The sequence below is a fragment of the Dasypus novemcinctus genome, chromosome 21 (genome assembly GCF_030445035.2).
Source record: "Dasypus novemcinctus isolate mDasNov1 chromosome 21, mDasNov1.1.hap2, whole genome shotgun sequence".
In the NCBI taxonomy this organism is placed as follows: Eukaryota; Metazoa; Chordata; class Mammalia; order Cingulata; family Dasypodidae; genus Dasypus; species Dasypus novemcinctus.
The window spans coordinates 47,629,971-47,770,998 of NC_080693.1; the positions used below are offsets into that span (position 1 = coordinate 47,629,971).

The window sequence follows — 141,028 nt, forward strand, 5'->3', positions numbered from 1 at the left end:
GAGCCCCTCAAGGTTTGCCCTGACCAGAGGGGTGGGGAAGGAGGTTTTCTGGTCTTTTTCAACCTGGCCCCCTTTCCTTTCCTATCAGATGCCAAAGGATCCATACAGGAGGGATGGGGATGGGGACATGAGCAAGTCCTCTGCATATTAATGAAAGGTTACAATAGTGACATATTTTAAAAGCTGCACTGTCTTCCTAATTTTCTAGGGAATTGAGACATAAGTGGGTACCTAGAAAAGTTCAATTGAGGATAACTGTTGAAAAAATTAGTTTGCATTAGTGTTATGCCTACATAAAATTCCTGAGTTGACTCTGGGATCCATATGTTTTGCCATATCCCCTAAATCTCTGATTCCAAATTAGTAGGGGCATGGCAACCTGTGGTATTGCTGACTTTGCCAGGGGTCCTGAAGTCCAGGGGTCCTGAAACACAACGAACATAAAATAAAGCACCAAGTCCAGAAAGGAGCAAGCAAGGTTGTAGGGAGGGCCCCCAGAGGCTCAAAGGCAGGGGGAGATGTGGCACAAAGGACAGCCTGGAGATGCTGTAATACAGGGTCATGACTGAGAGCAGAGACTTGGAATCTGAAGATGTAAATCCAGGCTGTGCCACCTGAAGCCGTGTGTCCTTAGGCAAGGTGCGTAATCTTTCGCATCTCAGCTTCACCTGCAGGCCAAAGAGTTCCAACCTAGTAACATTTTTATGAAATCTACTCCACTTAAATGCTTAGCACAGAGCCTGGTAAAGAGAAAGGAGCCTCAAATTTAGTGGACCCCCAAACCAAACTCCCCACTTTCCTCCACCTGCTCCTCCTGTTTCCTATCAGTAATGGCAACATCAGTTTGTTCAGAGGTAGTGATTACATCCTCTGAAAGACCTGCAAAGGAGCTGAACACCTTCCCGCATTGCTTCTCCACCTCAGGCTCTGAGATTTTGGAGTTGGCATCCAGTACGGGAACCAGAGTCTAATTCCAGGAATGTGACATCCCCTGAGAAGCAGCTAACTGGAGGCTGCCTAGACACACAGCAGGCAAGGTCCAGGTTAGCCTCAAGGAAGAATCACCAAACTGGGAGACCTGAAAAAAGTGCCAGGATATGTGCCCTGGCCAGGGATGGTGTCCCCTCCTTTAGAGAAGTTCCATCTTCTCCTGAATTCCTTATCACTCATTCTACCCAGAGAAGGTGCCTGCACAACATCCCTCTGCAAACCAGTCTGACAATCAGGAAGTTAGTTCTTTTTTATAGCTAGCTGCAAGCCGCGCAGAGGCTTGACCTCTTTCCTTCCCAAGAGGAAAGGGAGCATCACCGCCTACCCACGTACAATGGAAGAGAGAAGCCTGACACTCTTCTCAGAAATGCTCACACCCGAGGCCACCCTCATCGCTCCACCTCCTCTCCCTAAGGCGTCCAGGACGCACAGTATCCGAGAGAGCAGCCACGCACAGCGGGAGGCAAATGTGGGTTTTGCTATGGCTGGATCACGCAGGCAAGCTGCTGTGGTGCCCACACAGGCTTTAGACCTAATCTACTTGCGGGTCTCCTCTGCGCTTCTTCCCTTCAGGGTAGATTAGATAGACCCAGGTCTGCTAGGGAACCCAGGCAGACAAACAACTCTTGGGCGTATTGGCCCCGCCCTGATTGGAATATCGCTGTATCACTGAGCGGGGGTTGGCTGACAATTCCTGAGCCCTGATTGGTCGGCTGTCGGTCCCGGAGCTCAATCACCCAGGGCTTTGCTACCCTCCAGCTGAAGCTGACATCTGGAATGCTGCTTTACTTTTTACCCGCTGCACGACAGTTGTACTCAAGTCTACGGAAATAGATGAAATTCAGTTTTATGGTTTCCGCAGATGACGTGTCCCCGAATACAGTGTTGTCCCCCTAAAGAATGGCTGAATCTTTTCTCTAAATCACACGTGCGAGAGAGTAGGAAGAGGGTACGGAAAGCAGCGGAAGGCTCAGTTTGACGTAAGCAGGCGAGGTCACAAGGTTTACTTTGGGAGGTCGTGGCCTAGGTTAACCTTTTAGAAGACTCATTTTTGCCAGCCCTAGTCCTTTCTACCATCTACACTTGTATTTCATATTTCCTTGTTTTGGAGCATGCTGCTCCATATGCCTGGAATGTTTTCTCTTCTTATTCATCTACCTTTTTAAATCCTGGTTAAATACTCCTGCTTACCAGGACCCCTGAGAGAAAAGTCTGACTGCAGAACCTGGGCAGTGAAAATACAAAAAAAGCCAGGAGTATTTTTTCTACAACTTATTTGGAAAGAATTTCAAACTTACAAAAAGTTGCAAAAATAAAACTAGTACAAGAAACATCTGTATACCCTTTAGCCAGATTCCCTTTTTATTATTTATTTATTTTTAATTTAGGTACCAAGGCCAGAGATTGAACCTGGAACTTTGTATGTGGGAAGTTGGCACTCAACCATTGAGCCACATCAGTTCCCCTGGTTGGTTTTTTCGTTTGTTTGCTTGTTGTTTGTTTTTGTTTTTAGGAGGCACCCGCGACAAACCCAGGATCTCCCATGTGGGAAGCAGGCACTCAACCATGAGCCACATTCACTCCCCGGATTCACTTTTTTAAAAAATTTATCTCTCCCCTCTCTGCCCCAGTTGTCTGCTCTCTGTCCATTCGCTGTGTGTTCTTCTGTGACTGCTTCTATCCTTTTCAGCAGCACTGGGAATCTGTGTTTCTTTTTGTTGCGTCATCTTGCTGTGTCAGCTCTCCATGTGTGCGGCGCCATTCCTGGGCAGGCTGCACTTTCTTTCACGCTGGGCGGCTCTCCTTACGGGGCGCACACCTTGCGCATGGGGCTCCCCTATTGGGGGGACACCCCTGCGTGGCACGGCACTCCTTGCGCACATCAGCACTGTGCATGGGGCCAGCTCCACATGGGTCAAGGAGGCCCGAGGCTTGAACCACGGACCTCCCATGTGGTAGGCGGACGCCCTATCCATTGGGCCAAGTCCACTTCCCCAGATTCACTTTTGAAAATGTTATCGCATTTGCTTTATCATTTGTGGGTTCTCTTTAAATACCCAATTTTTTTTAACCAATCAAAGGTTTCATACATCATGGCCCTTACCTCTAAATATTTCTGTATGTATTTCCTAAAATTAGAGTTACACTCTTACATAACCACAGTTCAGTTATCAACTTTATAAATTTACATATATATAATACTTTAATCTACCATCCATATTCCAATTTTGTCAGCTGATCTAATGTCCTTTACAGCATGTTGCCCCCTCCACTACAGGATCTAGTCCAGAGTCAGGCATTGAATTTAGTTTCATGTCTTTTTTAGCCTCCTTAAATATAGAACATTTATGTAGCCAGCCTTTAAAAAAAAAAAAAATACAGCTTCCTGCTTTTTTTTAAATTTTTATGAGAACATTCCATACTTTGTGTTCACCTGATATTTCCTTGGGATTAAACAGAGATTATGCCTTCTCAGTTTGAATATTGAATAGGTGATGTGTCCTTCTCAGGATTTCACATCTGGAGGCACACGATATTTATCTGTTCCTCATAGATGATGTTAATTTTGATCACCCAGTCAAGGTATTGCCCAATTTCTTCCATGTATAATTACTAGTTTATCCTTTTAACTAATAAACAATCTGCAAGAAACACTTTAAGAGCATATATCCTTAAGGAATACCCTGTTCCCCATCAAAATTCCCCCCATCCATTGATGATTTTCACCTGATTTAATCTTTATCGCAATGGCTGAAATATCTCTTTGCACTAGAAAGAGAGAAAGTGTTCAATGAAATTGGGAACATAACATAAAAATACAGGAGCTGGCTTGAAGGGGCTCCAAATGGCCAAATCTGGGAAAATTTCAGCATAATAAATTGCAAGCCATTGAAAAATAATAATCCATGAATCCATACTGATATAAAAATTGAATGAATACATTCTCCTGTTCCTTCAAATCTCAGCTCAGGCTTCCCATGCACCAGCCGGCAGTGGGCAGTGGTGGGTGTACCCATCCATGCTACTACACCATGCCCTTCTCTGATCTGCCACAACACTGGTTTCCCTCCCTAACTAGGGACTGAGCAGAACTGAGCCCTGGGCTCTTCTTCCCTCTGTCCCAAAGGTAGCAGGTCACCCTTGAGGCCTAGAGCTGATGGCCTAGACCTTAGAACCCCAGGTCACAGTCTTAGGGTCATCTTGCCGCTGGGGCTTAGTGCTGCCTCTGGAAGTCTTTTCCATTTTCTCTCACAAGATACAAGGGGTTAGTGAAGTCTTCCTGCAAGACTTCACTCTGCCCTCTGCAGGGTCCTCTGCCCTCCACTGGCTGTTGTACAATCCAAGGGAGGCTCTTCAACCAAAGAGTAAGACATTTTTGCCATTTCCATTAGAGTCCAGAGTCCCACTCAGGCCAATGAGATTGTGCCAGCTTCCTCTCCATTCTTTGGCCACTTTTGGCCCTGCAGAGTCCCTGCCTCTAAGCAGGAAGGACCCTCCCTGGAACACAAAAGCCCTGAGGCTCCTCCATCTGTGGTGCGTGTTCCCCAAGTCCCACTCAGGAATATTCATCCCACCCCACCTTTCAACCCCCTCCATGGCTCTCCACTGCTGGGCAGAATGAGATCTGCACATCTACACTGAACTGACCTCTGGTACTGCTCCTTGGACCTATAAGGACAACAATAAGAAAACAGCTATCATTTGCTGAATGTATTGAGTGAATGTGTATACGTGGTGACTGGCACACAGTAGGCGTTATAGCAGGCTGTGCGTTTATGAATATTGTTACCGTCGGGGTCTAGTGAAGTGTGTAGCCCTGGAATCTGGAGCTGGATTTGTATCCCCATTCCACCACTTATTGTGAGACCTCAGGCAACTTGTTTGTCTTCTCCGTGTCTCAGTTTCCATGTGTGTAAAATGTAAGTGATGAAGCCTACCTCTTAGGAGTTTTCTGAATATTAAAGAAGACGTACAACAGTGCTTAAAACAATGCCTGGCACTTTGTAATTGTTCAAGAAATGTTATCATTTACTAATACTATTCTTAATCTAGTGAGGAGCAAAGTGGTATTCTTATTCTCATTTTAGAAATGAGGGAACAGAGAGGTTAAATAATCACTCAGTTTCCCCCAGCTCGTAAGCAGTCTTGCCTCACCAGTACTAAGGTCTGGGCACTTTGCCCCCGTTAGGGTGTTCAGGAGTTTAGGAGGAAGGAGGGATATGCTGCACCCAGCCCACAGGACCCGCAGCTCTCCTCCAGCCTCGGTGAAAATTTCTAGCAAACGCTTAACCCCAGGCTGGCTTTCCCCAAGAGCTGGTCCAGGGCAGGCCTGGGAGACCTTACTGCCTCTAGTCTTGGTGTTGTCAGGAAAAGCAAAGTACATTTTTATATTATCTTTTGAAATGTAGGCCGAGCCTATCATGCACTTTTTCTCTAAAAGCCCTGCAGGCCCCCGCCCAGCCCCTGCAGAGTCCTTAGTTTGGCGCTCAGGACACTCACTGGCACACCCCACCTTACCTTTCCAGCCTGGTCTCACCGGATCATTCATTCCCTGCTCCTCTGTTGCCATCTACCCTACATTCTGGCCATGGGAGACCACTTACCCATTCCATACATGCAACAAAACCCCTTTGCTTGGGCTGCTCCGCCCCCCCGCCCAGGGGAGTGCCCTTACACCCAGTCAAGGCCTGACTCAGTGTAGCCCTGTGTAGCCCCAGAGCACTTTGCTTACACCTTGGTTTAAGCAAGTGTCACACTCTGCCTTGTATTTTTTGTTAGCTGCTTCACACTTATCTTCCCCTTAGTCTTGCGGGGGGCAGGGAGGCTTGCTACATATTGTTCATCTCTGGGGTCTCAGAGTGGGAATAAGGGAGAGGAATAATGATCATGGAACTGGATTCAAATAATTATGGAGGAAAGTTATTTATGTTTCCCCAATCATAGCGACCTTGAAGACTAAATAGAGGATATATGTATCTATTGCATATTCTGTTTTGTAGCCTTCCTTTCCCCAACATATCATGAACATTTTTACAGATATGAAATATTCTTCAAAAACACAATTTTAATGGTTATATAGGGTTGCATATATCTATACCTCATCTCCACTCGACTGCTTGGCAGAGGGCGAGCTGGCAGCCTCTGCACATGAGGTTGGGGTTGCTGGAGCTTTACGGACTGTTACCAATAAAGGGCAGGACGCATGGTTTCTGTAAGGCAAGCCGGGCATGTCTCACTCACCTGTCACAAGTCAGTCCTTTGGCAAATATCCCCTCACTCACTGGGGCGTGCCAGGCCTTGGGCAGGGAGATGCAGGAGTGAGGCAGAAGACATCCCTCCCTCCTGCGGCTCACACAGAGACCAACTCTAATAGCAGGTGTGGCAGCTGGCAGGCTGGACAAAGGGAGCAATCTGTTATGCAGGGGAAGGGTTCAAGGAAAGTGGCACAGGCATGACACTGGCGTCCTGGGGAAGGGGTCAGGGTCCCCGGAAACCTATCCCTCAGATGGGAGTCAGACTGGAAATCCTCCAGGCATCCATCAAGTTATTCTCCTGGAAGAGGGGAAGTTACATTCTTTTGGCCTCTGATTCTGTGTATCATTCTTGTGTTCTTTCAAAGTAATGCTACCAACTTTTCAAAATTTTGAGTTTTGAAGTCAAATCAGTAAACGTGGGAAAAGGGATAGGATTACTCAAGTTATCTTGCTGTTTTGCCTCTTTCCTTTCCAGCTTTGGCCTTCTTGAGCGGCCTTTGGTGGCTCTGGGGAGGAGAGGGTCTCTGGTGACTGGCCAGTGTGGTTGGTTCCAAAGCTGCAGTCACACTCTTGTTCATTACTCATGCCTGGGCGTTTGTCCTGGGTTGGGGAAATACCAGAAAGAAAATGTCCAGTGTTCTCTATGGTCCAGCTAGAACCCACCCTTTCCAAACCTGACCCCAGGAGCTCTGTCAGCTTCGCCCTTACAGTAGAGGTGAGACATGGCAGGAAATAACACGTTTGCATTATCTGTGCTTAATACAGCCAGGGACTTAGCAAGAGGCTTTCATCCCCATCCCATTTACTCTGGGGGAAGAGCAAGTGTTCTAACCTGGTTCTAGCATGGGGGTGGATGGGTGGGATGAGGATTGGAAAGAGGAGGGGCTGGCGTGTAGGTGAAGGGCAGACTGGGGAAGGCCTCTCTATGGAGTTAAAGTTCCATTCTCCAAGCAATGGGGAGTCATCCATGGGTTTTCAACAGTGGGAAGACATCATCAATCTATGCTTTAAAAAAAACTTCTAGGACAGAGGAGGAGGGACTGAAGGGCATGCTGGCATGGCCTGAACCAGGGCAGAGCAGTGGGAATAGAGAGGAGTGAAGCTTTGAGAGAAATATAGGAAACAGAGAGGCCCAGGTTTGCTTAGGATTTGAATGTGGGTGAGGAGAAAGGCAGCATATGAAGTGTGTAGTTCAGGTGTATGGGAAGGGCCCTTACTTAGAGGGTTTAAAGGTGCTGGGTTCCAGGCTCGCCAGGTTGAAGGTGAGGTGGCTGTGGGACAACGGCTCCTATGCATTCCAGGCAGGGGCTCCACAGAATGAGCAGAAGGCAAGGATGGGTGTTGCCAGCACACACCACCTGAGAGCACATGCAACACTATTATTATTAACAACACTGTAGCATTTATTGAACAGCTAACATGCTAGGTGTTGCTCTGGGCATTTCACATATACTGAGTTATTGATTTCTTACCATAATCCTTTGAGGTATGCACTGTTGTTACACAGATGAGGAAAGAGAGGCTCAGAGAATTAAGTGACTGGCCCAATGTCTTACAGCTTGTGTTCAGGGGTTGGTACCCACTCCCCTATGCTCCCCCCTGAGAACATCCTGGCAAGAGGCATTTGTGGGCAAGTCAGAGAGCTGAGCCCTGTAGGCAGAGCTGAAGAGATGATGGAGCTGGTAGGAAAACAAACAGGCTGGTGATAGGAAGCCACTGAGGTAATTTCAGGTAACAGCATTCAAGGCTTCATTGGGGCCAAGGGCTGGGAGGCGCCCATGAGTTGAGGCTGAGTGGGAGCCAGCTGGAACTTTCCACTGAGAGCTGCCCAGGAAATGAGGGGGACAAAAGCCAGATTACCAGAGGTTGAGGATTGAAAGCCGGCTGAGGAGGCAGAGAGTATTTATGGCTTTTCAGAGGAAGCCTACTCATGAATGGGAAAGGGAGAAATGGAGCAGTAACTTGAGGGCAAGGCAGGGTTGGGGCGAGGTTTTCTTAGAAGCAGGGTATCCTGTAGTGCTTTCAGGTGTGGAGCAGACAGAGAGGGAGAAAGAAAGAATCGAGGCAGGCAGGAGGGTTGGGCTTGAAAGCAAGAGGGTCACTGTGTCCTCTGAGATGAGCAAACACAATGGGCCTGAGCTGGGGCAGAGGCTGGGGCAGGGGGTCTGGGGGGGGGGGTGGTGCACGTTAAGGAATAATGAACAGGACCTGGTAACGAAGAGTAGAGCAGGGGAGGAGTGGGAAAGGAGGACTGAGGTTTCTAGCCCATACTCCGGATGAGTGCATTCTGGGCAGGCTGAGGCTTGAGGGGGGAATGGCTCCAAGTTCACTTTTAACTTCCTTGAGTTAGAGGTGTCCAAGGTGTATGAGGGACCTACAGGTGGAGATCCTCTGCAGGCAGCTGGGTGTGAGCAGCTGGAATGCAAGGAGGGAATTCTGGCTTGGAAAACTGCGAGCCTGGGGAATTTTCAGCTCAGGGGCGGTGGTCACCCAGTGAGGGTTAAGGGAAAGGCAGGGAAGGAATTTGAGAAAAAGCTTCCAGGAGGACCGTCCTCAAAGGAGGAGAATGTCAGCAAAGCTCTAGAAGAGTGTGCATCATGGAAGAGCATCCATTACATTTATTTGATGACTGTAACAATAATACCTTAAAAATTTTAAATGAACAATCTAGGGACAAGCACAAACCCAGACATCTCCAAGTTTGCAGGTGCATTTTCCAGGTCCTGAAATGCCAAGGCAACAGGGATGAACTGCAGGGGAATCTTGCAGGTAAGGAGAAAAGAGGCATCTGGCCTGCACTGTGGGTTAAGTGTAAGGCAACACATTTGATAACGTAAACTAGACTATCCTGGCGCTGGGCATAAATCCTGAGCTCTCAGTTACAACTTGGGAAAGGAGCCAGAGTCACCATGAAGCCATGGGTCATTGACTCTTGGCTAAGGATCTTTAACCTGGGGTCTAGGGACCACTTTCTAGGATTCTGACAGCCCTCTGAAATGGAAAGCACCACGGAGTGAAGGAGCATGTGGAGCGAGAGAGGAGAAAAGGGAAGCTGGTGGTGGAGCTGGGCTCAACCTGCCACTGCCTGAGCAACCTCAGGGTGGGCCTGCGGGAGGACGGTGTGGTTCTGGGGTTCCTCCCTCTTCCAGATTCCAAACTGGAGAAACTTACCCTTGACATGCAAATGATGGAAACACACTGGTGTCTGGGGCACTTTGGTTTGTGGTTTTTACCATCAGATGTCTCTGTGGCTGACCAGGTTGATCTGTCTTAGCAAGGCTAGAGACAAGCCCCCAGAGAAGGGAAGAGGGGCTATTCCCTGGCCCAGATGGGCAAGTGGGTCTCTAACGCAGGCTTTTCTGCAGACCCTTTGGCAAGCGGTCGGAAGGTATTCTGGACTCCATGCCTTTCACATCTCCTGGACAGTTCTTCAGAGGAAGGGGCCTTAGCAGTCACCACAGGCCCCAGCCCACCCATCCCCAAATTGGAGTCTGAAGCCAAACCACGTGGAAAAAGAAAAACCAAAGCCGATTTTCCATTTATAAAACAAGTTTCTGCTGTGGAGATGTTCCCAGGGCTCCAAGTTCCTTAAGTGACTTGGGATGTTGGGGAAAATGTTGGGAGGACACGGGGAGATGGCAGGAGTTATCTGACTGTGAATGGGCACTATCTTTGATGGCCCCTCCGAACACCCCCCCAACCATCTCCTTGGCATTTAATTTTTCTTTTTTGGGGGGCCTTACGTCTCAGGGCGCCTCCCCCTCCTCCCCTCCCGCATTTCGGCTAACCCCAAGCCTCAGATGTCCTGCACCCCACCCGAGGTTCCCTAGGGTGCAACCTCTCGGGTCAGCCAGCCAGTTCCTGGGTTCCCCTGGGAGCCCAGAGCCCAGGTGAGGACCTCCCGGCCCCCACCCCTCCCGGTTCGCCTTTCCCGCGCTGCGCAGCCAGAGGATGGCAGGACGCCCCGCATCCCTCCATGCCCGGGAGAGGGAGGGTCCCCGCTCACGCTCTCCCGCGCGCAAGCCGTAGAGTCACGGCCGCTGGTGCGGGGGTGACATGGGGGGGTTTCCTAATCTCACTTCGGAGGACCCCCCGCAACCGTGTTGGTTGTCGGACCCCATTCCTGCTTCCCTCTTCTCTCACAGGGGTCGGGCATCCAGAGAAGGTCTAGGGGCGCCGCCGCCGGGCCCCCGCCCCCGCCCGCAGCCCCCGCTCCTCCCCGCGCGGCCCCACTTGTGGGCCCCGCCGGCAGCCGCGCAGGGACAGCTGCATTTCTCGCCGCCCGCCGCTAGGAAGCCGGCCTCGCCTCGCATTCTCCGCCTCCCCGCGCCCCAGCCGCGCCGCGCCGCCGAGCCGGGCCCGCCGCCGCCGCCGCCGCCGCCGCCGCGGGGTCGCCGCCCCTCCCCCGGCCGCGCGCCCGGCCCGACCCGCGGCGGGAGCCGACGCGCACGCGGCTGCTCGGGTAAGGCCCTCCCCTCGCTCCCCGCCGGCTCGGCGCGTCCCCCGCGCGCGGACCCCGCCGGCGCCCCGCGCGCCAGCCCGGCCCCGGCCCCGCGGCCCCACCTTCTCGGGGCCCGACCGCCGAGGCGCCGCTGGCGGGGGCCGTCGTGAGTTTGGTTCCCGCTCCTGCCGCGGCGGCTTCCCGGGCGCGGGCTGCAGGTCCCGGCCCTCCCTTCCTTCCCGAGCCCGGGTTTTCTCCCAGGCCTCCGGCTCGGGGAGCGCGCGGGAGCCTGGGGGGCTGGGAGCCGGGTTAGAGAGGTGGTCGCGGGCGGGCGGCGCCGGGAAGGGGAGCCGGGCCTCCTCGAGCCGGCGCCGCCCTGAGCCCGCTCTCGGGCCGCTCCCCCTTTTGTGTGGGCGCCCTCCCCGCTCTGCCCAGGCCTGGGGGCGCTAACTGGGCGGCGACCGGCGGGCGGGGGCGCCGGCTCGGGGCAGCGCTGTTAGGGGAAGGGGGAGTTCGCTTCCTGACCCCGCCGATATCCTAGGTCTGCTCAGCCTCTCCGGGTCCCACCCGGTCCCCTGGGAGCCGCAGCTCCCCGCGGCTCGGCTGGGGAAAGTTCAGGACGCACTGACCCCGCCCCTGCTTCCCCGCCCCTCCGGCTCTATGTGCCCCGGGCTCTAAGATCCAGCGGGTTGGGGTTTGCGTTTATTCATTCTTTCCTTTTCATTTTCCCGTTTGCTCTGTGGCCTTACACCTAGCCTGACTTGCCCATTTGTTTTCCACCTTAAAAAGAAAAGTTTTAGCTCCAGGAAACTTACACCGAAATTAAAAGAGCTGGGAAGAAATTTATTTTAGGGGGAGGAGGTTTTAGTGTTTCCTTTTTTTTTTTTTTTTGGTTAGTGTGAGAGAAATGACTGGGAGTTTAGAAATATCCTAGAGGTGAGGCAGGATTCAAGAACACCATCCATTCATCCTCCGCCTGATCCTTAGAGGCTGGGGCGTCCTGGAGCCAGGGGAGTAAGCCTTCTGGTTCCTTATCATGCAGCACCCCTGAGCCACCTAGCCCAGGAGAAAGGCCTCGGGAAATATTGTGGGTCTTTCATCCCGTTAATCTGCCTGGCATGCCCTTCTTTCCAGCGTGAGTGGACTTAGCCAGATGTGCCTAAAGGAGGGGAGGGACATGGGAAATTTTCTCTTGGAGGAAGTCAGCTCTCCAGGAAGTTTGGCTCCTGTGGGATCAAGTGTGAAGTTGGGCACTTGCTGTTCTTGGGGGTCCGTGCACTTGGGACCTCGGTTTGAAAGGAGGGTGGTATCTCGGGGATGGTGAGGCTCTGTTGGCAGAAGCCTGGCTCTCCCCGCTGCGGATGTGGAGGGCTTGAAACCCCAGGGTCCACTTTGAGTGGAACAGAAGTGGTGCTGTAGACCTGGGAACATTGAATAGCAGAGAGACCCTGGACAGGTGGGATGGCCCAGGGATGGCGGTATGACAGGGTGATGACGTGGGGCCGGAGGTTGGATCAAGGGTCTCTGCAAGAATCTGGTGACAGCTCTAACTCCTTTCCTGGGAAAAATGTATGGTTGCAGGGACACATTTTGTCTCCAGTGTCAGGGGCTTAATATACTCCTTGGAACTGAGGCCCCCATTAAGACCCCTGCTCTAAAGTTTGCTCAGCCGAGGCCATTCTGAACAGTTTCCTCCGTGTGGCAGGTCAGCGAACGATCCCAGAGCTCTCCAAGAGGTCTTTTCTCATGACCTTCCAATGTGATTTTGGGCTTGCAGACCTGGAAACTGTTGTCCAGATCCCCCCTCCTCTCAGCTAGCCAGGGGATGGTGGGCACATGGTATGGCCCTTTTCTGGGACTGATTTTTCTGTCCATCTGGTGGGAAGACTCTGAACGCTGTGGGGACCACAGGGCTATTGACTGAGAGGTAAATAAGGGCATTAGGGTGGAGGTGGATTTTCTGGTGTCTCATCTGGCTGTGGAGCCAAGCCCTTTGAAAGCCCCATCTCAGTTTTGGGGAAATGAGGTTGCGGTGGCAGAAGATGTAATAGACACACACCTCCTCTTGAGGACTGTTGTCTAAGGCTGGGATCTGGGTATTATGGGCTCCTTAGATCCTTCTGGGTTTAAAAGGTGATGGTGGCCAGAGGGGATGGCTGTCACCATCCCCAGTGTATCCTGAGGAGCCCTGGCCTGGCTTTTCTTTCTCACTGGGCCCTGGGCTTCTGCCCAGGTGTTTTTTATTTTTTTTTTTGTTTGTTTTATTCTTTGTTTTCTGCCCAGGTGTTTGTGGCACCTACACTTGCTGGGGATCTGGAGGAGTCTTTATGATGGATGGCCCATTTGTGACTTCTCTGCCTTGGTATTGAGAGGCCCTCCTTAGGCTCCCACCCCCCAAGAACAGTAGCTCTTGGGGATTTTTCTTTTCTTTCTTACTTTTTTTTTTAACTATCCGCCACTGTATTTGGCATATGGTAGCACTCACATATGCTTCTTCCTTCAGAACTTCCTATATTTACTCTAAGTTGATAGGTTTTTCCTACCCTGGTAAGAAGCAACACTGGCAAGAGTATTATAGGACCTTGGGGGCCGGAAGCTGAGGGCCAGACTGGGGTTGTAGCTGTCTCTGTCTATACAAGATGACCTGGAGGAGGTGTTGCCTCTGTTTTGCTGACTCTTACTCTTAGGGGAAATAAGAGCAATTAAGAGCCTCGGGACAGAGAGTGGATGTAGCTCAAGTGGTTGAGGGCCTGCTTCCCATGTGTGAGGTCCTGGGTTTGATCCCCAGTACCTCCTGAAACCAAAACCAAACAAATGAAAAAACCAGTTCTCTTTGGAAAGCAGATGTAGCTCGGTGGTTGAGCGCCTGCTTCCTATGTATGAGGTCCTGGGACTTGAAAGTTGTCTTGGTGGGGTGCAAGGGTTCTGGGGCAGTACCAGGGATTCACCTTCCTCAGTACCTGATACAGGCAGATGAGTTTAGCTGTGTCAGTTCACTCAGTGCTTCTCTGATCCCCCTCTTTACAGCCTTCCAGTATGCACCTCTGAAGGCTTCTGTCAGAGCAATATAGCAGACTCCGAATTTTGTAGCTATCATTCTTATCTTTAAAATGTGTCATAAATGATAAATATCAATAATATTTATATTGTAAATAATCAAATATATATTATAAATGATCAAAATGCTTGTAAATATAAACTTCTTTCTCATAAAACATGACCATTTCACTTCTATATGGCAGCGCCAAGGGTCTTTGAGGAATGATTGGTCTCCGCTCCACCCCAGCAGGCATTCCAACCATTTTGCATCCATTTCCACCCAAGCTTAGTGGTTAAGAGTGTGGGATCTGACGTCAGGCAGCCCCATTTACAATACCAGCTCTCCGCCTTATTTCTATGACTTTGTAAACCATTTAATCTTTCTATATCTCAGTTACTCATCTTTAAAAAAAGGTTAAAGGAGATGATGCACAAATGCCAAAAATAGAGAGTTCACTAGATGGTGGCTATCATCTCATTTCTGCTAACCTTGGTTCCAGGCGTAATGCGGCAAAGAGGGGCCTGGAGGAAGGGAGTCTCATGAGGGAGGTTGAGGACAGGCCCAATAGACCATCCAGAGTGGAAGCTGTCGGGGCTGGGGGTTCCTGAGAGGGAACAGGTTTGGGAAATAATAATCGCCCCCCACACTGACCACTTGCTGTGGGGTTAGGCCCCGTGTTCAGTGCTTCACATGGAGCAGCTCATTTCATCCTCATAAGACCCTTGGGAGGAAAAAAAAGATAAAAAAACACAGACAAAAAGAGGTAGAGAAAAACAAAAAGACAAAAAACAAATAAATAAAAAGACCCTATGAGAAAAAAATCAAAAGAAAAAAAACCCCACAAAACAATAAAAGAAAAGACCCAATGAGGCATTAGCTCCATTTTTCAGACGAGGAAGCAGAGGCATCAGAGGCGTAAAAGTTAGGTAAGTTGCCCAAGATCACATGGCCAGAAAGTGGCAGAGCCGGAGCCAGGATTTGAACCTAGAAAGACTGGCTGCCAAGGAACTCATACCCTTTAGAGTAACTATTTAGAGTAGTTGTTGGAGAGACCCCTACTGAACTAGGGGGTGGGGGTTAGGGGGAAGGGGCAGTGTCCAGGCATCATTGGAACAAGCCTGGAGGGTCAGCTTAACAAAGTCTGCCGAGAACCACTGGCCATGTGCTGGACACTGCTGGGGCCTGGCCAGAGCACAAAGGCCACCCAGGCATGGCCCCTGCCCTCAAGATGTTCTCGAACATCGAAGTTGAAAATTCTAGTCGCCATGACAAGTGCTGCAGTAAGACAAAGCACCGAAGCAGCAGCAGAGGAGTTGAGGTGAAGAAGGCTTTCTGGGGGAGGGGGCATGTGAGTTTAGTGCGGCTGAGGGTGGCTGCTGCCTTCTGGGCTCTTGGTCTGGCCGCGGGCTGCCAGGGCTTTCCAGCCCCGTGAACTCTGTGAGTTGAGCTGAGGGGCTGGAATGTGGGTATCAGAGGAGGGTCAGGTTTTCTGGATCCTGCAGCACTCTTGGCAGGATGAGGCAGGAACTGGGAAGCGTGGTCAGCTTTCTTGATGCCGTTGTGGTTTTTAATAGCTGAGGAACACTGTCACCTCCTGTAATGCCTGCAGTGAACAAGCTGAAGAAGAAATAAAAATCTCCTAAGAGTACTGCTCAGAGCATAGTGATTCAGTCCTGTCTCTCCGTACTTAGAACCAGAGGCAAATGAATTTACACTGTGGAGGAGGGACTCAAGTTAAGGTTTGAGGAAAGCAGTCCAGAGCCAGCGTAAGATGTAAGAACAAGTGACTCACTGGAGTGGAGGGGAATGGCCTTCCCGGACAGTCTTTGGAAATGGGAACGCTTTTTATTTGTCTTTGTGGTTTAGGAGGTTTCATCTGAAGACAGAAAGATTTAAGTTGAGAACCCTGTCCCCCCGCCACTACCCCAGTTTACATGTGCGCAGTAATAGGAGGGGAAAAGGAGCTGGAATTTTTTAAATTGGAAGGTTGCTCAAATCTGGCCTAACCCCTCATTTTACTATTGAAGAATGCCCAGTGAAGCCAGGTGGCTCATCTGGTAATTAGTGAGCAAGACACAAATGGCATCTGCCCCACTGCTGAGGCTCTCATGCTGCATGGGTCCTGTCAGAGGAGACACTTGCTAGAAGTGACCCTCAGCCCTACAGGTGGTGGCCAGACCTTGTGCGGAAACCTGAAAGTTGTTGACCAATTGAGTGTTGGAACTAGAGAAAGCATCCGGTCCCACTGCATGTTGTTTCTAAGAATGGCCTTCCAGATTAGAGCTAGCAGGTCTTCTTTTCACCCTGCTGACCCTGCACCCAAAATATTTTTGTGCACACATGAGGCTCTCAGTAAAGTTTGCTGAATGAATGACAAAATAACAGATAATCCAAAGGTTATTTCTCTTTGACCATATGCTTTTTAGGGCAGTGCATTTACTCTTCCCATCCTGTCTTGCCAAAGGCAGCAATAGAATTATTTCATAATACCCTCTCATTCCCCCATATACCCCCCCCCCAGCAACAGGGAAAGGCTGCTGGGGTGGGGGTGGGGAGAAAAAGGGAAGATTAGCAAAATGCAGCTCGGGATCTTTTTAAAAATTTATCATTCCTTGAAAGATCATTAAGGGCTGACGTCATGTTCGTTTATAACAGTGCTTGCTTTTTTAAAGCACAAAATTAAAGGCTACATTTTTCAAATTTAGGAAAAGTATGTAGTATAACTGAATCTAAATTGCATTAGGCGAGATGACTACAGAGATCTCAGAAGAAAACAAGGCTCACTCTCAAAAGAGAATCTGATAAAAAATGAGCCAAATATGAACTGATGCCAGACAAAGAGTTTAAAATATGGGGTGGTGAACTTTAGTTCTGGGATGAATTTAAATTGACTCTTGCAAATTAAAGAGAAGCAGCAGCAGAAAACACGATGACAGGACCTCTTGCTTCCTCCTCTAACCCGCCATTCCCTATTCATTGAGAAAGCATTGGGTTCTAGGGGCACCTGCAAAGCTTTGTTTTTTCCGGCGAGGCAAGCAGGATTTGGAGCTCTGTTGCAGAGAGGATGCTCTGGGGTCAGAAAGGGTGATCAGCGCAGGAAATGATTTCATTTTGTTCAGGTCTGAGATTAGTTTCGGTTTCAGGCAGTACCAGGAGCTGAGAGAGCATACACGCTGGGACGAGCAAGAGAGAGGGAGAGAGCTAGTGAGGACAAGGAGTTGGGGTGGGGAGCTGGGAGAGAGCTTTCACCATTGGCTGCTGGAGGCCAGGTGGGTGGACCTGTGCTGAGCAGGGAGAGGCATTTGAGTCAGGCATGGAGTTCGGGAAGGCAGTGATTGAGTGTTTGCCTGTCTGGAGACAGGGATGGGTGATGAGGAGGGAGTGTATGAATCTATCAGGAATGTGTATTGGGCAAAACCCTGTGCAGTTACAGAATTGCTGAGCCACAGGTTAGGGGCTCATAGGAAAGTTTTAAAGCACAGATTGACCTAGATGACATGGGCTTTCCATGAGTAGGTATAGACCTGGGAGGAAAGCAAGGTATAATTAAGCCACAAGGTCCACATATGCTGGCATTCTTAAGATCAGCCCCTCCTGCGCAGCATTTTCTTGCATTTGACTTTCCTTAATAATAAAGAAAAAAAGTGAAATTAAAATTGAGAGCTGAGATTGCAAACTTGCGTGTGATCCATTGCATGTTGGTGCATCTCTAAGAATTTCAAGCTGTCATTTTTCCTAAGTAGTTTGGGGCCAGTCTGGTTGTTTCACAGGGTATCAATACCCATGAAAATCAGCAGTTTTCCTCTCCTAGCTGGATCTGGGTGAGGCATACACAGAGCATTGTTGTATTTTAGTTCTTGAAGCCATAAGTTAATTTCATTTCTATAAGAGAGAATCATTGAATTTTACACTTGGTCTTAGCCAAAAGGCTGAGAAGTGATAGAATCATTGAATTTTTAAACAGGAAAGGATCTTCAAAGATCATCCAGTCTGCAGCTAGAGGAATTTGTGGTCCAAGGCTGTTAAGCACCTTGAAAAGAAGTATGGTATGTGGCTAAGAACAGTCAGCCTGTGTGTCTGAACCCAGCCTCTGCTGGTTGCTGCTGTGTTCTTGGGGCAATTTATTCAGTCTTTCTGGGTCTTAGTTTCCTGATCCATACAAGGGGAATAATGCTATTACCTAATGGTCACTAAGGAGGATCAAATGCACTGATGCTTTTTAAGCCCTTAGCACAATGCTTGCTGTGTTATAAGCTCTTAATAAATGTTGGCAGCTATTACTGTTGTCGTTATTATTTCATTAACCCTCTTGCTAGTTAGCCATAGAGTCAGGGCTAAAATGTGAAACTCTTTTTATTCCTGGTGCTCTCTAGCATGCAAAAAACATGATTTCATCACAATCTTGAAATATGTGAAGAACATTTATGAAAGTGCTGAGCAGAAGTTTTCTAATGAACATGTCCTGATAGACCTAGAAAAAGATGGGTTAACCCATTTATTAGATATATAGTAGTTAGACTTTGGGTATGCAGGCATATGTTTATCAAATAATTTGTTCCCACTAGTATAGTTTACCCACAAATAGCATTTGGCTTGGTTGCCTTTGCTGGAAAGGTTGGGATGTTGTTTTTGTTTTGTTTTGTTTTTACTTTAAGTTCTTTTTTTTTCCTCTTTATTTTTTTTTAAATGTTACATTCAAAAAATATGAGAGGTCCCCCTATACCCTCCACTCCCTCACCACACTGCTCCCACATCGACAACCTCTTTCATCATCTTGGCACATTCATTGCGTTTGCTGAATACATTTTGGAGCACTGCTGCACCACATGGATAATGGTTTACAATGTAGTTTACACTCTTCCCCAGTCCACCAGTGGGCCATGGCAGGACATACAATGTCCAGCATCTGTCCCTGCAGTACCACCCAGGACAACTCCAAGTCCTGAAAATGCCCCCACATCATATCTCTTCTTCTCTCTCCTACCTTCAGCAGCTACCATCGCCACTTTCTCCACATCAGTGCTACAGTTTCTTCCATTACTAATCACAATAGTTCCATAGTAGAATATCAGTAAGTCCACTCTAATCCATACTCTATTCCTCCATCGTGTGGTGGGGTGTTTTTTAAATGTTGTTTTTGTTGATGAATTCTTTTCACTTGGAAACATCCGTTTCAATGAGTCGTGGTGGCAACACAGACTTTTGGGTGTAATGGAGCCATTTCTGCAGTCTGGCTGCTGTTTATCAAGGGTGAAGACAGTGCAGATGTCTTAAAAAATATGGGCTTGGCAGAAGTCCACATATCTTGGGCCATGCCTACACAAATGCATTCCCAAATGGTTTACACTGACCCTTTGCAAATCCCTGGCAGTCTAGGACCTTCCCAAGGGAGATGTTTTAGTGTGGAGCATTGCTGAGGGCTGTGTGAGCCTCAGCCTTGGCGGGGCGGCACCCTCTGGCCTCCCATAAGGCATTTTTGGTGTGCTTGCTTGGAAAGGGAAAACAAATAGAAATGGTTTTGTTTGGAGAGTTCTGCAACACTCCCTTGAGATACTGGCACTCTCAGGGTTATACTGATCCATAGGAATTCTCGACTTTCCACGCCTGCGGGAGGGGGGAGTGTGTTAAGTGTGAAATCTGTGAGTGTGCCATTTGGAGTCGGAGACCAGGGTTGATTGTTGTGACAGTTTAATAATAGCCAATATTTATTGAGTGCTTCCTGCATGCCAGGCGCTTTTCTAAGCATTTTAGGATTATTCACTTATTTCATCAACCCGTTGAGATAATTTTGTCTTTACAGGTGGGCAGACTGAGACACAGAGGGGTTGTGTTAACTTGCTCAAGGTCAACAGCCAGCTGGTTAAGAAGCTGCAATCCCAACTCGAAAGCCAGGCTGTGGAGTCTGTGGATCATGTTTACAAGAGTGCTTTCTAAAAATCGTAGTGCTCTGATTCTTATTCTTCGACTTTTACTCTTCTTATTTGACAGCGGAGGAAGGGATAAGCTGAGCCGGGAGGTAGATTAAGTGTACAGATCACAGTGTTGGAAAGAATGAGGAGGCGTATGAGGTCTCTAGTTGGAGTTATAGGGAAACAGCTGTTTCTAAGCATGGGACAGAGCTGAGGAGATCCGAAAGGGGCAGAGAAGGACGTTTCCTGAGAGGATTTTTACTCTTTGCCATGAAGGATTGCGCCACCTGTGGATTTAAGAGCCATGTGTCCCTTTCCCCTCCTATCACATTTTATTTGGAAGCCTGTCTTTAAACCCCAACTTAGTCCTCAGCTGTGATGGTCTTAGAACCTTAGAAAACTGCTAAGGATGGTGGGTTCTTGAGACATGAAAAGGTGAAGACTGGGATGTTTAGTGGAACTTTTTCTTTGTTATTGCATTTCTATTAAGTGCAAAAGGGGCATGAGCCATGGAGTGGCTTGTGTTCAACAGAGAGTTGATTGGGAACTTGGATGACTTCCCTATTTCTCATGAGTTGACTTAATAAGAGAATGAATCACCCCATTAGCTTTCATCCTGAAAAAGAAAAAAGAAGAGAGCAAGCAAGTGAGACGGCATTTGATTGAAGCAGCACCTTCAGTGTTGAACTCTGAGGGCGGAGGCCAGGCCTGATACACAGGATCTTGGGGTTCATGCCAAAGGTGCGGTCCTTCCAGGGGCTTTGGGCAAGGGCTCCAGCCTCCTGACGCTGCTTCCCTCTCTGTCCCTGTAAGGCTGTGGGACACAAGACCTTAAAGGGAAATGAATAAGGGTGGAGCTGTCATTAAAAACAAACTAGTGGTAGGGAAGCAGCTGTGGCTCAATCAGTTGGGCTCCCGTCTACCATATGGGAGGCCCTGGGTTTGCATCCTGGGGCCTCCTTGTGAAGGCAGGCTCCCTGCATGCTGTGGAGTGCCGCCCGCCCGGGGGCCATGGAGTGCACCAGCCCGCAAGCGCCTCAGAGAGCCGACTGAGCAAGGTGACGCAACAAAAAGGGAGACAAGCAAAAACACAGAACGCACGGCGAACGGACACAGAGAGCAGACAGCAAGCAAGCGCAAGGGGGGGGGGGCATAGATAAAATAATAAATACGGACACAGAAGAATGGACACAGAAAGCTGACAGCAAGCAAAGAGCCGCAAGGGGAAGGTGGTGGATAAAAACCAAACCAAACCAAACCAAACTGCTGGTAGAATTCACACGCAGTGGTGATCATTTGGCAGACACAAACATTAAAATTCGGTACAGAAAACAGACAATTAAAAAATATCAGTTATATGAATGGTTACTCATACACTCTAACCCTGTTGCCCCATCCCCTCGAAGGCGGTGAGGGCTCTCTGTGCTGTTGTCTGGTTCCCTGGGACATCTCTGGGCCAGCTTGTTCTCTTCTAGGGCTGCAGGTATGAACCTTCCACCTGTGAGCCTCCTGGCCTGGCCAGGCCCACCCACAGGCTGCCCTCCCCCGCCCCTCCCCCCCAGGATGCCAGGGAAGCCGGGAGCACCTCCTTTTCTGAGCCACTCTTTGTGACCTTTCTGTAAATCAATGACCTTTATTCAGATCCGGAGCTGAGGCTGGGGTCCCAGAGGAAATGTGAAGGCTGCCTGTGAGGGGTTATAAGAGATCTCCTTCAGACCCGCCTCCTGGAAGCTCAAATTTCAGAGCATTTGCAGGTGATCAGGCTTTGTGGCTCCCTCTGGCCCCATGGCACACATTTCCCAAGACGATGGCTTTCCTGGGCAATGCCGCCTTCTCCATTTGCCTTTTTTCCCCTCCTACCCTAGTCATCATCAGTAACTGTTGCTAATGGCTCCCGTTTCTAAGAGGACTTACTCTGTGCCAAGGATTTTACTTGTGTAATTTAATTTAGTCCTTATACCAACTTTATGAGCCAGGATTATTATCTTTTCAGATGTGGGAACGGAGGCCGAGAGTTGAGAGGTAAAGCAACTTGTCCAAGGTTGTTACCCAGTTACTGGATGTTTTTTTTCCTTCAACTTGTTATTGCAGAATTTTAAAAATATATACAAAAGTAAGAGAGACTCGTGTAGTAAATTCCCATGTACCTATCACCAAGCTTCTTTACTTCTTTTGGAGAAGTCCTGGCTCTAGTGCTTCTGTGGCATAAGGAGACACCCTTTTGTGATTTAAATGGTGCCCTTCCTCCAGGGCATGCAGCTTGATAAGAAGGAAATAGGCAACATTCCATTTGTTCCTTTGGAGAGGCCCCTCGTGCAGTGAACAGCTTGTACAACTGTGTATGGTGGCTCTGCCTGCCTAACTTCTCTTCTCATCAAGCTTTTGGCATAAAGAAAAAGCCAGAAACCAGTTCCTGATAGAATGATGATATCTCTGGTTGGTCCTCAGCTAGGTGGGGTGAGGGAAGAAAAGCTCGGTTGTTAGGGACATTTTGGGCTGGAATAAACTGAGCAGTGGGATGATTCCTAAAGGAGCTACTTCTGCAGAGAAGGGTGGGGGCAGATGAGCTATGTCTTTTGCTGCACCTGTTTTTTACCAGCTGCCTGCTCCCTTGATGAATTATCTTCCTCGATGCCTTCCCCCGTCCCTCTGTTTTGTGCCCAGGGCAAGGGCAGCACTTGTCTGTGGTGGTGAGCTGGTGGGTGGGAGAGCCCAGGGCGTGAAAGCCTGAAGTGAACTCACGTGGCAGTCACCCTGCTGGAGTTTCTGGGACAAGCTGTCTTTGCCTCCTGGTGGCTTAGCTTTTCTCAGGGCTCAGTTTAGCCCTGGGCACTCCTGCTTTCACATCTGTAAAATGATTTTTTTAGTTCCAACGGGCCTTATAGTTTACCAGATAGAGGGCTTCTTAAGAGTAGAGATTGAGGCTTTTTTTTTTAGCTACTGTGTAACAGCATCTGCCATTGGTGGTCCAAAAAAGGTTGGGTTTTTGTTTTTCTTTTTTGTTTTGGTTCTTGAAGTACCAGCTCAGGGGAATTGAACCTGGGACCTTGTATGTGGGAAGCTGCCGCTCAACCACTGAGCCTTTTCAGCTCACCTGAGTTGGTTTTTTCATTTTGTTTGCTTGTTGTTATTTTTTGATTTTGTTTTGTTTTTAGGAGGTTCCAGGGACTGAACCTGGGACCTCCCACATGGGAAGGAGCCCCAGAAAAGTTTTTTAAACAAATAAATGAGCAGCAACAACATCCTACAGACCAGAGAAATGTACTGAAGGGTCCAGGTTGAATAACTTTTGTGCTTTAGTCAGGATAGGCTTGACAATGCTATGGTAATAATTAATCCTTGACATCTCATTGACTTGACACAATCTAAGTTTATTCTTTGCTCGTGGAATGTCTGATGTGGGTTATACCGTCCTCCTATGTCTTATAGCCAACCACCTGGAATATGGGGCCTTGAAGGTCATCACAGGAGGGAAGGAAAGAGCAGAGGCAGCATCTTGGTTTTTAACTGCTTTGGCAAGGAACTGACACCTGTCACTTCCACTTACATTTCACTGGCCAGAACTTATCACGTGGCTCTGACCTAACTGCGCGGGAATCTGGGAAATGTAGAGGAGTAAAGGGGTATTTGGTGAGCAGTCTTTGCTGCACTCGTGTTCCAAAGGAGATGACTGTGTATTTCTTGCTCTTGGTGTTAGTGCACCAGACTGCCTCTAGCTGAATGTTACTCACAGGTACCCGGTTTTACACCGACAGGAGGGGAACACCTGCCACTTCATTTAATCCAGGGAAGGAGGAATGATATGACACTGAAGGAGTGTCATGTTGCAGGATTTTCAACCTCCCCTTTATTACCTTTTGATCATGGGCCATTTTAGTCACATCACCTCTGTGATCCTCTTTCTCTTCTGTAAACCGAGGACAGTAATATCAGCCTATCTCTTAGTTTAGACCCTACTGATGGCAAGTAATACAAGTGAGCTTGGGCTCCTTGAAGCCATAAGGGTACAGGAGAAACAAAGCAGGAAATAGAGCTGGCCTCCCGAGTGTCTGGAACGAAGGTGTCTCTGCTTGGTGCACCTGCGGTCAGCTGTGGCCAGGAGGACATGAGGATATAGTACCACCATGAGGACTGGGGGCCTCCCCTGTGAATGGGAGTGGAAGCAGTTCTTACAAGGGGTGTGGGCTGGGCAGACACCTTGAGAAGTTGCCAATACTTAACCTAGTTCACGAGTTGTCTAGCTGACTGAATAGTCTGTAAAGTGTGCTTGAGACTGTAAGGTGCTGCATCCATGTGAACTGATATAGGGGCAGTGGGGGACTTCTTATTAGAGTCTTGGAGGTTGTGTGATCTGAAGGGGGCTAGAGATCATAATGCTATGAGAGAGGATCTTGGTGGAGGCAGGGGGGCTGTTATTGGAGAGTCACGGAGCAGGGATGGGAAGGAATGGACAGCTGGCTGTGCCAGCACAGGCATAGCCAGGAGTTAAGCTAGGTATGCAGGCCATCTGACCACCCATTGTGAGAGAGTGAAGTGTGTCCTGAGAGCGCTCACCTGTGTACCCCTGTGGCCGAAACCACGTGAATTGGAAAGGGTATTAGCCTGGGTCCGGCACTTCAGTCCTGTCCCAACATTGACTGGCTGTGGGACTTTGAGCAGGTTACTTCGCCTCTCGGGGGCTTAGTTAGCTCTGCTCTTTGAAGAGTCTGTGTATGCAACATCTGTCCGTATAACAGGGGGCGGGGGGTGGGGTTAAGATGTGGAGTCTGGAATTAGACGGCTGGGTGTGAAGTGTGAATCTCTGTTCTTCAAATGTGCACTGTGTGACATGGACAAACTTCTTAAAATCCTCGAGTCTCAGTTTTGTTAAGATTACATGAAATGAATGTTCAATAAAATATTAACTATTATTATTATTAGAAGCCAAGGATACCAATTCCAGGGACCTATGGCCAGAAGTAGTAATACTGCATGTCCGGGCCCTTTCAGAATTAAAATGAACGTGGAGGGCTGTGCGGGGTTGAGGGTGGAGAAGTGGGGATACAGGAAGAAGCCCTAAGAGAGGATAGGAAGCTGGAGGGTGTGTAGGAAGGTTTGGGGAGACATTCTCTGCTGAGAGAGCTCCAGTTTTAGCCTCACATAGGCTGATGCTTCGGTCTTTCTATGAATTCGGCTCGGGCAGCACCGCCAAAGCACACAGGAGAGCCACATGGCCCCTTCTGCGGCCACCCCTGTCTTGTCCCTTGGCCCTGTTTCTGAGACACAGTGACTGGGGTCTCCTCAGTTTGTTGAACCTTAGGAGTGACTCCGCAGAATCCTACGAGTGTAGTGACTCCTTCACTTCAGTCCTGGGCCAGGGACTTGGGTCCTTATGGCTTTGGGTTTAAAATCAGGTCTCAGGTTTAGGATTAAAGTACTCCCTGTTGAGAAACTGGCACTCCCTGAGAGTTTTTTTTTTTTTTTTTTTTTTTAATGAACAAACCCTTCTGACCACAGCAATTTGAGGGCTCAATTATTTAGAGAATCTACTCCCTCTGGCTTCTCTTGGGGGCAGGGACAAGGGAAGAAAGTGGAGCCAGGGAGGGCTGCTGCTCCTGAGGGCGGGCTCCTGTCCTCAGCCCAGGGAGCACAGTGTCAGCCTTTGTCCTCCCGTCAAGCGTTCCTTGGGGCTTTGCGCAGCGGACTGGCTGGTTCAGGTTGAGCTGAGAAGAAAACCCCTTCCTTTCCTCCCTCAGGGGTTGAGGTCTCGCCCGCCCTGATCCTGCTGGGCTAGAGGACAGGGTGATAATGAATTACATAAATAAGTAATTCTCATTAGCGGGCAGCGGGTAGCAGGCAGCGCCTGGGAGGCCGCGTGGACCTGGCAGAGCTGCTTCCCTCTGGCGAACCCGGCCTCCTCACGGAGCAGGACGAGCAGGCGCTGAAGTCCCTGGGCCTTTCTCTCTGGAGGTGCAGAGGGAGGCCACGACTTGGGCCTTCTCCAGGAGGAGCCTTAATCCTCTTTCTTTCCCTTAAGGGTTATGTTTTCAGTCAGGGACTTTGATGAAAATCAGTGCTTCCAGCAACTGTGGGGGGCTCCGTCGGGGGTGTTTTGGGGCAGGGAAGTTCCCTAGCAGGGGGTCAGGGTGGGGTGCCTGGGTGCGTGCTGAGGCCTGTTCCACACAAGCCTGCCAAGGTGGACTGTGGCCATGGCAACCCGGGGAAAACACGGGCTTTCAAAGGGGGCCTTGTTCCCTGTGGGGGGCCCTGCAGCGCCAGCCTGCTGGGGCTTTTCCAACGGGGGTGAGGGATGTGGTGGGGCAGCCAGGACCGGGTGGGCCTGTTTGTGAGGAAATGCCACTCCTGATTTCTTCCCTTCCCCTGGGGCCCCAGGCTTATTTTCTGGAGGTCCCTTTTTCCAAAGCTCCTGCTTCTGGAGGATGAAAAGAAGTGTAAACACCAGGAATGCTTTAGGTCTCTAGGCAACAGAGTGTGTATTTGTGTGTATGTGTGTTTGTGTGTGTGTAAATAGGGAGAAGAAAGGAAGCTTGAAAAAACACTGCTGTACTGGCCTACTCAGAATGGAAGGCCTTGTTGCCCTAGACAGAACCCCTGAAGCAAATCTTGGGGGACTGGTCATCCTATTGGCAATGAATATCCAATAAATAAACTCTCAGAGTAAACATGAAATCATTCATTAAATGTAATATAACCATGTTCAGCAATTTGCTTTCTTATATACTAGCCAGTGGATTTTAGTGAGAAAGCTGATTTTGGGAGCTTGAGTAGCCTTTGCTCCCTTTGGGGAAGCTTGATCCCTCCTATCATTTTGTCTTTAAGCCTAACCCAATCATAAAAACCGGGAAGGATGGCATATCTGCGCTCTAAGCACCTAGGTCACTTATAAGATAGTCTCAATATTCCGTCATGAATGAGTAATTAATGTGTTTTTGTTTTTAGGGAAGACAAGGGTTAGACTCCAGGTATTTTCCCTTGACTCTGTGTGTTCCTCTTTAGCCTTGTCAGAGGAGGTGGTGCGTGGGGGCACCTCAGGTGTGAGGAGGAGGGAGCACGAGGCAGACAAGACTACATCTGTTCGACTTTACCAGACTTCTTCCAGCCAGGCATCTGGATGTTCCTGGGGATCCCTGAGGGAAAAGATCCCAGCCTGGATGTCGGACTCAGAAGGGAGCTGATTCTGACCTGGGTTCATTCATTCTCAGATACCATCAACATGAGGAAAACAGCATCTGATTTGATAGACTGAGTTTCCATTACTGCTGATGGCCCCAGCGTCTTGCCCCTCCATTCTGGTCAGGGGTGGTGGGGCTCAATAAACTCAAGTGTACAAAGGGCATTGCTCTGGCCCCTCAGCAAAGTTTCCCCATACTTGAAGGAGGACGTGAAGAGGTCTCATTCAGAGGTGACACGGGACTGAAATCAGGTGGCTGGTATTCTCAGGGTTCTCCAGGGAAACAGAGCCAATAGGATGGATGGATGGATGGATGGATGGGTGGATGGATGGATGGACAGAGAGATGCGATATGATATGATATAGATGATGTGGATATATAGATATAAATACATAAGGACATTTAAGGAATTGGCTCATAGAGTTGTGGGGGTTGGCAGGCAAAATGTGTAGGGTAGCTGGCAGGCTGGCAACTGAGGCAGGAGTTGAACCTGCAGGCTAGAGGTAGAACTTCTCTGGGAAACTTCAGTTTTAGCTTTTAAGGCTTTCAACTGAATAGATGAGGCCTATACCCACATTATCAAGGGCAATCTCCTTTACTTATAACCAACTGATTGCAGATATTAATTGCATCTACAAAATACCTTCACAGCAACATTTTGATACATTTATTTTTTAAAATTTTTATTAGAGAAGTTGTGTGTTTATACAACAATCATGCATAAAAAACAGGATCCCATATACCACCCCACCACCAATACCTTGCACTGGAGTGGAACTTTTGTTACAAATGATGATAGCACTTTTTTATAACTGCACAATTTAAAAAAATTATAGTAGCCAACATTTATTGAGAGATTCTATGTTCTAGGCACTGTGTGAAGCATTTTACATAGATTCCCTCATTTAAAACACCCAACACACAGGCCTATGAAATGTGTCCTATTATTATTTTAGATCAATTTTATTGATACATGTTAATAGAGCATACAGTTCTTCCAAAGTGTACAATCAATGGCATTTGGTATAATCACACATTTGTGTATTTATCACTGCAATCATTATTAGAGCATTTTCATTATTCCAATAATAATAATAAGTAAAAAACAAACAAAATTTTTATCTTCTCTCAATCTCTTTGTTTCCCCTGCTGTACATAGCTGCTATTCTGTTTCCATCTCTCCAGTTTATTTGTATTTATATTTTGTAAAAAACAGTCTTCTATATGCAATATACCCATAATCATATTTCACATGAGTTTTCACTGTTATATTTTTTAGCTTTCCTTGTAGTAATATGCATATCCATAGACTTACCCTTTCAACCACTTTCATGCCCATATTATAGCACTGTTACAAACACTATGATGTCCTTTCACTTTTTCTATTCATTTCCAAAGATTTATAAACCACCTTTTTACCAATTCTGCATAGATTAACCTTCAGCTTTCCTGGAAAAAAATTTTTTAAAGACTTATTTTATTTTATCTATTTTTCCCTACCCTCTTGTTGTTTTTCACTTTCTGAGTCTATTCGTCTTCCTTGTTTCTTTAGGAGGCACAGGGAGCCAAACCCGGGACCTCCCATGTGGTAGGTAGGAGCCCAGTTACCTGAGCCACGTCTACTTCCTTTCCTGGAAATTTTTAACAGTGAAGACTTTCCTCTTATTACCAATCTCAGTCTCTCCTAATTCAAGTTGCAGCACAAGGAATAGAGGATCATGTACTTATTAAAGAAGCAATTTGCAATAAAGGCCCCAGGTCTCCCATTCATTCATGGGATTCATTCATTCATTCAAAAACATTTATGGAACAACGGCCATGTGCCAGGTATTGTGCCAGGCAGTGGTCACTCCCCAGGAGACGTTGGCAGTGTCTGAATTATAGCTGAGATCCAAGTTCACGTTTGTTTGTTTGTTTTACTTTTATGGGTCCCTTTGGGTACTTTTTTTTTTTTTTTCAACAAATCCATTTTTTTTAGAAGATACCAGAGATTGAGCCCAGGGCCTCATATGAATTTGTATAAGGTAAAAAAACAACTGCTGAGAGCCGGGAGAAATGGGGAAAGGGGAATTGAATAGAATGGCCGTTCACCTTTTTATCTCCTATTACTTGAACTGCTGATTAGTGGAGTGGAAGAGTTGACAGGAATCTATAATTTCACATGATGATTTTGTATCCCCAACTTGGAGAGAGGAATCAGTTTTATTTACTATTAGCCAGATTTTATTGAGTGCTTACTATGTGCCAAACAATGTTGTAAGTGCTTTACATGTATCGTCTCATTTAATCTTTACAACCCTACAAGAAGGTACTATTATTACTCATCTCGTATAGGGAAAGCTGAGCCACAAAGAGTTGAAGTATAATAGCTTTCCCAATGTCACAGAGCTTATAAGTGGTAGAGTGAAGATTTGATCCTAGTCTGACTTTAGAGAGTACTCATCAGTGTGAAAGAAAAGCCTAAAAGAAAAATATAAAAGGACTTATATAGAGGGAAAAAAATAAAAGAATTCCCGGGGAGTAAAACAGTGTCCTGATAGAAGTGGGGCTGTTCCCTTTGACTTGGCTTCTCCTGGCCCTTTCTGGCAGCAGGGGTGACCCCAGAGGGGCCTTTCTGCTCTCCTGGGTCGACCCACTGTTACACCCCTTCTTCTGGGGCTTCCAGCTCCTAATTCGATTTCCTTGCTCTCACAGCAGACGGGAATATCCTTTTTTTAAGAAGTAAAAAGTGCTGTCTGAATGTGCACATGTACTTATTCTCCCAGAGCACTACTGTCGAGATCCAAGTCCAGCCTGGCAGGACCAGAGCCGAGAGAGTAAGCCATTGCCTCGGAACACTTCCTCTGCTCTGGAATGGTTACTGGTGGTTTTCCTGTGAATGTCTGCAAATCCTGGGACAGACGGGACTGCCGTTTCTTCCTCTCTGGAAAAGAAGCTATCCCAGACACACCTGGGGTGGGGGAGAGGTACTTTGCTAGGGTTGCCTGCAAGCTGAGCCCAGCCCAAGGCCTTCTGCCTTCCTACAGCCAGTCCTGAGAGCTGAGCCTGTGGTCGGTCCCTCTGCTGGACTCTGATGGGCTTTTGTCAGGTGGCGCTCCCAGCACCAGTGTCGCCGGCCCGTGCTCTGCTGCCTTGATGTGTGTGTGCAGTTTGAGCCTTGCTGTTCTAAGGCCCGTCCCCAGGCTAGTGGCTCCAACATCACCTGTTCCAACATATCTGAAATGGAGAGTCTCAGTCAGATTTCCTGAACCAGTCTGCATTTTAAAAGATCCCCAGGTGATTGGTGTGCCTATTACAGTCTGCGCTGCGCTGGGATGCTGTGGGTGCCGAGGGGAGGGCTGAGGGACCACCAGAGGTCCAGTTTGCATGTCATTTATGTCTCTCAGAGCACTTTATTTTTTATTTTTTAAAGATTTATTTATTTATTTAATTTCCCCCCCTCCCCTGGTTGTCTGTTCTTGGTGTCTATTTGCTGCGTCTTGTTTCTTGGTCCGCTTCTGTTGTCAGCGGCACAGGAAGTGTGGGCGGCGCCATTCCTGGGCAGGCTGCACTTTCTTTTCACGCTGGACGGCTTTCCTCACGGGCGCACTCCTTGCGCGTGGGGGCTCCCCCACGCGGGGGACACCCTTGCGTGGCAAGGCACTCCTTGCGCGCATCAGCACTGCGCATGGCCAGCTCCACACGGGTCGAGGAGGCCCGGGGTTTGAACCGCGGACCTCCCATATGGTAGACGGACGCCCTAACCACTGGGCCAAAGTCCGTTTCCCTCTCAGAGCACTTTAGAACAGCGCTTCACAAACTATCCAAAGTGAAGGACAAGTTGTTTTTATTCTTCGGGAACCCGTATGTGGTCCCTCTGAGCTTGACCGGTCTGCACAACAAATCTGACCCTATCTGAGCTGGTCTGTACTCTGTTCAGACAGGCAAGACCACCCTCGCATGCTGGGATGTTGTGGCAAGCTCAAATTGCTATGAAGTTTCCAAATCCTTTTTACTTTCCCTTTCTGAATTTATCCTTTTTTTTTTTTTTTTTGGAGGAACTGGGAATTGAACCCAGAACCTCATACATAGGAAGTTGGTGCTCAGCCACTGAGCTACATCTGCTCCCCTCTGAACTTATCCTGCTGAGGACCCATAACTAACAGTTCACGGACAGTCTGAAGATGCCCTTTTATTGGCACTGGCTTTGAGCCCCGTCTCTGGAGTCAGGTAGACCTGGATTTGAATCCTGGCTCTGCCACTTACTAACCGTGTGATCTTGGGCAGTGATTCATCCCCTCTGAGCCTAAGCTTTGTCATTTCTAAGTTGGAGATAATAGTGCCCCTGCCTCATAGGGTCAGGGTAAGGATTAAATAGACAAGTGTGGGTAAAGCACAGAGCCCAGCACACAGAATGCATGCTTGATAATATTTGCTGTCAAATGTTGACAGCGTCATCGTTGTTGTTTGCTGCCTCTGAGCATCTGAAAATGAGGATGATCACCTCACTGAAGGGAATCCTTGTTTTTAGACAGACAGGAGTCTTGAAAACTGTAGCAAATTAGTTTGGCGCAGAAAATCTGTCTTATTTTGTTTTCCTGCGAATTTCTGATGGTTTGGGGCTACTGATAATGACTTTTCCTCTTTGTCCATCCAAGCAAGACCTAAGATCTGGATTGGGACACTGTTGAAACCTGTTTTTAAGTGATGGAAAGAAGTAATAAACACTGTGTAGGAAATCCTTTTAATCCTGCAGGGCCTGGCTGTTAACCCTTTCCGTCCGCCATGGTGTATCTCCTGGATACCTTCTCCCAGTAGGCTGGGTAAACTTTCAGTGCCAGGCTGCCTCTAATTATCAAACTGCCAGCGTATCCTCCCTTTCTGGAGAAATTCAAGCTGCCCTCTTGGCTTTATCTTATGAGCAAGAAAGTGAAGTGAAAAGGTAGAGGATTCAAGTCAGAAGACCTACATTCTAGAATCAACTTAGCCAACTATTGGAGTTTTACCTCATTGGCTTATGGTTCTTAACCTGTTTTTGGGTCCTACGCCCCTTTGATAATCTAAAGGGAACTTTAACACTCGCTACCCAGAAAAGTGCATGCCCACACAAACGCTGAGTTGAGCATTCGGTTTCAGGAGGGTATGTGGAAACTGGCTACGGCCTCGCTAAGAACCTTGCACCAGGTAGTAAGCTCCACAAGACTTGCTTCTAGTGTGTACTGAATATCTGAATGGACTCAGGATGCAATAGGGTTTCCATGCACAGACTTTGGAGTCAGAGGACCAGGGTCTGAATCCTTTGCTACTTGCTGGCTTGTTGATCTTGGGTAAGTTACTTATCATCACTAAGCCTCAATTTCCCATCCAAAAAGTAGGGATAAGAATAGTACCTACCTCATAGGGTAGCTATGAGATTAGAGCAGGTAATATCTGTAAAATGCTGTGCTGCATTAATTATGGTTCCTTTGCCTACAGAATGTCCCAGCGCTGTCTGGGGAATCCCAGCTCGGTATCAGGAACTTGCCTGCCTTTGTTTCAGAGCAACAATTAGTTGGACTGAGAACATAAGGCTTTCCTTTAGATGGGGAGGACCCTGGGCATTTTCTTGGGATATTTGAGGACTGGGGGAGCTTTGGAGCAAGGCTCCTAGATGCCCTCTAGATCCGGCTGCTCCTGTTCAGTAATATCCATGTGCTGCTGGTTTTGGCTCCAGGAGTCGAGATCCCTGCCTAGAGAGCTTCCCTGAAACTAGACGCCCCAACTCGAAGGGTGTGGGGAGGGAGGGAAACCTCACTGTGGGTGGAGAAGCAGTCTTTTCTCTCTCCTTAATTAACTCCGGCTCACTTGTGCCCCGGGTTTTCAGGCTCTCTGCAGCCCTGGCAATTAGTGGAGTGCTAACGGGGGTCAGGGCAGTGGCCGGGCTGCAGGAGAACTCCTGGGGATGATGCCAAGGAGAAAGTGCCTCCTGCTGCCCCGGCCCTCCTGCCCCTTGCCCCCCACTTTGAGCTGAGTGGCCAGAAGCCCGCCCTCAGTTAAAGGCCCTGCCCTGGCTCAGCTCTTGTGGGAATGGCTGGGAGTTAAAGGATTCCAAACGCTGGCCCCTACCGGGCCCGTAATTACATTAGCGCACAAAGCGGCGGTGCCGGCCGGGTGCTCCCAGTGCATCACAAGCCTGTCCCGGGCACACAATTGCGGTTCTGTTCTCACGACCTGTTTTCCCCCAGCTGCGCCTCCCTTTCATCTCGGCCTCTTTCCCAGGGATGCAGGGCTCGTTCCCAGGAGGGTGGAATCTCGGCTCTAACCTTCTTATTTCTCGTCTGGTTTCTCTGGTTTTGTTTATTCCTTCCTTTCTTTCCCCATTTCCCTCCCCAGGTCATCCCTTGCCCCCTGCTGCCCCCCATTCAGGGTTCAGGGGGTCTGGTGGGCATGCAGCCTCTGAGCCCACTTTGTGTGTCCCTGGAGCAGCCCCATCTTTTCTTGGCCCTGAAGGCAGGAGCATAATCCTGTTGTAATGTGTAAAGGATGCGGGGTTTGCAGAGGGGGAAATGTAACGTGCTGTCAGTTTTTACTTCTAACTTGCCAATATTGTCATGGGAGGGCAGCAAAATGCCCTCACTTTGTGATGACACCCCACTAATCAGAGTAATGTTTCCATTTGTTTAGCATCTGACAGCTTGTAGAAGTATTGTCCCATCAATTTCTCTTGATCTGTAGTTTTATGAAGTAGCTGAGAAGGGTAGCATGTACACCTACTGCAGGGAGGTGAAGGGGTTGCCCCCAGCCCCCAGCCAGCGAGCAGCACAGCAGGGACAAGACCCCTGGTCTGATTTCAAGCCGGCATTCTTGCCCCTTCCCTGCCTTCTTGGCTACATGAGGGTGGCCTTTTTCCATCCTCCCCAGTATCTTGGCAGAAATGCTGGCAGCAGGAGGATGTCCGAGAGAGGTGGCTGACTTGAGCTCTTTGCAGCCAGCTGAGTGGCCTAGAGAACATGCATTTTCAACCTGTCCACTTGACTCTGTCCCTGCCCTTCATTGCGTCAAGGGATGAGGATGTCACTTTTTTTCCATTCCACAGTTGAACTATTCCAGACAGATGCTTAGATCCTTAAAATCTCCAGAGAAGGAAATTCTCTGGCCCTCCCCACATTCCAGTGTCTCCGGGCCCTGGCATCCAGCACAGGCCTCCTGATCATATGATGTGGATTTCTTAGTAAGCAGAACCTGTTGAAGCTGCTTTTTGGACGCGGCGCTTCCCTGCCCAGCTGGGGAAGGCATCAGGCCGGCAGCCTCAGCCTGCCCCCGCTTTGCTCAGCCCTACTGCAGCAGAGCACAGGCGGCTGGGGGCTGTGGGGGCTGGGGAACTGGGGGGGACCTTTGCTTGCAATCCCAGGCTGTGTTCAGGCGGCACAGCCCCTGTAATTAGTGGCCTTTTGAGGCAGCTGGTGTAGTTCCTTCTCTTTTAACCCCCCCTTTCCCCTTCATGTTTGCAGGAGGCTTAGGGACTTGCCAGTCTAACTCACACCGACATTCCCAGGAGGCTCCGAGCCCCATATAGTGATGCTTGTTTCTTTTATATTCTCGGGCTGGGGATGGCTGCCTGGGCAGGAATCCCTGTCTGCTGGGGGCCTCTGAGGGACAACAGACCCTGCAGCGATAGCTGTCTCCTGCCTCTTTGCCTGGGGCAGAGCACCTGACCGCACTGTTTCCTTTTGGTGCCTTTTGCCAAAATCCTTTAGGACACTTTAAGGCAGGGGTTCTTAACCTTTTTCTGTTCCTTGGACCCCTTTGCCAGTCAGGTAAAAACCACGGACCCCTTACTAAGTCCACACTGTACTGAGTATTATTTAATAAATGTACCACACTTGCACTAACATGTTGCCACAAGAATAATGATTTTTTTGAATTTCAATTCAAGTTCACGGACCCCTTGTTAATAACACCTACTTTAAGGGCCGATGGACTTTTCATTATGCTCCTGGTGGATTTTAGCCCCTTTGAAAGGGTACCCCTGGCTTGGCTGTCCCAGCGTAGCCACAGCCACCCAGCAGGCCTCTGAACCACATCTGTGCCTCCCTAGTCTCCCTGCTGCAGGCTGCTGGGCTGGGCTCATAGCAGCCCTGAGCGTCTTCATCCTGTCTTCTCATCAGAATGTGTTCCTCTTGTCCCTGTGTGGTTTACAGGCTCATTAAAGAAAAACTGAAAAAATGCTTGATTTCCAAAAATATAGATCATTCTGACAGCTTAAATGCTGCCACTGATAATAACATTTGGTTGTATTTCCCTCTGCTTTTTTTCCCCCCAATATGCGTGGGCTTTTAAAATCTTATGTGATCTTACTGATTATGTATTTTTAAATCTAGCTTTTCCATGTAATGTTCTATAATGAGCATTCTAAATGAAATGATTTGGCTTTGAGCCATTTTAAATGGCTGTATAATATTTTTACCTTGCAGCCTTATATTGTTTACTTATCCATTCTCTGCTTATTGATCACCCCTTCCCTAACACGCCTGCCTTTTAAGCCTCGTTTGTGGAACGTGAAAGTCAGGAGACATTTGTTCTGGTTCCCTTGGTCTAATATTAATCCAGGGTTGGAGTCTCGCCAAGGTCCCGTCTTGCCAAGGAGCTGGAAGGAGGGACCTGGCTGTGTAACAGGTCTGGGGCCTCGATGGGGCAGTGGCTCCTAGCCGGGCCTCTTCGGCCCGCAGCTCCGCGGCCTGAAGGTGGAGCACTCTTGGCTGCCTCAGGGATGGAGGGGTGGAGCAGTGGACCCATCAGCACATTGGTCGAACTGCTTTCCAGCCTTGGGCCTGCTGCCGGGTTTGGCTTCTGCTTTATCCCACATTCAGGGCCTTCTCCCAGTGGCTCTTGGGAATTCGCCCTGGAGCCATCAGGCTAGTTCACCCTTTCCCAGGGGCAGGATCACAGTGGCCTGGACTGCTGGAAACTGCCCAGGGCTGGATTCCTTGCTTAGCCACCCTAAGTATTAGGATAGACACATTATCCATTGAGCCTCAGTTTCCTCACCTGTGACATAAGATGACACCTGGCTTGCATATTTGATGTGAGGAGCAAATGAGAGTATTCCTCTGAAATCCCCTGGCGCATTGTAGGAGCCCAGTCAGTGTTGTTTTGCTGATGTTGTTCAGGGTCACAAAATGCACCAGTCTCAAAGCCTGGGGGGCCTGCTCACCCAGGGTGCTCCCTGCTCACCTTTTCCCAGAGCCCCTTCAACTGGACACTCACTGGCCAACTCCACACTGGAAGCTTTCTTGCTTGGCCAATCAGAGGAATCTGACTGACCATAGTTAGCACTGTTTGCAGCTCCTTCTGATTGGAGACACCCTGCCAAGGTGGGCTGTGCTCTCCCATACCTGCTCATCTGAGTGACAGCAGCTACAGCCCTTTCCGTCGGGCTTCTCCCATGGGCAACTCAACATGAGTGCAGGGTGTGGTGTCACAGTTAATTTGCTAGTGCTCTTTGGGGGCCACACTGTCAGCAGGCTCTTGCTAGAACCCAAAATCCAACAGGAAGCCAAAGGCAGAGAGTCATCCAGGGACAGGCCTTGGTTTTGGGCCCATGTGCCCAATCTGAGGTCATATAGTTAACTGCTTCCAGGAGGCAGTGAACTGAAGCCTGGCTAGACAGAGCTGCCCTTTGAGGCTGTTTAGGGAAGGAGAACCTTATAACTTTTCCAGCCATCTGCCCAAGACCTCCAAGGCCATGGGCCTGGTCAGAAATGCAGAATCCCAGGTCTCAGTCAGAATTTGTGTTTTGACAAGATCCCTAGGGGATTTGCATATACCTTAAAGTTTGAGAAGCACTGACTCAAGTCACAGTTCTCCACCACAGGTGTACATTATAATCACATAGAAAATTTTACAATATACTGATTGCCTAGGCCCCCTCCCAGACCAATGAATCAGAATCACGGAGGGTAAGACCTGGCACTGGTATTTAAAAAAACAGTGTCCGAGGTGATTCTTATGTGCAGCTGGAGGAGAATTGAATTAGGCCCCTGTCTTTGGAATGGATTGTCTGGAAAGATGATATCATGATGGTAGCAGCTGTTCTTTGTTGAGCTTCTGCTGTGGACAGGGCTTCACCCTTTCTGTGACCTTCATGCCAATCCTGAAAGGTGGCAGGACTCACACTGTCTTAAGATGAGAAACCTGGGGCTCAAAGAGGGGAAGCAAGCCACCTAAAGCCATGTCCGGGTCAGGGCTGGAATTGTCTCATCTGCCTGGAGGCTTCTTTTGCCATTACTCTAGTGTAACTGAAACGCAGAATGTTTTAGACAGTCCTGCTTCTCCTTGAAAATCCGCCTGGAGATTCCTTTCCGGCTCAGTTTCAATGCTACTTTCAGACCGAGTGGTTTTAGGATTATTCAATTTGAGGAAAAGTACAGCCGCTTTTAGTCCTCAGAGTCACGGTCTCCTAGAATGAAGGGACAGAGGGGAGATGTCAGTGACAGATGAGTTACAAATGAATGAGAGCGAAATCTCAAGGAAAAGAGGTTTTTCCAAAGGTCATAAGGTATGGCTCAAGGAGCCTGGCCTTTGGGGTCAGAGACCCTGCCCCAGTTCTATTTGTTACAAGTTTGCTGTGTGTGTTTGAGCAAGTCACTTTATCTCTCTGTGCCTAAACTCCACCCCTGCCAAGTAAGTGAAGGGATAGTATTTGCTGCTCTTTCTAGTTCTGAAAATCTGGGTTCTAAGATAAAAGCTGGGAAATGGAGGCATTGGCCAGAATTTGTATTTTAACAAGATCCTTAGGGGATGTGCATGCATCTTAAAGTTGGAGACACACTGGCCAGAAGTGAGCCCAGCTACAGACCCTAAGTCTTTGCCGTGAGGAGTCGGGAGGCCATGCTGGTTATGGTTGACCCTGCGAGTCATAGAAAGACAGAGCACTGGCTGTGCCCACACAGGAAGTACACAGAACCCCAAAACAGAACGCCCCAAGTTGCTGTGAGCCCGCAGAGAAACCAGGCGAGAAGCACAAAGAAAATGGGCCAGACATTGAGAAATAGCCCTTTCTCTTTGTTTTTTGAACCTCATCCAAACCTAATGTCTAAGTTCGAATAAGGATTTGAAAATCAGCCTGAGGCTCTGATGGAATCTAAATCCAGGTTACTCTGAGTGTCTTCCTTATAAAGTCATGGAATATCTGTGCTTAGGGAGTGGAATGAGTGAGGGTGAATGTTTCCCTGATTTTTTTTTTTTTTGCATTTTTTTTCTTTTCAAGGCAACACTCTGCCCTTGAATTTGTACAGCACCTTGGAGTTCACGAGGGGCTTTTATGCATTTCGCTGCAGTGTTGATCCTTGCACCAACACTGTGGGGCTGGAAGGGTGTGTTGAATTATCCCCATTTTGTAGCAGAAGAAACACTGGGCCACGGATGTTAAGTGAGAGCCTTGGTGTTCCCAGGAGCAGAGCCTAGACTTGAATCTGGGTCTTCTGACTCCAAGCCCAGTGCTTCTTGTGTTCCCCCAGCTCTCTGCTGTCAGCTCTCTGCCTTGCTCTTCTGGGGTCTGGAGTTGGGCAAAGAGGCAACAGGCTTGGTTAGATGTAGTTCATAAAATGCAATCAATTTCCAGTGATCCGTACTTGTGTTTTAAAAGGTGCTTTCATTTTTTATTATATCACCAACACATGACTACATTCTTTTTATTAAAAATTCAAATAAATAAAAGCCCCCCCTTTGACCACCAATCCTCGCCATCCCATATTTCTCTTCAGCAGTAACCACTCATGACAGTTTGATGCAAATCTTCCAAGCCCTTTTTATTTAAAAAATGTGTTTTACAAGCGCTACTGATGGATTATTATAATCCGTAACCATCTTGCTTGCTTTGCTTGCCAGTTGTGTGTGTATATATGTGGAGAAAGCAAACATTCTAATATTACCTTCAGCAAGATAGAACCAGGATGGTAATGGAGTCAGGGATTTGGCTAAAATGCAGATTCTGATTCAGTAGGTTTGGAGTAGATCTTGGCATTCTGCATTTCTAATAAGGTCCCCGGTGATGACGAAGCTGCTGATCATAGGCCACACTTTGAGTAGCAAGGATTTAGAGCACAGGAATCAAACAGACCCGCTGGGCCCTTCATTACCTGCTGAGCGAGCTTCCCGTGCTGCTTGGTAGGGCACAGGATTGGCACAGGAATGCCACTTACCCATAGGGTCAGCAGCAGACACAGCCTCACGCCCAGGCGGCCGTCCTGGCTCCGGGTTAGTGCTTGTTGCACACGCTCAGCTGCCTTCTTTTGATGCCTGTGGCTCCTGGGTCCGTTGGCGTGAAAGCTCGAGCTTCTGAGCACGGCTCCAGGGAAGCAGAGCAACAGGTTTCAAAGATTTTTGCTCCTAAACCTGTCAGAAGAATTTTGAAAAACCGTTCCCCTTCACACATTTTAAAACTATCTAACTGTTTTTATCCTAAGTTTAAATAGAATGTATTTTTAGGCTTATTGGGCTTATTGCATGTCATAAACTGGCTTCAAATATATTTTTCAAATATGTGTTCAAAGCCGTAGAACAGCAAACTCAGGCTATTCGGTTATGGAAAGTGCCTGTCATAAAATCTAATACCTAATTGGCAAAAGCCCGTCCTTGTTAGACCCGTCAGGCAAACGGTACTTTGTGTCAGAAAAGGTCTGGCTCCGTTTTTCACGTCAGTGAATGTGAGACAGGTGTGTCAGTGTCCCCTTCCTCTGTCCCTTATTCTAATCCTCATGTGAAGCGATGGGTGACAAGCCTGATAGGGAAGGTCCTGGTCAACGAGGCCGTGTCAGGGTCTCGAGGAAGCTCGCTGTCCTCGGGGCACTCTCCTCAGGAGTGTCGCCTCCTCCAGGGGTCCCTTCGTCCCCTGGCTAAGGGCACGGCACCCTGTAAGGCTGGGAAGGCCAGGGGCGGCCTTTCTCTTGTGACGTGTTGAGAAGGGCCCCTGTGAAAGGAGACCAGACAGACCCTGACCAGCGAATCAGTCCTGGAAGGAGTTTGTGTGGAAATGGAGGAGTCTGAAGCTGATTCCCTGGAAGCTGTCTGTGCCTGAACACACACAGGAAGTCTCCGGCTTCCCCAAGGACTCCCCCAAAGAACTCTGGTGTGAAGACCACTGGGCTAGAGGCCCGGAGGCGCTGTCCAGAGTTCGGCTCTCTGAACGTTGCTCTGCTCCTCCCAAGGGCTTGTGGGAATCCCTGCTGGAGCGGGGGCGGAGCCTGCTCCCCTCCCCCCCCTCCTCACCCCCCCCCCCCCCCCCCCCCCCGCTCCTGGCCACTCGGTGCTGCCGATGCCACATTTCTTCCCGCCTCCTCCTCCTCAATGTGATGGTGGAGGGCTCAGACTGTCGTGATCTCTCCCTGTTGCAGAGGGTAAACTGAGACCCCGAGCAGGCCTGACTTCATGACCTCAGCAGTCCATCTACCCCACCAGGAAAGCCAGGCAGCCTTCCTGGGGAAGGCAATGAGGCACACCAAGCTTTGGGATTCGGTCAAGAGAGCTGGTCTTCAGAGCTATCCTCTGCCTCTGACTCTGCAAGTCAGTTGAGTTCTCTGTCTTTTAGATAGGGTGGATGTGGCAGGCATGTAGACCAGGTTTTGAAGTTGGACAGACCTATGTTTAAATCCTAGCTTTGCCATTTATTAGCTGTGTGGCCTCAGGTGAGTTACTTAATCTCTCTGTGGCTCAGTTTCCTCATTAGTAGATGGAGATTAGAATAGTATCTCCGTCCCAGGGTGGGGGAGAGCAGAATGAGACAATGGATAGTTTGGTGTCTGCCTCACACAGTATGTTCAGAAAATATCGTTGTAATTATCCTCATTTTTTATTCCCTGTGGAAATTGTAACTGGGAACACTCAGTGGAGTGAAGGCCGAGTTGTGACTCTCCAAGGGCAGGGGTTGTGTTGGTGCGTGGCGTTGTGCACTCCCCAGGATGACGACATGTGTGAAGGACTTAATAACTGTCACCTGACTAAGGGTGGGAGCCCGCCAGGCAGCGCCTAGTACAGCTCTTGAGCCCCTGCCATCTGCTGAGCCTGCCCTTGGCACCTCCCCCGGCCTTCACCCGGAACAGTTCAAACCTCTCCTTGTCGCGGGGGGCGATGCGGGCTGCCTGCCTGCCTCCTTCTCTGCTTCCCGCATCTCCTCTCGGTCTCATGGCTTTGAGGGTAGTGCCCGGGCCGTGCTGGTGGTGACGTGAGGAAAGCCGCGGCTGCGCGGCCCCTCCGCAGCAGCTCGAGGTCCCGCGCCTGCTCTGCCCTGCTTCCGGGCAGACGGGCGCTCAGATCCTCACCTTTCTGTTTTAAAGCTGCTGGACTCAATTTCTAGTGGGCCTCTCCTAACAGCCGTGTTACAAACAGGCTTCTGCCTCCCTGCCCGCCCCCCCCCCCAGAGTCTTCCCAACCCCTTCCCTCAGGTGTCTTGTCATCTTCTCTTACAGACTTTCAACTGGAACTTCCTTCCCTGGCCTCCTCTTCCTCAGCCTCAGAGAAGTAAATAATGAATCAAAGGCTTCCATCCACCACGGGATTTTGCTCTTTCAAGGAATCCCTTTGTAGAGCAAAGAATCCTTTTGTAAAGTAAATAATTGCTCACTTTGGGTTTCTGTTCAGGACTTTTTTGTTCGGGATCTTTCCTGGGGGGCAGAGTGTGTTGTGTGGCTGCTCACACCCTCCACTGCCTGAAAGGGCTCCGGGCACGGCTTTTCGATCTGCTGATTACCTTTCATCCCTCCGCAGCCTTCCTGTCAGGGCTCTGGCCCGCCAGCATCAATCACGCCAGCCCGGAAGGTGGTGAAGGGTTTGTGTTTCTCGCTCTGTGTTTTGTTCCTTCGTTCCAGGCGCCAACCATTGAATCTCCATGGAAACAGGTGCAGCCTTTGTGTTGCCTTTGCTTTGGGCAAATCAGTGCAGAGGTGGAGATTTTTCTCTGCTTTCCACCTCTCTCCCCAGTGGTATCAAAGCGGGAGCTGGTGCTAGCACAGGGGTTGATGGGGGAGGCCTGGGGGTGACATGGAGGGTGGGGGGTTGGGGAGCCAGGCCCGTCCTCCAGTGGGGACCCCACAGCACAGCGCCTGACCTGCTCTGCCTGCATGGCTGCGCCTCGGGCACCATGAGCTCGGCGGGATGGGATGGAGTGTGCAGCGATTTACAAACGCCCTCAGTCCCTCTTGGCCCACCCTATAGTCAGAGGTGGGTGCTGGCCACCTGGAGCTGGATGCCAGGTGGGAGTCGTAGAGTGGTCACCAGCTCTGAATGGGCAGAGGGACCTTCAGGGCGAGGCCTTTGACTTCTCTGGGCTTTGGTTTCCCCTGAGAGCATGGAGAGGTTCTGAACTCGTGGGGAGACAGGGCTTAGGCAATGGGAGTCCTTGTACCTTCAGGAAAGCCCTCATCGGATAAACTTTGCAAAGTTCTTGTCCTATGCTCGTTCAGGAGCTGCCTGGTTAGAAGTGAAACATTCAGAAACAGGAACCTCTTTTGACTGAGCGCCTTGCTATACTGCAGCACCCCCAGGCCTCCCCTTCCCACCCAGGGTGCTCTGCAGTCCTGGGCTCCTCACAACCTCTTAGGGAAGCTTCCTGCTCCGGGACAAAGCACAAGCGGCGGCCTGTGCAGCCGAGGTCAGCGGCTGGTCTGCGCCTCTCAGCTGTCCCTGCAGAGGGAAGAGCGGGTGAGAGCAGGGCAGGCAGGCTGGCTTCCTAAGGCCAGGCCAGGGGGCACTTCCCTGCCTGAGTCATCTCTGTCACTGTTGGTTTGATTAACTACATTATCCACTAGGCAAAACAACAGGCTTTTAGCAATACCACACCAAGTAACAGTTAACCACAATGAATAAAACTCCAAACCTGCTGATTCATTTGAAAAATTACTTCTTTTTTATATCTAAACACTTGATCTGCCTGCCTGTTAAATTTAGCAAAGGATGTGTTTAACCTCAGCTTGCGCACTGTCCAGAAGACTTGCTCGAGACTGAAGCTGGAACCCAGCTGCCTGGGGAGCTCTCTGCCCGTGTTCGGTGATGCCCGCGTGGTGGGAAAGGCCATGCTGCCCAGGCCCCTGCCTGCGGGGGCGGCATTCAGTGTCGCTGTCACTTGCAGGAAAGTGGACTATCCCGAGAAGTGGACTCGAACGCCTCTTCACAGTCAAGGAGTTTTTCATAGTATCTAACCTAAATCCCATTCTATTTTATTCTTTTAGGAAGACAGTAAAGAGAAAGTATCCTTAATGCTTTATTCAGAAATACTTAAATCTTTACTCAGCCTTCTCTAAATCCATCCAGTTTTGGGGATTGGCCTCCTTGCTCTCACTCCTTCCAACTGAACAAGGCCTGCATTTCCTGTTGGCAAAACAAGGAAAATCGAAGGTGCCTCATTGGGTTGGTGTAAAAATTAAAGGCTGCAAAGATGCACCTAGCCAAGTGCCTGGCATATGGTTTCCTTGTCAATTACTGTCGTCATCTTCTTTCCTGCCTGCTTTTGTGGCACTCAGGCTTCCTGCCTTCCTTCACAGTCTCTCCCGAGTTAGGCGCCCTGGGCTGGGGGGCACCCTCTTCCCTGGCCTGTTCCTGGGCTCAGAAGAGCTGGGTGGGGCAGGTGTGGGCTACGCTCCTACTGCCCCTGAACCAGCAGGCCAGGAAACCTGGTCCTTCTTCCTCCCAGGGAGCCTCGGGCGTGGGAGAGAAAAGCCTTCTCATGCCAAGCTGCTGGATGGCTTTATCCCTGCCCGTCTCTAAATTGAGCCCCAGGAGGGACTGCTGACTCCCAGACCCTCTCAGATGGATGCCTCAGTATCCCTGTTACCTCATCACGAGAGGCCTTCACCAGAGACCAATTACTCCTGCCCCTGTGGACAGCAGCCTTGATCTGTGCCTCATCAGAGGCTGAAGTTAGGGAGCGTCTGTGGTCTTGAGGCCACAGGGGACAAGGACTTCAGAGGTGGCTGCTGCATTTTCAGGTTTTAATCCTTCTCCCTTCTGAACCAGTGATAACTCAGCAGAGTGGTTGCAAACAAGTACTCTGAGTCCAGCCAGGCTGCTTGGATTTTGGTCCTGGTTCTGCTACTGGAGGCACCTTGTTTAACCTCCCTGTGCCTCAGTCTTCTCTCTGGCACATGGAGAGCACTAAAAAGTGTTTGCTATAATTTGCCCAGAGTTTTGAAAAATTTCCTGTGGAGCTGATTTCAAATGTCCTGGTTTTCTCCTGATCAACATAAATAAGCAGATTGCTTGTTTGCTGTACGCTGGACACTGAGCTAGGTGTTGGGGTTTTTGGGGTCACCGACAGGCACACTGGAAGTCATGACGTCCCATGACTAGTGCTGCCCCTTGACTGGCACAGGGAAGAGAGGGTCTAACAGGCGGTAGGTTGCGGGGGCAGAAGGAAGGAGCTGAGGAGTGCACCTGGGAAGACTTCCTGGAGGAGGATTCTGCAATCCAAATCCGGAAGAAAGAGTCTCATGTGGTCAGAGTGAGGCCACTGGGACTGAGGAGTTAGGGAAGGCACAGGAGCTGGCAACAGGCTGGACAAAGTGGTGGCTGGAGAGGAGAGTAGCCCAGGTCCCAAGGCATGCATCAGCCAAAGCCTCAGGTCCCTGGACAAATGGTTGACCTATACTACCAGGATGCTATTTCCTTTCCAGAACCAGATCTCTTGGGGTGGGAGTGGGGGTGGTGAGGTAGAAATGAGCGGTGCTTCCCTGTTGACTGTCCTCGTCCTGCTGTTCTCTGGGCTCCCTTCATGCTTTTATAGCCTCTTAGATGAGGTTTGGGGTTTGGGGATGGGGTTGGTTGGGTGCATCTCTGGGGCTTCTGATTCACTAGGGGGGCTCTGGGCCTTTGTCTTTAAAGAGCTCCCTTGAGATTCTGATGCGTACCCCTCCAGCTGCGAATCACAGTTTCCCCCGTTGAGGCATCGATTCCCTGCCTAGTCTCTTTGCAGTTTCTTTTTTTTTCTCTCTCTCTCTCTCTCTTTTCACTTTTATGGAGTGGTATTGTTATTTGCTTGTTTTTCCTAAGGTGTTCCTTATCATCTTACTTTTTGGATTAACTTTTTTTTTTTTGAAGATATTAGTAGGTAGTAAAGCTGAGGCACAAGTAAACAAAAGTTGTCCAAGGTCATGGAGAAGCCAGTACCTTCTTTACACAATCTATGCTCTCTTCAGCCTGTTCCTCGTGTCCTGCTGGGCAGAAGGCCTAAGTGGCCAGGCCCCCGGGGTGTTTGGAAAAATGGGGCAGGGATCTGCTCCTCAGACATTCTTTGCCTTTTAGTTAGAAGGTAATGTCTTCGTGCCTCCCTGGGGTAGATTCCAGGCCTGCACAATCACAGCAATTGTCCCCAGTTGCTCTGTCCGCTTGCCTGGACATCTGTTTTCCTAACAATGTCTGCCCATAAATCCTGTCCCCAAGACCAGGGTGGCTTAGCTAGGGGAACAACGGAGCCCATGACTGGCAGCCAAACCCTCACCATGGCTACACGGCGGGGTGTGACGGGGACTGTGTGTGCTTGCCGGGGTGCACCAACACCTGCTTCTTAGGGTGAGGTTGTGTGTGTAGAGTCTGGGCTGGCGGTGGGGGTGTTGGGCTGGTAGTTGGACGGATCCCTCATAGAGCCCTTTCTGCAGACTTCTGTTTGTAACTCATGTAATTGTAATTCTGGGTTTCCTTGAAGCCAAGAGATTTTATCTTTTGCATCCTGACATATAGTTGGTGCCCAGTAAGTGTTTTTTGACTGACAATGGATGAATGAGTGAATAATTAGAGGCCTCTGTGAGAGTGTCACTAGGGTGTCTATGAATGAAATGGATCCTGTTCACCTGGGGTGTGCAGAATGCCTCCTGGACAGTGGGGGGACACTAAGAAAGTGTCCCACCTCCTGCCCTGAAGTGCTGATATGATGGAGGGGAGCCAGGACCATGTAAGACAGCAGATGGAGGGCTCCACTGCCTGCCATTGTGGCTACCGAGTGCTGTCCTCTTGTCCAGGCCATCTTTAAGTGTTAGGGACAATCTGGAAGAGGGGGAGAGATCATTATTGGCTTAAATTTTCAGAGGCTGCCTCAGGAAAAAGGGCCACTTGAGCAGAGTCTTGAAGGAAGGACAGGATTGTTTAGGAGGACAGAGGAAAGTGCACAGCGGTGGTTCTCAGAGGGTGGTCCCTGGAGCACTGGCGTCAGTATCACGTGAGAACTTGTTAAATATGCACTTCCATGGGCCCCATCCCAGACCTACCGACTCCAAAACTTGGTGGGAGGAGCCCAGCAAGGTGTGCTGCACAAGCCCTGCTGGTGATTCTCATGCTTGATGACCCTTGATGCAGAAGAAGAAAGGGACATGATCTTTATATGAGAGACTGCAGAGCCAGAGAGTGACCTGGTGTGTTTTAGATGAGTTATTCTCTTGGCCGCGTGGAGGGAAGATGGAAAGAGGTAGGAGACCAGCTAGGAGGCATCAAGGGGGCAAGTCTGAGATTCTGGGGATCCCCGCAGGAGGGTGATGGCCATGGGAACAGAGAGAACAAAGCAAGGGGAGGATAAACAAGCCTGGAGATCCAATAGGGCTCCCATGCACTTTATTTTATTTATTTATTTTTTTAAAGATTTATTTTCTTTTTATTTCTCTCTCCTTCCCCCTGCTCCCCAGTTGTCTTCTCTCTGTGTCCCTTTGCTGTGTGTTCTTCTGTATCTGTTTGCATTCTTGTCAGCAGCACCAGAAATCTGTGTCTCTTTTTGTTGCGTCATCTTGCTGTGTCAGCTCTCTGTGTGTGCAGCACTACTCCTGGGCAGGCTGTGCTTTTTTTGCGCTGGGCGGCTCTCCTTGCAGGGTGCACTCCTTGTCCGTGGGGCTCCCCCACATGAGGGACACCCCTGCGTGGCAGGGCACTCCTTGCAAGCATCAGCACTGCGTGTGAGCCAGCTCCACGCAGATCAAGGAGGCCCTGGGTTTGAACCCTGGACCTCCCATGTGGTAGGTGGATGCTCTATCAGGTGAGGCAAATCCACTTCCCTCATGCACTTTAAGAGCACTCTTTTGGGGAAGCAGACTTGGCCCAGTGGTTAGGGCATCCGTCTACCACATGGGAGGTCCGCAGTTCAAATCCGGGGCCTCCTTGACCCGTGTGGAGCTGGCCCATGTGCAGTGCTGATGTGGGCAAGGAGTGCCCTGCCACTCAGGGGTGTCCCCGCGTAGGGGAGCCCCATGCACAAGGAGTGTGCCCTGCAAGGAGAGCCACCCAGTGCGAAAAAAAGTGCAGCCTGCCCAAGAATGGCGCCACACACTCGGAGAGCTGACACAACAAGATGACGCAACAAAAAGAAACACAGATTCCCGTGCCGCTGACAACAACAGAAGCGGACAAAGAAGAACATGCAGCAAATAGACACACAGAACAGACAACTAGGGCGGGGGAAAGGGAGAGAAATAAATAAATAAATCTTAAAAAAAAAAGAAAAGAGCACTCTTTTGTTCAAAACAATTTCCCCCTGATTATCATCACATTATTAAATGCTAACTATAGAAAATTATAAGAAAGGTTAGGAAAAACAAAAAGGAAAGGACTCCTAATTCCACTGTCTGGGACAATTATTGATATATTGGTATTTTAAAATCTTTTTTCTATGCGCCTTTTCTTTAATGGAAAGCCTACAGTACATATCAATTTGCTTTCTTTGCTTAACAAAATATCACAAGCATTTCTCTACGTGCTTCCAGGCTCACTGACTCTTTTCATTGTCACAGGAGCTCCTGAGGTGGGCAGGGCAGGTAGTGGTAAGGAGGAGATCACTCAAGTTCAGAGAGAGGAGGAAACTGGCTCTGTAAGCGTCAGACTGTGGGGAGCTCTGTGGTCAAATGGCCTGGCCTCCTTAGTATATAAACTGTAGGGAAACGCCAGGGATGGATGGGAGAACCTGAAGAGTAAAACAGACTCCAAAGATAAACAATGGGCAAGACTAAGGTATAGCGTCTAGAGATGTACATTTGAGCGACAAAGAAATACGAGGAAGTGATTCCTAGAAAAGTCAGCTTGTGCACTTGGAGAGGGTTTTGGGGTAGCTGGCAAAGTTTTGACCTGGGTGGTGGTTACAAGGGTATTTATCTTATGATAATCAATTAAGCTTACAGTTTCTTTGGGAGTTTTTTTGTATCTGTGCTTTATTTTATTTTTAAAAAAGGTTAACAGAAAAAAAGCGCTTGTTTCAGGATCCATGTGGCAGAAGCAGGGCTAGGACCTAAGTTTGTTTGTTCATTCCTTGGGGTCTCCCTGCCCTCTTGTTCTCTGCCCCTCACCCCCCATGGCCCAGTCTGCTGTTTGCAGGCAAAGCTGCAGATTTGTAGCCCCTTTTGGTTGACTTTCGGGGCCAAGCTGAACAATTTGTGGGGAGAATGGCGATACTGTTTTGAGCCTAATGGGGAAATTCTTAAGGAGATTGGCTCGATTGGGAGTGAAAGTTTCTCAGACATATCCACTGTGTGTGGTATGTGTGTAGTGGAGGTGGGAGGTGTCTCGGCCTATTTCTGTCTCTCTGGGTTGGTTAAAAGATCCAGGTGCAAACGCAAAGTCATAGTTTGGGGGGTGAGAACCCCTTTCAGTTCATTTCCTTAGCCTGACCCATCAAGCTCTTTGAAGCAGTGTTTTTTCTTTAGGAAGCTCGTTCTTTTCTAGGCTGACTCCTTCACATTGCTCTGGAGAAGCCTGAGGAGGCAGAGCCAGGGCCCGCATGGGGCATCGCCAAGGGAGGGGCAACGGGGGAGCCTGGCAGTGCTAAGAACACCCTTCCTCCTGGCATGCCTTGCCTAACCGGGAGGGCCTCTTCTGAATCTGGTTCTCTGAGACCAGCGCCCAGCGAGCGTTATTGAAATGAGAGCTTGGGCTCCTGGCTGGACTGGAGGCCTCTCTGCCTGGGGTGTCATATTTCACAGGAAACAGCCTGAAGCTTTGATCTTGGATGAGGCTGAGGACACCAGTGAAGAGAGGGCTGGCCTGGGGCTAGAGCTCAGCTCCGCTCCGCAGGCCTGGGACCTGGCTTCACACTCTCCGGCCTTCCTGGAGTGGGGAAGGGCTCCTCTGCGGGGATCAGTTGTCCACAGTACCCCAGCTCCTCTGGATAATGATAATAACGCCTCTCCAGTTCCTGGAAATCAGGGCTTCGCACCGCTTAGGGGGAGGGCTCCCTTTTAGCGTCTAGAGCAGGGAGTCGGATAGAACTTGTGATGTAGGAAATATCCTATAACGTACCGTCCAGTGGGATGGCTGTTGGCCATAGTGGCTGTTGAAATCTGTGACTGAGGAGCTGAGTTTTAAATTTTATTTAATATTAATTAGTTTAAATTGAAATTTAGGTAGTGACTAGTGGCTTTATCGAACAGTTCTTGAAGCACAGTTCTAGAAGTGGGTCTCTGAGAAGGGATAGTGGCCAAGTCAGGGCATCCCAGAGCCGCCTCCCACCCCCACCCCCTTTCCTACACACACACACACACACACACACACACACACTTTCTCTCTGGTATATGTAATAACCTTGCGCAATTCAGGAAGCCCCTGGATACAACGTCATTTTATGACCAAGTCCACTGTTTAAATATTCTTCTCGCAGGCAAAGCAGAGCTGCCACTGACCACAAATATGCCTCCACACAGCTGCTCTTTGTCTTTGCACAGTTGGAAATTATCCTGGTAAAGCCTCACGAAATGGCACCGCCTGAGAGGTCCATCTTCCGCTGTCGTGGCCCCACTTCCACCACTGCCCACTCAGGTTCCGGTGGGCCCCCCTGAGAAGCCTTGCTCCTCGCTTTGCTCCCCCCCTTTGGGAAGAAGACTCAGGCCTCGGCTGATGCCTGGGAACTGGCCGATGGGCAGTTCGTGTGACTGAGACCCAGTCAGGAGCGCGGCCCGCCCATGCTGAGGGTTTTGAGCTTATTTTCTTGTCTGGATGGAAAGAAAGGCTTGGCCTCAAGTGAGGGGGATTTTGGCCATCAAAGAAGGTGGGGAGGCAGCTTAAATAGATATATATGACCTTTGGGGCGTAACCTGGGGGCGGCGGAACTGAAGGTACACCAAGGGCACTAGCTGGCTGAGCTGGTCCTCTCATCCACCAGCGCCTGGGAGTGTACCACGATGTTTGATGAAGGAGCGTTGATTTCTGTCTGCCATCGAGCCTTCTAGAACCAATCCCACTTATCCTCTCTCTAGACTCCTCCTGCCCTTCTCTTCCTCTCCCCACAGTTTAGGTGAGTCTTTTCTCCTCCCCTCTTCCCTTTTCTCTCCTCTTCTGCCCAGGACTCTCAGATGAATGTTACTTTCCCGCTAACCTTACTTAATAGCGTACCTTATTTAATAGCTGTTTCTTAAAGTATCATAAGAGAACTATTCCAGATGTCCCCCAAAGTATCCCTGTGCTGCCGTCTCCCCCCAGCCTTGGGACGTGTGTGGCTCTGCAGGCCATCTGAACCATCCGCATCAACAGGGGTCCCATTGTCCCAAGCCCACTCCATGCAGATGGGGACAGAGCCCCTCTGTGCAGGCCAGGATTTCCTGGGTGCTGGTGGTACTCTCTTTGAATAGCCCGAGGGGTGTCCCCTTCTGCCCAGTGATACACAGTCTCTTCTACAACCCAGTGCCTCATCCTGCCTTATTTGTCTGATTTAAAGTAAATTCTTAACTTTAAATCACAGAAATAATGCATGTTTATTCTAAAAACTTCAAAGGGTGCAGAACTGCATGAAGTAAACTGGGAGAGTCGCCCCCTCACGCAACCCTTTCTCTTGGGTAACTGCTGCTCGGCTTTGGTGCGTGCCCACTCAGGCGTCTTGCCCAGCATATTCAGATGTACGGGTATACTCACAGACGCCTTAACAAAAGCAGAACTGTGAGCACATGTCCGGCCAACTTCATTTCTTCCTGTCATTTCATATTGGCATCTGAAGATCTCGTCCTCAGGCCTTTCCATTTTGAGGATGAGCCCCGAGTTACTTCCCGGTCCCTGGGGACTGAGAGACAAGAAGGTGGCTTCCAGGTTTTTGCTCCCTCGTGCTCACTGCTTCACACTTGTGGGCTCCTTCTCATCAGGCTTGCGTCCTGCTTGGGGAATGCGGGTGGAACCTTGCACAGGAGGCCATCAGGCCCAGGGCCGCATGCCCTGCCAGCCCCAAGTGGCTCTCCACTCCCGGGACAGCTAGCTGAGCTGAGCTGTGATCTCTTTGTGAAGGAGGCCACCTACCTGGCCTGGGCAGGCAGGCAGCCAGGCATGCCCTCCCCTGGGGCGATGCTGGGAGTCGGTCCTGACCTGGCATTGAGAGCTGGGTGGAGAGGTGAGCAGAGGGTGGAGTGTGCATGTGTGCAAGGTTTTAGCCACTAGCAGGCTGGGCTCTAGGAGTAGGGGGTGGGGGGCTTCTCCACGGAGCTACCAGAAGGTGCTTGTGGGGCTTTCAAGGAGTGCAGGCCCCTCACACACTTGCAAGGACCCAGCCCAGGCCTGGCAAAAGGCCACCGTAAGGCAGGGACCAGTCTGTCTCTTGCCAGCACCTTTCTCTGCAGAGCCCCAGGCAGCTGGTGGGGAGTACAAAGAGGCCTGGAAAATCCATAAACTGCATAATCAGCCCCTGCATCTTGGCTGCTGGACTCTGTTTATTGCTTCCTGTCCCTGAAAGCCCTTTACAAACAGAGGCGCTTTGAGGGGGGTGAGTTGGACCTGGTGGGTGGCCCGCCCGGCCACAAGTCCCACGACACAGATGGAGTGCGGCTTCCCTGAACAAGAAGGGTTCCTTTTCAACCTTCTGCTACCCCAGGGGGGCCAAGGGAGGGTGGGATGGTGGGGTGTTGTCCGAGAGTGTGAGAGGACCCCCCAAAGGAGGGCGACCCCGAGACAGCTGTTTACTTTGTCATCGACAAAGGGCAAGGGTCCCCTTTCTGCCAGTTTCCTTGAGAGCCTGGAGGTGAAGCTCTAAGGAGGTGGTGAGGGGTGCAGAGTGAAACCTCACCCCTTGTCTGACCCCTGCGAGGTGGCGAGGGGAGCAGGGGAGCCCACCCCTGGGATTGAGGGACAGTCCTGCCTGGTTCCAGGAGCCCACGGGGCTCACGGAAAGGCGGGGTTCGTTGTTTTCGTTCCTGTTACATTTTTAAGAACAGATTTTTATTTTTCTGTTGGCTGACTTTTCTGTCCTGGTGACCCTTCTCCCTTCATCCCTCTTACCTCCTCAACCTTTGTCTTCTCTCTCAGAATTAACTAATTTGCTTCACAGCCCTTCCCACCCCCGCTGCTGACTGAAATGTGGCTGTGTCTGGTGAGAGCTGCAGCCCTGAAAAGTTGTCCTGGGCACACTGTGCCTGGCCTCTGAAGTGGGGAGAGGGGGTGCCCGCTGGGGGTGCCGGGAAGCGCTATTGGTCACTATTCTTCTCCCTTCTGGTGGACACGGGCGGTTGCCCCAGGGACCACACTTGTGCTGAGGAGGGCTGGGGACAGCAGCCTCCCCGGCCCAGCAGGCAGAGCCTTCCGCCCTCCCAGGCCTCCGCCTGGCGGGGTCACTGCCCCCACTGCTGCCGTCCTTCTTTTGCTTGGTTTCCCTGACTTGGAAGACTGCAAAGTCCCGATTTCACCCCTTGTGGGAGGCCCTCTCCAGTTTAAAAAGCAGTGGCATGGGTTCGCCTGCATGCCCTCTCTGGGTGCCTGGCGTGCCTGGGGGGCCCTGCGTTGTTCCCGCAGGTGGCCTGTCTAAGAAAACTTGCACGTGGGACCTATGTGTGTCTGAGCCTGTGTTTTGGGTTGTGCAACTCTAAGCCTGCCCCACCCTCCCAGCTCCTTCCTGAAAGTGAAATGCTCCAGTCTGTGCTCAAGAACAAAGGCCCCAAACTCAGTCCTGCCTGTTAATGATTGTCAAGCGTGGCCACTTCCTCCTGACTTGGCCTCATTCAGTCTGGCTGCAGCATGGCTGGGATGGAAACACTTGAGTGCCCAGACTGGGACAGGGAGGCTCTCCTGGGGGGTGGGGAGGGAGCGGAGCCTGGCAAGGTCCCCTCGGTGCCTGGGCCTGTGCTGTGACAGAGGAGGGCCCCTTCAGCTTGGCTGGGCTGAACCACGCAGGGTTCGCCCACTCCCCTTCCATCTTGCTGCTCCCGGGCCCTCCCCCCACATCCACATATTCAGTGCCCCTGCACCTCTCCTGCTCCAGCACCGCCTGAGGTGGGGCCACTGCCAGGCCGACGCCATGGGCTCGGCCCCTCTGGAGCCTCAGTTTCCCTCGCCCCGTGCTAGTCAGGGGTGGAGTGAGTGGTAGAGAATGTGGGTTTTGGAGTAGAATTCTGACCCTGCCACTTCCTAGCTTTGAGCTCTTGAGCAAGTTATTCAATTCCTCTGTGCCTCAGTTTCCTCATCTGCAAAACAACAGTTCCTACCTTGTAGGATTGTTGCAAGGTTCCCATGACCTCACATAGGTAAAGCTCCTAGGGCAGTGCCAGGCTCAGCCCTCTGCTACAGCAAACGTGCCCACCCAGGGCCTGGCTGAATGGAAAGGGCTCGTGGACATTTCTCCAGTGTTGTAAACTCTAAAGCGCTGTGAACGCTCGTAGCATAATCATTTTGGACAGTCAGCATGCTTGGAGTGAGGATGATCTACTTTAGGGTTCTTAAATGACGGCTCAGCAGTCCCTGGCTACAATTCACAAATGTTGCCCAATGCGGAAGTTGGGTTTTCGTTCTTGCCGTTCTCGTTTTCCTTCCCCTTTAGTTACTTTGCATGTGCACACATATGCAAAGATAGCATGAATCTGCACCCACATGGCCATGTGTGTGGCTCTGGGAATCCCCACAACCCTGCTGTCTAGGATTCATAGACCTTGAAGGAAGTATCACTCATATGTTTGCCACCAGCAAGCAATGCTTGAGCACTAGCTGAACGCATCACGTATTAATGGTGATCATTAAAGAGGCTTTCTTAGCTGAGTCCCAAGGGTCTGAGGAATGTCTGTTTCTGGAAGTTCCCAGCAATAGCTTCCTCCCTCCTTACCTGAGGGCTTCTGTAAGTCTGGATAACCTTGCAACCCATTTCCAGGTGGGGGCTAGTCCAATGACACCCTCTGTGTGACCCAGTATGCCCACTAATGGCCTGGCCCCTCATCCTGGTTCTGTGATGACAGGAAAGGCACTCGTGCACATCTCTGCCGGGGCACCCCAGCCTGGCCGCTTGTGCGAAGCAGAGCGCGGAGCGAGTTTGGGCTTGTAGAGTGGTTTGGCAGTGCCTTTGTTTGGTGCCTGTTGACTCAGCCCAGGTGTATGGACCCAGTGTTTGCAGAATCCTGGTTGGCTGTGGGTGGGGGCTGGAATGAAGAAAATAGATGTTCAAGGGAGGGGAGAGGTGGCGTGGATAACTCAAAAGCCATTTGTTTGGGGCCTGGAGCCAGAGATAAGGTTTTCTGGCAGATTTCCCTAAATCAGTCAGACAGGAACTCTCTTTTTAATGAGGATCTTCAGTGTATATTGGCTGTTAGAGGGACTGTAAACGGTCGATGAATCTTGATTCAGGCCCTCATACATCTATGAAGCATCTGGGGACTTATGGTAGACACAGTATTTCAGAGGTGGAAGGGGTCCCAGAGATCCTTCAGTCCTTCCTCCCTTTTTCCAAATGGGAACCTGAAGGCCCGGGAGGCAAAAGGACTTGCCTACGGCCACTTGACTGGATAGTGATGTTGCTAAAACCAGAATCCAGAGCTCCAAACTGCACCACCAGCAAGGTCATGGTCCTCACACTTTTCTGTGCATTAGAGTGACCTGAGGAGCTGGTTTAAAATGCAGATTCCCGGGCCCACTCCCAGAGAGGACAATTTAATGAAGGAACAGGGAATATGTGTTCTTAGCAAACCTCACGGGAGCCTGCCCAAGGTGGTCTCCACCACCCTGAGACACGTGACTGTAGTGCAGAGAGCGTTTGCTCCTTGGATTGCTAGAAGGCCTTTCCCGAGGCCATGGGAACAGGTTGGTAGCTGTGGGGAGACAGGCAGAGATGCCCACGGCTCAGGACATCTGTGCACGAGAGTTAAACTCAGGCTTTAGAGCACACTGCAAGTAGTTCTGGTACGTAAGGAGGCTTGATACACGCACTCCCCTCTGTCCTGGAGGCCGTGCAGTTTGAATGTGGCGCTGGCCTGGACAGCTTCTAGGTCATATATGACTCAGTTTCCCTATCTATAAAATGGCTATGATAATGGTAGACGGGAATAATCTTCTACAATACTAGATTATCATGAGGAGTAACTAACATGATGCTGGAAATACTTTGTGAGCACTCAATAAATGGTGGGTTCTCTGAGTATGCATAATTGCCAAGAGGGCTGAGGGCAGGCCTCTGCTCAACGGCTTTGTCTAATGGACTTCATCTGAGAAAAGGCACCTAGCTAAAGAAAGTGGACAAGGGAAGCGGACTTGGCCCAGTGGTTATGGCATCCGTCTAACACATGGGAGGTCCACGGTTCAAATCCCGGGCCTCCTTGACCCGTGTGGAGCTGGCCCATGCGCAGTCCTGATGCACACAAGGAGTGCCGTGCCACCCAACGGTGTCCCCGTGTAGGGGAGCCCCACGTGCAAGGAGTGCACCCCATAAGGAGAGCCGCCCAGCGCAAAAGAAAGTTCAGCCTGCCCAGGAATGGTGCCGCCCACACGGAGAACTGACACAAGATGATGCAACAAAAAGAAACACAGATTCCCCTGCTGCTGACAACAACAAAAGTGGACAAAAGAAAAACATGCAGCAAATAGACACAGAGAACAGACAACTGGGGCGGGGAGTGGGGGGAGGGGGAAGGGAAGAGAAACAAATAATAATAATAATAATAATAATAAATCATTTAAAAAAAGAGATAGAAACAACTGCCATCATTTAAAAAAAAAAAGTGGACAGGACCTTCCAGCCCCGACGAGCTGGGATGCAGCATCCTCCTTGTGCAAAGGTGCCACACTGCTAGTTGGTGATGCCCCCGCCTCCACCCCTGACCCACGCAAGTCTTGGCATCTTGGAAGGTTTCAGTGATGGGAAGGGTCACACTGAACAGGAACTGTTTCTCTGTGTTTTCTATTTTAAAGATTTTTTTTTATTTATTTCTCTCCCCTTACCCGCCCCCCCCCCCCAGTTGTCTGCTCTCTGTGTCCATTCACTGTGTGTTCTTCTGTGACTGCTTCTATCCTTATCAGCGGCACCAGGAATCTGTGTTTCTTTTTGTTGCGTCATCTTATTGTGTCAGCTCTCCATGCATGCAGCGCCATTCTTGGGCAGGCTGCACTTTCTTTCACACTGGGTGGCTCTCCTTACGGGGCGCACTCCTTGTGCGTGGGGCTCCCCTACATGGGGTACACCCCTGCGTGGCACAGCACTTCTTGCACACATCAGTGCTGTGCATGGGCCAGCTCCACATGGGTCAAGGAGGCCCGGGGTTTGAACCACAGACCTCCCATGTGGTAGGAGGACGCCCTATCCATTGGGCCAAGTCTGCTTCCCTCTCTGTGTTTTCTAGAAGTGGAGGCTGGTTATGGGATCCCTAGGAGCTCTTGATTGTCACAGTTGAAGGCCTGGGCTACCAGCCAGGTCCTTCTCTATACCCCCTTCCAGGAGGAAGATACTGTGGCCAGGGTGTGCCACTTCCTGGTTCTGTCCATTCTCCCTGCAAGTCAGGTCAGCCCAATCCACGGCTGCTGCAGCAAGTGCTGCCAAAACCATTTGGGGCACAGATGGGGAAGGGAGGGATTCAGGGGCCTCATCTGGCCTTGCCATCAGCCTAGTGGAGGGTGTGGCTTGGGAAGGATGATGTGCGTGTGCACGTGTGTGCGTGTGTGTAGGAGAGTGTGACTGTAATTTTAAGACACAGCTTTGGAGTCGGGTGAATGGAATGGAGTGCCCGGGACTAGATGGGAAGGTTCGGGAAAAGTCCTAAAAACAGTGTCTTTGTCCTGTGGCTGTGAACCCGTGGCTCGAGCGTGGGGCACAGTGGGGGAAATGGGTGCGAGTGAGCAAATATACGGCGGCGGGCACAGAGTGCATGAGCTCGAGTGTGCTGGTGTGCACCTAGGCAGGAGAGAGCACGGGCCCAAGAGCCCTACGATCAGGGTTCAGATCCCAGCTCTGCAGCCACTGGGCTGCTAGACCTTTGGCACATGCTTCTGCCCTCGCAGCCTCGGTTTCACCACCTGGAACCGAGAACAGGTGCCTTCCTAGCCTCGGCCGACTCTAGGAGTGCGCATTGGGCATGCCGTCCTGCGAGGCCAGGCGGCGTGGGTGAGTGAGGGCCTCAGCTGGGGCGCCAGGCACCCCTGGCTGTGGAAGGGGATCCCTGCTGCTACACTGACTCGCAGGGATGGGGGACGGAGCAGCCTGTGATTGGGGGTGCCAGTCGGGCTGCGGTAAGCGGTTCCAAACAACCCCATTTGCTGTCTGGCCTGGGTGTTCCTCACTCTGCGTGGAAGTTCCGATGGGGTCCTGGCTGCCCCGGAGGGGTGGCCTCGCGGACGCACCTGCTGCCTGCTCTTCTGAAGCCCAGCCCTGGGCCAGCCCTCTGCTCCCGGCCCCGGGCCTGCGTTCCTCTGCTGCCAGAGGCGGCTTTGCCGAGAGGGCCGCTCTGCCTGTGCCCCTGCTGGAGAGGACAGGCCCCCACGGGGCTACCTCCTCTTCCCCCGCGGTGTGAGAGGCCTGGGCAGCCCGGGGTCGTATTCCAGTCCCTCCTCCTGCCCTCGCAAGCCCAGCGCACAGGCAGGAAAGGGCAGAGGGGCCGTTTGCCCTCCTGCTAGGGAGGTCCCTGCTCCACTCTCCTTAACCTAGCCCGGAGGTCCCAGGGCCGCAGAGGAGGGGAGGCCTCTGGTGGCACGCTCTCCCCCAGATGCCGGCGCTGTATCCCAGGGCTGGCTCGAGGTCATGTTCCTGGGCCTGGCTCCACACTTCACACGCGGGTGGCCACCACAGGCTCACCAAGGACTTCCCCCGCTAGAGAGCACCCACGTGTGGAGCACCATCACGGCTCCTTCCCGCGGGAACCCCACATGAGACGGCAGCGGGGTCCCCGTTTTACAGAGGAGACTGGGGCTTGCAGAATTTTTGCTGGCCCAGGAAGCAGCAGGACCAGGATGGGAGCTGAAGTCTGCCTGACGCTCTTAACACTGTGCTCTGTGGACTCAGCATCGGTGAAAACGAACCTGTGGTTTCCCTTCCCCAAAAAGCCTCCCGGCCTGGTGGAAGCCTGCTCTGCCCCATCCGGCCCTCCATGCCTGTGGTCTGCCTCGGACACAGGGGTGGCCTGGGCCCCTGCTCTCTTTTCCTCCTGCGGTCACCTTGCTCCCTGGGCCCTCCTCCCTCCCCTGCGCCCCACCTGGAGGTGCAGGTCCTGACCCTGAGGGCAGGCTCTCCCGGAGCTGATCACAGCGGGAGGGAGCGGCTTGGGATTCTAAGGGTTGCCAAGGTTTTAAAGCCCGGAAGGCTCTATGGTTTGCTTCCCCCTAAGATTTTTTCCATCATCATTCAGTACGTGTGTGTCCGTGTGTGTATGTGTGTATTTTTAAAATTAGACAGTATAAGATAGAGGTTAACAAGAGCAAGAGCTCTGGGGCCAGACTGTCTGGATTCAAATTCTGTCTCTGCCACTCACTGTGTGCCCTTAGGCGAGTTATTTAACCTCTCTGAGCCTTAGTTTCCTTATCTGTAAAATGGAGTTAATAATTGTTTTTACAGTCAAGATTTCATGAGATAATGTATGCCAAGTGCCTAGAAAGAGTGAGGCACATAGTGTTTATAAATATTTGCCATAATTACCATTAAAAAGTAATTCACGTCTATTGTAGATAGCATACAAAAAGAAGACAAAAATCACTGCAATGCTATCACTTTGGTGTTCTTTATAGGTTATTTGCACATTTTATTTTTAAATTAAATAAATTTACATCAATCAGAATTTAAAAGGTATACAAGGATTTACAGTGAAAAATTTCTCTTTTCTCCCTTATGACCCAATTCTCTAACCCAGAGGAAAACAATGTTATGTTTCTTGTGAATCCCTTCAGAGCACACACACTCGTGCACTCTCTTTCTCTCTTTCTACACACACACACACACACACACACACACACACATACACCATAAGGCACTATGGTATAGTGACTATACTCACTGTTCGGTGCCTTGCATTATTCCCTTGTCAGAATGTTAGAGTTGCCTCATTTTTTTGTTTACTGTTGTATAGTATTCCATTAGACATAAAAAGGAGGAAGATGACAATGTTGCACAATTTAACCAACCTCCCACCAATGGACATTTAGAGTGTTTCCAATCTTCTGCAGTTAAGTGATTGCAAGGAAGATATGACTGGGCACGTGTGCAAGTATATCTGTAGGTGAATTCCTTACATGGAATTCATGTATCCATGAATGCAAAGTATGTATTAGTGTGGGGGGGGTGGGGGTAGCACTGGCACTTCTGCTCTCAGAATCCTTCTCTGCTCATCTGAGCACCCCTCCCTAATCCTGGGTCCTTGGTCTGAGTATTCTGGGCACGCTTGGTGCAGAAGTGTCGGGCATTGCTTGCCTGCCTCCTCCTTGCCCAGCCTTCAGGGCTCAGCCCCAGGCTATGCTGGCCCAGCCTGCCTGCCTGCAGGAGAGATCAGACCATGCCAGCCCAGCCTCCCCAACCCTGCATTTCAGCTGCCAGGGTCCCTCTTCTCCCTTGGCCCCAGGTATATACAGCCTCCAGCCAGCTGGGAGGGTTTCCCAGGGGTGCAGTATGGGTAGGGTGGGCCAATGGAGAGCAGTGCCACCTCCTTCCACTGAGGTTCGATCCCCTCCCAGGTGCTTGCATTGAGTGTGTTGGCTCAGCCTGTGGCATTTGTTGTTGGAGAGAGGGATTGTTATGGAATTAGTCCCTAATCAGCTCAGATAGAGGCAGAAAACAGTTGGTTGCTCAGGCAACTCGACAACTTTGATGGGGTGGGGAAAAGGCTTTCTGTAAGGAAAGGGTCACTGCTCTGTTTTAACCTTCTGGATGAGGTTTTACTTGTAGTCTCTTCTCCCCAACACGAGCCCCATCCCTTCTAATTCCTCAGGCTCTTGGGCATCCCCAAACTCTCCAGGGGCAACTCTGTCCCTTTAGCATTCACTTCAACTCAGTTGTTGAGTTCCTGTTCCGTGCTGGCCCAGTGCTGGGCTCCAGGGATCACAGAGAGACAGATGGCCGTGATGAATCAAGAGCGTGGAATCTGGAATCAGACCTCCTGAGTTCAGAGTTCAGGCAGCCCCTTAACTGTGTGACCTGCTTGCCTCTTCTGCACCTCGGTTTCTGTCTATAAAATGGAAATAGCAGTAGTAGTATGTACCTCACAGGGATGAAAAGAATTAGCATACGCAAGGCACTTGGTAGGGTGCTTGGCACACAAGGAAACAGGCAATAAATGTTAGCTGTTATTATCATTATTACTATTATTACCTTGATTATACCAAGATGAACCAAACAGATGACATGTTACTCATGCCTGAAGAGCTTCACCTTGGATCTTTTCAACTGGAAGACAGAGTTGGCTTCCTGTTGGAGCCTTATGTGGCTGCTAAGCCTGATGTGTGGCCTCAGAAATAGAGCTGAGTGATCCTTTCCTCAGGACTGGGGCTCTGACGTCTGTCCTTCTGTGATTAGGGACCTTACTAACTCCCCTTGGCTACAGACCTGGCGACAAAATTAAGACAGGAGAGAGGACAGTTAGGAGAGAAAGTGACTTTCTTTTCTAGAGATTTGTAAAAGATATATATATATTTGGAATGTCCCAGACTTACCCAGATTGGACTGAATCATCTGGGGGTTGGGGGGTGACAAGGAGTCGTGCAGTTCACAGCCCATGCAGCTGCATGTGGTGCCCTGGGAGGGCAAGTACTGCCTCCAGCCCCTACTCCGCCCAGCAGTCCTGCTGGGTGGGCACAGAAGCCTTGGGTCCTGCTTCTCTGGGTGGCAGTGGGGCTTCTCAGAGCCCTTCTTCTTCCTAGCAGAGGCCTTATGAGTCCTTCGTTCAAATCCTCATGGTTTACTGATGGAGAAGAAGCGAGTGTGCAGAGAATAAATGGCCAACCCAAGGTCACGCCGGAGGACGTGGCAGAGCGGGATCTGTCTCCCCCTTCCCCCACCTCAGGTTCAGCCTGGCCTCCATTCCCGAATGGTGGTGCCCAAGAGTCCCCTCTGCCCTTCCCAGCTGTCCCAGGGGGTCATAGGTGTGGGCAGCAGCTCTGGGGGCCTCGGGAATGAGGCTGGCCTTTTTGCAGCCCCAGCAGCTGTGGCCATTTGGGCCGAGTTGATAATTTATGAGCCCAGTTTCCATTAAGCTGTTTCCGCGCCTTGGGCAGGAGCAGGAGGCTCAGCATTTAAAGGTCACTCGGCTTTTGAAGCTGCAGTGACATTAATAGCTTGGGAAGAAAACAAGCCTGTGCAGGGGCAGGAGGACAAGGCGTCTCTGTCAGGGCTGACCCCTCCTTCCCGCTGGGCTCAAGCGTTCACACACAGACACACACACACACACACACACACACACGACTCTGAGAGCTGCTCTCTTCTCTTGCTTTTCACCCCTCCTCTCCCCCTTTTGGGGCCTCTTCAGCTCAGAAGCCAAGAAGCTCTGCAGCCTTCACCACACCCCGCCCCCATCGCTTCGGAGGTGACAATTGGATGAAGATGCAGCTGCCCGAACGGGCCTCTCCATTAGCACTGCCATTCCCCACTTGAGTTTCCCCGGGACTTAACCATGGTTACACAAGCGTCCCGGGTCAGGTGACCTCATTCTGCCCTGCCGGCTCTTGTAGCCTGGATTCTCGATGAGACAAAGTGAGCCTCGGCCTGATCTTTCCTGCGGGAAGTGACAGGGCTGGCGAGCAGGTTGTCTCTTGCATGCCAGTTCTAATGGCTTGGTAGCGGCTTGCCCGGAGGAGCGTGTTGAGAAGCATTTTGCGTGTGTGTGGGCTCAGGAAGACGTTAATACCTGGATGGATTAGTGATGTCTGCCAAGGACAAGGGATAGAAATTGGTGGCACGTGTACCGTGTATGTCTCACCTAAGTGATTTTGTAAGGTGGTTTCCAACTCTGAAAGCCTTGGGTTCTGAGGCCCCTGGGGTTCCTCTCCCTTTCAGTCAGTCCCAGGTTGGGGTGGGGCGCATCCTTGCTGCCTGGAAGAGGAGTGGCCCGGCCTGCCCTTTCCCTGGGAGCAGCCAGGCCGGAGCCCTGGGACACCACCTAGTGGCCTACCCTGGGGTCGGCTCTGGGCCGCAAGGGACAGTGTGTCCTTCTGCAGGATCACAGCAGTTGCAGATGGATCTCAAGACCCGGGCTGTTCCTCGGGCATTTTCAGACGAGGAAGCCGAGGTGTGGAGGAACAGAGCTGGCTTTCTCCCTCACAGAATGAGGAGGAAAGTGAGAGGCAGGAAGGGACCAGCCATTTGGGACCCCTGGCCTCTCGGCTCCCTCCCCCCACCACCTCCAGAAGCCTCTTGCTCTGACCCCTACTTTTCAGCGCTGGGTCCTGGTCCCCCTGAGGGACAGAGTGTAAGGTTTAGGCAGATCCTGGAGGGGGCGACCCCTCCTGGCTTGGAAAGGAGTCCGACTGGCCATCAGCCTCGTCAGTCAGGGAGGGGGCCCCTGGGCCACCTTAGCCCTATCCCTGGACTTCCCTGGCCTCAGTGCCCTCATCTGTGAACTGAGTTAGCAATGCATGCCTCTACATACTTCATAGATTTGCTGTGAGGAGTGGAGGTGAAAGGGCTTTGGAAAGGAAAAGCCCCTCTCCCATCCCCAGTGGAGCTGCTTTTGGACATTCAAGTAGAGGCAGCAGGGAGGGTGTGCAATGTGGAGTTGAGGGGCCATTCACAGGCGAGGTCAGCGACAGGGAGAGACGTCCAGGAGCCTGTGCTCAGCGCGTGGGTAAGCTTGCTCAGCAGTGCGTGCAGCCAGGGAAGGGTCCGAGGCCTGTGAGGCCCTGTCAGCCTGTCTCACTGGGTGCTCACCGTGCTCCAGGCACCCATGTGAGTTGTATCACAATATCCCTTCCAAGAAGGTATTACCCCCATTTTTACAAACAAGACAGGTTTGGAGAAGTGAAAGAGTTTTACTGTCATGCAGACTCGCTAGGGCTGGTCAGAACGGGAAACGAGGACTCTGGCTCCTGGGCTCTCACATTCCCCTGGCCCTGGTGGACAGGCCCCCCCTTAGGCAGGAGGCTGGCTGGGGTGACCTTGGGCAAGGTCGGCAGGACAACAGTGGGGCAGCTTGCCCACCTCGCTGGGCCCAGCCAGGAGTGACTCAGGCCTTGGCTGGGGGTAGCTGTGCTCAGAGTGGAGCTTGGCTGTGCACTGGCCTCTGCCAGTCCTGGATCCTTCGCAGGGCGGAGGGGGTGAGGGTGGGGGTGGACAGGCACTGGGCCTGGCTCCCTGGGCCCTGGGGGAGGACGGGTATGCAGTGTCTGCTTCCCAGTCCCCAGGTCACAACTGCGAGTTCAGGAGAGCTTTTGAGTCGGTCTCTCAGAGTTCTAACGGGCTCAGGGGACTTGATTCAGTTCCTTTTTCAGAAGCCATTCAGGGAAGCAGATGTGGTTCAAGTGATAGGGCTTCCACCTACCATTTGGGAGGACCTGGGTTCTATCCCTGGGGCCTCCTGGTGAAAAAGAAGAGAAAGCGTGCCTGTGTGGTGAGCCGGTGCCTGCATGGTGAGCTCAAGTGCCCGCGTGGTGAGCCAGTGGCCGTGCAAGCGAGTCACACAGCAAGATGATGACACAACGAAGGAGAGACAAGGGGAGAGTCAAGGTGAAGCACAGCAGAGACCAGGAACTGAGGTGGCTCAATGGTCAGGGAACCTCTGTCCACATCAGGGACCTCTAGGATCGAATCTCGGTGAATCCTAGAAGAGAAAGAATGAGAAGAGAAGACAACACAGACAGCAAAAATGGCAGGATGGGAGGAGGGGTGGGGGGGGATACGTAAATAAATAAATTAAAAAAAAAAAAAAAGAAGCCATTCAGAGGTTATCTCCCTGTTTCTCTGCCAGTGCCCAGCAGCTGGATTCAGAGAGGTGGCGTGGTTTCCCCAAGGTCTCAGAGCCCACTCTGGGGCAGAGCCAACTAGATCTCTGTGTTGGCTGGGGTCTTGTTCCTCTGCTGCAATGCCCGATGGGCTGTGCCCAGCACTTCTGAGCCTGGGGTATGTGAAGCTGTACTTCAGGGGCTCCTTTGCTCTCAGCCCTGATATCCTTACTTGGCATTTTTGGCTGTGTGACTTTGGGCAAGTTACCTACCTTCTCTGAACCTGGTTCTGCAGCTGTAAAGTGGAGATGATAGCACCTATCTTGTGGATAATATTGTAATAAAGATAAAATGTTTAAGTACCTGGCAGTGCGCCTGGACACGCCAAGTGAATCCAGGGTCTGTGTGCCCTTCGTGTGTGTTCAGTTGACAGTGCTGGTTGCAAAGGGTAGGCCGGCACGATGACTCTGACCCTGAGCACAGTCCTTCCGCTCGCTGCCGGCCACACCTCAGCCCTGGCCTCAGACTCTGCCCTTGAATTTAGCGAGGGTGCCTATCCTTGGTGAAGTGTGGGCTCTGCCTAGTGCTAATTATAGGCATCCTGGCTTGGGGGAGTCCACGAGTCCTTGCAGAGGCCCGTGGAAATTGAGTCCTGTTTCCCTGGGTTCCACATTACTGTTTTTGAGCCACTTTCTTCTCGTCTACAGAACCACCTTTAGATGGAAAAGTCCAGGCTTTGCCATTATTTGCTGTGTCCTTGGGCAACTCCCTCCTAGTCTTGGGTCTCAGTCTGCATCTGTAATGTGTAGCAGGGTGTGGCGCTGAATTAGACTATTTCGGCCTTTTACATGTTGTGGCACACACACAAAATGATAATTCCCAAAGCCCTGCACACAGGGCACATGGAAGAGGCAGCTTGAGCTGCAGTGTCTCCAGCTGTCCAGGCCAGTCAGGCCTCCCCTGAGACTGCGAGGACAAGTGTCTCCTTCTAGGGGGCTGAAGGAATTCCAGGGGTTTATATCCAGATGCAGGGGAAAGACCTCCTAGAATCCCTCCATCCACCCTCGGGAGCAGCTTGGCCAGCGTACCGAGCTCCTGGCATCGTCACCAGCTGCACTCATGCAGCTAACGAAGTGCCAAGCACTGTGCTGAGAACTGCTTGCTGAACTCCCATGGAAGCCCCGTGGGTGGGCCGCAGAGTGGCTAGGAGGCTCCTATGAGGTCATGCACTTGGGGAGGGGCAGAGCAGGAACTCCAGCCTGGGTCGGAGCCATTGCACACTTAGTGTAAATGGTGTGAGCACAAGAACGCCTCTTCGGGGGCTTCCCAACACGCAAAGTGGCCCAGAGCTGGAGGGACCTGCCCACAGGGCTTTAGTGGAGAACATGTGGGCCCCTCCATCTTCCTTTTTCCTCCCCTGGGGAGGGCTGCATCCTGGCTGTCTCTCCAGGGGACTGCCCTTGGCGGAGTGCAAGTTCCTGCAGCTCTCTCTCTCTCTTAAAATTTATTTTGAAATAATTTCAAACTTACAGGGAAGTTATAAAAATAATACAGAAACAATGCATAAAACTCCAAAACACCCCCACTCAGACACCCAGATTTACCAACTATTAGCATTTTGCTACATTAGTTCTTTCCTTCCTTCCTTTCCAGCTAGCTATCGAGCATCTATCATCTATTTTCTAAATCTTTGAGAGTAGCTGCATATATCATGCTTCTCTAACACTTAACACTTCTATTGTCTATTTCCTGAGAGCAAGGGCATTCACTTATGTAATCAACTTAAGTACAATTATCAAGTTCAGGAAATTTAACATTGATATACAGCATACAGTCTATATTCCAGTTTTTTCACTTGTCCCAATAACATCCATTTGGCATTTTCTCCTCCATTTTTAGATCCAGTTCTGGATCACGTATTGCATTAATTGTCTCTGTCTCTTCAGTCTCTCTCTCTTAAATTGTGGTAACATATATATCACAATTTCACGAGAAGTGAATTTGGCTCAACAGATAGGGCGTCCGCCTACCACATGGGAGGTCCAAGGTTCAAAGCCAGGGTCTCCTGTCCCATGTGGTGAGCTGGCCCATGTGCAGTGCTGAGGTGCACAAGGAGTGCCGTGCCACGCAGGGGTGTCCCCCGCATAGGGGAACCCCACGCACAAGGAGTGCACCCCACAAGGAGAGCCGCCCAGTGCGAAAGTTCAGCCTACCCAGGAATGGTGCCGCACACAGGGAGAGCTGACGCAGCAAGATGATGCAACAAAAAGAGACACAGATTCCTGTGCCGCTGACAACAGAAGCAGACAAAGAAGAACACGCAGCAAATGGACACAGAGGACAGACAACTGGGGGGGAGGGGGGAAGGGGAGAGAAATAATAAATCTTTAAAAAAAACAAAAACAAAAACAAAAAGCAGTTTCTCATTTCAGCCCCTCCCAAGCGTACAGCTGAGTGGCATTAATCAAATCACGATGTTGTGCTGCTATCACCAACTTCTGTTACCAAAACTTTCACTCCTTAATCAGAGACCCAGAAGCTTTCATGCAGTAACTCCCCATTACCCCTTCCTCCTGGCCCCTGGTAAACTGTACTCTGCTTTCTGCATCTGTGACTTTCCCCCTCTCTCATACTAAATTACTGGAGGGGCAGGGAGATGGTGGCTTTACTAAGGAGGTAGCACAAGGCACAGTCATTGTGATCACACCTGGTTCGGCAGAGTGCAGCCCAGGCGTTGGTGTCTGGGGGCTCCTGGCGCTCGGTCTGTGTTAGAGCCTCAGGTCAGGTCCCTGGATCCCAGGACAAAGGCAGCCACCTGGGTGGAGCCCCTCCTTGGAGGGCATTTTGGGGGGGCTGGGAGGCATCCTCTGACCTTCCACTGTTCAGGGCTGGGGAAGGGATGGCGTGTCAGAAGCTGGCTGTGGGAAGCCATGTCATCCGTGGCTAGTTTCCTGCCTTCATCCTCGCAACAAAATTCTGGGTCTGATCATTTGAGATCACCCCTCTGTCTTGTGAAATGGCTTTGGCCTCTCTGAGTGGCGATTTGCTCATCTGGGAAAAGATGGGGCAGAGGGAATTGGATAATAAATCATGCATTGCCTAGACTACAGAATACTATTTAGCCATTAAAAATGATGAAGTAAATCTATATGTTTTGACAGGGGAAGATGGCCACAATATGTTATTAAGTGGAAAAAAGCAAGTTGCATGGTACATTTCAATAAAAATGTTTCTTACATATGGTAGTATATGCACAGAAACAATACCTAGACGTACATGTGTGTATGTACATATGTATGTGTATATATGCTGGAGTGCCACAGTAATAACTTTTTCCCTGGGGGGAGAGGGTAGGAGAAGTTTATAGTTTTGTAACTAGCCCTGAGGCTGGACCAGGCCTTGGTGCCTCTAGTTTCACATTCTCAAATACAGTCCACTTCTCTGGGGCTCGGCAGACACCTGCCAGACCTCGGAACAGGAGCCTTTAACAGTTTCCACATCCCTCTAAAGAAGTCAGAATCTCAACACGGTAGTACAGAGGTCCCATTTGACCCATGAGGAAAGCGAGGGGACGGACTGCCTAAAGTGACAGAGGGAACCAGTGGCTGTGACCTCGAAATGAGGGCACCCCTCCACTGCACCTCCCTGCACCCCAGTCTGCTCTGGCTTGTCTTTCTCACCCTCTCGGTTATTTGACTCCCTTGATAATAGCAGGGAAGGTCACAGTTTGCTCACACAGACATTTCTAGGTCAGCTGTTAGGCTTATGGCCCCAAGTCCTTGAAAAGTGGAAACAGGTCTGCACCTGTTTTCTCAAACTTAAGAATATCCTTTGATGGAACAATCCCTTCAGATACAGCTGCCACTTTTCTCCAATTAACAAAATTATCATCTATCTTGGGACAAGCATGAGAAAGTCAGAACTTGATGTTTTAAAACAGATTTACCTCTCAGGTGCCTGCACTAACAGAACGCTACCTTGGCGGGGATTGGCAAGCCTGCTTCTGGGTGGGCAGGTGGTTTTCAGCCACAGATGTAGGCCCCTAATTGTGCTTGATTTCTAGTCCCGACCACGTGCGCTCCTCAGCCACACTGTGCTGGCACCGCTGGAGGCTGGACACTTGGTTGGCTGGGGCGGGGGAACTGGATTTGGTGGGGGTAAGACATGGTTCCTCAGGACAGCTTTGAGAAGAGTGTGGTCTGGAAGAAACATGTAACATGTAAGGACACTCAGTGTTCCATTAAAACAAACAGGCACCTCTGATATATAGAAAACGTGGCAGCGTGACTATGAGGCAAAGCAAGCCCAGACATTGACAACGTGGTCAGGTTCCTCAGCTTGCCGCTGTGGCTGCTGCTGCTCCGGGGTGTGGACTGAGGTTCCCAAGAGGGGGATCCCGGCCTCCCCAATCAGCCCACGGTACTGCAAGGATGGAAACCAGGTTTCTTCCCTCAGCAGACACCCACGCCCACTCCGACTCAATGGAAGCCTAAACAAGTGCAGGAGGTGGCTGCTCTGTGGAGCTGGGGTGTTGGGTGGTGATGTGGGGCGAGGAGGAAAGCAGGGACTGGAGGGTGTGGCAGGACCAGAGGGGCAGGTCGTTGTCCTATACAGAGCCCCTCCTGCCCACGTGTAGTGGTCTGCCTTTAAATTCCTGGCTCCACCACTTAGAGGCTATGCCTTAGTTTCCCCATCTGCAAAATGGGGATACTAGTACCTGCCACCTCGTGTTGTCAAGTTGCGCACACAGGCATTTAGGATGGCATCTGGCGACAGTAAGCCCTTGCTAACTGCCTTCCCTGGAGGGAAAGCAGAAAGCAGCAGTTCTCCGTGGGCGTGGTAGGGGTCGCCCCTCCCACCCAGCCTCCCCGTCCTAATTTCAGCCACTCTTGGTAATCTCCCCGAGCGCCTCTTCGTTGGCCTCTGCCCCTGACTGCGTCTTTCTCGATTCCAGGTGGGACCCGCCGTGGAGCCGGCCCCAGGATGCCCCGGGGGTGTGGATGACCAGCCGTCCAGGCCCGGATGCCGCGCCCGGCGAAGGCCGCTCCCCGAGGGCCGCCCGTGGACCCGCGCCCCTAGTCCCCTGACCCGGAGACCCTGCCCGGCCGCCCAGGGCCCAGGCGGGATGCAGGAGTGAGGCTCCGGGGCCAGCGGAGCGAGTGGCGGACAGTGGAGGGACCCGGGGGAAGGGACGTCGGTGCCCGCTGGAAACATTTTCCCCACGCGGCTCCGCAAGATGACCAGCCTGTTCCGCCGGAGCAGCGGCGGCGGGGGCGGCGGGGCGCGGGGCGGCGCGGGCAGCGCGGCCGCCGCGGCGCAGGAGCTCAACAACAGCCGGCCCGCGCGCCAGGTGCGCCGCCTCGAGTTCAACCAGGCCATGGACGACTTCAAGACCATGTTCCCCAACATGGATTACGACATCATCGAGTGCGTGCTGCGCGCCAACAGCGGCGCGGTGGACGCCACCATCGACCAGTTGCTGCAGATGAACCTGGAGGGCGGCGGCAGCGTCTATGAGGACAGCTCCGACTCGGAGGACAGCATTCCCGCGGAGGTAGGCGCCTGGCCCGGCGGCCCAGATGGTTAGCTGTAAGCTCCGCCAACAGTGTGCACCTTCTAGAGCACCTGGGTAGTCCTCTACCTGGATTCCAAAAGCAAGCAGCCTATTCCTCTTAGGGAAAGGGTACCCAAACCACTCAGTGGCTTTGTTTTACTGGCAGAAATTATATGCATTCATTCAACAAACACTGAGCACCCACTCCATAGTGTGCCCGGCAGGTAAAAGTGTCAGTCATAATCAGAATCACAGAGCTTGTTAAAAATGCAGATGCCTGGGCCTCACCCCAACGTACTCAATTCCAGTTCCAGACCTGGGGCGCTGTGGTCTGTACTTTTCAGGAGTCTCGTCTTCAATCTCTGGGTATGCACTTTGGCCAAGTCAGACAAAATTTCTGTTCTCATGGAGTTCATAGTCTGGTGGAGAACAGAGATTAGAGTCAGATGGTGACATCACCGTATGCTAAGTGCTCCAGTGGAGAAATGAAGGCAGCAGAGAGGACGGGAAGAATGCCCAGGGGAAGAGATGGCGAGGCTGAGACCCCAAAGAAGAGTGAAGCATAAGGGAAAGGGTGTGCAAGCAAGGGGAACAGCTTGTGCAAAGGCTCAGAGGTGAAGTGGAGCATGACTCATTAGGGAGCTGGCAGCAGGACCCTTCAGTCAGGATCCTGGTGAGAGGTGACCGGAGAGGTTGGCATGGCCTTGCTGCTGAGAACAGTGTGGGTCTATATGTTTAGGGCGGAGGGAGCCACTGAAGAGGAATCACATGTCAGATTTGCCACTTCAGTCCCTTTGACCACAGAGCAGTGGCAGTGGGAGTGCATGATACCCAAGCAGTGGAGCTCTCCTCTCTCCAGGGAAGTGGCCTGGGGGAGCAGGGACCACCCACTTGCACCAGTGCCTGCCTGCTGGGTGTGGCTGGTCCTCTCCAGCCTCATATAAAAGTTAGGTACATGTCTGGCCCCCCAGGGACCTGCAGTACTTAGTGCAGAACGGGCAAGCCACACAGAGTAGTTCAGGGAGGGGGCTGCAGCCTGCAGAGACCCCTGGGCCATGCAGCCATGGCAAGATGGAAGGACCCAGGAGATGGGATTTAACTCTGCTCTTTATTGAGTCCCAGCTGTGCCAGGCTCCATCCTAAGGGCACTAGCCTTATCTAATCCTCACAAATGTTGTGAGGTGGTGGTGTCATTCTCGTTTACATTCTGGAGCCAGATAAGGCCTCAGATTCCTTCTGGACACAGCCCTGCAGGCAGCCACCCTCCTTCATTTAGAGTCATCTTGTAGGGTGAAACCTGGTTGCTCTCCCTCCCTTAGCAGGTGCTGCCTGGGACTTCTCTCTCCAGGTAGAAGTAAAGCTGTGTGACATCTGGCTCATCACTGTGTCACCTGCAGCATCCAGGATAGTCCTGGTATATAGCAGGCACTCAGAAAATGTTTGTTCAATGAATAAATGTCACCATTGCCTTCGTTCAGCTTTCTACCATCTCTTTCCCTGGGAAACCACTCCATGGTTAGCCCAGTGGAGGGACTATGGGAAAACCCAGATCCTCTGTGTGGAAGGGAGGGGTGAGCGTGTGTGTATTTGCAGGTACATTCTTTAAGCATGAGCTAGGAAGGTACAGCTCTTTGTAACCTCTGGCCCTTTCTACAGTCTCCATTTGCTCCCACTGTCTGGCAGATGGGATCATATTTCTTTCTTTGGCCCTGGCACCCACCGCCCTGGGAACCTCCCGGAGGCGTCACCATCCCCTGGGTAGGCCAGCCCTGTGTGCACTTCTGGTTTTCTAAGAGTCTCTGGATTGAACCCCTTCTCAGCACCCCTCTCTTGCCTTGGCTTTCCTTGCTTTCCCCAGCCCCCCACCTTTGGAGCTCTGCCTGGGCCCATCAGCAGGCAATTCCTGAGCCAGCAGAAAGTGCTTTGGAAAATTTATGAGCAGCAGCTGGAATGACAATAACTGCTGACTGGAAAAAGCCCCCTCTCTGGGGGCTGATGGATGGTGGGCTGGCCCGAGGGGTATCCTTGCCACGGAGAAATACCTCCTGCCAGATAAATGGCCCAGACCCTGTTCCCACCCCCGGCCCCACAGCACCTGGCAGGCGTCCATTACCCACACTGAATTAAGCCAGGAGGCCGCAGAGCTGAAAACTTCAGTACCTTTAGCGTCAGAACGACCGCATCATGGCTGGTGGGACTCCAGGGACAGAGGCAGAGGGAGACCAGAAACGTGTCCCGGGTTACTCTCTGTGGAAATGCGGGATCAGCCTTGCTGGAGCGAGCCTCGTCCGCCGCCCACCTTCTTGGCATTTCCCCATTCTGGCCCAGGAGCCTCTGCTGAATGTCTGGTTTCTGCAGACCCAGGAGGCTGCCCTGAGGAGCGGGAGCAGCTGGGGGTGGGGGGGCTCTCTCGACGCAGCCCTGGAGGCCTCATCTCCCCCAGCAGCAGCTCAGCAAGTGCTGCCGAGCTCTTCCCCACTCCTCACCGATGCCCTGAGCCCATCCTGGGGGTAAAGGCCAGGTCACCAGGAGGAGAGGGCTCAGCCCTCAGGAGTTGGCCTTGAGACCACGTCCCTCAGAGCAGCGGGGGCTGGGCAGCGAGGAGTGTGGGCGGGGGTGCAGCAGCCAGTTCTCCTTATGCATCAGCTACTTGCTGAGCCACCAGCCTGTCCCAGGCACTGTGCTGTGCACTGGAGATTCGCCTCTGAACAGGAGCCGAGCTTCCAGTATTCTCTTTCTGCTTAGTTTTCCTCTTTTGGAAATTTGGGGTAAGCAGAGCAGTGGCCCGCAAAGCAACTACATTCTTCTTTTCCTGCAAAAGCATCTGTTTAAATACTTTCTGCCTCAAAGGAAAGAACGTTAGCACATTCCAGGGCGGGAGGCCTCCCTGGGCTGGGCCAGCTGTGTATGCACAGAGTAGTGCAATGTTTGTGTGTGTGTGTGTGTGTGTGTGCATGCATGTTGCTCACTCGTCCACCTGCCAGGGTGTCCCTGTGAGGTTGCATATGCCTGGTCATGGCTGGACTCGGGGCAGAGGTATGCCAGTGCGACTAGCGGGGCCCAGGCTTGCAGCGGTGGAGGCAGGGGTAGTGTTAATAGTGACTTTGCCCACTCATTTGGGATTAAAACATGGGGCCTGGTGACTGGGCCAATTCACAGCCTCTGAGCTGTTCTCTGCCGGGAGCTGTGGGAGGGGAGGAGCAGGAGGCCAGAAGCTAAGGTGTAGGCTGTTGGGATATGTGTGATGTGAGATGTGGTTGATGGCTGCCACCTGGCCCGGGCTCCTCTGAGCTCTGGAGAAGGGTCCAGATCAGTCCATGCAGCAGGAACACCTTTTGTGCCCAGCCCTTGGCTCCCACAGAGGTTCTGGGATGAAGGTCAGTGTCCAGGAGGGAGAGCAGGCGTCTTGGGCACTCCCCTTGCCCCTCTCCACCCAGAGACCCCAACCCGAGTGTGCATGCACTGTGCCTGAGGGAGGGGCTGGGCAGCCAGGGGGCCGCAGCCCAAGTCAAAGACCCAGTTCTCTTGCCACGTCGCTCAGTGGGCCAGGGCCTCAGCTTCTCTGCAAAATGGGGTTAATGATCTGTAACCTACCTCACCAGGTTACTAGTGGCAAAGGAGAGAGAACAGAAGTGGAAGTACTTTGAGAGGAAGTAGGAATGCTGCTTTTTTTAAAAAAAGTAAGTAACGTTGTTTATGAAAGAGTATCACACATCCAGAAGAGTACATGAATTATAAGTGTGCAGCTCAGTGGATTTTCAGCGTGAACACACCCACATTACTAGCACCCAGCTGAAGAAGCAGCATGATGAGAACCTGGAATCCTGCTCGCCCCCTTCCTGTCCTTACCCCCCCACACACAGGTCACCGCTGCTGTGACTTCCTGTCTCCGTTTTCTCCTTTCACCTATTTCCGCGCCTTACAGATGGCTAACGCCGCTATGAATGTTCTTTGGGGGACATGTACTTTCATGTCTGTTAAGTATGTTGGGATTGCAAGGTCAGAGGTGTCCACACGTGTAACTTTAGCTGACCAGGCCAAGGAGCCCAAAGTGGCGGTTGTATCAAATTATACTCCCGCCGCAATGGGCGTTCCCCTTATTTGGTAAGAGTTCCCTTTACTTGGTAAGGGTTTGCCCAAAACTGGGTATTGTCTGTATATTAAGTTCAAGGAAGGATTATTAGTATTTCTTTCTTGTTGTCTCTGGTTTAGATCTTGGAAAGGACTTTGGAACCTGATAGCTCCGACGAAGAGCCCCCTCCAGTGTACTCCCCGCCAGCCTACCACATGCACATGTTCGACAGGCCTTACCCTCTGGCTCCCCCTACTCCACCTCCCAGGTGAGAAAGCATCTCAGCTCAGAGCACAGCTCAGTAGGGAAGGGGTTGAGTGCAAAATGGTGGGAAACTTGCCTGGACCCCTCAGTATATGATTCCACCAGGAACAGGCTTCTACTGCAGCAAGAGACTTTTCAGCCAGACACTAAGGAGAACTTTCAAAATGGAAGGATTGCAAAAGCTAAATTCCTACTCCAGGCTAAGTCCTTTGCTGAACACTCTACAGGGAACAGAGCTAAACATGGCCCAGCCTCTGCCTTCTGGAAGCTTATAGTCAAGTGAGATACCAGAGTGGGAATGACAAACACATGAAATGTGTACTGACACTTCCCTTCCTAAGTGCAGACATTACTAATTGAGCACTGCACTTTTTCCTCCTGGGTTGAGAATGGGCCTCGGACTCCTCAACATAGCACTCTCAGACAGTGATCAGCAGGTGATGGAATGGATATCTATTTGCCATGTCAGGGCTGTAATGTTGTGGGGATTTTTAAGTTATGGGGAAAAGTCTCTCTTTTGGGGGATGGCTTGGTAACTTGAGGCAATAGAATAGATCAGCAGGACCCTGGAGAATTCTCTCCAGTCCAGGACTCTGTAATTTGGAAACTTGAAATGAAGCTGGTTGCTGGCAAAGTCCCACAGGTCTCTGAGGTGCTTATTTTTCTGGGCCTGATGTTTGTGGTGGGGCTGCTGGAGCCCAGGGGTTGCCTCTTTGCCCTGGAGCCTCTGTTCCTGAGACTGACTCAGGTCTGGAATGATGAGGGGTCAGGGGGCTTGACCCAGTGGTCTTCTCTTCTAGGGGGTCTCGGGAGTCCAAGAGCAGTGGTGGCTGACAACTCTTGCCATACAGGCATAGCTAATAACAGCTGCTGGTTACTAAGCACCCTTCCAATGCCAGAAACTGACGAGGTTCTTAGCTACGCCGTTGCATTTAGATCATTTAACAGCCTGTGAGGTGGGCGTTGTTGTCAGCATCCCCCCTTTACAGATGGGGAAACTAAGCCTCAGAGAGGTTTCAGAACTCTCCCAGGGCTACACAGCTGGGATTTGAAGTCAGATCCATCTGATTCCGAAGCTAATGATTTTTACTGCTGTGTCCTGTCACCTCCCTAATGAGAAAAATCTCTGCGACTGCAGCTTGGGAAACTAAAAGAGTCCTAGAAAATTATGGGGTAGGGCTGGAGGTTGTTCTGAGGTGGGAGACGGGGAGTACATGGGTAGGTCTGGGTGAGACCTGGCTAGGGCTTGCAGCCTGGGTGGGCCATGGAGCCCGGGGCTAGATGATTTTTTAATATCTCAAGGTGCCTTTGGAACGGTTCAGTTCCTTTTGGGCCCGGTGGTTCTGCCTCTTTTTCAGAAGGGAAAACTGAGGCTGTAAGAGAGAGAATCCCCGGGTGAACCTGGTGTCCTGGCCACATCCTCCTTGCCCTCTTGTCTGGCTAGGTGCTCACCTCCTATGGGAGGTGGCCGGGGCTGAAGGCTGGAGGCAGCGTGGCCCAGTGCCGGGGGCCCCAGTGTGGGGCAGGCTGCCTCAGCACTGGACCAAGGCTCAGGGGGCCTCATTCAGATGCTGTGGATTTCCAACAAGTTACTGCCCCTGCCTGGGCCTCAGGGGCCTGGCCCAGGAAAGGGTGGGCTGGGGGGTGGGGACAGGCAAGGGAGCAAGGGAACATGAGTGTGGAGGCAGCCAGATGTGGCTGCTTTCCCTGCCCCCTCCTTCAGCTGCCTAACTTCTGAGTCTCCAGATGTGGCCTTTGGCTCCTTACTTCACCTCTCTGGGCTTTGTTTGCCTTGTCTGTGAAATGGGAATAGTAACCCAGCCTCAACACTGTTAGTGGGGATTGAATGAGAAAGTGTGGAGCCCTTTGCACAGTGCCAGGTGTGGACCAGATCTGCAATCGGTGGTTTACTGCTCCTTCCTGCTGCAGCTGCCCCAGCGTTCAGCTCTAACACTGAACATTGAGAGCAGTGGTGAGGCCAGTGTCCAGAAGAGGCAGGGCCAGTCCCCGAGCAGGTGCCCCTCCTCCCAGCATGGCCTCGCTAGGCCCAGGTCTACCCAGGCCTCATTCAGTCTCTCCTTTCAGGGCATTTATTTCCAGCATTTATTGAGTCACCTGCAGCGTGTGGGTGCTGAGCTGGGTGTGTGATGGAGCAATGAATATAGTAACCCTTGTTCCTGAAGGAGCTCAGAGTCTGGGGGAGGCACAGACACATGGGTGGGAGTGCAGGCCAGGCTCCCTCGAGGAACTGATGCCCAAACTGTGACCTGACAGGCAGGCCAGGCTTTCTCGGGTGAAGCAGAGGGCAGGAGGGCTTTCCCAGCAGAGGGGACAGCGTGTGTCAAGGCCTTGAGGAAGGAAAGGGGGACGCTATTTGGGAAACTCCAGGAGCTATCCAAGGGCAAATCGCAGGGGGCCTTGTGGGCCCTCCAAGGAGCTTCGACCTTATTCTGGGGATACTGGGTTAAGCTGGAGAGGCACAAGATCAGGCTCGGGTTTTGGGAAGCTCCCCTGGCCGCTTGGTGTGATCAGGTCTGAGTGGAGGACCTGAAGGCCGGGAATGCCCTGGCCCCCTTCTGCCAGCCCAGTCGCTGGGGTGCCTGTGCCACTACGATGGGGTGGAGTTCGGGAGCTTAGGTGTCCTGCTGGGGTAGGGCGGACCCAGGGTAGTGAGCCTGGAATGCCGGGAGCCCTGGGAATAGGGCTGGACCCCGTGGGCCTGTGTGTCCAGTCTTAACTGAAAATCCTGCCTAGAGAGTCTGTCTCTGAAATCCCCGGGGCTGACATTTTGTGAGTAAAGCTGGGGATCTGATGGGGCTTGACCTTCTAGTTTGGGGTCCAGGGGCAGGGACTCCTGGCCAGGAGGTTCCCCAGGCCTTCTCCCCCTCACCCCCCACCCCCACCCCCAGCCTTTCCTTCTCTCCATCTGCCTGAATGAAGACTCTGAGACCCGGAGGGACTCTCTGCCCAGGCCGCCTGCTGTTTTTCCGTTGAAATTACAGCCTTGGAAGTTTCTTCTGGGCCTCTCAGCTCATTTCTGACATTCCTTTCCAACCACAATGGAGGCACATGGGCCGCCAGTGCTCAGGGCCCCAGCTCGGCTCGCAGCTTGCGCAACTGCGGGCTTACCTCATCTCGGCTGGGGCCAGGGCAAGCGGCCGAGAGGGGTCGGCCTGTCCTCCAGAGCCCCGGGCCAGAGCGAGGGACGCTCCTGCTCCCCTGCCGCCCTCCCCGCTTGGCTCTCGCTGGCTAGAGGGGTCCAAATGCAACTCCCCGGCACTCCTCCCACAGCCCTCCTGGGTGGTCGTGGCGTGTGTCAGTCGGGGGTGGGCACCCATGTCCCAGGTGAAGACATCAAAGCCCAAGGAAGGGAGATGGGGCACCCTCTCCCTGGCCTCTCAGCCCTGGGAATGAGACAACATCTGAGTCCCGAGTTGTGATGTAAGCCGCGAGACCTCCGGCAGGCTCCCTCGTCTGTGCAGCGGGAGGGCGGACCAGGCGTGCCCGGGCTTCCCTTGGCCCCAGTCTGCGCTGCGCTGAGCTCCCACCATGCACTTAGCAGCTTGTTAGCCCGTCTGTGCCGCCCCCGCCTCTCCCCTTCACCCCGCCGGCCACCCGCCTAAAATAGAAGAGGAAAGGAAGTTATTTTCATAGTCGGCGGCAGCCGCCCGGAAAAGCTCCCCTCCAGTGAGGGGGCGGGCGGGATTCCTGGAGCTGGAAACCAAATCAAAGCCAGGCCTGACAGCGAGAGTGGCCCCCACCGCCCCCCAGCCCGCCGCGGCCTCTCTGTGTGTCATTTCCTGGATTCAGCAGAACACGTGTCCTGCGGTTGCCACGCACGGGCTGCCGCGGAGCTGTGGGGAGCTCCTGGCGGGCCCCAGGCTGCCCTCAGGCCCCAGGGTGGCAGGGCAGGAGCCCGGGGGTCAGGGAGGGTGCTTTGCCACCACCCCTTCTCCTCCCCTTCCATGCTGTTGACCTGTGGATGCACCTTGCTAAGGGAGAGCCGAGCCGCTCCTTCTACACCCAAGTGAGTGCCCCTGGTCTCTCAAGAAATCTGAAACAAGAATCCCTTCCACTCGGGGCATCTTGAGTCACCTTCTCACAACACTGGTCAGGACAGTCTCATGAGGGGCTCCCAGGAACCTCCAGCGGGAGCAGCGGTTTCTGGATGAGGACACGGAGGCCCAGAGAGGAGAAGGGTCTCACCCAAGACCACCCTGCTAGCTGGTGACTGACCTGGAACTGGGGAACTCACAGCTGCTCTACTTTCTCCCCAGGGGGCTTCCGTGATGCTGGCTTCCTCCAGGGGATCCTGGGAACCCCTTGTCCCCCACTGGGCAGCAGCTCGGGCTGTCGGTGGTTTGGGGACCTGTTCATCTGGACCACACCTGTCACTGACCTCAGCACCAGGAACGGGCATGGTGTGGTGACACGATGCTAGGGATAGAGACAGGAAAGGTTCATCCCTGCTGCCTTTAGAGGACACTCATAAACCTCTCGCTCTGAAGCCACAGGGTCCAACAGTAGACTGTGAACAGAGCGTTCTCGAAGCCTAGAGCCTATAGTTGGCGAGCCGGCGATGTCTGGCACAGCAGGAGCCCGGGCCTGTGACAGAATGGAAGAGCTGAGGCTGGCGCGTGAACGGAGGCTAATTGCCAACACTGAGTCTCCAGCAGGGCCTAGAGCGCCGGGCCCTTGCCCCGAAGGCAGGGGACCAGTGGAAGTTTCTGAGCAGGATCCAGTCTGCCTTAGGACCTGGTGGGAATGCCCAGGAGACCTGGGGTGGGGCCTGACCACTCCCTCCCACCCCCTAGGATTGACATGCCAGGCTCCGGCCCCCCTGTGAGCCAGAGGCGCTATCGGAACTGGAACCCTCCCCTGCTGGGCAATCTCCCAGATGACTTTCTCCGCATCCTGCCCCAGCAGCTGGATAGCATACAGGTAATGGGCTCCGCCCCCCACCTTCTACTCCCACCTGCTTGTCAGCATCTCTTGTGCCATCTGAGGCCTAGACAGTTCTTGCCAGGAAGTTTCACTTCCTGATTTTTAAGCCCAGGCTGAGCTATTTCTGTTGCCTGGGTTTGCAAGGAAGGAACACTGAACCAAAGGCTTCACTTCCTGCCTGGGCCCGGAGGTTCGCTGTTCCACCCAGGGAAGGTGAAAGCTGAAAGCCTGAGGATGCGCTCTGGCTGCAGCCATCACCCAGGCTGTTGGGAGGAGGGCATGGGGCAGCCAAAGGCAGAGGGCCAGGGCACCTCCTTCCCTTGCCCGGAAAGTCAGGGGCAGCTCCTCTCCAGATGTTGGAATGTCCTAAGGTGCCTTGCAGTGCACGCGTGTGTGTGTGTGTGTGTGTGTGTGTGTGTGTGTGTGTGTGTGAGATGCAAGGAGAAAGAGTTTCCGGTTTGGGACTTTATTGTGGGCGATTGAGCAGTTTGCAAATCATCCTTCATGACTATTTGGGGTGTAGATAAAGGAATGGAGTGTTCCAGGGTGAGGAGGAGAAACTGTTTTAAGCTCTTGCTGCTTCCCAGAGAGGACTCTGGCCTTTATGTTGGATTTTGGTTGATGACTAGATCCCTAGGGGGGGTGGCCCCAGGGTGGGCTGGAGGAGCCTGGGGGAGGACATGCCACCCAGGTTTGCAGGGAGGTTTGTGCCATCTGTGCCCTTGCGAGAAGGCACTCAACAACATGCTTGCTCTTCTCTGCAGGGGAACCCTGGGGGCTCCAAGCCCATAAGTGTGAGTGGAGAGGGGGGCCTGCCCTGCACTGTGGGGGCCGGGACCCATGAGCAGGAGAGCCGCTGGAAGCAGTACCTGGAGGACGAGAGGATCGCGCTCTTCCTGCAGAACGAAGAGTTCATGAAGGAGCTGCAGCGTAACCGCGACTTCCTCCTGGCCCTGGAGAGAGGTGCTGCCCCCGTGGGGGTGCTACCACCACTTCCCTGTGTTGGCTTTAGCCTTGGGGTTCAGAAGAGGCACTGAGCCAGAGGCCAGGGGTGCCAATCGCTCTCTGTCCTGCCAACATACGGCCCCACCAAGCTATCCTTGTGGGAGCCCCCAGACTTCTGCCAAGGGAGGGGCCTGTGTCACCAGCAACCCCTTGCTTCCCTGGGACTCAGACGAACAGGGATGTGCCCCGTTGTGCCCTCTCCTTCCCCTCTCTACATCTGCTCTGTGCCGGGCCCTGGCCTTGGCACTGGGTGACAGGGCTGGAGAGCTGCCCTTCCTCTATCAAGGGGCAGACATGATGTATTTTGGAGCTCTGGGAACAGAGATAGGGGGAATTCCTGGGTGGAAGATGTTAGAGCAGGGGCTCTTGAGATTTTTGGTGTTTGGGTTGCCCTTGCACTGGGGACCATGCTCTCTGGCCTTGGCTGCCTTTTCCCTTTGGGTTCTGTGTTTTTGGGGGACTGGGTTTGGGGTGGGGTACAGCGAGAGGGCAGTGGGAGGTGTGTCCAGAGCCCTTGAGCCAAGGTACACTGCTTCCTTTAGGAGTGTCGGAAATGAGGGGAGGCAAGGGTCCTGATGGGAGAGTGCGTGAGTGCATGTGTGTGTGTGTGTAACTGACAGCAGGGGGCTGGGGCAGGTGTGCAGAGGGAGCGCTGGGAGGGAGGAGGCCCACCTCTGCTCTCAGCTCTGCAGCAAGGTGCTGGGGCCTCGGCGCCTTCCCTCGTGAAGGTTTTCATGGAGCTGGACTACAGCATCTCTCAGGGGCCCTCCAGTGCTGGCATTCCACCATTCTGGATGTTTGTCAGGAGAGAATGCTGGTTCTTTGCGAGCCAGTAGTTGTGCACACACGCTTTGTGTGTGCATTTGTGCCCGTGTGTGATTCCAGGGGTTCGCCCTCGCACAGCCTCCTGGGTCTCAGTCTGGTGCGCTCCTGGGAGCCAAGGAACTGACTTCCCTGACCAGAACGTGGTCCTTTTCCAGATCGATTGAAATACGAGTCCCAGAAATCCAAGTCCAGCAGTGCTGCTGTCGGAAACGACTTTGGCTTCCCCTCTCCGGCCCAAGGTGAGGCTGCCTTTAGCACAGGCTCCCAGTGCACCCTGCAGGGCCCAAGGCTCCCACCTCAGCTTCCCTTTGCATATTCGGGTTGTATGGGTAGGATGAGGAAAGAGCAGACGAGGGTGGGGGTCTGGGCCCTCTTGGTAGGCTGGAGGGGAAGCTTCTGCCCCCACCTCCACAACCACCGTGGAGAGTCTGCGCCTCCACTCAGCAGCCCCAAGTTCTTGCCAGTGCAGCGGCTGCTGGGTGGCTGAATTCCCAGAGGTGCCTGCAGCATGGGTGAGAAGGGGACACACTCACCATAGAATGTCCCATGATGTAGGGGGGGACAGGCGGGAACAACTCGGAGACGTACAGGAGTGCAGGAGACACAGGTGCAAGAAACAGGTAGAGCAACCAGCGAAGCCAGGGAGGGAAGAAGGGCAGGCTTAATCTGGGAAGGCTTCGTTCACTCATTCACCAAGAAGCTGGGGAATGTCTGCCACGTGCCAGGCCCTGCCCTGGGTGTTAGAGGAAGAGAATTTAAGCTTCATATCTGCGGTGGTAAGAGGCAAGAATTGCATCAGAAGAGGTCCAGTGCCCTCCAGTAGACCCAGCCAGCTGAGTGAAGGCCAGGGCATGGGCAGCAGTGCTCTTGGGGTACACAGCCTGGAGGTGGAGCCGGAGCCGGGGACATGGGACACGAGGCAGGGGGGCCCAGGAGGCACCGGCTCCGCACTTGCCATCTGGACTCTGGCAGTCCCCACTCCCAAGCTGCCTGCCTCAGAGAAAGACTTAGCAGCTTCTCCTGCACTGGGTGTTGATGTGCAGTAGGATGGGAGTGGGGAAACAGAGGGATGGGGAGTGCAGCTTACACAGCTCCAAGAGAGAAAATCCCATGGAACTGATCCCTAAGCAACAGGTTGGGCGCTTAGGCCCCCCCAGGCAAGCGTCTAGCAAAGCCTCCTGTCCTTGATCCTGAATTAGCCAGAGATGCCGGGGCTGCTGAGATGGATCAGAATGACTCAAAGGGGACTTAGCTAGCAAGGTGACTCTGGATTAGCCGAGTTGCAGGGAGGAGAGCAGGGGGTCCATATAGAAGGGCAGTGAGAGGCCTGATTCTAGTTCCTGTTCATCTTTTTTTTTTTTTGTAACTCATTTTACTTCTTTTCTAATTTATTTTTTGTCTTTTTTAAACAAGATATGTAGATAACAAAAAATGTTACATTAAAAAATATACGAGGTTCCCATATACCCCACACCCACCCCACCCACTCCTCCCACATCAACAACCTCTTTCATCATTGTGGCACATTCGTTGCATTTGGTGAATACGTTTGGGAGCCCTGCTGCACCACGTGGGTAATAGTTTACATCGTAGTTCACACTCTCCCCCAGTCCATTCAGTGGGTTATGGCAGGATATATAATGTCCAGCATCTGACCCTGCAATATCATTTAGGACAATTCTAAGTCCTGAAAATGCCCGCATATCACCTCTCTTCTTCCCTCTCCCTGCCCTCAGCAACTACTGTGGCCACTTTCTCTACATCAGTGATACAATTTCTTCAATTGCTAAACTCACAATAGTTCTACATACCATGGAATACTACTCAGCTCTAAGAAGGAATATGGTACAAACATATGGGATAATGTGGATGAATCTTGAGAACCTTATGTTGAGTGAAGCAAGCCGTTCATCTTTTGACAAGCCAGAAACTGGGAGGGCGTCTGGGAAGGGTCTGGGCTGGAAGGAGGGAGAAGCGCGTCACTACTGGCGGATGCCTGCCTTAGTCCCTGCACCCTCTCAGCCATGTGGGAGGCAGGGCGGGTGCAGGGGCAGGCAGGGAGCAGGGAGCACCTAGTGATTTCATGTGTAAATACTCCCACCATAGCTGGTTTCAAGCTACCAGCATGACTTTTCACTGTTCGCGGAGTGGGGCAGAGAAGCGGAGCGGGTGAGAGCCACTAGCACTTTCAGCGACCTTAGGCCGTCCCCACTGACGCAGAGGAATGGGAGGCTGGGACTGGGAAGACAGTGCTCCTAGAAACCCGCGTTTCCTCCTGCTTTAAGTGCCCTCCTGGTTAGTGAAGAAGCCTGCTTTTGCTTCCTTCCTAAGTGGAAGGGCAGGGCTGAGACAGTCACCGTGGGTCAGCCCTGAGCCTCTGCCCTGGCGCTGCTGGCTGAGTGTCCTCTCTGGCCGGCCTGCAGGGACCCAAAGGGCCCCCACCCTCAGCGGGTGTCTCCCCCTTCCAGGAACCGGTGAAGCCAACCCTGCTGTGTCTGAAGATGCCTTATTCAGGGACAAGTTGAAACACATGGGAAAATGTGAGTCCAGCCCCATGTCCCCGTCCCCAGTTCTAAGACAGGCCCTGCGGCCTCCTGGGAAGGAGGGAGCCACCCAGGATTTTTAACACAGCCGACTCTTGGTGATCCTCAATGACATTTTAATGGCAGACTGGCTCCCTCCGACTTCCTTGCCTCGCTTCCCTCTAGCTGAATCTGGAGACAGATTAAGTTTTAAATCCTCTTGAGCCAGCTGTCTGCAGAAAAAGAATGTGCTGAACATGCCCCCACCCCGATTTTCATGTTCATCTCCTCTGTGGCTTGAGGAGGGCTGCCCGGGTGTGTATGGGAGGCCCTCGCTAGGCTCACTTTGTACTGGGGGGTGACCTCTGCCCACAAAGCCCTGCCAGCCTTGGACATCCCTTGCACCCACTGTCCCACATCCACCACTCCACCACACACGGACAACTGTGTGAGAAGGAGGCTGCAATCCTTTCAGGCTCCATTGCAGGGAAAATCTTGGATTAGTCATAGAAATCCTAGAACCAGCTCTGACGGTGGCTAGGGGAGGGGCAGGGAGGTAGCGGGGGCGAGGCAGTGGCGGGGGCGGCGGGAGAGATAACCAAGATGCGTCTCTCTCTGTCATTACTTGGGAAGGAATACCCGGATCTCAGGCTGCTGTCCCTGGGCCCTGCTTGTGGTGGCCTGTGCTGCCCCTGGAGGCCGAGATGGGATGGCAGCCTCATGCCCCCACGACGCCCTGTCTGGCCCGCATCCGTGATTCCTGCTCTCTCCCCGCCACCTTGGGCTCCCGCTCTGCCCTGCCCTCCTGCCCCTGCCCTGGTGGCCCAATCCTGTTGCCGTCTCCTCCCGGACCTGGGGTGCAGCCACTTGGATCTCTGGCTGCCAAGGACGGCTCACGGTCTTTCTGTCCCCAGCCACCCGGAGGAAGCTGTTTGAACTTGCCCGGGCCTTCTCAGAAAAGACCAAGATGAGGAAGTCAAAGAGGAAACACTTGTTGAAGCATCAGTCATATCCTTTCCAGCGTGGGGCTGAGTGAGGGACCATGGGCCCTAAGGGCACTGGACTGCCCGAGGCTGTGGCCCTCTGCCTGCGTCCTGCCCCACGAGTGTCACCGGGATCCACACCATGAACCACGCCACAGCCCCACCACCTCCATTTCCCGGTGCCAGGCTCAAACACGAGGGGACATGAGCCAGGCAGTGACTCTTATCTTCCCTCCCTGGCTCTGACCTTCTCCCATAGCTTGTCTTCTTCTTTATCCATTGCCTGGGATAATCTGCCTCAAGGGAGAAAAACTGTTTCTTCTATCAAAATCAGTAAGCCCTGTCCCCAGTTCTCTGGTTGAACTGACCCATGCACCCTCCCACCTCCTGATTCCAGGCACACTGGCCCTGCCCCTTGCTTTCAGGTCCTTATGTAGGAATAAGGTTTTCTATGTTTACCCTAAGCCCCATCCATGCTTGTCAAACAGGACCCAGGATATTAGAAGCCAAACAGCAAAAGGGGAGCAGGGAGAAAGTGGCTTCTCCGTCCCCCAAGACAGAATTCGGGTGAGAAGTCAGGGCCTGTCTGCTCAGCCCAGGAAAAGCCATCTGTCTGGCCTTGGGTGCTAAGCCTAGAGGGCAGGATGGAGAGAGGGGGGCAGCCTCCCGAGCCTGGGGCAGGGGGCAGAAAGGTTGAAGGGGCAATTCCCAGTCATCTCTGGGGCAGTTTTCCTGAATGGCCCGGCAGGCTGGGGGCTGCCGTGTCAACAGCCAATCTCCTCGATGACATAGAGGGCCATGCTTGTGGTAAGGCAGGGAGGGTGGGGGGCTCAGCGGCCCTGGGTGTTCCGCAGGGGTGGGGTAAGGGGGTGGAACCAGCCTGTGGGGGAGGGGTGCGCCAGCCTGGGGGACACACCCAGGGTTGCTAGGCAGGTGATCTGGAGAAGTGGATAATCTCCCTTCCTTCCTCAAGGCCCTGAGAGGGTCCCAGGGCACTCCCCACGGCTCTCCACCTGTAGCAAAGTGCAAGGGGCTGTTTCTGGGGAATATTCTCTGGGGTGTGAAGGTACAGGAGCGTCCTCAACTTGAGAACCGAGAGGAGAACCCTGACGCTCACCCCACAGAGCAGAGGGGCTGGCCCTTCAGTGATCAGGAGACATCCAGGAATAAGGCCCACAAGGGCCTCGGAAGGCATCTGGATAGTCCAATATCCCATTTTTCAGATGAGGAAACTGAGGCACAAAGGAGGGAAAGAACTTGTCCGAGGTCTCCGAGCTCAGTGGTGGAGCCAAGCAAGCCCCAGAGGTCCTGACCTCCACTGTGCCCGGCCTCCTGGCTCACCTGCAAGTTGCCATGCTTGGGATCAAGCAAATCGGGTGGGGAGAGTTGGGCCAACTCTCTTGTCCAGTCTGGGGGATATGCAGGGTGGGGGAATGAGGCAGCCTCTCTCTGCTTTTCAGATGATGATTTCCGGGGAAGGCGGCAAGAGGTGCCTAAGGTGGAGGAAGTCGTAAGAGAAGGACAGTAGGAGGTGAGACGCTGTGTCACTGCTTCCCAGGGCCTGCCCGAGGCCAGGGCCCACCATGCCCACGTCTCAGGTATCTTCCAGGAGTCCAGAGATAATGGGCTCAGACAGCTGGACACTGAAGGCCCTGGGTCTCTTCTCTCACTGATGTGTGGCCAGCAGGGGACACGGGCTTTTATAGAAGAACTAATCTTTGAAGTTTAAAAAATTTGTTATTCATTTGGCAAAAGATAATCGCACACTTGCTTATAACAGATGCTGGAATAGGGAAGGAAAAAAAAAAAACGGCTTGTTGGCCTTGAATAGTTCAGAGCCCATTGAGAAGACAGTCCAGGACACACACGCACCAAAGGTACAAGAAAAAAATGAGGTGGCCTCCGCCTGGTTGTGCAGACGCCAAACTCTTTCCAGTTCCTTGCTTGTGTTGAAGGTCTGGATCTACCGGGGCCAGAGGAGGAAACTGCCCCTCGTGAGGCAGCACCGTTTCTGGCTGGAGCCCCAGACGCCAGGCCGCTTTCCCTTCTCTCTTCCTGTGCATCCCTCTGGGACAGAACCAGGGAACGCCAACGCCTCCTCAGGACTTGGTTGCACCTGTCCTTCTCCCAGCCCCTGCCCTCCCCCCAGCTGCTTCCCAAGGCCAGGGATCAGCATCTGTGAGGCTTTCTCGAGCTGACACTGGCAGGTATGGCCCTGTTTCAGACGGTGGAGAAATGCTTGCTGCTCTTGGATGTTTGTGGTATAGGCGAGATGAACCAAGGCACGGAGGACACAGCCAGGAACAAGTAAATACAAGCATCTTCTCACCTCTGCCTGGGCTGCAAGCCTTCACGTGGCCTCTGGTTGACTCCTTTCCAGCCACAGAGCCGCACCCACTTGCCCCAATAAAGCCAGCCAGGCAGAACGCTCCCACTCCCACTCCGTGTTGCTGTCATCTCCTGCCCCTTCTCCTTCCTCCTGGTCCCCAGGGAATATATGTCCTGCACAAATCCCCCGCCTCCTCCCTTCACTGGGATCTTGCTCATCATTTATTTCTCTCTGGAGTCTTAACAGCTTTTCCCTTCCCAGCTCCTTCCTCAAGTCCGTGACTTAAAAACCAAGTCATAGCCAAGTCTCAATATTTTCCTTCATCATCCAACATATGAAAAGGCTGCTTCCCCCTCCACCTACTGCAGGTGGCAGCTCCTCCCACTGCCCCTGTGCCCTCCTAACTGGACCTTCCCCTATCCTGCAGCCTCCTGGTGCTCTCTTCTGCGCGTGGTGTCCTTGTCTTTCCTCAGGCTTCCCTCCTTGGCTCCTGTGACCTTGAATCCTGTCCTCCCCCCCTTCTCTGCTGTTTATTCTCCACATGCTTTCCCAGCTCCTGTTGCCTGCCTCCATTCCCTAAATGCCAGCTGTCCCATTGCTCTTCCTTGACCCCTCTGAAGTCTTCACACTTCCCACTCTCCCTGGCAGCACCCCCGCCCTCTTTTACAGCACCAATACTTCCATGCAGTTGGCTCCCAAATCTGAATCGTCATCTGTCACTCCTCCAGATCTGCTCCAGATCCCCAACTGCCCCCATGAGTGTCATTCCAGCCTTGGAAACTAACTCAGTGAAACCAGACAAGTCTCTCTTCCTGACTTCCCCATTTCATTTCTCTTCCTCATTTCTTCCATCACTATCCTAGTAGACTCCCGTCCCCTAGTTAATAGCTGCCAGTCTCTTCATGGTCTCTGTACACCCATCACCAAAGCACCACTTCGGTTCTGTGTCTCCTTTATTCTTTGAATGGTTTGTCCTAGGTTCTTCCAGGAACTGTTCACCTGGTATCTAGGGCTTACCAATTTCTGGCCCCAATTTACTCTTTTGCCCCTAGAGGTCCTGGTGGTCTAGCTTATTAGAGGCACTACCATGTCCTGGAAAGGACCAGGCAATTTACTGCTACGCCCTTGTCATACAGTTTCTCCCACCTGGAATTCCCCCCACCCACCCCGACACACACTTCACCTCTGTCTGCCAGTGTCCCTTCCATTCTGCAAGTTGGAATGCTTCTAGGAATTTGGATGAGTGGGATGACCCCAGAGTTTTGAGGCTGACATGGAGTCCCTGGAGAAAGGAGAAGCCTCCTGTCTTTGGTAGCTTCTGCCCCAGACCGACTCTTCAGGAACCAGCGACCACGAAAGGCCACTGGACCCCTTTGAAAAAGACTTCCCATGCCTCTCTCCCCCCACAGGTGCCAGCAGCTCAACCCTCACCAGAGGTGATCTGATCTGGTGGGGATAGCCGGAGAACAAAAGCGGCCCCCAGCTGAAGGGCCCAGCTGCAGCCGGACAGATGGTGCTTGAGGATGGAGGACCAAGGATTCTCCGGCCACAGTCCAGCCCAGCCAGCCACTGCCACCACCACGTTCCACTGGGGCTTAGAACTTTGGAGTTCTGGGCTGTGATTGGAGGAAGGTCCCGGGGCCCTCCAAAGGTGCCAGCCAATCACAGCCTCCTTTGTAGCCAGGTTATTCTCTGGGTAATGAGTGGAAACGCAGGAACAAGGTCTCTCTTCTTGAAAAAAGAAAGAAAAAAAATAACAGAAAACCGGCGAATGGAGTATAAGAAAGGGCTGACGGACCCTAAAAGAGGCTCCTTGGCCTGAGGGGGGCGCTCCTGCCTTCCTCCCCTCCCCATCTCCCCTGCAATGCCACGGACCCTGCCTGATTCCCACCCAGTCCCCCAGCCCCCTTCTGGCCACTTTGTACCCCTTCTTCCTGTGGCCTCCTGCGCCCAGCCTTGCTCGTGGGGCTGTCAGGCGTCCGCATAACCCCTGCACGGAGCTCCTGGGGGAGCGCCCTGGGCAGGCACCCAGGCGCCTCGGAGGAGCGCAGGGTCACCGCAGAGGGCTCCTGTCTGCTGGGTGGCCTCTATTGGAGGGTGGCGTGGGTCCCAGCGGCCTCCCCTCCACCCAGCAGGCTAGAGGACACTGGCTGGGCAGCTGTAGTCTTTAGCCTGGAAGAAGACAAAAGCCAGTCTGAGTGGGACCCTGGAGTCTCACAACAGTGGGGGCTCCTAGGGGCTGTGACTCCCCGCTTGGCCTGGAAGTTCTCGGCCCTTTTAGCGCAGGCAGTGCTGGCTTCTGCAGTGACCCCCCCTGAAGTGAAGGGAAAGCAGCTTGTCAGCTGGGGGTGAGGTGGGGGGTTTGGCCAGGGCAGGAGGGCTTAGGGGTGGCCCTTGCGAAGAGTGACAACATTGTCTGAGGAGGAAAACTCATTCTCAGAACGCTCACACGGCACCTACCACTGCCAGCGGGAGGAGGGGGGAGCTGCCTCAGTCTCTCTTGCGTGTCACCGTCACCTCGAAATGGCCATGCGCTGACCCCTGCTGAGACCCGGGAAGACTGCGCACGAACCATGGGGGCAGCGGAAAGTGGAACCAGCCCTGCCCACCCCGCCACCCCGCGCGAGGTTGGGAGGTTGGGAGCGAATCCTTGAGCCCGCCTGCCGCAAGTCACCCCGAGATGATGAGGGCGTGGCGGGCGCCCTGGGCCAGCGGCGGAGGCAATACCGAGGTGGCACTTGGTTCCGCCGGCTCCCACCCAGGTTCCCGGTGAGGGCCCCAGCTCGACTCGCACGGCCGGGCTTCCCATCCCCCGGGCTCTGCGATGCCACAGCGCGGACGCAGGCGGGGCCGGGACGGACGCGCAGCGGCCGAGCGGACCCAAGTTAGGAAGTGCGCACGGAGTCGGGGCGCTGCGCGGGGCCGGCCCGGGAGGGGAGCCGCCAGCCTTTCGCTGCTCCCGCAGAGAGGACCCTCACCGCCCCAGCAAGGAGCTCCCCGCAGCCTCCAGCCCGAGCTCTGGAGGGTTCTGATCCCGAGGGCCAGAGGAGGGGCCTCGGGGCTGTGTCCTGCCCCTTCCCCGCGTCAGGATGGGGCGCATGGTGGGGTAAACCCCAGCCCCACGTCTGTGTGTGTTGCTATGTTAGTTTTTTCTCCTATGTGTGGGTTTTTTCTTGGAGCTGTTTCATAGGAATTCCTCTAATAAAGACTTGGTGTTCTCTTGGTGCTCTGATGTGACCGTGGCGTGCTGTGGACACACCCCCGCCCCCATATCCGTCCCGGCAGGGTTTGGCGCTCTGAACTCCGTGTCACTTGCATGGGCTGCCTGCCTCACTTGTGTCCATTCACCTACAGCGAATCTGAGGCCCACAGGACTCGGCTCTCTCCCCATGCACTCACGAGGTGACACCTGCTGCCCTCACCTTAACCTTGGTGACCCGCTGACTTTGCTCGGCACTGTCGCCTTCCTGTTTGCTCTGGAAAAGCAGCTCACTTGCTGACAGGCAAAAGAAGCACCATCAAGAAATCCAGTATATTGCGAAAGATCCAGATGGTCACCTCCCTAAATAGAGAGAAGGCTTCTCGCTTAACAGTGCAAAAGAAGGCCTTGCCGGGATGTGCAGTCTCAGTCTTCAAAGGGACCGCTGAGGTCCTCTAGTTCAAACACGGCCTATTTCCCCTGCTCCCCAGCCCAGCTGGACTGCCACCCACGCCTGGAAACTCTCTGCCAGAAGAGGCAGCCAATGCCCTTTCCAGACAGGCAGCTTTTGAAAGGGCAACTCTCAAAAAGTTCTTCCTTGTGTGAGGCCCAGAGGCCTCCTTGTGGCTTCTGCCCACACAACTTGTTTCTGGGCTCTGGGTCATGCAGGCCGAGGCTGTCTCTTTTTCCCCTGGTGTCATATTTGAGGTCAGTGGCCTGACTCTTCTCCTGGACAAACAACAACTGTTCCTCTGGAACCTTGGCCAAAGAGATTCCCCTACGTCTAATCAGACCAAGCAAGCTTATAAAATGGCATACCTGGGACAGCAGGTAGTGCCCCAGATGTGTTCTCTATGGAACTGGGCAAATGAAGGTTATACTCTGACCCTGGCTCTGACATTATTTACTGATAGCAACGGACTAGTGTAATATCTGGTTCCCACCTGGGAACTTGTTAGAAATGCACACGCTTAGCTCTACTGAATCAGAAACTGTAGCGATAGGGCAGCAGTCTGTGATTCTGATGCACACGAAAGTTTGAGAGCCTCAGTACTAGGCCTGCACTCAGTACTGGCTACACGGTAAAATTAGCTGAGCAACTTTTAAAAATCCTGATGCTTGGTACCCCAGACCAATTAAATCAGTACTTTTGGGGATGGACCCTGACATCAAGTAATTTAAATTTGCAGTCAAGTTTGAGAACAGTGCATTAGTTAGCCTGTTTGGTGCTGCATATTAGCCCAATTAATCTTGCCCAATAATGGCCAGTTTACAGATAATGGTATCACAATTCATAGAGGTTAAGTACCTCATCAAGATCATAGAGCTAGCAAGGTGCAAAGCCAGACCAAGGGGTCCAGAGATACCCGATTCCAAAACCCATGCGCCATTGTCTACACCTTTGCCCCTTAGATCGTTGTCTGTGTACCAGCATTGGCATCACCTGGGAGCTTGTTAGAAATGCATATTACCCGGGCCCATTCAAAACTACTGTTATCTGAAATTCAGGTGAATTTAACAAGTTCTCCAAATGATACTGATGTTTTTACTCTTAGAACTGCAACTCTACCCCCTAGCTACTCAAAGTTTAGTCTGTGGACCAGCAGCATCGTATCCTCTGGGAGTAGAATCACAGAATCTGGGAGTTAGAAACAGAATCTTGGGCTCTATCCCAGACCTACTGAATCAGTGAGTATATTTTTACAAGCTCCCCACATGACTTGTATGTACATTAAAGCTTGAGAAATACTACTCTAGAACACTAGTTTTCGAACTCGCTGTCCATCATTTCTGATCCTGGATCCCAACTGCCTAGACATTCTCAGTTAATTGGTTTGGGATTTGGCCTTGGTGATTTTAATATTCAGCAAAGCTGGAGACCCACCCATCATTTTGCCTATGAGGACTGAAGGATATTGTAACCAGAGAGACAGGGAGAAGAAAGAAAAGATTGCTGGGTCCAATCAGAGTGATGAAGATGAAACTCCTGCCTGATGAGGGGACCTGACTTCCGGTGGAACAGTGTGTTATAGGGGGCACAGGCTGGACCACACCAGTCAGTTACCCTCATATAAAAGGCTCCTGGCAGTCACATTGTGATACTTAGCAGATTTATCTCCCTGCAAAGGTGCTGAGCTACACTATCTGGAGTCTGGTCTGGCCAGTGCCCCTTACCCTCCATATGCTTTGGTGGCCGCAGAGCTCAGTCCCAGCTTGAAAGGAGATCATAGTTCTGGAAAACACTGTGCCCAGAAGAACTGGGCTGGTTATCACCATGCTCCTTCTGTTCTCTTGTGGGACCCAGAGTTGAAGCACCTGATGGTTGGGGTAGGGCAGGAAAGAAGGAGAAGAATTTGGTCTGAAGAAGGCAGAAGACAAAGTGTGAGATGATGAAGATGCTAGCAGCTGTTTAATGAGTGCTTACTGTATGCTAGGCAGTCTTCTGGATGCTTTGCATACATTATTTTACATCATCGCCACAGCAATTATATGAAATCAGTAACATTACTCCCATTTCACAGATCAGGCACCTGATCTCTTAAGGTGTTTATCCATCATCACCCTCAGTCAGTGGTAGTACCTGGCTTTGAACTCAAGTTGCTGACTCCAGAGAGAGAACATGAACTCCTTTTGCCCATGATCACAGCATAGATTAATTTGTTGGATTAGCTGGCTGGGCCAGCTGGAGGAAGTTGGAAATTTCTGGGGGTTGGGTGGGGTGGCAAAAAGGGCTGTGTGAATCTACTGCCACCTGGTGGTCATCCTGCAGAAGTGACATTCACCTCTCCACCCCCACCACCGCTCCCTCCCCAACTCCCCACTGAGAAGCCAAACACCATTTTCCCAGAAGGAAACAGGGAATTTACTCCTTCACATGGTCATGTTTTGCAAAAATTTCAAAACAGACTTTTTTCAAAACATTTTTTCTCTGCCTTGAAACAGTCATTAAATTATACAACTTCAGGAACCCCAAAACCAGCATCTACTCTGCCTGAAGTCAGTTCTCATTTCCATCCAGTCACAATTCTTGATCATATCAAGGGGATGATTCCAGGCACTCTGGGGTGAGGAGCTGTGAAGCTCGGTACACACTCAGCACAAGCCTGCCTTGCTCCGACCTTGCTATGCAAGGCGTGGTCTGTGGATGGGTGATCAACCATCCCGCTTTCTCCTCGGCCGAGCACTTTCCCAAAATGCAATTTCCCATGCTACAACGGACAGTCCCGGACAAACTCAGTAGAGTGGTTACCCTCTCTGCAGACTAACAGGATTGGCACGACCTGGAAACTGGTTAGCAATTCAGTTTCAGCCCCGCCCAGCACCATTGAGTCAGAATCTGCATTTTAACCAGACCCCCAGGAGATTCATATGCATATTAAAGATTGAGTTGCTCTGTCTTTAACAAGAAGAGAAGGGCCCACACCAGGCCTGAAATGCCTGCCTTCAAGGGGGCTCACCCTCTGCTGGTGGCAAAATTCGCAGTGATTCCAGTTAGCCTTTACTACCAATAGTAAAAGGTCAGGTTGCTGCTGGGTGGGGGAGAGAGCCCGGGAGGGGAGTCAGGACAGCGGAGATTCAGGTTCAGCTGGCTCAGGTTTCCTTTTGTAAAAGGAGCCCGCAGCGATACAGACCTCCTTCAGGTTGGTGGGAGCCTAAAATGCTTATCTCTCCTTGAAGAGATTGTGAAGTGGATTCTCCTTGCCGGCAAGGCCGTTGTTATTCCTTTCTGTGTCCCTAATACCCAGCAGGGCTCACCGCACAGTCTACACTGAAGTGAATAAGTAGGCAAGCAAAAAAGGCTTTGTAAATTGTTGCTTGTGATTCACTTGTAGGACATGATGGCTCCGAAGTGCAGTAGGCCATGTCATCATCATTACCACCCCTATTTATTAAGCTGATACGAGCAAAAGCAGGTTCTTTTCTCCCGAGGAGTCTTTAAAGTCAATTACAGACTGGGGTTTTCAAAGAGAAATTTTGTTTGGTTGAGAAGGAGACGTCCCCCTAACTGCCTCCTGATCTGCAGAAATTCTAATATTTTATAACATCAGGGTGCTAATGATGGAGTGGAGCTGGACAAAGTTCCCTTCATTAATAAACAATAGGGGTGGAGCAAGCTGGGAGTGGACCCCAAACCAGGGGCAGTTACAAAGTTACAGTCATTTTCAGAGATCAAGGTTGTGAGATAGTGAGGTACAGAGGAGGGGTCAGTCACCAGGCTTTCCAGAGGTTCTTAAACAGACATGGATGGAGTGGTTACAGTAAGCAGACACAAGGATGAGCTCAATCTAGAATTACCATCATAACAGCAAGCAGACACAAGGATGAGGTTAAGTCTAGAGTAACCATAAAAAGGGCGGACCACTCTCGTCCGCTTCAGTGATCTCAGGTAATTTTAGGTAATTTCAGGTAGTTTTAATTATAAAATACCTTTGTATCTATATGATTTAGTAATCATAATTATTTGTAATTCTTAACCCTCGGTTACAGAGCCAGGCACTGTTTTAAGCACTTGCGGGGATTAACCCACCGAGTCCTCACAAGGCTATATGGTGGGTACTATGATTACCCCATTCTACAGATGACAAAACTGAGGCCCAGAGGATTGCAGAAGGGAATGATACATCCATGAAGTGCAGGATGCCCAGTATGCACTGCGGTAGGGGGCTATTTCCCTTCAGCCACATCTTCCTCCCTAGCATTGTGTCTGGGGAAGGATGCACAGGAAAGCTGACCCAGGAGGGAGGGCAGGAGGTAGGCAGGCAGCGAGGGAATGGCCGAGATCCCAGCATCCTCATTTGACCTAACTTGGACAACCACGTTCACCACTTACTATGGAGATTGGAGCTCCACTGGTTTACCTCTCAGACGAAGGCAAGTGAAACCTGGACAGACTAGGTAGCAGCTGAAAAACATCATGTCATGGGAAGCAGGAGGCATGGAGTTTCTGGAGCTGACCTGTCCATCTGCTCATCCATATTGTTCACTAGAAAACACTAAGAGCCAGCTCTGGGCCATCACTAGGCTGGGTGTAGGTGGCAAAGGTAAGAGTCCTCTAAGAGGCCCAGTAAGACCCAGTCAAGGAAACTGAGTTCCAGAGCTGCCTTGGAAGAGATAAGCTGAGCAAGGGAGGGAGCACGTTCTGAGGGCATGCCTGGTGGAAATGCCTTCTGAACTGACTCTTGGAAGGAAGAGGAGGTGTGGGTCCCCACAGAGAATGCTCTATGTTCCGGAGAGAGCACAAGGGCAACAGCCTGGAGGTGAGAGGACATCCCTGCCCCCCACATTTTTACCGCCCCCTGCCTCCCAGCCCAGCCCCTTGCATCCTTCTTGCCCTCAACTCTCAGCAGGCCTACAATTCATGTACTGCTCATTTAAATGAAATAAAAGTAAAAATGGAAAAAGAAACACATGCACACTGTTGCTCTCCTTTTTTGAAGCAACCAGCTAATTTCTCCCTGATCCTGGCTCTCTGCCAAAGGCCAGTAGCACTATTAATGTTTTCATCAATGCTAGGGGCTTTCACTTCCCAAAGCTGTTGTGCGCTCAGGGATGCCCTTCCTGTTTGACAAGGGCCCATGCATTATTTAAGTAAGGGCATTATTTACAAAGGTGTGGGTAGCCTATAGGGAAGCCACCGGGGAGGGCCTAGACCCTGTGGCTAGTAACAGAGATACACACTCTGCTGTGTCTCAGCCTGAAGGAACCTGGTGAGAGTGCTGTGTGGCCGCCTGGCAGGAGCTGTGACTTTGTGATCCTCATCTGTGCAGAGAGGGAGCCAGGGGAGGAAACAGCGACACGCTCCTCTTTCCTTCCAGTCCCCGGCCAGTGCCTCCCATTGGTGGCATCAGCTGGACCCCGCTGGCCATGAAGGGCAAGCGGGCCAGGGGACATGGTCCTTAGAGGTCAGCCTCCCAAGGTGGGGTCACAGAGTAGGACAGAGTAGGCATGGGTCTAGATGGGCAAAGGGAAGCTATAAAGTACATAAGCACTCATCCCGCTGAGGGTCAGTTATGTCTTTCCCGCTGTCTGCCCCATTGTATATGGTCATCTTCTCCAGGACCCAGCACAGGGCCAGCTGGGTGCTCAGTACACACTTGTGGAATGAATGGGTCAAATGCATACGGTGGGGTAAAATGGGGTAGAGTGGTGTAATGGGAGGAACATGATGATTTGCAGTCCATAGGTTCCTTTCCTTATTGTGTAAGATTGTCAGAATGTTCCCCACTGCAGCAGGTAGTTGAACAATTGAATGAGATAAGCCAAGTTTCTGGAGGGCCCTAGGCCCTTGCAGCTTGTGAAGGCAGAAAGCCTCTAGTGTCTATTCTGCCTGCCCTTGGCTGCCCAACAGCTTCCTCCTGTGCTAAGAACGAAAGTTCCCTGGAGTGGGCGCTTCCATTTGCAGGCTGACATTCGCACATCTTCCATGGTCTCCCCACCAACATTCTGCTCTCTCAGTCACAGAAGCGTTACATGTGATGCTGGAAGGGGAAACTTCAAAGGCTCAGCAGAGGAAGAGGCTTGCCCTTGCCGAGATGATCTAGAGTGAAAACTCCCGTCTTGCTACTCCTCCCCTACTGAGGGTTTGGGTCTTTGGCTCCCCTCCCTGAGCTTGGAATACACCCTTTTAATTCTCTAGCCTCAGTAACTGCAGTGACCTACAGGGACAGACCTGGTGGCAGAAGGGAAGTGTGTGTATGGCCTGGGCTGGCAGATAGCACGGGCTTGGACAGAATTAGAAACTTGCTGTGAGGCCTGGGGAGACTATATTTAGCTGGGAGCATGTTTGCTATCCCCAGGGCAAAGTCTTCCAGGCTCCCTAGGACTGGGAGACTGGGGCCTCCACACTTGGCCCAGGGGCCAGCGCTGGGCTCTCTCTTCGCTGCTCTAGAGATCACTGAGGCAGCGTGAAACCTACTTCTCAGTTTAGCCCCAGGCCTCAAATCACGGATCCCTGCCTCTGGGGCCAGTTTTGCCTGGTGCCCTCAGCCCTCCAGTCTCCAGTTTCAGACACAGCCTAGGAGGCTTAGTGGGTCCTAGAAAGGGCCCATGCTGGGCTGGAAGCCTGGCTGTATCAGTCACCTACCAGACAAGTTACTTAACCTCCTGTGGCTGCTTTCTCGTCCACAATGAGGAAAATATTGGCCACCTAATGGGTAGGAGTGTGGAATCAGTGAGATAACAAAAACAAGTAGTGGGGAGCAGATGTAGCTCAAGGGGTTGAGCACCTGCTTCCTATGTACGAGGTCCCAGGTTTGATCCTGGTATCTCAAAAACAAACAAACAACAACAACAACAAAAACAAGTAGTAACTGCTCATCACAGTCCCTTCCTCCTCCCCACCAGCTTTAGGTAGAGTGGGAGGAGACTGGGATGACTTGAGGCTCTTTCTTGAAGACAGAGATAAAGAACTCCCAGGAGATGTGTGTGTGTGTATGTGTGTGTTTGTGTATGTGATTCAAAACAAATAAATGGATTGAAAAATTCAAGGATAAATACAAATGCTTTAACAAGTCAAATTTTGAAAGATATACAAAAGGAAAAAGGTTAACATTCCAGTTTCCTCTCCTGCAGGTTCACCCCAGGATAACTAATGTTCCCAGCAGGAGAGAATAGTGACCTAAGGAGGAAGGGGACAGAAAACCTAATAAGCCTGGTAAGAGAAACTGAGGCACTGGCCTGCTCACTAGCCTGTTAACCGCTGAATCACACAAGCAAGTTAGGAAGGGGCAACTTACAAGCACACAGCCAAGGGCTGCATTATCAGGAGACAGCCAGCAGCATCTTGGTGGGAAAGAGGGAAGGAGTAAGGGCAGGAACCACCGCCACCCCCTTTCACGGTACCTCATCTCGTGAACAGTGACCAGAGGCCAATCACTGCCAGTCAGCATGCCCTGCAGAGTTCTTGGACAGCAGCCAGAAGCCAGTCACCACCAGACAGCAGCCCCTAATCTCCTGAGAATCAAATCACCCAGCAGAGTTTCCCCTGCTTTGACTCAAATATGCCAATCAGCGCAGGCCCTGGAGTCCTGTACTACCATAGAACAGGGGACCCAAAGCAGAATTCCACGTTTCTCCTTTGAAAATGCCCGTTTTTATCCCTGAAGATATACGTTCTGTCTCTTGATTTAACCCCCTCCCCCTCCAATAAATTCTCTACTTGCTTAATTAAATTGTGGCTCATCCTTGAATTCTTTCAGCAACAAAGCCAAGAACCTAGACACCTGTACACCATTCTGGTAATACTTTCACACCATTCTCTCTCCCCATATAAACACAAATGTATATAGAGGTGTTTTTCTTTTTTCTTTCCTTTTTTCCAGGAAGTACCTGGGATTGAATTTAGGACCTCGTACATGGGAAGCAGGTGCTCAAACCACTGAGCTACACCTGCTCGTCTAGAGGTGTATTTTTTTTTCTTTTAACAAACTGACATCTTACTAACAGCATTTCTCTGCAGCTTCTTTTTTCATTTAACAATAAGTCATGGGCATTCATCTCTGTAAATACATAAACCTAACACTTTCCTTTAAATAGTTGTATAGGATTCCCCAGAATGACTGGATCTTAATTTTCCACCTATTTCCCATATGATGGGCTTTTTTTTGGTCTCTATAAACAATGCGGCAATGAAGATCCTTGCACAAATATCCTTATGAAATTGTGCTTTAACTTTTTTATGAGGTGCTTTACCCAAAGTACAGTTACTGGGTTAAAGGGTATGCTATACACCGTTTACCTTTGAACAGTTACTGAGAGGTCACTTTCTCCAAATTTGTTCTGGATACTTTATTTTTCAAGATCCGAAGAGAAGATAGTTAGCCAGGTCCCGAGAAAACCCGTTGCTGGCAGCATCCCTATCAGTGCGGATGCTGGTGGTCCCCAGGGCCTAAAGATTTAGTGAGCAGGAAGGGTAGGCCAGAGGCCTGGGGTCTAGTGTGACCCCGGCTGGACAAGTGATTGCCCCTCCACGGGTCTTGGGTTCCTTGTGCACGGTTTGTGACTGACCACGATTAGCCTCGGTCTGGGTTTGAGTTTGAGCCCTCAAATCTCTTCATTTTAAAATTCCATATCCCTCACCCCCACTCCAGACCGGTAGTCTGTGCTGCAAACTAGCTCCGCGCCATCTTCTTCCCCTCGCGCAGTCCCAGCTTCTCGAGAGGAGCAGGCAGACGGTAAAGCAGCCACCACAATTAATGCCTCCTTTTAGATCGGTCATCTATTACTTCTGCCCGGTTTTGGCTCGCTATTTTCCTTTAGGTTCGACTATCGAGTGCTCCTGCCTGAACCTGGCAAGTAGCCACGGAGCGTGCCCTTTCCGTGCGTCCTCTGCTTCTGCCTGGCTCGGCTCTCCCGCGGGGTTCTGACGTAAACGTGGAGATCCCAGGCTCGGCCAGCAACTTATGCCTCCTTTTCCTGCCGCTCTCTTTTCTGGTTCCGGGGGCTGCTGGTCACGCTGGTTTCGAGGCGCAGGTCATGGCAGGGAGCCGGCTGGAAACCGTGGGGAGCGTTTTCTCGCGGTGAGTGCTCGGAGCCGGGGGTGGGGTGGGAGTGCTGAGAAGCGGGGCTCTTCCTTGGGCCTATCTGTGCACCGTGAGGCGCTCTGCAGGGTGCGGGTGTTTGAGCCGAATGAGGCCCTCTCCGGTGCTCTCTTCTGCCACTGAATGTTTGTGCTTGAAGATGTCTCCTCTAGAGTTTATTATTTATCATGTTAAAAATTGCATCCTGCCATGGGTGGAGTTCTCTAGGACGGGGGGGGGAGAATGAGGCTGATGGGCCTGGCTGGACCGTCCTGGCATTTCCGTGACGAAATGGAGAGTGAGGGGGCGGTCTGGGATGTATATAAGAAGGAGATGGAAGGCCTTAACCCCCGAGCTTTGTTAGGTTCGTTTGGGGTAAGAAAAAGGCTTCCCTGTAGGTGGGGTTTTTCTTTCTCCCCGTTACATCTTGCAGATTCCGCCATCTCTTCTAATGTCCCAGGCTGTGCTAGCCTGATGAGGGATTTTGAGCAGAGCAGGATGTTGTAATTGACTTTTTTTTTTTTAAGATTTGTTTTTTATTTAATCCCTTCCCCCCGCTGTGTATTCCTCTGTGTCCACTTACATTCTTGTCAGCAGCACCGGGGATCTGTCTCTCTTTGTTGTGTCATCTTGTTGATGTCATCTTGGTGTGTCAGCTCTCCCTGTGTGCGGTGCCACTTCTGGGCAGGCTGCACATTTTTCGCATTGGGCTCCTCTCCTTACGGGGTGCACTCCTTGTATGAGGGGCTCCCCTACGCAGGGGACACCCCTGCGTGGCACGGCACTCCTTGCACGCATCAGCACTGTGCATGGGCCAGCTCATCACACAGGTCAGGAGGCCCGGGGTTTGAACCCTGGACCTCCCATGTGATAGGCAGATGCTCTATCCCGTTGAACCAAATCTGTTTCCCTGTAATTGACTTTCATTCTTTTCCTTCCGTTAAGGACTCGAGACCTGATTCGAGCTGGGGTGTTGAAAAAGAAGCCCATCTGGTATGACATATATAATGCCTTTCCCCCGCTGAGGGAGCCGGTCTTCCGAAGGCCCCGCTTGCGATACGGCAAAGCTAAAGCCTCAATACAGGACATCTTTTACCACGAGGATCGGATTAGAGCGTGAGTATCTGCGCAGTCCCTGTGATGGATAAGAGGCAGCAGAGCTTCAGAAGGAAAGGTGTAGTCAGCACTCTGGTAACTTAAATAAGGAATTGAGTAAGGGGCTTGCCTGGGAGGTCTTGTATACCTAACGCTCCTTCCTGAGGGTGAGAGAAACAGAAGTTCTGAGCAGTGGAATCTGGAGCCCAGCAACGAATAGATCGTTGCAATGAAAGCTACCAGTTGTTGAACATCTGCTTTGTGCCCTGCAGCATGCTAAATCCTTTACAAACATCTACTCTCACCCTGCTTGGTAGGTGGGTAGTCTTGTCTCCATTTTACTCCTGAGGACTATGAGGGTAACGGAGGTTAACTAACTGATCTCCTCTGGTTCCCCAGGAGGGTGGCAGACCTGGGAATCATATCTCTGACTCCGGGTTTTTGTGCTTCCCAATCATGCCAGCTTTCTTCAGGAGTGGAGATCAGAACATGGTTCAAGACCTTTGATGCCACTTCAGAGAGAAGGATGCATACAAATCCAAGAGGTTTAAAAATAATTATCAGTAGAAATTTGAGAAGAAGTGCTCACTTTAGCATCAGTTTTCTTTTTCATTAAAAGTAATATATGCTCCTTGTGGAAAATTTAAAAACAAAGGAAAAGTACAAAGAAGACAGCACACATTACCTAGAGTCCCTACCATGTGGAGATAATGGTTTGAAGACAAGCCCTGCTACTTATTAGCTCCATGACCTTGGGCAAATTAATCCTTTAGGCTTTAGGTTCCACACAGTAAAATACGACAATAATAAAATTTACTTCATAGGGTTGTAAAAGTTAGATAAGAAAAGCACGTAAAACATTTTTAAAAAAAATTTTTTAAAGATTTATTTATTTATTCATTTCTCTCCGCTTCCCCCCCACCCCACTTGTCTGTTCTCTGTGTCTATTCGCTTCATCACCATCTTTGTCCGCTTCTGTTGTTGTCAGCAGCACGGGCATCTGTGTTTCTTTTTGTTGCATCATGTTGTTGTGTCAGCTCTCCGTGTGGGTGGTGCCATTCTTGGGCAGGCTGCCCTTTCTTTTGCACTGGGCACGGCTATCCTTATGGGGCACACTCTTTGCGCGTGGGGCTCCCCTATGCAGGGGGACACCCCTTCGTGGCACGGCACTCCTTGCGCGCATCAGCTCTGCGCATGGGCCAGCTCTACACGGGTCAAGGAGGCCCGGGGTTTGAACCGCGGACCTCCCATATATGGTAGACGGACTCCCTAACCACTGGACCAAGTCTGCCGCCCATAAAACATTTTTAGACCAGTGCCTGGTATGAAGTTAGCCTTCAGTAAATGTTAACCATTATTGTTTCATTATTGTTAATAACATTTAGTTCTGTTTCCTTCCATACTTTTCGATAATAGGTGTGTATATATGATTTAGTAGTATACAATACAAATAATTTGTGTCTTTTTTCTCCTTAACTTTATTGTATTTTCCCATGTCATTATACATTTTAAAGAATACATTAATTCTGTTGTGAATGTTCTATATTTTATTAAACTATTTCCCTTGGATTAGACATTCATGGTATTTATATAATATTAGGTATAATAAATAGCAATAGTTTTGCATATGTATATTTCTTTGCAACATTATTATTTTTAAAGATTTATTTATTTATTTCTACCCACTCCCTCCATTGTCTACTCTGTTTACATTTGCTGTGTGTTCTTCTGTGTTGGCTCTGGGAATCAATCTTGGAACCTTCTAGAGTGGGAAAGAGGTGATCCTTCTCTTGTGCCACCCTGGTCTGCTGCTTCTCTTATTATCGCTCCTCTGTGTCTCTTTTTGTTGCATCATCTTGCTGCGCCAGCTCTCTGTGTGGGCCAGCACTCCTGCATGTGCAGCACTCCATGTGGGCCAGCAGAATGCGTGGGCCGTGTCGCCGCACGGACCAGCTTGCCTTCACCAGGAGGCCCTGGGTATGGAACCCTGCCACCTCCTGTATTGTAGAAGGGAGCCCAATTGCTTGAGCCACATTTGCTTCCCTGATTATTTCTTTAGGGTAGATTTCTACAACTGTAATTGATTAGGTCTAATAGTGTGAACATTTTAATCTCTTGTTGCAGTTTCCTAAATTGGTAGCATTAAAAATTGTCCTGGTTTATACTCTGATTACCAGAATCTGAGCGTTCTTACTTCACCCTTGTTAGCATTGATAATGATTATTTAAATTTTTTCTGACGTAGATAGTTTAAAAATAGTTTAAAAATTTTATATTCTATTTTTTGATTAGTAAGATGTTTCTGTTTTTATATTTTTTGGACATTTGAATTTAATTTGGAAAATATCCATGTTCTTCATTTTCATAATTGCTGCTATTTATCAATAAGAGTTCTTCATAGAATTATAGATATTAATCATTTGACATGTTGTAAATATTATTTTATGTTATTTACCATTTATAGTCCTTTTTTTCCTGGACTATTCCATTGATCTGTTTGCCTATTTCTTTTTTTGTTTCTTAATTAATTTTTTTTATTAGAGAAGTTATAGATTTATAAAAAGATCATGCACAAAATACAGTTTCCTTCCTCCTCCTTCTTTTCCTCTCAAAACCTACATGGCGATGGAAAAGGTATTTCTGATGGTCTCTCAGCAACATTCTTAAAGCTCTGTTGTTTTTCATTTCAGTCCTATAATAAACATTTTCTTGGCTAAATCCTCAATTTTGTAACGGTAAAACAAAAAGAACAGCTCAGATGTCACATGCTCATATGTCACATACTTCTCTGATGCCTCTCTCTGTCAGTGTTTTTTCCTTATTTGGGCACCCAGAATACCTTGTTCCTCTTGCCCCTCTTCTGGACTTATCCTGTCCTTAGTAGTTCTGCATGTTAAATGCCCTTTCATTAAATAACACTTACTAAGAACCACTGTGGGTCAGGGTCTGGCATATTCATCGCTGTAAACTCAGCATCTAGCCAGTGCATGGCATGTAAGTTGCTTGTTATTTCTCTTGAATGAAGAATTTAATGAATTAATTCAGTGAACAAATGAACCATGAGGCTAGTAGAGGGAGGCATAAGAGAAGAGTCTTAGAAGAGGAAGGATGGAGGGCTGGGATAGGGGCTCTTTGGAGAATGGCCATCAGAGTTTTATTTCCCTGAAATACCTTCTGGAACAATGGGTTGGAAACCACATCTGTGGCCGCATTTAGCCTTCCAGTTCACATAACTGGGTTCCAAGTAAGTGGTAAATCATGCACTGGGCATTTGCTGAAAAAGCCCCTTTCCTCAAATTCTGATGCCAGTTAGTTTTTGTTCTTTTTCTCTCCCTTCCCTCCACCCTGCTGTTTTGCTGTCTGTGTCCACTTGCTATGTGATCTCCTGTGTCTCTTTTTTTTTTAAGATTTATTTATTTCTTCCTCTTCCCCTTCTCCAGCCCTGCTGTTTTTGCTGTCTGTATTGTCTTCTCTTCTCATTTTCTCTTCTCTAGGATTCACTGGGATTTGATCCTGGAGACCGCTGATGGGGAGAGAGGTTCCCTGTCAATTGCACCACCTCAGTTCCTGGTTTCTGCTGAGCTTCACCTTGACTCTCCCCTTGTCTCTCTTTTGATGTGTCGTCATCTTGCTGTGTGACTCACTTGCGCGGGGCACTGGCTCACCATGTGGGCACTTGTGCGGCTACTGGCTTGCCGTGTGGGCACGTTTTCTCTTCTTCTATTTCACCAGGAGGCCCCAGGGATCGAACCCAGGTCCTACCATATGGTAGGCAGAAGCTCTATCAGTTGAGCCACATCCACTTCCCTGTGTCTCTTTTCTTTTGTCTTCCCTTCTCATTTTCTCCTTCAGGTTTCACCAGGATTCAATCCTGGGGACCTCTGATGTGGAAGAGAGGTTCCCTGTCGCTTGCGCTACCTCTCTTCCTGGTTTCTGTGCGTCTCACCTTGACTCTCCCCTGCGTCTCTCTTTTGTTGCTACATCACCTTGCTGAGTTGCTTGCTGCGCATGGGCTTGGCTTGCCATGCAGGCACCCCTTTACCAGGAGGCCTCGGGGATTGAATCCAGGTCCTCCCATCCGGTGGATGGAAGTCACTTGAGCCACACCCGCTTCTCAGTTTTAAGTACCATAATTTGTAAAGGGTTTTTTTGTTTTTAATTGCGTTAAGATCAGAGTTTGTGCCTAACTGAAGTAAATATTCATCCCTTATTCTTACCACTGTTGCTTGATACAAGAATACCAAATTTATAAGGTCATTATATTCTTTATTGTGGCCTGGGCACCTTTTATGCAAAGAATCTTTTTTTCTTCCCAGTACTCCTTTGAGGTAGGAAAAGGCAAGTATGTTTTTTTCCTACTTGGAAGTTTTCAGGGTAGGACATGACATGTTTGAGGCATTAAATACTTTTTCACTACTTTTCTGCCCAGATCCATTGCGTGCCCATGGTAGGAGATGTTATGTTTCATTTACACATTAAAATCATTTGATGCATCTGACAGCCCTGGAGCTGTTAATGTCTGCTGCTCAGGTTTCCACTATAGAAGCAAGAAAAAGAAGTCCTCGTGCTTTCTGTCTGTTTGCTTGTGGCAGCCAAGATTGAATGGGGGAATACAGGAAATCCTAAAAAACAAAAACAAAAACCCCATTTGCATTTCTATTATATAGATGGCAGTGGAACTGTGTGATAGGTCATTGCATAATATTCTACTGTTCCTTGTTTCTGGTTGAATATTTTTATTATTACTATTAAGGCCAAAATAATAACACCTATATTTATATAGTTCTCTGGACCTTTATCTTTGTGCCCCGCCCCCTTTTGTGTTTTGATGTTTTTAAGAACTTATACCAAACCAAATTTCAGATGGATCAAAACCTAAATGCAAAAAGTGAAATCATATAAGTACTAGAAGAGGGAAGTGGATGTGGGTCAAGCAATTGGGCTCCCATCTACTATATAGGAGGTCCAGGGTTCGATACCCAGGCCTGTGTGGCGAGCTGGCCCACACGGAGTGCTGCCCTGCATGCAGTGCTGGCCCACATGGAGAGCTGGCACAGCAAGATTATACAACAGAAAGAGACACAGAGGAGAGATAGTAAGAGATGCAGCAGAACAGGGAGCTAAGGTGGCGCAAGAGAATGACCACCTCTCTCCCACTCTGGAAGGTCCTAGGATAGGTTCCTGGAGCTGCCTAATGAGAAGACAAGCAGGCGCAGAAGAACACACAGCGAATGGACACAGAGCAGACAACTGAGGGAGGGGAAAATAAATAAATAAATAAATATTTTAAAAAAAATGTACTAGAAGAAAATATTTGAGAATTTAAAAAATAATCTGAGTGATATAGGCCTTTATAAGCATGGCATAAAACCCAGAAGCCATAAAAGAAAAGATTAAAGTTTTCTGCAGGGAAAGAAATAGCATAAGCAAAATTAAACAACAGCCATATACAGGGAAAAATTTTTTTAACATATTTGACAAAGGACTAATTTCCAGTTTATAAATTTGTTTATAAATCATTGAAAAGATTGGCAAATAGAAAAATGGCCTGAACACAAAAAACACAATAAGCTGTTAAACACTTAGGATATGTAGATCAAACTCCCAGGGCCAAATAGTTATCGCTTTTGCTCAGTTTTGGGCCACAATCTGTCATTAGACATTAATAGCGTGTTGTTGTTCTTTCTTAGGAAATTTTATTCGGCCTATGGATCTGGTCAAAAAGCTTTTGATCTGTTCAATCCAAACTTCAAGTCTACATGTCAACGGTAAGTAATTTTATTTACTTTTTTTTTTTTATTAAAGAATTTAGTTACCAGTTTGACAAGTTTTGTTGAATTCCATTTGAAAAAAAAAGAAGACATTAAGACTTTCCTATAGGAAGATCTGTTAAGGGGATGCTTGATATAGTATAAGCACATCGCTCAACAACTCTAAATACCTAAGATGTGACTGCTTGGAATTTTAGGTTTGTGGAGAAGTACATTGAACTACAGAAACTTGGAGAGACAGATGAAGAGAAGTTATTTGTGGAAACAGGGAAGGCTTTATTGGCACAAGGTGTCATTTTAAGACGATTAGTAGAAGCAAAGCCTGTGAGTATTTTATTATTAAAACCGTTACTAGGATTAGTTGCCCATTTATCAGAAGTTAAAGGGAGGCCTGGTTTTCTTTTTCCTTACCTTGACTCATGTTCTTCAGTGTGATAGGTCAAGACTTGTGGTAGTGACTGCTACTTGGAAAAAGTGAGTTGTCATTAGGGTTTTTGAAATTGTGATTCTATAAAGGTCATGTTTATTCTTTTTTATGGTAGAATTTGACCTGAGATATTAAAGTTAAATTTTTTACTCAGTGACAGAATGTGCATAGTTGTATGTTTTCAGCCAATTAACTGAGTGAAAATAGTAACATCTGTGTGACATACTTGTATCTGATCTGTTAAGGAGCAGAAAGGTCGTCATGCTTCCTGGAAATCTGAACGTGTAGATGTTAAACCCCAAACTGTATTGGAAGAAAATCAGCCTCTGAAAGAAGTTCCACAGGATCCACATTTGGAGGCATCGGAAGAGCAGTCCAAGTGTCAGTCACCTCCCTGAAGGACTTGTATACTGTGTATACTGACATTCAAACTGTATTCACTAGATGAATGCTGAGCTGTTTTTAACAGTGGAACTGTGTAAATGTTTCTAAGTCTCTAAGGCATCATGTTTACCTTCTCTTAGTTTCTATTTCTGGGTTGCTCAGTATCATGGTTTGAAAGCAGTTATATGAACTTTTGTGTTAGAATGTTATTAAATAAAGAATTCCTTAGCCACTTAGAAAGTAATTTTACTGTGGAATTATAAATAACATGAGGAAACCTTTATGAATATTGTTTGAATGGGACTCATTTATATATATATATTTTTTATTAGAGTTGTGAGCTTACAAAACAATAATGTATAATGTGCAGAATTCTCATACATCATCCCTCCACCAACACCTTATATTGTTGTGAACATTTGCTATAGTTTCCAAAAGAACATCATCAGACTATTACCACTAACTGTGGTCCATACGGTATATTTGGTATATTTTCTCCATACACCTCACCTTGTTAACACCATGTACTAGTATTGTACATTTGTTATAGTTCTTAAGAGAACACTCTCATATTTGTAGTTAACCACAGTCCATTTTCCAACACATGGTTCACTGTGATATACAGTCCCATGACTTGTACAGTCTATTCAAAGTATGCACTCAGTGGCTATCACTTCATCAGAGTTATGCAGTCAACACCCCAGTAAACCTTTGAGCATTTTTCTTAGTCCAAAAGGAAAAATCCCATATCCCCCTATTATTGACCATTGGCGTTGATATACTACCTTTTTTAATACTGATGTGAGAATATTATAATGCTATTATCTGTAGTCCATAAGTTATATTAATTGTGTTTTTCCCATGCATCACCATGTTCTTTTCTCTTTGTGATAGTGACATACATTTGTTCTAGTTCATAGAAGAGCAGTCTTGTATTTGTACTGTTAACCACAATCCTCATCCACCTCTGGGTTCACTATGTTAATCAGTCCCTAGGTTTTTCTCTAGCTTTTTTTCAATTGACATTTACATCTCTAGACTACCCCTTTCAGCCACAATCCCATTTCTAAACCAGCCATGTCAGTTATACTCACTATAATGTGGTACCATCAACTCTGTTCATTTCCACATTGTTACAGTCAAGCTAACTGAAAATTCTACATACATTAAACATTAGTACCCCTCCTCAGCCCTCATCCTATCTCCTAGTAACTTATACTCTCGGTTTTACTCCATGCTTTATTCTTCATATTTAGTACATTTTAGTGAGACCATACAAAGAATTTATTTGTCCTTTTGTGTCTGGCTTATTTTACTCAGCATAATGTCCTCAAGGTTTATCCATGTTATTATGTGTGTCCCAATTTCATTTCTTCTTACAGCAGTATAATGTGACATTGTATGTATATACTACATTTTGTTTATCCTTAATGGACGTGGAGTAGATTTGTTTGGATTTTTGTGTTAGCATGTGGGCTAGCTACATTTGATTCTCTGGTATGTTTCTGTTCTCCGGATTCAACAGACATTTACTTGCACATACTGTCTGGTTCATTGGTCACCTATTTCTGTCTGCAGGTAATCTTTGTATTCTTTGCTATAGAACTGTTGCCCTTCAACTTGAGAGGCCAAGCTGACTTTGGGTTTGCAGTAAGTTAGGACCTATCATTGATGATGGATGAAGGAAAACTGTACCTTTGATCTGACTTAATTGTGGTGGAAACAATTAGCAGAGGCCTGCACATAGTAGGTTGCTCAGTAAATATTTGTTGAATGAAGGAATGAAGGAATGAATCATATGTCCAGCTAAAGACTGTATTCACATGGCATTTCTGTAGGAAATTTGGTTGTCTAGAGGGGAGCAGCCCTTTTAGATGCTGCTCTCCACCCAGGGCCCACTCCCAGGTACTGAGGCCTGCCCACAGGTCCTTACCAATTGGCCTGCCTTTCTCATTTCCATTTCTTTTACTCAGTAAATCAAAGGTTCTTATAAGGTTGTGACCTTAGCATTTGTGATTGTGTTAATATTTTCAACTACTAGTCAAATTGCTTCAGAAATTCCTTATTTTAAAACTCCTGTAGCTTTTCTACCCTATTGTTCTTTGTGAGCATTACTGTAAGGGTGGGCCCCGCATCTCATAGCCTGTACTGATTTTTGCCTACAGGTGCTCAGTTAAGTTAGATAGATAAATACCTGTCTCAAAGCAGTTCTCAGCTGTGCTGCTTTCCTTGCTACCTTGATCGCTGTTTACAATTCCTTTTGTCCAGGGAGTGCTTTCATTTTCCATGGGGAAGTCAGTTCCACCCATTCAAAAACATTAGGTAACCATTGGGTGCCAAATACCTGGCCAAGCCCCGGGAGGATTAAACAAGCTGGAGGAAACGGTGTCTGTGCTCAGAAGAATAACTGGACAAAGTAAGTCACTTTAAAAAAAAATCTGGTTGCATCATCGTCTTTTTGGTGCGGTGCGGGGGCCTTGCACCTCTCCATGCAGGTCTGGGATGGCTTTTTCTTTTTTTCAACCAGGTCCCGGAGATTGAACCTGGGTCCTCCAAATGATAAATGGGAGCTCAAATGCTTGAGCCACAGCGGCTTCCTCTAAGTCACTTATTACCTCTGTTAATATGTTTCTGGCTTTTTTTTAAGGCAGTTTTTAAAAAGCAATTTTATTGGGATGTATTCATTTGCCATACTGTCCATCTAAAGTGTACATTCAGTGGGTTTTGATATAATCACAAGAGTTGTGCATTCATCATCACAGTCAATATAGGAGCATTTTCATTACTTCAAAAATAAAAACCTCCCACTCCTTAGCAGTTATCTCTCAATCCCTCCATCCCTTGCCATACATTTCTGCTACTCTAATTCCATCTCTATAAATTTATATTTATAATTTATATAAATGGAGTCAATATGCAGTATTTGTGTCTGGTTCTGTCACTTAGGATAATTCTTTTTTTTTTTACAATTGATAAAAAATTATTAATATATTACCTTTTACTACAGTCCATAGTTTCCTTTACCTATCTTTTAGCTTAGATACCACCCTTTTATTAGCATCTTATAATATTACTGTACATTTGTTCTGATTTCATGGGAGAACATTCTTTATTTGAACTATTAACCACACTCATCATCTGCAACAGGGTTCGCTATGCTATACAGTCCCATGTTTCATCCTTTAGCTTTTCTTACTAGTAACATCCACGACTCTCAACTTTGCCTTTCAATCAGTCATACACCATATTGATGCTGCTAATTACATTCTCTCTAATGTGCTATTATCATCTCTCCAACTCCAAGCATTTACAATCAACTTTATTACAAATTCTGCACAAATTAAGCCTCTGCTCTTCATTCTCAATCCTCAGTCTATCTTTTGGTGACCAGTCTTCTAGCTATCAACTCCATGACTTAGCTCATATATTAGTGAGATAATGAAATACTTGTCCTTTTGTGTTGACTTGTTTCACTCAACATAATGTCCTCAAGTTTCATCCATGATGTCAGGTACATCACGATTTAATTTCTTCTTAAAGCTGAATAATATTCCATCATATGCATATACCCCATTTTGTTTATCCATCTGTTAATGGACACATGGGTTGCTTCCATCTGACAATTGTGAATAATGCCACTAAGAACAACAGTGTGCAAAGATCTGTAGAAGACCCTGTTTTCAATTCTTTTGAGCATACACCTAGGAGAGGGTTTGCTGGGTCATATGGTGATTCTGTGTGTAACTTTCTGAGAAACTGCTAAACTTACTTATTTTAAGATTTATTTTATTTACTCTCTGTCTTCATGCTTGCACTCACTGTCTGCCCTCCATGTCCATTCGCAGCATGTCCTTCAGTGACTTCTTGTCTTCTTGTCTTCTCTTTAGGTGGCACTGGGAACAGATCCCAGGGTCTTACAGAGTGGGAGAGAGGCGCTCAATCGCTTGAGCCACTTCATTTCCCTGGTTTGTTGCATCTCTCATTGTCTTCTTCCTCTGTGTCTCCTTTTTTTGTTGTTGCTGTTGCTTCATCTCATTGCATCAGCTTTCCCTGCAGGCCAGCTCTCCCCATGCGCCAGCTCGCCTTCACCAGGAGGCCCCAGGAACTGAACCTGGGACCTCTCATATGGTAGATGGGAGCCCAATCACTTGAGCCACAACCAACTGACCGGTCCTTACAGTATGCTTGGAGAGAAGGGAAGTGTGGCCTCATTCTTGTTTTTAAGGGGCTTACAATCTAGTTGGGAAGACAAGAGTGACTTGGAAACAATTAGATGAAGAGGAATCCTTTCAAATTATAAAATTACAATAGCGATTCAGGGGAACAGGATAAGCTCTGGACTAATCTAGGAATAGAACCTGGGAAAACCTCCAAGGATGGGTGGGATTTGAAGCACATGTGCCGTTGCTCCTGCCAGGTGCACCCTCCCTGCCACCACAGTCCTTAGAAATCGTGCCTTCACTGCCCTTTTCAAATGGTATCTCTGCCTGCAAACTTTACCTAATGTTCAAATTAAGTGTCAAATCCCCGTGGAACCCCCTTGCATGCCCAAGGCACCTTCCTGCAATTTGCTTACCTTATCTATTGTTTGTACACTAGTCTAATTTACATTCAAGTGGTAACTTCTCCATTAAGTAACTTTCTCTGGTAAGAGTCTAAAGAAGGGCAGAAACAATTATTCATCTTTGTAGCCATGGAAGCACTGAACAGTGCCTTTTGGGAGCAGACGCTCCATGTGGGTTTGCTGTGCTGTAGAAGAGGAAGGCAGACACTGAGGTTGCAGATCCGTTTGTACAAGATGAATCTCAAGATCTGGATTCTAATTCAGGTTGCTCCAGTTTTCAGTGGTGTGACTGTTGTGCCTGTCACAGTTTCACAGCAAAATGGGATAGTGTTTGCCTGCTTGGCTTCCAGCTGGTGTTGTGAGGCTTGATCGAGAAGGCTCCTTTGTAATATATGTGATGCGCGCTCTTATTACCATTACAGATGGGATGGGATCAGATCACGGTGGCCTTGAAAGCTACCCAGAGAAGTTGAGTTGGATGTAGGGAGATTTCTGAGCAGGGAGGTAACATGATGAAAGCAGAGTCAAGTGAAAGGAAGATTCACCCAGATGTGCTCTAAGAAATGGGGCTGGGGAGTGGGCAGGGAGGGAGGGAAGAGGAGACCATGGATGGGACAGGCACCTCCAAGGTTAGAAACCCAGGTGACCAGAAGAATAGTAGTGTCACAAACAAAGACTACAGAGTGGGGAAGAAGCGCTGGTGCTTCAACTCAACATGCAGAGCTGGTGGGATGGTGCAGCATCGCAGACCAATAGGGGCTGTGTGTGTGGGAGAGACAGAAAATCCCTAGTCCTGGGGTGGGAGGTGGAGCCAGTAGAATGAATGAGCTCTCCAAGGGAGAGTATAGAGACAGCCCGTCTAGGGCTGGACCAGGCTAAACGACAGGAGGGCCAGGAAAGCCAGCCCTGGAACCAAAGTCCCACATGTATTAATACTAATAAATAGGCTCAAGTGGCCCTGGATTCACCAAATGGTATAGAGTTCTTCCTTTGCTTTTGTTGGGGAGACCTGATCCTTGATTGTGTTATTAGAAAACAAGTCCAGGGAAGTGGACTTGGCCCAGTGGTTAGGGCGTCCGCCTACCACATGGGAGGTCTGTGGTTCAAACCCTGGGCCTCCTTGACCCATGTGGCGCTGGCCCATGCGCAGTGCTGATGCACGCAAGGAGTGCCCTACCATGCAGGGGTGTCCCCCACGTAGGGGAGCCCCACGCGCAAGGAGTGTGCCCCGTAAGGAGAGCTGCCCAGCGTGAAAGAAAGTGCAGCCTGCCCAAGAATGGTGCTGCCCACACGGAGAGCTGACACGGCAAGATGATGCAAGAAAAAGAAACACAGATTCCCGGTGCTGCTGATAAGGATAGAAGTGGTCACAGAAGAACGCACCTCGAATGGACACAGACAGCAGACAACTGGGGGGAGGAATAAATAAATCTTTTTAAAAAAGAAAACAAGTCCAATTCTTTTTGTAAATTTAGAAACTATTTAGAACAGTGTCAGTTTTCTGATAAGGTAATGTTACAGAATAATCTGTGTCCCCCTAGGATTCCTGATTTTGTCAAAACCATACCTTCTTCTCTAAATAAATGATGCTTGTCACTTAAAGATGTTTGGCAGATTTTGGAAAAAAAAATCATTCAGGTGGAATAAGATTTCTCCAAGGCTAGCACTGGTGCCTACTTTTTCCAGCCTCATCCATACTTCTCGGCTCTCAGCTATGACCAGGCCTGTCTTGGAGCTACGTTGGCAGCCTCATTGACTACGTAGGAGTCAGGGCAAATGACACGATGTGATGCTGGTGGCGAGCAAGCCGGCACTGCCTCAGCTGGAGGAGCTAGAAAGGAGGAAAGGTGAGTTGGCCAGGGGTAGAGGGCGAGTTTACTCGTTCCAGAAGAGCTGAAAGGTGGAGGACTGACTCTGGCTGGGTTAGTAATGTGTTTTGGGCTGTGGCTGGTGCTTGGTGAGATCTGGGATGCCTGAGTAGGAGACCTTGGTTGAGGTCACCTTGGCTGGCAGAGAAAGGGCACCTGCCCTCCTGTGGAAAAGACAGGAAATGGCTTTTGTGTTACTCCTAGGGTAGTGCTCAGTGTGGCAACTATGTCTCTGATTGGCCGAGCCCAGCGCTGAAGCAGTTTCTGTGGAAATGCTGAACAAGACAAGTGGTTGTTGCTGCAGCATGAAAATGGAAAGGTTGTCAGGGGAGAGTGAAGCAGGAAGAAAGTTAAGTGTTTTGTCTCCTACAAAATGCCGCTGCCGCCACCACCACCAGCAGCTCTCCATCCTTACAAATTGCAGAGAGGAATCTTTGTTGAATGCTAGTTGGCAATGAAGATACATTTTGGGTATAGTTTTACCCTCGATTGATGCTTTTCCTGGATTGCAACTTAAATGTCAGTTACCTGACCTGGTTGCTCAGTTCTTTTAATTAAAAAATGGTTCTAAGCAGTATTCCAGTAGTGGCTTATTTATTATTTATCCAGCATTTTCCTTCCAGCAGTTAGTGAAAGGTCAGTGGCTCCAACGGCTGCTTTGTTTTTGGTGAGCAGCTTAGATGAGAAAGATACACACAATCAGTCCTTGCTCTTTCCTGTTTGCTTATGAGTGGGGCACTGATTAAGAGTCATCGTGGCATTTAGGATTGCAGTGCTCTGGATCATGCAGGAAAGTGCATGTGCATTCCTTGCTGGTGAATACTTCTCCAAAGGTAAACATCAGGTTGTGATTATGGTTAATAATGAGATATTGATTGTTCGAAAATGTCACCGCCTGGCACTATCAGCGCCAGCACCACTAGATGGCGCTGCACCCTCACGCTGTTCAGCTACAATCATTTTGTTTCCTGGCCCCGGGGTACAATGCCTTTCAAGGTTGACGAGTGTCCTTGTAAAATGACGTTCTATTTGGGATTTAGGAAGCTGAGGTCCTGGAGTGCTCCTGGGATGGAGCAGAGATGGGAGGGGAGAGGCCACGGGACAAATGACCAAGGTCCGCCGGGGAACCAGAGCTGTCTGCACTAGGATAGGAGCAGCAGAGGAGGGAGCGACTGTGCTGAGTCCCTGGAGATTCTGCCCGAAGCAGTGTTTCTAACCTCCTCTAGCCAGTGACAGCTCCGCGAATTTTCAGTGGAGGAGGGAGGCAGAAGATGGTGCAGGAAGGGAGGCTGCGCGGAGGGGCAAAAAGCCTTGCCTTGGTGTGAAGCCCTGCTCTCTTGCTTGTTGTGTGATATTAGGGGAGTTTATTGAACCACTGGAATCTCGATTTCCTAATCTATAGGACAGGGATACGACATCTACCTCATCGAGTTGTTCGGGATTAAATGAGAACGTAAGCAAAGTTCCTGGCACGGAGTCAGGCTTTGTCCTCAGTGCCCCTCGGAGAATCAGCAACTGTTGATTCCAACTGGTTGGAGAGGATGGTGCATTACATTAAAATGGAGAAGAAACAAACAAACAAAGGGTATCGTGACCCTTTTCACCAGCAACTGTTTTAACCATTTCACTTTTATTACCCTGCCCCAGTTATTGTCTTTATCTTCCAGCACCAGAAAACAAAACAAAACAAACCAGCAAAGGAGGAAATCAAGGATTTGATCTGGGAACTTGTCCACTATTGGAACTTACCCAGTGCTGGTAGATTTCACTGAAAAACCTGTAGGGGCTGCTTCTTTCCTTCCTTGTGCTCTCCTGCCCTCTTTGCAGTGAAATGCTCTGGTTCTGCTTTCTTTACACACACACAGCCCCCACCCTCCACCCCCCAGATTGTGGAGGGAATCTTAGAGGCCCAGGACAGGAAAATAAGTCCAAACTCACAGTCCAGGGGCTGGTCAGCACTGGGGCAAGAGTTTCTGGAGTGCCTCTGGTCCTCCTCCCTGTGAAGGGCAGTGGTGGGCCAGGGTGCGGTGGGGAAGATGCCAGGGCTGGAATGGTGGGTGGGGTGGGGCAAGGCCTGGGGGAGCCAGGAAGCTCTGTCCACGCTCTCCCCACCCTCCTGTGCCCCTCTCATGCCATCTGACCTTGTCGGTCTGCAGGAGGGCTGTGTGTCCCTCTGCCTTTGGTCTCCTGGGATGCTAGAGCTAAGGCTGCCAGCCAGGAGGGCCAGAGTGGAAGCGCTGTGTCTTCTTTTCTCTCTAAGACTCAGTCAAAAGAACAGGGTTAGAATCCTGGTGCTGTCACTCCCTTGGCATTGGGCAGGGCACTTAACCCTTTTGATTCACAACCAACCCCATCACAGCGTCTGGAGCCTGATGCTTGATACTTGAAAATGGATTGCTGAATGAATGAATGAATGAATGGTTACCTCATATAACATGGGGATAATAATATCTGGACCAAGTGAGTTTTGAGGTACAAAACCCAAACAAGATGCTGACTGTGGCAGAACCTTGTAATCTCTCAAGCCCTCTACAATTACATGAAATAAAATGTGGGGAAGAAGAAATGGCTCAAGATGTTCCATGGTCCCATAGCATCTGCCATGTCTCCTGCCCTTCTGGACAACCTAACCTCCAACACACAGTGTTACTCAGGGTTGGGGCTGTTGATTCCTTCCCTTTTGATTATTGATGTGCCTACGCTGGCTTCTTACAAGAGCCACTTTGAACACCTATGAAGTCTAAGAAGGTCAAATTTAGGAAACTCACATCTGCAGGACTTAGGTCCCCTGAGCCATTGGCCATTTATCATTAATATTAATGAAGAATATATAACAGATGTTTGTTGCTCAACTGACAAAAGTATTGCCAAGTCCCAGAGGGATTAATTTAACATCTAAAGGACTTGAATGCACTTTCATGTCAAACTGAAAAGAATAAAACTTTCTGGGTATAATCAAGATTTCTTATAGATGAGAATGCAATGACCCATAGCCAATATTTGCCTTAAAAAAACCAAACAACAAAATCATTGATCATTGACACTTAAGAATAGTTCCTTTAACCCCTAAAATGAGTGAAAAGATGGTGTGAACGCTGTATGGGGCTCCTGGAAACCCCAGCCTGGCCCCAGCTCAGTTGGCCGTCTGACTTCGATAAGTCACTACATCTTTTCAGTCCTTTGTAAAATAAGGAGGTTTAGCTCTAAGTTCTCTGAAGTCCTACTGTTTGGGCCCATGGGTCTATCAAGAACTGCAAAGATGGGGGAACAAGCACGTTCTAAGACTTCTTATACACTTACTTAAAACCTTTTCATTTCTTAAGTTTTTATCAAGGAAACACTCATAAAAGTATAGAGACTATACTTTTATAGTTTTAGGGTAAATTTGCCATACTTGTTAATCTATATTTTATTCTGGAGTGTTTTAAAGCAAATCCAGACATCATGACCTCTCTCACCCAAAGTGTCAGTCTGCATTTCTGAAAAGTAAGACCTTTTCCAACATCGACACAATACCCTTACTGAACTTAGCAGTCCACGTTCAAGGTCCTCCCCAGGCCCCTGAGCAGGCTCTCCTTACCGTCCCGCCAGACGCATCTCTGGCTCCATCCTTTAACCAGTTCTGCTTTTAGTGTTCCAACAATCCGCTTATACCACTGTTTCTTGCTTTATCAACTCAGCCATTGTCTTGGGCTTTCTGCTGTGATCCATGAGGGTTTAGCTCACTTAGATTCACCCTCCTGTTTCACTGACTGCCTCATAACTCCCTACTTTGTAAGGTGAGGGTAGGAACTGGAGGTCCAAAGAGGCAGCTGGATCCCAGGTCCAAGAAGTGGGGGTGACCAGGGACAGCACTAGACAAAAGAGGGTGCGCCTTCCGGTCCCGGGGCAGGGGCTGCTGGCTCTGGCTCCTGTGCCTGGACAACACGGTGACACTATACCCACAGCCACGTGTCCCAGGGTCTGTCTGCTTCCTGCTTGCTTCACATGGGGCTGGTCTCTCCTGAAATATCCCAGATGCTGACAACAGGGATGGGTCCCCTTATGGAGAAGCTTCTTCTGAATCCTGCTCTGGCTTTCAGCCACCGGCTTACCTTGCCATGTGACACAGGATCCAAGGATTGCTGGCAGCTGGTCTTCAAGAAGAAAGCATCACTTGATGATGCCTTGATTTGGACATTTTCACACCCTCAAAACCATGAGTGAGTAAATTGTTTAACCTGATCCATTTCGTGGTATTTGGTTTAAGCAGCCTAGGAAACTAAAACAGATGTTCGTACTGAGAGTAGGTGCTGCTATTGCAAATACCAAAAATGTGGAAGTGGCTTTGGAATTAGGTAATGAGTTGAGGCTGAAAGAATTGTGAGGTGATTGATAGAAAAGGTCTAGAATAATTTGCAGAGACTGTTGGTAGAAATATGGATGCTAATGGTACTTCCTATGTGTCACTGGAAAAATTGGTGGAAAGGCAATCCTTGTTTTAAAGTGGCAAAGAACTTGGTGAAATTGATTTCTGATGTTGGATGGAAGGCAGAACTTGAGAGCGATGAACTTAGATATTTAGCTGAGGAGATTTCCCAGATAAATGTGGAAAGTGAAGTCTGGTTTCTCTTTGCAACTTATAGTAAACTGTGAAAGGAAAGGGATAAGCTAAGAACTGGACTCCTAGGTAAAAAGAAACTCAATTGTTTGGAAAACTCTGGGCCTCCAGAAAGGGAGTCCCCAGAGAATAGTGCTCCGTGTGAGGGTTTAACTGAGTATGGATCAGTCAGCCATCTCAGCACAAGTCAGGATTGGAGGCTCAGTTATCCAGGAAGGATCTGTGGAAAGTCCTACTGTCTGATGGTGTGGACCCCTGTGTATTACATGCAAAACCAACAAGTTTCTGGAGCAATTTTTATGAACAGAACCACTGCCAGCCTGGACTAAAAGGGACAGAGAAGAGGAAAATTGAAGGAAAAATCACTTGAAGGGCAGAACTATTGAAGTTAAGGTCTGGACTGAAGACACCTTCTTGGACCAAGAGAGTTGGCCCACCCATGTGTTTGGAAAGGGTGAGTCGTGAGTCTGCCCTGGTACTTGGAGAGGGCAGGCCTTTTGCCCCATTGTTCAGGAAGAGTGCCACCCTAAGTTCTGAGAGGGTGGGCCTGTGCCCTGGGTATTGTGGAGAGTTTGGCTGCCACCACAATGCTTGGAGAGGGTGGAGCCTTCACCCCCGTGATCGGGAGAGCATAGCTGCTGGGCAAGCACTTGGAAGGTATGGGGCTGTGCCCTGGAGGACAAAACATCATTCCGTAGATGATTCTCAGGAGTTTGCCCTGCAGCATTTATAATTGTTTGAGACCGATGACCCCTGTTTTTCTTCCAATTTCTCCCTAAGGGAATAGGAATATTTATCCCATGCCTGTCCCTGCCTTGTATATTCCAACTGGAACATTTGTTCTCTAGTTTTCACAAGCTCACAGGCAGAGGGGAACTGTGCTTCACGACAGACCACGCCCATCCTCAGTTTTGATGACTTTGTTCTAAGCATTGTTCCTGAAATGACTTAAGGCTTTTGGGATATGTGATGGAATGAATGTATTTTGTATATAGAAAGAACATGTCTTTTTGGGGTCCAGAGGGTGGAGTGTGGTGGTATGAAGCTGAATGTACCCCAGAAAAAGATGTTCTTAAATCTAACCCGTTCCTGTGGGTGTAAATCCATTCTAAGTAGGACCTTCGGATGAGGTTACTTTAGTTAAGGTGTGTCCAACCTCAGTCAGTATGGGTCTTAATCCTACTACTGAAGCCTTTTATAAAAGAATGAAATTCAGAGAGACAGAGAGTGAAAGCAATGGAAGCAAGAAGCTGAAATCAATAAAACCTGAAAGAGAGGGGAGAGATCAGCAGGTACTGCCATGTGCCTTGCCATGTACAGAGGAGCCAAAGCTCGCTGGCAGCGGTCTTTGGGAAGAAAGCATAGCCTTGGTGATGTCTTGATTTGGACATTTCCCTGGCCTCAAAACCATGGGTGAATAAATTCCTATTGTTTAACCTGACCCATTTCATGGTATTTGCTTTAAGCAGCCCAGGAAGCTAAAATACCATCTCTGTGTGCACAAGGGCAAGGAAGTTTCTCTGAGCCAGGGCACATGCCTACTAGAGTAGTTGCTGGGCTGCAGGGTATACACATGTGCAGCTTTCTGGATGAAGGTCCATGGCCCTCCAGAGAACTCGCACTGATCACACTTCCACCTGAGTTCACTAGTTTGCCTGTGCATCCCAGCCGTGTCGATTCTTGGTGTGTGGTTTTTTTTTAAGATTTATTTATTTCTCTCCCCTTGCCGCCCACCCCGGTTGTCTGTTCTCTGTGTCTATTTGCTGCGTCTTCTCTGTCCGCTTCTGTTGTTGTCAGCGGCACGGGAATCTGTGTCTCCTCTTGTTGCATCATCTTGTTGTGTCATTTCTCTGTGTTGCGGTGCCATTCCTGGGCAGGCTGCACTTTCTTTCGTGCTGGGTGGCTCTCCTTACGGGGCGCACTCCTTGCACGTGGGGCTCCCCTACCTGGGGACACCCCTACGTGGCAGGGCACTCCTTGCGCGCATCAGCACTGCGCAAGGGTCAGCGCCACATGGGTCAGCGCCACAAGGGTCGAGGAGGCCCGGGGCTTGAACCGCGGACCTCCCATGTGGTAGACGGACGCCCTAACCACTGGGCCAAGTCCGCTTCCCTCTTGGTGTTGTTTTTATGCATTACTTTTGTTTTAACTTTGTGGAATCTTTCTTTCCCTGGGCTCAAATGTCCTCATCTATTTATTTTTATTCTGACATGCATTTCTGTAAGCATCCTCCTGTCCACTCTGCCCCCTTTTCTTTGGAATAAAGTAGGATCTAAATGCACAGAAACTCGACAGGGACCCACGGAGTGAAGACCCCAGTAGAGAGGGGCTGCCTGCTACTCCAGCCCTGGACCTAAAGGCTTCCTGTCTCAGAGTGCCTAAGGCTGCCGTCAGCAATGGCTGACGCACGCTGGGCGTTTACTATGGGCTAGGTGTTCCACGTATTGTATCTGAACTCTGTGTACTCTACCTTTCTCTATGCTTGGTCATAGCCACCCATGAAATAGGGCTATTATTCCCAGAGCCTTGATTCAAAGAAGTCATTCTGATGCCCGAGTCTGGACTTCTACAGGGCTGCCACGTGGGCGACTCAAGTGGTGTGTTGCACAGCTCCAGGGGGCACCATTTGCACAGACGACAATGTGAATGACGCCCTTTGGAGCCCTGCAGGGCAGCGGCCCTGGACTTTCACAAAGGAGGAGCTTAAAGAAAGGGTTTCTAACTGCCTGACAGCCTTAGAAGACAACCCCCCACCCACGGAGGTGCCTTTCTGCTCTGGATTTATAGGGCTCTCTTAAGGTCCTGGTTCTTTATGTTCGAAGAGCCTGTCGGCACGAGGGCCCTCCCACCTACACAAACATTTATCTGGGAAGGGAGAGCCCAGCTAGGGCCCGGCCGGCTGACTCCCACCATGTAAGGGCACCGACTTGGTCGCTGGCGTGCCTCTTTCCCTTGGCCACCGCAGACTTATTGAGCAATATATTATGAGTGTGCCTCACTCTGATGATGTGTTATGGATAAATCATTAAGGAGGCAGCTCACCGCGGTGATGTATTGGTGTAATAGATCATCAGAGTGAAGTCTTCTGCAGACATACGGGCAGGCTCAAAGGGTGGTGCCAGTCAGGGAAGAATTAGCCCAGCAGCAGATCGGGCTTAATTACAGGATAAAAGGTTTGTGAATGATAGGCTGAAGTCTGCGGCACCAGCATTTTGATTCTTGATGTAAAAATATAATTGGGCTTCCTGAGAGAATTTTTGATTATTTTCAAACAGCCTTCTGCTTTATCACAACAGCACAACTGGGCACGTGGCCGCAGGGGCAGCTTTGGTGGGGGGGCGGAGGGGGTGGGGGGAGTGTATCTCCAGGTCCTTTCACAACTCAATTGTCCGCCCCTCACATTTTAGATCACAGAATGAGCTAAGGGACATACAATTCAGGCCTTCTGAATAATGTCCTCAGCAAACGGACCATTGGGACCAAATGATTTATTCGAATGATCAGTAACTAAGGCAGTGATTCTCAGCTGGTTTGGGGGTGGGAGTGGGGGGAGGGTGTCGGGTGAGCATGTGTCTGTGGCGTGCGGACATCAAAGTCTTAGGGGTAATACTACTAATAATGTTTATTGAACACGTAACAGAGGTGGAAAATTGTGCTAATGGCTTGGTATGTATTGTCTCGTTAATCCACATGATGACATTGTGAGCCAGGTATTATTATTGCTCCCATTTTCCAGGCAAGAAAATAAGCCAAGAGCTGGCATTATTGGCCAAGGTTACACAGCTGCTCAGAAGCAGAGCTGGTGAGCCTGATGCCACCGATAATTCTTATATTCTTCCCTTCCCACTCCCAGAGGCCCTCTTCTTTGAGGATCCTAAACCAGTGCTTCTGTGAACTGCAGACCTCAGTGACTGCAATTAAAGATTATTTGTTGAAAACATTTTGTTTTGAGACACGGAAATCAAACTTTGGAGATCTCTTAATGCCTATTAGTAGGGTTCCAACTTTGGCTGGAATAGGTTATATCTGGAGAAGTTAGTAGTAATGGCAGGCTAAATTATTGTACCAGCTCTCCCACTGCAGACAACTCAAAAAGCTGCATAGGGAGGTGGACATGGCTCAAGCAATTGAGCTCCTGCCTACCACATGGGAGATCCCTAGTTCAGTTCCCAGTGCCTCCTGGAGGGGACAGTTAGCTGGCATGATGGGTGGGCACAGCAAACGACACAGTGGGATGGTGCAGTGAGAGACACGAGAGGAGGATCATAATGAAAGATACAACAAAGCAGGGAATAGAGGTGGCTCAAGAGACTAGGCGCCTCCTTCCCATATCAGAGGTCCTGGGTTTGGCTCCCAGTGCCTCCTAAAGAAACAAGGAAGATGAACAGACACAGCAAGTGCAAACAACAAGGGGGTGGAGAGAAATTAATAAATAAATAATAAATAAATCTTAAAAAAACAAATGCATAAAATATTTTCGGAATCTTCCATTATTAAATTGCTGACAAGCCAGTAAGACATGACTAGGTCAACAGAGACAGGAGAATAGGAACAGGAGTGGTAAGAGAGCACAGAGCTGCTTTTGCTTATTTACTGATCCTTGCAGTTTAGCCAGAAGAGAAGGAAGCAATGGAAACTGGAAGTCAGCTCAAGGAGGGAAGGCTAACAGGAGACCCCAAAGGGGTGAGGAGACCCTCAGGGTGATGGTGAACTGGAAATGGATGAACAGTCATCCAGGTTCCAAATAACTCAGATTGTCTAGGTCCAGGAAATCTCAAGTCTTGGACTTGGTTTAAGGTGGTCCAAGACTGGTATGGCTTTAACACGTTAATGAAAAAAGAGGTTGATTCCAAAGTGTAACTATTCAGAACAACTCTATTACCATGAAAAGATGATGAAATTTGGCTTCTGGGGACTGGTGTAGAGCTGCTCAGGTTCAGCCATTTAGAGTGAGCGAGCTGCTTGATAAAGAAGCTACTTCTTCTGGCCTCCAAATTCAAGGCTATCTCCTTGGGAAGGTTAGAAATCCAGGTGAGGTAAGATTGATAATCCACATTACAGAATTTATTAAAGATGTCCAGATTAAAAATTGGGTTGTCTGTCAATCAATCAGCCTGTTTTCCATGTTTTTCTCTGTTGGTTTTTAAAAATACTCCTGTCTAACCCTGAACACCCCATGGACCTCATAAACGCTAATAGCCCATCCTGTTCCCTCTAGATGGTCAAGTTGGTTGAGGTTCCTAGCATGGGTTTGTCCTTACATTGCTGAAGGCTTTATTATTATTATTTAAATTTTCTGGTAAATGGTTTTTTTGTTTCATGACAAAGTTTTGAGGGATCCCATGTGAATGGATTAAATTCTAAGTCCTCAAATAGGGGTGCTGGTTGAGTCCTGTGAGTTGGAAAGGGCAGAATATGTGTCAATTCCAGTTGAATGAATTACTGCCTTTCCATAGAAGGGACCTCTTTCCACCAAGTGAATGGATGGTTTCCTGAGGGATGCTAACATAATGGGACCTCAGCATTGTTCTTTGAGGAAGGCAGTTGGTATGTTGGCCTTGGTGAGGGGGTGTCAGTGATGTGGGCCATGTGTAGCTTCCATCCCTGCCACATTGGCTACTCCATTCATGCATCTGTCATGCTGGCACTGGGATAGGTGGTGACAGAGGCTGGCTGATGTCAACTGTTTGTGCCAGTTGATCTAGTTGGTTGTTTTGTGGCTCTTCTTGATAGTTGTTTTACGGTGGGCATTCACATGTGACACAAAGATCTTTACATTTTGTGCCCACTCTCAGAGGTTCATCCACATGACTCTTCCTCAGACCTTCTTGTCCCCAGTCTTCAAATTGTTATTCTTCCAATTCCCTGATCAGCAGGTACTGCCCACGAGTCTGAGTATAGTCTTACCTCAGGCAACTTCTCTTTCCACCTCCAGTGAATGGCCAGGTGTAGTGCCTGGGCTCTACTCTACCCTTTGGGAGGATTTCCCCCTCAAAGCTGTCTTTTAGGGCCATCTCTGCATGTGGCTATAATGAACACAGCAGCTTGTTTTTATAAATACACTTTTTATTTTAGAACAGTTTTAGGTTAACAGAATTATTGCAAAGATTTATGTGATTTTTTTCTTCTGATTAGATTAGGGTTATGAGTTTTCATCCCATCCCATCAAGATTACTGTGTCAGATTGAGTTATCTACCCAGAAAAGACATGTTCTTAATTGCAACCCATGTTCCTGTGGCTGTGAGCACATTGCAAATGGGATCTCATGAAGACATTATTTTAGTTAAGGTCTGGCCAATGCATCAGGAGGAGTCTTAGTCTTCTAACTGAAGACCTTACAAAGTAAAAAGCCAAGGGGAGCAACCAGAAGGTGGAAGTCAACAGAACCTGGTAGAGAAAGGAGAAGACATTGCCAGGTACATTGCCATGTGATACAAAGGCCAAGGACTGAGGATATCCATTAGCCAGCCCCAGAACACCATGGTCTTTGGGGAGAAAACATTGCCTTTCTGATGCCTCTATTTTCAACTTCTAGCCTCAAAAAAAAGTGAGCCAATAAATTCCCATTGTTTAAGTCAACCCAGTATATAGTATTTGTTTTAGCAGCTGGGAAACTAAGACAGGTACATGTATCAACGTGACTTATCACTCTTCATGTTAACTTGATCACTTGGCTGGAGATAGTTCTTGTCAGTTTTCTCCATGGTAAAATAACTCTTTTCCTCTGTACTCTTTGGGAAAAAGTACTTATATGAAACCCACACTTAAGAAGTGGGGAATTATACTTCATTTCCTCAAAGTATAATAGTTACATAAATTATTTGGAATTCTGCTACATGGGGGATTTGTCTCTTCTCCTTCATTTAATTATTTATTTTACCATTTGTTTATATCATTATGAACTCATGGATATTTACTCTATACTTTGAGTTTTAATCCAATATTACTTTATTTTGTTGTTTGAATTGTCCTAGTTTGGTTCATTAGGAGCTCTTTCAGTTGGCTCCTGTGTCCTGTGTCCCTCTGACATACCACCATCATTTTTTGTTGTTGTTTGTATGTTTTGAGCACTTTCTTACTTTCTGGCACTGTAACATGCTCCAGGCTTATCTTGGGTATTTCAGCATTTTATTTTATGGATATACTGATCTGTCCCATCTGTAAACTTAGCTTGGCCTTTTTCTCTTCACCAGTTGGTCAAAAGGGACTGCTAATTTCCCCTTTGAGGCTAAAGGACACAATCCTAAATGATCAGAGGGTCAGAGCTGAAATTGTAAGAGATATTAGTAATATCTTCAGACAGGTGAAAAGAGAACACATCTTATCAAAATTTATTGGCTATGGGGAAGCAGATGTGGTCAAGCAGTTGGGCATCCACCTATCGCTTGAGAGGTCCCAGGTTCAGTTCCTAGTGAAGGTGAGCAAGTCAATGAGATGATGTGATGGGCTGACATGGTGAGCTGATTCAACAAGATGATGCCATGGGATAACACAGCAAGATGATGCAACAAAGAGATACAGCGAAGAAACACAATGAAAGACACAATAAGCAGGAAGCAGAGGGGGCTTAAGTGATTGGGTGACTCCCTCCCACATGGTAGGTCCTGAGTTATGTCCCCGGTGCCTCCTAAAATGAAGACAAACAGAGCAGGAAGCTAACATAAACAATGGAGGGAAGGGAGAATAAATAAATTAAATTAAATGAAAACTTATACTATACTGAAAAGGAAGTCATGAGAGGGTGAGTTATACCCCTAAATACCTATTTATAGACCTAACTAAAGATCTGGAAGAACTAGAAAAAGAACAGCAAACCAATCCCAAAACAAGAACAAAAAAGAAAAAAGAAAGATTAGAGCAGAAATAAATGAAATTGAAAACAAAAACACAATAGAGAAAAATCAACATAACCAAAAGCTGATTCTGTGAGAAGAGCAACAAATGCCTATCTAGAATAAAAAGGAAGAAAAGAAAGAAGATGAAAATAAATAAGATCAGAAAAAGGATGCTACAATTGTCACAATTGTCTCCACAAAAATATAAAGGATCGTAAGAGGATATTAAAAACTTTATGCCAACAAATTAAACACCTCAGATGAAAGGGACAATTTCCTAAAATTGCACAAAAACCTACTTTGGCTCTACAACAAATACAAGATCTCAACAAACAAAGGGGAGAAAAATCAATTATACTAATTGAAAGAAACTAGACAAAAGGTACTACATATCATTTGGTTCCATGTACACAAAATATAAATACAAATAAACAAGAGAAACAGAAAAGGAATAGCAGCTGTGGAAGGGAGTGGAAGCACGGAGAGGCTGACAGGTGATTATTAAGGGGTAGAGATTTGTTTTTCTGGTTTTCGTTTATGTTTGTTATTATTATTCAAATAATGAAGATGTTCTAATCATGATAGATGTGAGATATACACAACTATATGATTATACCAAATATTATTGATTGTATACTATGATGGACTGTATGTTTTATTATATACCAATGAAATTGACTTAAAAAAAAAAAAAAGGGACAGCTAGGCAGCCATAGGTATGAGCTGCAGGACAGGAGCTGGGGTAATGTTGGTGCGTTACCTGGGAGTCATACAGCATACTTGTGCTGATCATGAATGTACTACTTCCAGCTTATGATGGCTTGATGCTGGGCTTACCTGCCCTTGTGATCTGGTGAATGGGACAGAACCTAGCTCATAATGGGCAGCACCAGTTGCCCAATGTCACTATGTTAGATGCTTCATCTCTACCAGGTCCCAGGAGCATTCTGGCAGCTGCTTTTCAATGGGTGTGTGGTTTTGCTGCAAATGGTATGCCTGCTTCAGAAGTCTAGGGGGTTTATAATATTATTCTCCTAATGGGGCTTGCCATACAGTGTCTTCTCCCAATGCAGAGACCTGCTAAGTCACGAGCTCAAGAGGCAGGCTACTTGCACAGGACCCTTCCCTGTGCTGGCTCCCATTTAAAGCTGGCAACCTTGTTTGTCATTCTGTAAAGGGGTAAGAGTAACATTCCAAAGTATGGAATATGGTCCCTCCAAGACTGATGAGGCCTATGGAGAACTGTGCTTCTTGATTAGTGGTGGGAACTGTGATTCTAGAACTCTGCAGCTGGATGGCCCTTCAGAGTTCTTCCAAATTGAGGCAAGGAGAATGGGCCTTCTCACTTCCACCTCAGCCAGTCCTTGGCTATAGGATGTCTTCTGGAAGGAGGTGTGATTTGGGGCAAAGCAGTTCCCTGTGACCAGAGTAATTCCCAGTGAGGGATGTAGCTGGGAGCTGTCATCAGCTAATATTCTCAGTGGCTGGAGTGGGTGCAGAGGGGGTCAGACATAGGGTTGGGCAGATGAAGCATCTAGAGCCATGCAAGTACAAGGGCAGCACTTGCCTCACCCTAGTACTGACCCTTCAAACGCTCATGGGAATCTAACATCAGGAAATTGTAGAAATTTCAAGTTGACCAGGATAAGCTTTCCAGTCCCACCAAGATAGTCTTTTTCTGGAACTGGTAGAATCTTGGAGGACATAGTCCTAGAATATTTCCATTCTAGTTCTCTGCAAGGGACAGGGACACTAGAGAAAGGTGTTACCTATTACTATTACTAAAAATGTTGAAAACACCTTTTCTAACATGCCAGTTATTTTTTTACTTTGTTTGAGGTCATGGTCATTTTCCCATGATCTTTATATTATGGAAATGAAGTAAAAGAAAGGAGTTTGAGTTTGAAGGAGTCCCAGAAAGGAAACAGATTCCTGTTTCCTTCTGCTATTATGATATCATTCAGATCTTGTCCAACCCTGACCCTACTGGCCAGCGTCAGTGGGTGGGACCAGTCTGAAAGTTCCAGGTCTCAGCTGCAGGAAGGAGGGCATGACAGAATGATCAAAGGAGAGGAGACCAGCCACGCCATGCTGGGAGAGGCAGAGGTGGTTGGAAGTCCAAAGCAACACGTAGGAGTCAGATTTGGAATCCAATAAAAAAAGCAGGATTTGAAAACAGAGAAGGTCAAGGGGAGTAAGACATGAGTGTGGGGCAGGATTGTTTCTGGGCAGATTCTCAGCACATTGGATTTTGGTCATGGCATTCTGGGTATATGGGGCATCTATGGATAGTTGCTGTCTTCCCTTTTTACCCAAAGAATCTTGGAACATCCTTCCCAACTTAATATGTACAATTAAGGCAATTCTAATCAGATCCCATTGCAGTTTTTTAAAACTAAACAACTTAATAATAAAGTAATGTACGAGACTAGCAATAAAATTTTTAAAGCACCGTACAACCAAAGTGTACAATTTGAAATAAAAGAACAATGATAGTATATACCAGACTTAAATGCATTATAAGGCAACAATAATTGCAACAGCATGATACATGCATAGGGAAAGGCAACTAGGTAAGAGGAGTACAACAGACAATCTAGGAAAACTCTCTGCATATATGAGTATTATGTATATGATAAAGATAGCATTTCACACTGGTGGGTAAAGGATGGATTATTAAATAAATAGTGTTGGGGCAATTGACTGAGAATTTCAGGGAAATTTTAAAATTAGTTCTCTATCTGGTACCATACCCCAAATAAATTCCAAATTGTTCAAAATCTGAAAATAAAAAACAAAACTATAAAAGCACTAGAAGAAAATATAGGGCCTTTTTGAGAATTATATGAAATCCAGAAGACAGTAGGAAAAGAATGACAATTCTGACTACATGAAACTAACAATTGATAATGACAACAACTTTTACATGGTAAAAACACCACAACCAAAAATTAAAACAATGGAAGAAAATATTTTAAGCATATGTTCTAGACAAAGGGTTAACATCTATAATGTACAAAGAGCTGCGACAAATCGGTAAGAAGGAGAGAATGGCCATTGATAAATGAGTAAGAGCAATTCACTGAAGAAGAAATATATGTGATGCATAAAGCATGAAAAATGCTCAATTTCAGCAGCAATTAAAACAATATAGATGAAAACAAAATAAGATTTATTTTCCCTACCAAAATTGGAAAAAAATTAAACAGATTGATAGTACTCAATGTTTGGAAGAATATACATCAAAAGGCATACATGGTTGGTGTAACTGTAAATTGCTACAACAGTTCTGAAGAAGAATTTGGCATTTTCAGTCCAATTTAAAACACGTTTGTCTGTTGATCCAGAGATTCTCCTTTTAAGAATTTATCACACAGAAAAACCCTCTTTCAAGAGAGAAGAGATGTATGTCTAAGTATGTTTAGTCAGTCTCATTGGAGAAAAACTCTGCAAACAACACTTCAGGGTAGGAAAGGCTAGGTAAGTTGTGGGATATCCATTTAGTGGAACGCTATTAGAAAGAATGCAGTAGATTTGTGTTGTCCACACATGGAGCAATGTCCACAACAAGCTGTTAGTTTTACAAAAGCATATTGTAGAAATGAGTCCATTTCTTAGAAAGTTTTAAAACAGTAAAATTTTAAAAAAAAGTAAGATGTTGCAGACATTTTCAAATACAAAAAAAGTAGAGTATTGTAATGTTGTTAATGTGGGAAATTGTGGGAGGTGTAGGGAGCAAGGTATATGGAATCCCTTATATTTTTAATGTAATATTTATGTAATCCAAGTATCTTTTAAAAAATAAAAATAAAAAGTGTATATTAAAAAGAATATTGTAGAATGAACTTCCAAGTTACCATCACCTGGTTGCAACAATTTTTAACTGCAACCTTTTTTCATCTCTACTCCCATTCACTTGCCACATTCCCCCATGGATTACTTTGCAACAAATCCCAAAAATTCTATCCATATAATGATAAATACATCGGTGCTATGTTTCAGTTAAAGGGTGTTACCTGCAGGGAAGGAAGGCTGTAAGGACACACCAAGTGTGGGAGTGGAGTTGAGGAGGGTGGGCTTTTTTTGTTTTAAACATTTCACTATTATATGAAATTTTTTCCCACAACAAGTGGTATTACATAAAAACAAAAAAGCAAAAAACAAAACATAGTAAAGATTCTAGGGAGTGTATTAGTGAGGGTTCTCTAGGGAAATAGAATCAGCAAGGGGTATCTGTCGATAGAGATTTATCAGCGTCTCTCACGCAGCCGTGGGGATGCACTAGTCCAGGTTCCGCAGGCAGGCTGCAGCCAGGAGCTCCAATGAAAGTCCAGTGAAGATCCTTGACGAGTTCTGGGAGATGTTGATTGTCCAAAGATGAGCTGGGAAATTCTCTCTCAATGCCGGAATCACTTCCCCTTTTAAGAGATTCAACCGATTGGGTTAAGCGTCACTCACAAGCGTCACTCACTGCTGATGGCAATCTCCCTGACTGATGTAATTATAACCAGCTATCTATGATTTACCACTGCGGTAAAGTCAATGGTGACTGAAGTCCACAAATGCCCCTGCACTACACTCAGCCCAGTGCTCCCCTGACCAAACAACTGGACACAATTACCTGGTCGAGTTGACACAATAGCCTAACCATCACAGTCTACCCCTTATCAACTTGGCAACCATACACATTACCTTAAAACTATACATAGTCTTTAAGTGAAAACAATAACGGACATGCATATATATATATATATTTCTGCCTAACAACTTTCAACTCTCCTGGATACAACCGGAAAGACATTAATTCCATACAGAATAGGGTGCAAGTTCTCGACATCCTCAAATGAAATGGATACAACTTGTTATATGATAAGGGGAAAATTTGGGGAAGAAGACAAAGAAATTCGTTTTGTGTACATATACTATCATCATAATGAAACAAGGAAGAAAGATTCATGACCATTACAGTCCTCATTTCTGTAACCGATCACATGGTTGAAGTTCATATTTATCACCATCTTCTTCCACTACCCATTCTATGTTTCCATTACCCTCAGCAAGCACTTCAGCTGGCCATGGTTCTTTGCCTGGTGGGTGACCCAAACTTTCATTCCTGAAGATTCTGGGCCATTGTTAGTCCTGCTTGGATTGGGTTGTTGCAATTTTCCATTGACTTTAATAATAGGATATGACATTACTAGGAGATGCCCTAGAGGATCTCCTGTATTCCAGGCAAACTCTTCTTTACCCCCATTATGTAGATGCAGTCCTATTTCCCCTTGATAGTCAGGATCAATCACCCCAGCCAGTACAGCAATTCCCTTCTTTGACTGTTGATTCAGAGGAAAGAGTAGCCCAAAGTGGCCAGGTGGCAGTTTTAACTTCCAGTTCAGTGGAATCATTATTGTGTTCCCTGGTGACAGCACTTCTCCTTTTGGGACTAAAACCTGTAGACCAGCAAAGTTTGAGGTTGCAGGGACAGGAAGCAAAAATTTTCCTAGTGGGTCACTAGGGGTAATAGTGAGTGGAGCCACTCCCATTTCCATCCCTTGATTCCTGGATCCATGGATCCTGCTTATGGGAGAAATAGCACCATAGAGTGGACACTGATTTAAAGCACACACAGACTCCTGGAGAACATTGCCCCAGCCCTGCAAGGTATTGGCACCATAATTGAGTCTTCGAAAGATCATTCCACCATTCTATCAATCCAGCTGCTTCAGGGTGATGGGGAACATGGTAAGACATGAATTTCAGGGGCATGTGCCCACTCCTGCACATCATTTGCTGTGAAATGGGTTCCTTGATCAGAAGCAATGCTGTGTGGAATGCCATGGCGGTAGATAAGACATTCGGTAAGTGCACGGATAGTAATTTTGGAAGAAGCATTGCGTGCAGGAAATACAAACCCATATCCAGTGTCTATTCCAGTTAAAACAAATTGCTGCCCCTTCCATGGCAGAAGTGGTCCAATGTAGTCAACCTGCCACCAGGTAGCAGGCTGGTCACCTTGAGGAATGGTGCCATATCAGCGGCTGAGTGTGGGTCTCTGCTGCTGGCAGATTGGGCACTCAGCAGTGGCTGTAGCCAAGTCGGCCTTGGTAAGGGGAAGTCCATGTTGCTGATCCCATACATAACCTCCATCTCTCCATGGCCACTTTGTTCATGAGCCCACTGGACACTCAGGAGTGGATGGGGAAAGAGGCTGAGCATTAGCCGCAGAGCAGGTCATCTTATCCACTTGTTTATTAAAATCATCCTCTGCTGAAGTTACCCTATGGTGAGCATTCATGTGGGACACAAAAATTTTCATGTTTTTTTTTTGCCCACTCAAAAAGGCCAATCCACATACCTCTTCCCCAGACCTCCTTGTCACCAATTTTCCAATTATGTTCCTTCCAAGTCCCTGACCATCTAGCCAAACCATTGGCAACAGCCCATGAATCAGTGTATAAATGCACCTCTGGCCATTTCTTCTTCCAAGCAAAATGAACAAGCTGTACTGCTCAAAGTTCTGCCCACTGGGAGTATTTGCCCTCACCACCGTCCTTCAAGGATGTCCCAGAAAGGGGCTGCAGTGCTGTAGCTGTCTACTTTCAGGTGGTACTTGCATATTGTGCAGAACCACCTGAAAACCAGGCCCGAGTTTTCTCTTCCTCAGTCAACTGATTGTAAGGGACTCCCCAAGAGGCCAAAGCTGTGGGCTGGGAAAGAGAAGGTAACATGGCAGGGGTGGTGACCATGGCATTTGGGCTACTTCCTCATGTAACTTACTCGTGTCTTCAGGACCCGCTCGAGCCCCATCTCATATATACCACTTCCACTTTACGATGGGGTGCTGCTGTGCACGCCCAACTTTAGGGTTTGGTGGGTCAGACAATACCCAGCTATCTATGATTTACCACTGCAGCAAAGTCAATGGTGACTAAAGTCCACAAATGCCCCTGCACTGCACTCAGCCCAGTGCTCCCCTGGCCAAACAGCTGGGCACAATTACCTGGCCGAGTTGACCACCACATAGTCTAACCACCACAGGGAGTGAAAGAAAGAAGCCTCAACCATCATTTTTATCTCTATAGAACCCTTTTCCTAATTTTAGGAAAGTACATAAAATTATTGCTATTTGATTTTTAAAAAGCAAATCTCTTATGGTATAGTTCGGGATTTATACACCAATAAAGATATTAAAACTTCAATACATAATCAATATTTATTTATTATCAGAATATCCACTTTACTCTAGGTTTCTGGTAGTTGAGTTGTAGCTATTATGCACTGCTTGTACTGTGTGTGTATTATAATACAGAGAGGCTCTTATAAAGTCAGTGTGTACATTAATGATCATTTTTTGGACCTCAGGTAGCTTAGTTGCCAAATTCATTGGGTCAGCCTTTCACTCCGGCCCAGTCAGCTAAGACCAGGGAGGGCTGGGTCATATAAAGTAAGGGTCAAGACAAACGTTCACCCCTGTGGGGAGCCAGCAGGTCTCAGTGTGGTCTGGCCAGGCATTTCCAATGGTATCTTCTGCTGAGGTGTTTCCCTCCCTCGTTTTGACATAACTGCCTCCTGCAGTCAGCAATTGCGGAGGGGAGCGCGTGGAGGAAGCACACGGAAGGCAGGCCTCTGCAGGCGTATAGTCTGCGTTTGAATTGAACTCGCCCACTAACTGACTAACTGTGATTCTGTGTAGGGGCTCTCATCTCTGAGGGTAGATCTTCACTTTAGTGAGAGCGGTGAGGAGAAAATGTGTCATGATGAAGAGTACCAGTACAGGCCTGCCATGTGGGAAGAGTTCACTCCTCTTCATCACAAGGTGTGAGCTTGGGCTTCCTCAAGGAGGTGCCTCTGGAACCTTCCAGTGTGGGGGCCTTGGAGCTGCCACGGCACAGGCCCTGTTCCTGTGGGAGCCCTTGCTGAAGATCTCCTCCTTCCACCTTCCCAGCTCTGCCCATGGGAGCAGGCACACCCCCAGCCCTTGAAGCCCTGTTTCCACCAGGGCCTCCTCACTCTTCCCCTTGACCTTGGAGTTCAGCCCTGAGGGTGTTTCCTCACAGGCCTAGCCTTCCTGCTCAGGCCCATCTCCCCTCACCACAGGCCTCTCCACAAACCCACTCGGATGTGCACTAATGCCATTATCTTCCTGAAATTAAAATCAAGCCTCAACCTATAATGTTTCATGGAGAGGGAATTGGGGTTATATATTCCCGCGTCAAGCGGTATTCTATTTCAGTCATAGCATTTAATTATGATTGGTATGTTAGTGCCCACCGGAGCATAACAAATTGTCATTATGTTATTCTGCTGAGTCTAATTTAATTGGCAAGTTGTCACAAAAGCAATTATCCATCATTTATTTTGTTGCCATAACCACATCTAGAAGAGCACCTGCTGTCTGCAAGGAGAAATGCGCCACAGTCTCTCAGCCCTGGATCCAGGCCACTTATCTGACACAAAGACATTGCTTCCCCTTCTTATTTGAAAATATGTTCCTCATTTCCTGCTGCGGCCTCATGAATCCTCCTGGGGGAGCCTCAAAGTGCCAAAGGAAATTCATGGGCTGGGAAGTCGCCTGGGGCCCGCCGGGAGGCCAAGCAGTCTGTCCTGCTGTGTCAGGGGTGCCTGCGGGAGGGAGCAGTGGGAGGAAGCGACCCCGCGCAAGGGGCTGGGACCTGGCCGGGTCAGGCTTCGCTCTGTCAGCTCGTTTAGCTGCCACCTCAGGGGTGGTTTATGAAACTTTGAGACCCTTTTCTCCTGAAGCACATGGAGGGCTCGTGGGGTTGTTTGGTCATTTCACAGAGAGAGAAACTGAGGCCAAGGAAGGTGAAAGCTGGAGTCAAGGGGGAAGCCTGGGAGAGAGCCAGGACTGCAATTAAGATCTCCAAATTCCAAAGGCCTTTTCCATTCTGTGGAACAAGCATGTGCAGACAAAACCAAGGCACCTTTAGACACGACAGGCTCCAGGACTGAGCCCCTGGGTGAGGGAGGACTTTTCTCTGCCCTCTAAGGGCTGGACTGACTTCACCGCCTCTATTTCCCACGGACACACCAGCGATAGGCCTGGGTGGGTCAAAAAGAAACATGAAGAGAAAAACGGAGATGAAGAGTCACCAGACTACCTGCCCACCATGTGGAGCCTGAGGCAAAGCCTGTCCATTGTCCCAGGAGCGTCTGATCCCAGACTCTCTGGGAGGCTCTGTGGGCGCCGCCTGGGTAGATCCCCGTGCTTGAACATCGCCCCCCCACCGCCCCCGCCACAATATGACCTTTGGTTGAGGAAGCAGAGGCAACTGAAGTTGTCACATTGTTTTTTTTCTTGCCTGAATTGGGCAGATAGTCAGTCCTAAGGGAAGATAAAGCTGGCCCATCTCCAGGTCTGTCTCTGTCCTGTGGGCTGGAAGCAGGTGGAAAAATTACTGATCTTGTTTTTGTCTCCGTAATGCTCTTATTAGCACAGTCAACAAAGGACTCATTAAAAACAAAAACAAAACCAAAAACACTGCCACTATATTGCAAAGGGGAAAAAAAGAAACAGATCTTAAAATAAACCAGCTTTTCCCTCTGGGCCAGTCAATTACAATTCCCAGGCTACCTATCTGGGGGCTTTGGAAAATCACCAGCTTCCTGAACATAGACAGAGCCTCTCTTAAAACTCTTAAAAAAGCCTCTCATTGCAATTTCTGACTGAAAATAGAGTAGGGAAGTGCCAGATTCCTCCCTCCTGGACCTGCAACATCCCCAAGGAATGCTGCTATGGCTGTGGAAAAGTCATTCTCCCCACCATGAACGCCAGAGCAAATGTCCTGCTTGCCAGAGAGGCCTCACTTGAGTCTCAGGGGCCAGAGCTTATACAGTTTATATCAGAGCAGGAAAAAGTTTAATAGGCAAGTGTGACAGTTTGAGGTTATTTTATAAATTCCCAAAAGAGAAAAGATTATATTTGTAAACTAATCTCTTCTTCTGGGTATGTTACCCTTTGATTATATTGGATTCAATTGAGGAATCCTTGACTAAATAAATGTTAAGATTAGGGCTTTGATTCAACCACATCAGTGAGGTATAGCTAGGTTGAGCTCCCACCCCCTTGGTGGGCCAATATAAATTAACAAGAAGACACGCGGGAAGAGAGAGAGCTCTGTCATTTTTGATCCTTGGCTCCAGGGCGAGATGACCCATTCACCTGATAGTTTGTAGCTGACCTTGGGAAGAAGATGGAGATTGATATAGGAAGCCTCAAGAGACAAGCCCCACTCCAGCCTGCAGCTGAGATTGGGAAGCAGCTGGGCCCATGGAGCTTCAAGAAGAAGAGGCTGAAACCCAGCCAAGATCAGCAACCATCTTGCTTCAACACATGGCAACTGACTTCGGTGAGAAAGCAACCTTGAGTTGGACTCCTTTGGGCTGTGTAACTGTAAGCTTTTACCCTCTATGAAAGCCAACAGATTTCTGGTACTTTGCATCAGCACTCCTCTGGTAGACTAATACAGCAAGGAAGGGGCTGTTCACGAGGCCCCTGCTGGGCCTCGTTGTGGCAGAGGATGGTGCTTTCTTACATCATTAGTCAGGTGGTAAATGAGTGCAGAATCCTTGAGTGCAAGTTGACTAAATAGTTCAAGAGCCATAAAAATGCCCATCATCTTTGACCTGGGAATTTTACTTATAATAGGATAAGTGCAAAGGCAGGAAGTGCCCAAGACCACCCTCACTTCTGACATCATTTGAAAGTTTGGGGGTCTCCAAGACCATGCTCAGGTTTAATAATTCACTAAAAGGACTCACAGAAGTCAATGAAAGCTATTATGCCCATTGTTATTGCTTGTTACAGCAAAAAGACACAGATTTTAATCAGCCAAGGGAGGGGTCATGTGGGGTAGAGTTCATAATTCCAGGTGTGGAGCTTCCAGTTGTCCCCTCTTAGTGCCTAATTTCCCTAGCCCTAAATTCTTCTAGAAATAATGTGTGACAATATACAGAATATTGCCAACCAGAATATTGCTCACTTGAGACTTTTGTCCAGAGTTTTTATTGGGGTCTGTCATGTAGACATGGCTGGCCACATGCATGACTGACCTTAGTTTCCAGCCCATTCAGGGTCCAAGCTGATGCTGCATGACCCATGAATCATATTGTTAGGACCAACTATCTCTAGTGTGGTCCAAAGAAGAGGTAAACGAAGACACTCTTATCAGGCAGGACATTCCAGAGGCTTAGAGATCACCTCTCAGGTGCTGTAGGTAAGGTCCAGACCTCTCCTTGGGCAAATTTAATTCTTTTATGCACAATAAAAATATCAATTCAAATTTAAAAAATTTTTCTCTGGTGTTGTTTATAATCGCAAAGCAAAGTCTGTGCTGAGGACCAAACTGATCAAAGAGCATGGCTATTGATAGAGAATTTGGTTTTTGTTTTCTTGATGGGATGATGAGACATGAGAAATTCTTCACTAAGTAAGCTTTTATTGAGCACCTCAATTAATTGAGCCAGGCTGTGTGCATGTATGTAAATACAGATGAGACATGGTCCCTCCTCATGGTGTTTGGAACCAGAAAAACATGTTCTTAAATCTACCCCATTCTTGTAGGTATAAACCCATTGTAAGTACGGCCTTTTGGTGGGGCTACTTCAACCAAGGTATGACCCACCTCATACAGGTGGATTTTAATCCTATTACTGGAATCCTTTATAAATGAAATGAAGAGAGAGAGAGAGCACCACAGAAGCAAGAAGCTGAACTCAACAGAACCTGGAAGAGAAGGGAGAGACCAGCAGACATTGCCATGTGCCTTCTCATGGACAGAGGAGCCTAGGATTGCTGGCAGCTGGTCTTCAGGAAGAAAGCATGGCCTTGATGATGCCTTGATTTGGACATTTTTCAAGCCTCAAAACTGTAAGCTAGTAAGTTCCCATTGTTTAAGTGAACCCATTTCATGGTATCTGCTTTGAGCAGTCTAGGAAACTCAACCAGATAGCCAGATTTTGGTACTAAGACAGTGGGATGCTGCTATTGCAAATAACAAAAATGTGGGAATGGCTTTGGAATTGGACAATGAGTAGAGGCTGGAAAAATTGTGAGGAGCTTGATGGAAAAGGTCTAGAGGGCTTTGAAGAGGCTGTTGGTAGAAATATGGATGCTAGTGGTACTTCTGATGAGGCCTTAGACAGAAATGATGAATGTGTCATTGGAAGCTGGAAGAAAGGCAATCCTTGTTTTAGAATGGCAGAGAACTTGGAAAAATCGAATTCTAATGTTGGATGGAAAGCAGAATTTAAAAGCAATGAGCTTGGATATTTAGCCGAGGATGTATCCTAGTTCGAAGTGGAGAGTGAAGGGAAGTCTATTTGGCTCAACCGATAGAGCGTCCGCCTACCATATGGGAGGTCCAGGGTTCAGACCCAGGGCCTCCTGACCCATGTGGTAAGCTGGACCTTGGGCAATGCTGATGTGTGCAAGGAGTGCCATGCCACGCAGGGGTGTCCCCACGTAGGGGAGCCCCACGCGCAAGGAGTGCACCCTGCAAGGAGAGCTGCCCCATGCGAAAAAAGTGCAGCCTGCCCAGGAATGTCACCACACACACGGAGAGCTGATGCAGCAAGATGATGCAACAAAAAGAGACACAGATTCCTGGTGCTGCTGACAAGAATGCAAGTGGACACAGAAGAACACACAGAGAGCAGACAAGGGGGGGGGGGGGGGAGGGCAGGGAAAGGGAGAGAAATAAAAAAAAAGTCTTAAAAAGCAAAGTGGAAAGTGAAGACTGATTTCTCCCTGCAGCTTATAGTAAAGTGTGAGAGGAAAGGGATAAGCTAAGAACTGAACCTCTGGGTAAAAAGAAACCAGAAATGGATGGTTTGGAAAATTCTGAGCTTCCAGAAAGGAAGTCGCCAGAGAATAGTGCTCCATGTGAGGGTTTAACTGGTATGGGTCCTGTCAGCCATCTCAGTGCAAGTCAGGCTTGGAGGCTCACTTATCCAGGAAGGATCTGTGGAAAGTCCAACCGCCTAAGTGTGTGGACCCTGTGCACTACCTGCAAAACGAATAGGTTTTTCTGGGAGATTTGTGTGAATAGAATCACTGTCAGCCTGGACTGAAAAGGACAGAAAAGGGATAAGTTGAAGGGAAAATCACTTTAAGGGCAAAATTATGGAAGCTGAGGTCTGTGCTGAAGACATATTCTCAGGCCGAGAGAGCCGACCCGTCCACGCATGTGGAAGGGGTGACTGTGCCCGGAGCTGGAGAGGACGGGCCTCCCACCCCCTCGCTCAGGGGAAGTGCTCCTACCCCAGTGTTCTCAGAGGTTGGAGCCTCTGCCCAGGGGACTGTGGAGAGTTTAGCCACCCCGAATTTCTCAGAGATTAGAGAGTCTATCCACCACCCCAATGCTTGATGAGGGGGGACCCTGTGCCTCAGCGTACAAGGAGAGCCAGGCTGGCATCCTGATGCTTGAAGAGTGTGGCACCTTCACCCCAACGTTTTGGGAAAGCACGGGAGAAGGCGGGGCTGTGCAAGCACTTGGAAAGGGAGGGGCTGTAGCCCATCAGGCTCAGAGGACAAAACAATCATTCCACAGATGGCTGTCAGACTTTGACATCTAACAGAGTGTCCCCTGCTGGGTTTCAGAGCAGTTTGGGTCCCATAACCCTGTTTTCCTTCCAGTTTCTTCCTATGGGAATGGGAATGTTTATCCTATGTCTGTCCCTTCATTGTATATTCGAAGCAGATAACTTGTTATGGAGGTTTCATAAGTCCACTGACAGAGGGGTATTGTGCTTCAGGACAGAACACACAACCGATTTTTTTTTTTAAGATTTATTTTTTATTTATTTCTCTCCCCTCCCCCCCCCCCCCCCGTTGTCTGCTCTCTGTGTTCATTTGCTGTGTGTTCTTCTGTGTCCACTCGCATTATTGTCTCTTCTTTGTTGCGTCATCTTGCTGCATCAGCTCTCAGTGTGCATGGCGCTACTCCTGGGTGGGCTGTGCTTTTTCCGCATGGGGCAGCTCTCTTTGCGGGGCACACTCCTTGTGTGTGGGGAACCCCTACGCGGGGGCACCCCTCCATGGCATGGCACTCCTTGCGTGCAGCAGCACTGCACATGGGCCAGCTCATCACATGGTTCAGGAGGCCCTGGGTTCGAACCCTGGACCTTCCTTAAGGTAGGCGGATGCTCTATCAGTTGAACCATGCCCGCTTCCTGATGAGACTTTGTACTTAGCATTGTTACTGAAAGACTTAAGACTTTTGGGGTGATTTGATAGAATGAATGTATTTTGCATGTAGAAAGAACATGTCATTTTGGGGTCAAGAGGGTGGAGTGTGGTGGTTTGAAGCTGTATGTACTCCAGAAAAACATGTTTTAGTTGTCCTGGGTGGTGCCCCAGGGACAATTGCCGGATATTGTATGTCCTCCCATGGCCCACTGGATGGAAGGTGGGAAAGTGTGGGCTATGGTGTGGAACACGGGACATGGAATGCAGCGATGCTCAGAGATGTACTGACCAGACGCAATGGATGTGACATGATGATGGGGGAGAGTGTTATTGGGGGGGGGGGGGGAGTGGTGGGGGGGGTGGTGGGGGCGAATGGGGACCTCATATTTTTTTAATGTAATGTCTTTTAAAAAAATGAATAAATTGAGTAGAATTTGAAAAAAAAAAAATCTAATCCACTCCTGTGGGTGTAAACCCATTCTAGTAGAAACTTTGGATGAGGTCCCTTCAGTTAAGGTCTGTCCAACCTCAGTCAGGATGGGTCTTAATCCTATGACTGGAATCCTTTATAAATGGAAGAGAGAGAGAGGGAGGGAGGGAAAACAAGAACACCATGAAAGAAAGAAGCTGAAATCAGTGAAACTTGATAGAGAAGAAAGAGACCAGCGTAACATGGGGGCATTTTTGGGACTTGGAATTGTCCTGAATGACATTGCAAAGACAGATACAGGACATGATATATCCTGCCCTAACCTACAGAATGGAGTGGGAGAGAGTGTAAACCACAATGTAAACTATAATCCAGGCTGTGTGGCAATGCTCCAAAATATGTTCATAAATTGCAATGAAGGTATCACCCTAATGAAAGAAGTTGCTAATGTGGGAAAAGTGGGAGGTATGGGGAGTGGAGCATATGGGAATTCCCTATATATTTTTTACGTAACATTTTATGTAATACATGTGTCTTTAAAAAAAAATAGACCAGCAGACACCGCCATGTACCTTGCCATGTGGCAGAGGAGCTCGCCGGCAGCCGGTCTTTGGGAAGAAAGCATTGCCTTGCTAATGCCTTGATATGGATACTTTCATGACCTCAAAACTGTAAGCTAATAAATTCCCATTGTTCAAGGTGAACCATTTCATGGTATCTGCTTTGAGCAGCCTGGGAAACTAAAGCACTCCTGTATTGGTTTCCTGTTGCTGCCATAACAACTTGCCTCAAACATAGTGGCTTAGACAATACAAATTTATTGTTTTACAGTTCTGAAGGTCAGAAATCAG

The 141,028-nt window shown here is 49.3% G+C and overlaps 2 protein-coding genes, 2 long non-coding RNA genes and 1 other non-coding gene across 8 annotated transcripts; 3 read left to right on the forward strand and 2 right to left on the reverse strand.

The window, feature by feature from the left end:
- Window positions 1–3,093: 3,093 nt before the first annotated feature.
- On the reverse strand, window positions 3,094–11,296 carry LOC101446989 (uncharacterized). Of its 2 annotated transcripts, none has more exons than XR_001118775.4 (3): window positions 10,809–11,296; window positions 7,463–7,603; window positions 3,094–6,845 (listed from the first exon to the last, which is right to left on the reverse strand). It is a non-coding gene; the product is annotated as an uncharacterized lncRNA (long non-coding RNA). The 2 variants fall into 2 exon arrangements; XR_002797330.3 differs by lacking the exon at window positions 10,809–11,296 and adding an exon at window positions 9,417–10,443 and having other exon boundaries at window positions 6,036–6,845.
- CUEDC1 (CUE domain containing 1) lies at window positions 10,647–89,508 on the forward strand. 3 transcript variants are annotated; one of them, XR_009182417.2, is made up of 11 exons: window positions 10,647–10,707; window positions 68,740–69,339; window positions 73,552–73,679; window positions 78,490–78,616; window positions 79,384–79,582; window positions 80,605–80,688; window positions 82,873–82,989; window positions 83,886–83,979; window positions 84,703–84,761; window positions 85,415–85,552; window positions 87,693–89,508. XR_009182417.2 is itself a non-coding variant. In XM_058283914.2 (11 exons), exons 2-10 carry the CDS (start codon window positions 69,022–69,024, stop codon window positions 85,480–85,482), a joined length of 1,194 nt encoding a protein of 397 aa, XP_058139897.1. In that variant the 5' UTR covers window positions 10,648–10,707; window positions 68,740–69,021; the 3' UTR covers window positions 85,483–85,485; window positions 87,693–89,508. The 3 variants fall into 3 exon arrangements, 2 of the variants coding, with proteins under 2 accessions (XP_058139897.1, XP_058139898.1); XM_058283914.2 differs by having other exon boundaries at window positions 10,648–10,707; window positions 85,415–85,485; XM_058283915.2 differs by having other exon boundaries at window positions 10,651–10,707; window positions 82,918–82,989; window positions 85,415–85,485.
- Window positions 69,464–72,152, reverse strand: LOC111764817 (uncharacterized). Its single transcript, XR_002797331.3, has 2 exons — window positions 71,500–72,152; window positions 69,464–69,758 (listed from the first exon to the last, which is right to left on the reverse strand). It is a non-coding gene; the product is annotated as an uncharacterized lncRNA (long non-coding RNA).
- A 9,111-nt stretch (window positions 89,509–98,619) lies between the features above and the next one.
- MRPS23 (mitochondrial ribosomal protein S23) lies at window positions 98,620–109,595 on the forward strand. The gene is made up of 5 exons (XM_004461291.5): window positions 98,620–99,000; window positions 99,946–100,116; window positions 105,785–105,862; window positions 106,063–106,189; window positions 106,538–109,595. Exons 1-5 carry the CDS (start codon window positions 98,957–98,959, stop codon window positions 106,688–106,690), a joined length of 573 nt encoding a protein of 190 aa, XP_004461348.1. The 5' UTR covers window positions 98,620–98,956; the 3' UTR covers window positions 106,691–109,595.
- LOC111764821 (small nucleolar RNA SNORA31) lies at window positions 104,583–104,712 on the forward strand. The gene has a single exon (XR_002797333.1). It is a non-coding gene; the product is annotated as a small nucleolar RNA SNORA31 (small nucleolar RNA).
- Window positions 109,596–141,028: the final 31,433 nt, after the last annotated feature.

What these genes read in the sequence shown, in the direction of transcription:
- CUEDC1 (XM_058283914.2), top strand. Translation starts at nt 69,022, where the DNA reads ATGACCAGCCTGTTCCGCCGGAGCAGCGGCGGCGGGGGCGGCGGGGCG. An exon ending in AGGACAGCATTCCCGCGGAG is followed by an intron (nt 69,340 to 73,551) that starts GTAGGCGCCTGG and finishes TCTCTGGTTTAG; the next exon opens with ATCTTGGAAAGGACTTTGGA. An exon ending in AGCAGCTGGATAGCATACAG is followed by an intron (nt 78,617 to 79,383) that starts GTAATGGGCTCC and finishes TCTTCTCTGCAG; the next exon opens with GGGAACCCTGGGGGCTCCAA.
- MRPS23 (XM_004461291.5), top strand. Translation starts at nt 98,957, where the DNA reads ATGGCAGGGAGCCGGCTGGAAACCGTGGGGAGCGTTTTCTCGCG. An exon ending in CACGAGGATCGGATTAGAGC is followed by an intron (nt 100,117 to 105,784) that starts GTGAGTATCTGC and finishes GTTCTTTCTTAG; the next exon opens with GAAATTTTATTCGGCCTATG. An exon ending in GATTAGTAGAAGCAAAGCCT is followed by an intron (nt 106,190 to 106,537) that starts GTGAGTATTTTA and finishes TGATCTGTTAAG; the next exon opens with GAGCAGAAAGGTCGTCATGC.